Here is a 144179-nt window from a genome sequence, read left to right on the forward strand (position 1 = left end):
TTTATTTTTATCGACACCTCTATCTCTAAACATGTGGACATATTTTTTGATTTCGGCTTTTCGCTTGAGGACAAGCGAGGTCTAAGCTTGGGGGAGTTGATACGTCCATTTTGCATCATGCTTTTATATCAATATTTATTGCATTATGGGCTGTTATTACACATTATGTCACAATACTTATGCCTATTCTCTCTTATTTTACAAGGTTTACATAAAGAGGGAGAATACCGACAGCTGGGATTCTGGGCTGGAAAAGGAGCAAATATTAGATACCTATTCTGCATAGATCCAAAAGTCCTGAAACTTCACGGAAGATGTTTTCCAAATATATAAAAAATATTGAGAGCAAGAACTTCACCAAGGGGGCCACACCCTGCCCATGAGGGTGGGGGGCGCGCCCTACCCCCCTGGCGCGCCCGCCTACCTCGTGGGCCCCCTGGTGGCCCTCCGGTGGCCATCTTCTGCTATATGGAGTCTTTCGATGGAAAAAAAATCATAAGCCATCTTCTCGGACGAAACTCTGCCGCCATGAGGCGGAACCTTGGCGGAACCAATCTAGGGCTCTGGCGGAGCTATTCTGCCGGGAAACTTCCCTCCCGGAGGGGGAAATCATCGCGATCGTCATCACCAACGCCCCTCTCATAGGGAGAGGGCAGTCTCCATCAACATCTTCATCAGCACCATCTCATCTCAAAACCCTAGTTCATCTCTTGTATCCAATTCTTGTCTCCAAGTCCGGGATTGGTGCTAGTAGGTTGCTAGTAGTGTTAATTACTCCTTGTAGTTGATGCTAGTTGGTTTAATTGGTGGAAGATCATATGTTTAGATCCTATATGCATATTAATACCCATTTGATTATGAACATGTTTCTGCTTTGTGAGTAGTTACTTTTGTTCCTGAGGACATGGGAGAAGTCTTGCTATTAGTAGTCATGTGAATTTGGTATTCGTTCGATATTTTGATGAGATGTATGTTGTCTCTCCTCTAGCGGTGTTATGTGAACGTCGACTACATGACACTTCACCATTATTTGGGACTAGAGGAAGGCATTGGGAAGTAATAAGTAGATGATGGGTTGCTAGAGTAACAGAAGCTTAAACCCTAGTTTATGCGTTGCCTCGTAAGGGGCTGATTTGGATCCATATGTTTAATGTTATGGTTAGGTTTACCTTAATACTTTTATTGTAGTTGCGGATGCTTGCAATAGAGGTTAATCATAAGTGGGATGCTTATCCAAGTAAGGACAGTACCCAAGCACCGGTCCACCCACATACCAAATTATCAAAGTACCGAATGCGAATCATATGAATGTGATGAAAACTAGCTTGACGATATTCCCATGTGTCCTCGGGAGCGCTTTACATCATATAAGAGTTTGTCCAGGCTTCCCTTTGCTACAAAAAGGATTGGTCCACCTTGCTGCACCTTATTTACTTTTGTTACTTGTTGCTCGTTATAAATTATCCTATCACAAAACTATCTGTTACCACTTATTTCAGTACTTGCAGAGAATACCTTGCTGGAAACCGCTTATCATTTCCTTCTGCTCCTTGTCGGGTTCGACACTTGATAACCCACAAGTATAGGGGATCGCAACAGTTTTCGGTAAGTAAGAGTGTTGAACCCAACGAGGAGCTAAAGGTAGAACAAATATTCCCTCAAGTTCTATCGACCACCGATACAACTCTACGCATGCTTGACGTTCGCTTTACCTAGAACAAGTATGAAACTAGAAGTACTTTGTAGGTATTTTTGGATAGGTTTGCAAGATAATAAAGGTTACGTAAATAAAAAGTAGGGGCTGTTGTAATTAAAGAAGCAATAAAGTAAATATAGCGAGTGTGGAAAAGTGGTGGTAGGAGTTGCGAAATTGCCCCTAAGCAATTGACTACTTTACTAGACCGATAGGAAGTATTATGTGGGAGAGGCCACTGCTAGCATGTCATCCCTGACTTGGAACTCTATGCACTTATGATTGGAACTATTAGCAAGCATCCGCAACTACTAATGTTCATTAAGGTAAAACCCAACGATAGCATTAAGTTATATTGGTCCCCCTTCAATCCCGTATGCATCAATTTCTATGCTAGGTTGAAGCTTCTGTCACTCTTGCCCTCCAATACATAGTCCTATCAACATACAACTAACCACAAGCAAATTATATGATGGGCACCAAAGGACAGCAACATAACCACAAGCAAATTAAATCAATCATAGCAATTCATCAACGACCAATAGGACAACGAAAATCTACTCAGACATCTTAGGTTGGCAACACATTATTGGATAATAATATGAAGCATAAAGCACCATGTTCAAGTAGAGGGTACAGCGGGTTGCGGGAGAGTGGACCGCTGTAGATAGAGGGGGGAAGCTGATGGAGATGTTGGTGAAGATGGCGGAGGTGTTGGTGTAGATCGCGGTGACGATGATGGCCCCCGGCGGCGTTCTGGTGCCACCGGAAGCGAGGGGGAGAGAGCCCCCTCCTTCTTCTTCTTCCTTGACCTCCTCCCTAGATGGGAGAAGGGTTTTCCCTCTGGTCCATGGCCTCCATGGCACGGGAGGGGTGAGAGCCCCTCCGAGATTGGATCTGTCTCTTTGTCTCTCTCTGTTTCTGCGTTGTCCTCTGGCTCTGTTTCACTGTTTCGTATATGTATGGAGATCCGTAACTCCGATTGGCCTGAAACCTTCACCGTGATTTTTTTCTGAATATTTCTTGCGGCAAAAGAAGAGCATCAACCGCCTTACAGTGGGCTCACGAGGGTAGGGGGCGCGCCCTAGGGGGGGGGGCGCCCCCCTGCCTCGTGACCACCTCGGGCACTGGTTCGCGTTGATTTTCCTTCCGAATTTTCCATATTTTCCAAAAATAAGCTCTGTCCGTTTTTATCCCGTTTGGACTCCGTTTGATATGGATATTCTGTGAAACCAAAAACATGCAACAGACAAGAACTGGCACTAGGCACCGGATCAATATGTTAGTCCCAAAAATAGTGTAAAAAGTTGCCAAAAAGTATATGAAAGTTGAATAATATTGGCATGGAACAATCAAAAATTATAGATATGACGGAGACGTATCAGCATCCCCAAGCTTAATTCCTGCTCGTCCTGGAGTAGGTAAATGATAAAAAAAGATAATTTTGGATGTGGAATGCTACCTAGCATAATCTTGATCATATGTCTAATCATGGCATGAATATTAAGACACGAGTGATTCAAAGCAATAATCTATCCTTTGACATTAAGACAATAATACTTCAAGCATACTAATAAAGCAATCATGTATTTTGAAAATAACATGGCCTAAGAATGTTATCCCTACGAAATCATATAGTCTGGCTATGCTCCATCTTCACCACACAAAATATTCAAATCATGCACAACCCCGATGACAAGCCAAGCAATTGTTTCATACTTTTGACGTTCTCAAACCTTTTCAACTTTCACGCAATACATGAGCGTGAGCCATGGACATAGCACTATAGGTGGAATAGAATATGATGGTGGGGTTTATGTGGAGAAGACAAAAAAGGAGAAAGTCTCACATCAACTAGGCGTATCAACGGGCTATGGAGATGCCCATTAATAGATATCAATGTGAGGAGTAGGGATTGCCATGCAACGGATGCACTAGAGCTATAAGTGTATGAAAGCTCTAACTAAAACTAAGTGGGTGTGCATCCAACTTGCTTGCTCATGAAGACCTCGGGCATTTGAGGAAGCCCATCATCGGAATATACAAGCCAAGTTCTATAATGAAAATTCCCACTAGTATATGAAAGTGATAACTCAAGAGACTCTCTATATGAAGAACATGGTGCTACTTTGAAGCACAAGTGTGGAAAAAGGATAGTAGCATTGCCCCTTCTCTCTTTTTCTCTCATTTTTTTGTTTTCTTTTTTTTCTCTTTTTTGGGCCTTCTCTTTTTTGGCCTTTCTCTCTTTTTTATTTTTTATTTTTTTATTTTTTCGTTCGGAGTCTCATCCCGACTTGTGGGGGAATCATAGTCTCCATCATCCTTTCCTCACTGGGGCAATGCTCTAATAATGATGATCATCACACTTTTATTTACTTACAACTCGATATCTAGAACAAAGATATGACTCTATTTGAATGCCTCCAGCGGTGTACCGGGATGTGCAATGATCTAGCGTAGCAATGACATAAAAAAACGGACAAGCCATGAAAACATCATGCTAGCTATCTTACGATCATGCAAAGCAATATGACAATGAATGCTCAAGTCATGTATATGATGATGAAAGTTGCATGGCAATATATCTCGGAATGGCTATGGAAATGCCATGATAGGTAGGTATGGTGGCTGTTTTGAGGAAGGTATATGGTGGGTTTAAGGTACCGGCGAAAGTTGCATGGTACTAGAGAGGCTAGCAATGGTGGAAGGGTGAGAGTGCGTATAATCCATGGACTCAACATTTGTCGTAAAGAACTCACATACTTATTGCAAAAATCTATTAGTCATCGAAACAAAGTACTACGCGCGTGCTCCTAGGGGGATAGATTGGTAGGAAAATACCATCGCGCGTCCCCGACCGCCACTCATAAGGAAGACAATCAATAAACACCTCATGCTCCGACTTTGTTACATAACGGTTCACCATACGTGCATGCTATGGGACTTGCAAACCTCAACACAAGTATTTCTCAATTTCACAATTACTCAACTAGCACGACTCTAATATCACCATCTTTATATCGCAAAACTATTGCAAGGAATCAAACATATCATATTCATCGATCTACAAGTTTTATGTAGGATTTTATGACTAACCATGTGAATGACCAATTCCTGTTATCTCTCTAAATAGATATAAGTGAAGCGAGAGAGTTCAATTCTTTCTACAAAAGATATGCCCATGCTCTAACAAATACAAGTGAAGCAAAAGAGCATTCTACAAATGGCGGTTTTCTATGTAAAGAGAAATAGGCAATCCAAACTTCAAATGATATAAGTGAAGCACATGAAGCATTCTATAAGGCCCATACTCAAAAGATATAAGTGAAGTTCATAGAGAATTCTATAAATAAACCAAGGACTATCTCATAACAGCATGGTGCATAAAAGAAAGATGTAAACTAAATGCAAAAGACGCTCCAAGATTGCACATATCACATGAACGAAACGAATCCGAAAACATACCGATACTTGTTGAAGAAAGAGGGGATGCCTCCCCAGCATCCCCAAGCTTAGACGCTTGAGTCTCCTTGAATATTTACTTGGGGTGACTCGGGCATCCCCAAGCTTGAGCTCTTGCCTCTCTTCCTTCTTCTCACATCGAGACCTTCTCAATCATCGAACACTTCATCCACACAAAACTTCAACAGAAAACTCGGTAAGATCCGTTAGTATAATAAAGCAAATCACTACTCTAAGTACTATTGCAAACCAATTAATATTTTGTTTTGCATTGTTTCTACTGTAATATAACCTTTCCATGGCTTAATCCACTGATATAAGTTGATAGTTTCATCAAAACAAGCAAACTATGCATCAAAAACAGAATCTGTCTAAAACAGAACAGTCTGTAGAAATCTGAACATTCACCACACTTATGATACTTGAAAAATTCTGCCAAAATTATTAAAAATAAAAAATTTGTATAGAAATACATTGCAAAAAGAATCAGAACCATTTTATGTTCCAGCTAAAAATGTAAAATCGCGCACTACAGCCAAAGTTTCTGTCCTGCACCGTACAAACCATCAAGCAAATGTAAACATCCTAAAGGAAAACCTTGGCACATTATTTTTATAATACAATGGAATTGTACAAGGGGATAATTATTTTTGTTGAAAAGTTTCTATAATCAAGATTCGCAAAGTTGCCATGAGCATGAACAAAGTTCAAGGCTAGCTGCCACTTCAACAATGCTTGTCTCTCTCACTTTCACTTTCCTTTTTGAAAAAGTTTTGGGTTCCCCTCTTTATTTTTATTGTTTTTAAACTATATCAAAGCACTCAACAGAAATAAATGACTCTCTAAAACTTCCGGGTTGTCTCCCTGGCAGCACTTTCTTTAAAGCCATTAAGCTAGGCATATAGTGCTCAAGTAATGGATCCACCCGGATCCCAAGGTATAACAAAGCCAATTTTAATTAACAATGATTTATAATTTAGTAGTGAGCACAAAGTAAAAAAATATCATGCAATAATGAAGTCTAACTCTCTTCCTATGCATGGAAATGTCATAAAGAACAATTCATGCACACAAAGTAAAGGCCAATGCATAGTATAAACAGTTTCTTGCAACTTTATCATATTGGAAACATAGAGAAGGTGGATATATAGTTCCTCTCTCATAATAATTGCAAGTAGGAGCGGCAAGCACATGCATATTATATTCATCAAAATCATCATGTGCAACGGTAAAAGGCAACCCATCAATATATTCCTTAATAAGAGCAAACTTCTCCGATATAGTGTAGTTGGGAGAATTCAAAAAAAATAGGACTATCATGTGTGGGTGCAATAGCAACAATTTCATGTTTAAAATAAGGAACTATAGCAAGTTCATATCCATAAGCATAATTCATATTGGCATCTTGGCCATAAGCATAGCAAGCATCATCAAAAAGGGATATTTCAAGAGAATCAATGGGATCATAACAGTCATCATAGCAATCATCCTTCGGTAAGCACGAAGGGGAATTAAACAATGTATGAGTTGAAGAGTTACTCTCATTAGAAGGTGGGCACGGGTGATCAATCCGCTCTTCCTCCTTTTGTTCTTCGCTCTCCTCCTCATCTTTTTCATCCAATGAGCTCACAGTGTCATCAACTTCTTCTTCCATAGATTCCTGCAAAATATTAGTCTCTTCTTGGACAGCGGAGTATTCCTCAATATATTGTTTAACATAGGTATTAGAAGCATAATTATCATAGCAATATTTAAGTATAGCAAAATTTTCAGATTTATGAAAAGTAGCATCATACTTTTCAATCAAAGAAGCAATTTCATAAGCACCCTCAAAAGCAACAAATTCTTCAATTTGTTGAACATCATAGTAACTATAAACACCTTTAGCATAAGAAGATAAGATTCCATTATCAATAAAATCACATTGGTAGGGAAGGTGTTTCTTAGGGTTTTCAGAACAGCAAGTAAAATCATATAATTCACATAAATTCCAAGCATAGCATTGCAAACGTTGAATTTGACTCCATAATAATTTCCCTTTTTCAGATATACGGCGTCGCACATAACAAGCATGCTCATCTAAATATTTGCCCTCAACTAAGCTAGTTGAGGTTTCAGCACGAGCACATAGGGATCGAAGATGATCCAAGTAATAAGCTTCAGTAGTGTGATATATTTTGATTGGTTCTTCAACCATTGGTTCAGTAGGTACAACTAATTTTTTTGGTATTTTGCGTTTCCTACCCATAACTGAAGATAGGAAACAAGTAAGAACAGCAAATAAAAATTACTTAGTGATAAAGCAAACAAGCACACACGAGAATATTCACCCCACACTATTGCTCCCCAGCAACGGCGCCAGAAAAAGGTCTTGATAACCCACAAGTATAGGGGATCGCAACAGTTTTCGATAAGTAAGAGTGTCGAACCCAACGAGGAGCTAAAGGTAGAACAAATATTCCCTCAAGTTCTATCGACCACCGATACAACTATACGCATGCTTGAAGTTCGCTTTACCTAGAACAAGTATGAAACTAGAAGTACTTTGTAGGTGTTTTTGGCTAGGTTTGCAAGATAATAAAGATTACGTAAATAAAAAGTAGGGGCTGTTGTAAGTAAATAAGCAATAAAGTAAATATAGCGAGTGTGGAAAAGTGGTGGTAGGAGTTGCGAAATTGCCCCTAAGCAATTGACTACTTTACTAGACCGATAGCAAGTATTATGTGGGAGAGGCCACTGCTAGCATGTCATCCCTGACTTGGAATTCTATGCACTTATGATTGGAACTATTAGCAAGCATCCGCAACTACTAATGTTCATTAAGGTAAAACCCAACCATAGCATTAAGATATATTGGTCCCCCTTCAATCCCGTATGCATCAATTTCTATGCTAGGTTGAAGCTTCTGTCACTCTTACCCTCCAATACATAGTCCTATCAACATACAACTAACCCTATGGTGTGATCCACGCGCACAATCATATGATGGGCACCAAAGGACAACAACATAACCATGAGCAAATTAAATCAATCATAGCAATTCATCAACCACCAATAGGACAACGAAAATCTACTCAAACATCATAGGATGGCAACACATCATTGGATAATAATATGAAGCATAAAGCACCATGTTCAAGTAGAGGGTACAGCGGGTTGCGAGAGAGTGGACCGCTGTAGATAGAGGGGGGAAGTTGATGGAGATGTTGGTGAAGATGGCGGAGGTGTTGGTGTAGATCACGGTGATGATGATGGCTCCCGGCGGCGTTCCGACGCCACCGGAAGCGAGGGGGAGAGAGCGTCAACCGCCTTATGGTGGGCTCACGAGGGTAGGGGGCGCGCCCTAGGGGGGGGCCCTGCCTCGTGACCTCCTCGGGCAGTGGTTCGCGTTGATTTTCCTTCTGAATTTTCCATATTTTCCAAAAATAAGCTCCGTCCATTTTATCCCATTTGGACTCCGTTTGATATGGATATTCTGCGAAACAAAAAACATGCAACAGACAGGAACTGGCACTGGGCACTGGATCAATATGTTAGTCCCAAAAATAATATAAAAAGTTGCCAAAAAGTATATGAAAGTTGAATAATATTGGCATGGAACAATAAAAAATTATAGATACGACGGAGACATATCAACACTCTTACTTATCGAAAGGACTACGATAGATCCCCTATACTTGTGGGTCATCAGAGATCTACATATCCAAATCGTCAAGCTTGCCTTCCACGCAAAGGAGAGTCCCATCCAGACACAGGACGAAGTCTTCAATCATGTATGTTCATAGTCCAACAGTCCGTCCAAAGTATATAGTCCGGCTGTCCGAGGACCCCCTAATCCAGGACTCCCTAAGTAGCCTCGAAACCAGGCTTCAATGACGATGAGTCCGGCGTGCAGATTGTCTTCGACATTGCAAGGCGGGTTCTCCTCCAAATCCCGAGTACCTGTCGTAACGAGTTGTGTCCGGCGTCCCATGAATGTTGCACTCCTCGGCTTCTGTGCCTTAATAATGGCTATCTTCCACGTGTTGAGCAAATGCGAGAGGTCGGGGTGTTTTTACATTTACCACCCTAACCAGGTAGGTGAATCGTCTATTTAAACAGTCGGGGATCTTCAGATCTAGATCACACCACCTTCCCACAGCGAGTATCCATCGGAGCGTGCCCGGAAAAATCCATCCCATCATGTCCGGCCACCGCAGCTCCTCCTCTCGCCCCCGTAGCCCTAAGCCAGGTAGTTGGGAGAAGTGTTCTGTTCCCCATAGCCAACTAGTAGAGTTGCAGACCCAGGGATTTCTCCCTCCTTCGTAATGGGGATTGTTTGGAGGGCGGTAGGTTGCATATGGCTTTTGTTTGCAAAGAGCTGGCAACCGACGCAATGTTGAACGAGGTCCTGTGCGTCTGCTCGAGCTGTCAGCTAGTAGAAACTTGTACGAAAGGCCTTACTTACAAGGGCCCGAGCTGCAGCGTGATGGCCGCCGAGTCCAGCATGAATTTTTGCCAAAAGTTGTCGTCCTTCCTCCTCGGAGATGCACCTTTGCAGTACTCCGGTAGCGCTTTTCTTATAAAGCTCTCCGTTGTGGACCTTGTAGGATTTAGATCGCCGCACAATGCAACATGCCTCGTTTTGGTCCTCAGGGACTTCTTGCCTATTTAGGTAAGCCAAGAAGGGTTCTGTCCACGGGGCGATGACAGCCATAATCACGTGGGCCGAAGGTGTTATCTCGGTGGCAGAGCCTCCGATTACGCCAGAGTGTTCGGGGTCTGGTGTTGTGGCCGGATCCGGACTATTGTTGCCGGTCTCCCATTCCCAGACCACGGATGGCTTAAACAGCATTCCCAAGAAGATATTAGGTGGGACAGGGTCGCGCTTAGCGCCGATTCGGGCGAGGATATCTGCCGCTTGATTGTTTTCTCGGACCACATGGTGGAATTCGAGCCCCTCAAATCGAGATAACATTTTGAGGATGGCATTCGATAAGACGCCATTTTTGGGTCCTTGGCATCAAAATCTCCATTTATTTGAGATATTGCGAGGTTCGAATCCCCACACACTTCTAGGCGTTGAATGCTCATGGAGACTGCCATCCGGAGACCATGCAACAGGGCCTCATATTCGGCTGCGTTGTTGGAGTATGTGTATAATATTTGGAGTACGTATTGGACTGTATCTCCGGTTGGGGATGTCAGGACGACGCCTGCTCCCAGACCCGCCAGCATTTTAGAGCCGTCGAAGTGCATGATCCAATTGGAGTACGCGCCGTATTCTTTAGGGAGTTCAGCTTCTGTCCATTCGGCGACGAAATCGGCCAGTACTTGTGACTTAATGGCTCGCCGTGGTTTGTATGATATGTCAAACGGGTGGAGCTCAATAGCCCATTTAGCAATCCGGCCCGTGGCATCGCAGTTGTTTATAATGTCGTTGAGTGGAACCTCGGAGGCCACCGTAATTGAACACTCTTGAAAGTAGTGTCGTAGTTTTCGGGATGCCATGAAGACCACGTATGCTATCTTTTGATAATGTGGGTACCGGGATTTTCATGGAGTGAGGACAATAGATACATAGTATACCCGCTTTTGTAGCGGGAACTTATGTCCGACCGTTTCTCGTTCGATGACGAGCACTGCACTTACAACCTGGTGTGTTGCTGCTATATATAACAGCATTGGTTCGTCGATATTTGGCGCAGCCAAGATTGGGTTGCTGGCCAAGGCAACTTTTATTTCTTCCAATCCGGCCATAGCCGCGTCCGTCCACTCGAAGTGTTCGGTGTGCCGAAGAAGGCGATAAAGAGGTAATGCCTTTTCTCCCAATCGGGAGATAAAGCAGCTTAAGGTAGCCACGCGTCCAGTTAATTTCTGGATTTGCTTGAGGTTTGTTGGGATACCCAACTGTGACAGAGCTTGGATTTTAGCCGGATTCGCTTCAATTCCTCTGTTGGAAACGATGAAGCCCAAGAGCTTTCCGGCGGGTACGCCGAAAACGCATTTTTCCGGATTGAGCTTAATGTCATATGTTTGGAGATTGTCGAACATGAGCCTCAAGTTGTCTATCAAAGATTCGGCGTGTCTGGTTTTAATTACCACATCGTCTATGTATGCCTCCACTGTTTTGCCGATTTGTGCTTCCAGGCATGTCTGAATCATGCGTTGATAGGTCGCATCAGCGTTTTTGAGCCCGGAAGGCATGGTGTTGAAGCAGAAGGGGCCGTATGGAGTAATGAATGCCGTTGCGGCTTGATCGGGCTCCACCATCTTGATTTGATGGTATCGGGAGTATGCTTCAAGGAAACACAACGAGTCGTGTCCCGCGGTAGCATCGATAATTTGATCGATGCGGGGGAGGGGGAAGAGATCCTTGGGGCAAGCCTTGTTAAGGTCCTTAAAATCGACACATAGGCGCCAGGATTTGTCCTTCTTTGGTACCATCACGAGGTTTGCTAGCCAGTTTGGATGTTTTATTTCTCTAATGAATCCGGCCTCGAGTAACTTGGCTAGTTCTTCTCCCATGGCTTGTCATTTGGGTTCGGAGAAACGCCGAAGAGTTTGCTTGACCGGCTTGTATCCCTTTAGAATGTTTAGGCTATGCTCAGCCAGCCTGCGTGGGATGCCTGGCATATCTGAAGGATGCCAGGCGAAGATGTCCCAATTCTTGCGTAAGAACTCCCGCAGTGCGCCTTCTGTTGTGGGGTTAAGCTGTGCCCCGATGGATGTTGTATTTGTAGGTTCCGTTGGGTGGACCTGGAATTTGACTATTTTGTCTGCTGGTTTAAAAGAGGTGGACTTGGGTCTTTTGTCGAGTATCACGTCATCCCTGTCCACTGTAGAGCGCATCACAGTTAGTTCTTCGACCGCGAGGGCTTCAGATAATGCTTCGAGGGCCAGTGTGGCGGTTTTATTTTCAGCGCGGAGTGCTATGTCCGGATCACTAGCTAGAGTGATGATTCCATTGGGTCTGGGCATCTTGAGCTTCATGTACCCATAATGGGGTATAGCTTGGAAGATCGTGAATGCCTCTCGGCCTAGAAGGGCGTGGTATCTACTACTAAACGGGGCCACTTGGAATGTGATTTCTTCGGACCTGTAATTATCTGGCGTGCCGAATACCACATCTAGTGTGATTTTTCCCGCACATCATGCCTCCTGACTAGGGATGATTCCTCTGAAGGTCATGCTGCTTTGCTCAATGCGGCTCTTGTCTATTTCCATTTTTCTAAGAGTCTCCTCATAGATGAGGTTTAATCCGCTGCCACCATCCATGAGTACTTTAGTAAGCCGGAAGCCGTCCACAATTGGACTAAGGACCAAAGCGGCTGGAGCTCGGGCTGTGCGGAATTGAGGTTCGTCACTGGCATTGAAGGTCATGGCCGTGTCGTTCCATGGATTTATCGTTGCGACATGGCAGACTTCGGCGAGGCTACGAAGTGCCTGCTTGCGCCTATTATTTGAGGCGAAAGTCTCGAAGACTGTCAGTATTGTATTGTTATTTTCCGCGGGAGGGTGCTTTGCGGTATTGTTGACGAGGAGATCCTCGCCGCTCCTGGCCACCTGCTAGAGTATCCAACATGCTCTAAGGCTGTGTGTTGGCATGGGTATACGATGTACTGTGAATTTTGCATGGCCCATTGAGCCATCCCTCCAACACGGTTCCGCGCCCTGTAGTGGGTTTTGGCTTCTTTGTAATTGGATTGGGTGACTTACGAGAGTACACCCTTTTAGTTCGGACAGAGGGTTTAGTTAGAGCCGGAGGATCCCAGAATTGTGTTTGGGTTTTCCAAGTGCTTTCCATCGCACAGTACTTCCGTACTATGGACGCCAAGTCAGCAAAGTGTGTTATATCACGGCGACTTATGGCGTTGAGGATTCCCTTGTCCGTGCAATTTTTTGCAAAAGAATGAAATTGCGTCTTCCTCGCGACAGTCCTTCACCTTGCTTATTGCAAGGAGGAATCTGGCCCAATAGTGACGTACTGTCTCTTGGGGCTCTTGTCTAATATGGGAAATATCACTTATGTGAGGGTGGGTGGGTAGATTTAAGTCCAAACCCTGACCCGGTCTGAGACCCAAAGGAGTTTCCAAGCTTGGTAGTTCGGGCTCTAGGACGTTGCCCAACGATACTAGCTTGCCGTTCGATTCCAGGTTCGAAGCTTGGGCCCTGTCCTCCCGTAGACGGGTGTCCGACTCAGAGAGCTCGGGAATCCGGACATAGTTTGTCCTCAAAATAGAGGAAGAATCGCTGCATCGCTCCTCCACCACCTCTATCTGATGGGTAACTGGCGGAGAGTTAATCTCCTTTTGGTCGGGTTTAAGCCTGATCTGATCATAGTCTGTAGCGAATCCCAAGGCGGCAATGAGATCCAAGAGCTCGTTCAAAGAAGAGATCTCCATTGGATCCATCTGCTTGGTGAATCCCGAGCCGATGTGGAGGCTGTTTTTGATGACCCGAGAAGTCATCGTAGGCGCGACGGCCGACGGGGCGGTCACGACGAAGCCGCCTAATCGGAGAGTTTGGCCTACAGCTAGGGCTCCCCCAGAGGCAACGTTGTCCCTGACAACAAGACGAGCCATCAGGCCTTATCGTGACGGCACCGTGGAACTCTCAATGAAAGCACCAATGTTGGTGTCAAAACCAGCGGATCTCAGGTAGGGGGTCCCGAACTATGCGTCTAAGGCGGATGGTAACAGGAGGCGGGGGACACAATGTTTACACAGGTTCGGGCCCTCGCGATGGAGGTAATACCCTACTTCCTCCTTGATTGATCTTGATGATATGAGTATTACAAGAGCTGATCTACCACGAGATCGGAGAGGCTAAACCCTAGAAGCTAGCCTATGGTATGATTGTTGTTGTTCTACGGACTAAAACCCTCCGGTTTATATAGACACCAGAGGGGCTAGGGTTAGGCAGAGTCGGTTACAAGGGAGGAGATCTACATATCCGAATCATCAAGCTTGCCTTCCACGCAAAGGAGAGTCCCATCCAGACACAGGATGAAGTCTTCAATCTTGTATCTTCATAGTCCAATAGTCCGGCGAAAGTACATAGTCCGACTGTCCGAGGACCCCCTAATCCAGGACTCCCTCAGGGAGCCCATTCGGAAAGAACTCCAAAGTTAAGCATGCTCAGCTTGGAGTAATTTCAGCATGGGTGACCGACCGGGAAGTTTCTCCCGGATGCGCACGAGTGAGGACAAAGTGCGCAGAAAAGACTAGTATTGATTTGTGGGGCCAGTCTAGATCCCTCCAGGAGTAACGACCACCTGCGGGTGTGTTTGGGGCGTTACAAGTTGGTATCAGTGCCGACCCTCCCGATTACACATATGTTTGCGGACAGGTGTGTGGTCATGTTGTGCACGGCGTTTGTGACCCGTCGTGACACACGACATGGCACATGTTCCGAACTGGATGCACAGACGTATGTGCCAAGAGGGAATGTTCCTGTGGCCCAACGGGGACGTCTGTTCCTCTGAGTGGGGGTGTATGTGATAGCCTGGCTTATTAGGGATGATAGACTACTCATATCAATAAGGAATTCCTTCTTTTCCAGGAGCCCATTCAGAAAGAACTCCAAAGTTAAGCGTGGTCAGCTTGGAGTAATTTCAGGATGGGTGACCGACCGAGAAGTTGCTCCCGGGTACGCATGAGTGAGGACAAAGTGCGCAGAAAAGACTAGTGTTGATCTGTGGGGCCAGTCTAGATCCCGCCAGGAGTAACGACCACCAGCGGGTGTGTCCGGGGCGTTACAGGTTTCACTAGAGGCTTCTCTCAAGATAGCAAATAGTATGGTGGTACCGAGCAATTGATAGAAAAGTGCAAAGTTATGACAATATCTAAGGCAATGATCATGAATATAGGCATCACGTCCGTGTCAAGTAGACCGAAACGATTCTGCATCTACGTACTACTATTACTCCACACATCGACCGCTATCCAGCATGCATCTAGAGTATTAAGTTCATAAAGAACAGAGTGACACATTAAGTAAGATGACATGATGTAGAGGAATTAACTCAAGAAATATGATGAAAACCCCATCTTTTTATCCTAGATGGCAACAATACAATACGTGCCTTGTTGCCCCTACTGTCACCGGGAAAGGACACCGCAAGATTGAACCCAAAGCTAAGCACTTCTCCCATTGCAAGAAAAACCAATCTAGTTGGCCAAACTAAACCGATAGTTCGAAAAAATTACAAAGATATCAAATCATGCATAAAAGAATTCATAGAAGATTCATAGATAAGCTGATCATAAATCCACAATTCATCAGATCTCAGCAAACACAGCACAAAAAAGTATTACATTGAATATATCTCCAAGAACATCGAGGAGAACATGATATTGAGAATCAAAGAGAGAGAAGAAGCCATCTAGATACAAGCTATGGACCCGTAGGTCTGTGGTAAACTACTCACGCTTCATCGAAAGGGCAATAGAGTTGATGTAGAAGCCCTCCGTGATCGAATCCGCCTCCGACAGGGTGCCGGAAAAGGCCCCTAGATGGGATCTCACAGGTACAGAAGGTTGCGGCAGTAGAAAAGTGTTTTCTTGGATGCCTTTGGTGGTTTGGTAAAATATGTGAATATATAGGCAAAAGAATTAGGTCAGGGGAGTCATGGGGGAGGGCCACAAGGCAGGGGGTGCGCCCTACCCCCTGGGCCACCCTCCACCCTTGTGGCCACCTCGTGGCTCCTCTGACTTGAACTCCAAGTCTCCTAGGTGTCTTCTGGTCCAAGAAAAATCACCACGAAGGTTTTATTCCGTTTGGACTCTGTTTGGTATTCCTTTTCTGCAAAACTCAAAAACAAGGAAAAAACAAAAACTGGCACTAGGCTCTAGGTTAATATGTTAGTCCCCAAAACAATATAAAATAGCATATTAATGCATATAAAACATCCAAAACAGATAATATAATAGCATGGAACAAAAAAAAATTATAGATACGTTGGAGACGTATCAAGCATCCCCAAGCTTAATCCCCGCTCCTCCTCGAGTAGGTAAATGATAAAAAATAGAATTTTTGATGTGGTAACATATTTATTCGTGTAATTTTCTTTATTGTGGCATGAATGTTCAGATCCATAAGATTCAAAACAAAATCTTAATATTGACATAAAACAATAATACTTCAAGCATACTAACAAGGAAATTATGTCTTCTCAAAATAACATGGCGAAAGAAAGCTTATCCCTACAAAATCATATAGTCTGGCTATGCTCCATCTTCATCACACAAAATATTCAAATCATGCACAACCCTGATGACAAGCCAAGCAATTGTTTCATACTTTTCACGTTCTCAAACCTTTTGAGCTTTCACGCAATACATGAGTGTGAGCCATGGACATAGCACTATAGGTGGAATATAATATGGTGGTTGTGGAGAGGACAAAAAGAGGGAGATAGTCTCACATCAACTAGGCGTATCAACGGGCTATGGAGGTGCCCATCAATAGATATCAATGTGAGTGAGTAGGGATTGCCATGCAACAGATGCACTAGAGCTATAAGTTTATGAAAGCTAAAAAACAAAACTAAGTGGGTGTGCATCCAACTTGCTTGCTCATGAAGACCTAGGCCAATTTGAGGAAGCCCATCATTGGAATATACAAGGCAAGTGAAAAATTCCCACTAGCATTTGAAAGTGACAACATAGGAGACTCTCTATCATGAAGATCATGGTGCTACTTTGAAGCACAAGTGTGGAAAAAGGATAGTAACATTGCCCCTTCTCTCTTTTTCTCTCATTTTTTGTTCTCCTTTCTCCCTTTTTTTGGAGACTCCTTTCACTTTTTTTGGAGACTCTGTTGGCCTCTTTTTTTATTTCCTCACATGGGACAATGTTCTAATAATGACATTACACTTTTATTTACTTTCAACTCAAGAATTACAACTCGATACAAGAACAAAATATGACTATATGAATGCCTCCGACGGTGTACTGGGATGTGCAATGACTCAAGAGCGACATGTATAAAAAATGATGAAAAAGGTTGCCTTGCCACAAATACGATGTCAACTACATGATTATGCAAAGCAATATGACAATGATGGAACGTGCCATAATAAATGGAATGGTAGAAAGTTGCATGGCAATATATCTTTGAATGGCTATGGAAATGCCATAATAGGTAGGTATGGTGGCTATTTTGAGGAAGGTATATGGTGGGTTTAAGGTACTTGCGAAAGTTGCGCGACACTAGAGAGGCTAGCAATGGTGGAAGGGTGAGAGTGCGTATAATCCATGGACTCAACATTAGTCATAAAGAACTCACATACTTATTGCAAAAATCTATTAGTCATCGCAACAAAGTACTATGCGCATGCTCCTAGGGGGATAGATTGGTAGGAAAACACTATCACTCATCCCCGCGCCACTCATAAGACAATCAAAAAATATCTCATGCTCCAACTTCGTTACATAACGGTTCACCATATGTGCATGCTACGGGACTCACAAACCTTAACACAAGTATTTCTCAGATTCACAATTAGTCACTATCACGACTCTAATATCACCATCTTCATATCTCAAAAAAATCATAAGGAATCAAACTTCTCATAGTATTCAATGCACTTTATATGAAAGTTTTTATTTATCCCTCTTGGATGCCTATCATATTAAGACTAAATTTATAACCAAAGAAAATTACCATGCTGTTTAAATACTCTCAAAATAATATAAGTGAAGCATGAGAGTTCAATAATTTCTATAAAATAAAACCACTGCCGTGCTCTGAAAAGATATAAGTGAAGCACTAGAGCAAAATTTCCTAGCTCGAAAGATATAAGTGAAGCACATAGAGTATTATAATAAATCACGATCCATGCGTGTCCCTCCAAAAGGTGTGTACAGCAAGGATGATTGTGGAGAACTAAAAAGCAAAGACTCAAATCATATAAGACGCTCCAAGCAAAACGCATATCATGTGGTAAATAAAAATATAGCCTCAAGTAAAGTTACCGATAGAAGAAGACGAAAGAGGGGTTGCCTTCCAGTGCATCCCCAAGCTTAGGCTCTTGGTTGTCCTTGAATATTACCTTGGGGTGCCTTGGGCATCCCCAAGATTAGGCTCTTGCCACTCCTTATTCCATAGTCGATCAAATCCTTACCCAAAACTTGAAACCTTCACAACACAAAACTCAACAGAAAATCTCATAAGCTCCGTTAGTATAATAAAATAAATCATCACTTTTGGTACTGTTGTGAACTCATTATCTATTTATATTGGTGTAATATCTACTGTATTCCAACTTTTCCATGGTTCATACCCCCCAATACTACTCATAGAATCATCAAAATAAGCAAACAACACATAGAAAATAGAATCTGTCAAAAACAGAACAGTCTGTAGAAATTTGCAACTCTCGAATACTTCTGTAATCCCAAAAATTCTGAAAAATTATGACAGCCTAAGAAATTTTCTTATTAGTATTATGCAAAAAGAATCAGTATTTTATCATGCTTCTGTTAAAAATGATAATTGTTTTCCTGAGCGCAAAATTTTCTGTTTTTCAGCAAGATCAAATCAACTATCACCGTAAGCCATCCCAAAGGTCTTACTTGGCACAAACACTAATTAAAACACAAAAAACACATCTAACCAGAGGCTGGATTAATTATTTCTTGCAAAACAGAAGCAAAAATCAAAGAACAAAAATAAAATTGGGTTGCCTCCCAACAAGCGCTATTGTTTAACGCCCTTAGCTAGGCATAAAAACACGAATAGATCTAGGTATTGTCATCTTTGGTATGCAATCCATAAGTAGCTCTCATAATAGATTCATATGGAAATTTAATTTTCTTTCTTGGAAATTTCTCCATTCCCTTCCTTAACGGAAATTGAAATCTAATGTTTCCTTCTTTCATATCAATAATTGCACCAATCATTCTAAGGAAAGGTCTACCAAGAATAATAGGACATGTAGGATTGTAATCTATATAAAGAACAATGAAATCTACGGGCACACAATTCCTATTTGCAACAATAAGAACATTATTAATCCTTCCCATAGGTTTCTTAATAGTGGAATCCGCAAGATGCAAATTTAAAGAACAATCATCAAATTCACGAAAACCTAGCACATCACATAAAGCTTTTGGAATCATGGAAACACTAGCACCCAAATCACACAAAGCATGGCACTCATAATCTTTAATATTAATCTTAATAGTAGGTTCCCACTCATCATAAAGTTTCTAGGTATATAAACTTTTAATTCTATCTTTTCTTCAAAAGATGACATCATAGCATCAACGATATGTTTAGTAAAAGCTTTGTTTTGATTATAAGCATGAGGAGAATTCAACATAGATTGCAACAAGGAAATGGAATATATTAAAGAACAATTATCATAATTAAATTCCTTGAAATCTAAAAGAGTGGGTTCATTGCTAATTAAAGTTTCGACTTCTCCAATCCCACTTTTATCAATTTTTGCATCAACATCTGAAAACTCCGAATCATTGGGACGCCTTTTAACTAAAGTTGACTCATCTCCAGTCCCATCTTTATCAAAATTTATATTGGAAAAGAAAGATTCAATATGAGTCACATCAATCACTTTAAGATCGTCATCATTAGTTTCACGGAAACTAGAAGAACATGGTTTTACAAACCAATCTCATTTAGCACGCATCTTAGCGGTTCTTTCTTTGCACTCATCAATGGAAATTCTCATAGCTTTGAGAGACTCATTAATATCATGCTTGGGTGGAATAGATCTAAGTTTCAAAGAATCAACATCAAGAGAAATTCTATCCACGTTCCTAGCCAAATCATCAATCTTAAGCAATTTTTCTTCAATCAAAGCATTAAACTTATTTTGCTAACTTATAAATTCTTTAACACTATTCTGAAAATCAGAGTGCATGTTATTATAATTTCCATAAGAATTGTTGTAGGAATTACCATAATTATTAGAGGAATTACTAGTAACAACCTAGGATTAAAATTACCTCTATACGCGTTATTACCAAAATTGTTCCTACCAACAAAATTCACATCCATAGATTCATTATTATTTTCAATCAAAGTAGACAAAGGCATATCATTAGGATCAATAGAATCACTCTTGCTAGCAAATAATTTCATAAGCTCATCCATCTTTTCACTCAAAACATTAATCTCTTCAATCGCATGCACTTTTTTACTAGTGGAAGAATCTTTTGGTATGCCATTGAGAATAATTAACCATAATATTGTCTAGGAGTTTAGTAGCTTCTCCTAAAGTAATTTATATAAAAGTGCCTCCTGCGTCCGAATCTAAAAATTTCTAGAAGCAAAATTCAATCCAGCAATTTTGTTTGTATAATCATCCACAAATTCAAACCATGAGTAGGGCAATTTCCTATCATCAATTTCATACTCTCCCAAGATTGTGCAACATGTTCATGATCAAGTTGCTTAAAATTCATAATATAGTTCCTAAGGGAGATGATCTTAGTGGGAGGAAAATACTTGGAAATAAAAGCATCTTTACACTTATTCCATAAATCAATACTATTTTTAGGCAAATATGAAAACCAAGTTTTTGCACGATCTCAAAGTGAGAACTAAAATAGCTTCAATTTAACATATCATTATCCACATCTTTTTTTCTTTTGCATAACACATAACTCAATGAAACTATTAAGATGGGATGCGGCTTCTTCAGTAGGAAGGTCGGAAAATTGATCTTTGATAACCCACAAGCATAGGGGATCGCAACAGTTTTCGAGGGTAGAGTATTCAACCCAAATTTATAGATTCGACACAGGGGGAGCCAAAGAATATTTGCAAGTATTAGCAACTGAGTTTTCAATTCAGTCACACCTGGAGATTAATTATCTGTTGCAAAGTGATCAGTAGCACAATAATATGATAGTTTTGATAGTAGTAGCAATGGCGATCGCAAAGGTAACAGTGATAACAGTAATTGTAGCAAGCACAATATAATAGAAATTTGTAGGTATTGGATCGGCGATTTGTTGGATGATATTCATCATGTGACAGTCATAACCTAGGGAGATATGACACTAGCTCCAGTTCATAAATATAATGTAGGCATGTATTCCGTAAATAGTCATACATGCTTATGGAAAGAACATGCATGACATATTTTGTCCTCCCCCCCGTGGCAGCGGGGTCCAATTGGAAACTAAGGGATATTAAGGCCTCCTCATAATAGAGAACCGAAACAAAGCATTAACACACGGTGAATACATGAACTCCTCAAACTACGGTCATCACCAGGAGTGGTCCCAACTATTGTCACTTCTGGGTTGCCGGATCATAACACGCATTAGGTGACTATAACTTGCAATATCGGGTCTAGAACATAGATATAATGGCGATAACATAAACGGTTCAGATCTGAAATCATTGCACCCGGGCCCAAAGTGACAAGCATTAAGTATGGCAAAGTCAGAGCAACATCTATATCAGAACATAGTGGATACTAGGGATCAAGCCCTAACAAAACTAACTAGATTACATGACGAATCTTATCCAACTTCTCACCGACAAGCAAGACTACAAAGGAATTACTCACTCTCGGTGGGGAGCATCATGGAATTGGCGATGGAGAAGGGTTGGTGATGACGAAGATCGAAGATCCCCCTCTCCGGAGCCCCAAACAGACTCCAGATCTGGCCTCTCGATGAAGAACAGGAGGTGACGACGGCTCCGTCTCGTGGAACGCGATAATTCTTTCTCCCTGATTTTTTCTGGAAAATAGGATTTTATAGCGTCGGTTTTAGGGTCTATGGGCCACCAGGTGGGGACAACCCACCTGGGCGCGCCTAGAGGGGGGGGGGGTGCCCTGGTGGATTGTGCCCATCAAAGTCCCCCCTCCGGTGGTTCTTGGCTCTATAAATTCTCTTTTATTGTATAAAAAATCCTTGCAAAGTTTTATTCCATTCCAAGAACTTTTATTTCTGCACAAAAACAACACCATGGTAGTTCTGCTGAAAACAACGTTAGTCCGGGGTTAGTTTCATTCAAATCATGCAAATTAGAGTCCAAAACAAGAGGAAAAGCGTTAGAAAAAGTAGATATGTTGGAGATGTATCAACTCCCCAAGCTAAAACCTTTGCTTGTCCTCAAGCAATTCAGTTGATAAATTGAAAGTTAAAAAAAGTTTTATAGACTCTTTTGCTCTTGTTTGCATAAATAAGCTTAAACGGCACCCAGGTTTCCAGTCAACATTATAACTAACCATGCTGACAATAACTCCTAAAAATTATATTAACTCATCTAGCGAGCAATAATAAGATTTCTCAAACAACAACACATTATCAAAACAACTATGATATAATATGACAATAGTGGTATCTCGCTAGCCCTTTCGAGACCGCAAAACATAAATGCAGAGCACCTCCAAAGTTCAAGCAGCGACTAAATATTGTAATTCATGGTAGAAAAGATCCAGTCATGATGCACCGAACATTAGCTACACACAATGGATCAGCATTACAGCAACGCTCTCAGGTTCTGGCGCTTATTTTAGAAGGTGATGCCACAATATAAAAGTAAATAGATAGTCCTTACGCAGAGGGAAGCAGTGATTTGTAGAGGTGCCAGAGCTCAAGTTTTTAAAACAGAGGTAAATGATATTTTGAGACATGCACCCTTCTTGTTTACTTCACGACCATCAGTTATCAATATCTTCCATGCTAAGCATGCTAGTGGTGGTTCCCAAGCGATAAAGTAAAGGTTATGATTCCGTTGGATTTTGAGTTTGATTATTTGTAAGCTTTTTCTGTTTGCAGATTAGGACTGGGAATCCCTATTACCGCCCTTTTCTTATGCAGTGGCGAGTGAATAAACACTCAACCTGAGAATAACCCGCTTAGCATGGAAGATATCTACTACCTCCTATCATTCCATGAACGATCCAGGCACACAAAAGGATATTTATTTGAAGTTTTTAGAGGTGACACATGCAAATTTACTTAGGACGGCAGGGTAATACCGCATATACGTAGTAATGGTGGACTCATCTGGAATAACTTGGGTTCAAGGTTTTTGATGTGCAAGCAGAATTCCCACTTAGTACAGGCGAAGGCTAGCAAATAGGTTGAGAAGCAGCCAGCTAGAGAGCAACAATGGTCATGAACATGCATTATTCATAAGTAACATTGGACACTAGCATGAGTAGGATGTGAACACCATGAACATAAATATCATAGAGGCTATGTTGGTTTTGATTCAACTACATGCACGAACATGTGCCAAATCAAGCCACTCGAACATTCAGAGGAGGATACCATATCATCATACTACATCACAATCATTTTAACGCAATGTTGACATCCAAGATAAGTCATTATCCACTCCTAGCTACTTATGCATGGCATGAGAAACTATAATCTCTAAATGTCATTGTAAACATGTTTAATCATAATGGGCTGAACCATGGATACTTGGTTAAACATATTTACAAAAACATAACAAGTCGAGTTCATACCCGTTTCTCTCTGCCACGGCCAGTTCATTAAATATCGTCATTATTGCCTTTCACTTTCACGACCGAACGATATGAAAATAATAATAGTGCAAGAGTGCCGTGGACTAAGATGGAATCTGCAAACATTTTTTTCAGAAGGAGAAGACAAGGTAATATGGGATCTCTGTTAGATCAACAATAATGCATATGAGAGCCACTCAACATTTTCATCGTGGTCTTCTCCTCGGTACGACTCAATAAAAATAAAAGAAACTCAGAGAAACACATTGAAATATTTTTGGAGTTTTTGCTTTTCTTGAACAAGCAAATAAAAGGGAAAAGCAAAAACGATAAAAACTATTTACATGGGAAAGCTCCCAACAAGCAAAAGAAGAACAAGGAAATCTTTTGGGGTTGTCTTTTTAGTGTTACAGCTAACTACTCTAGAAAGAAAAATAAAAAAGAAGCAGGAAATATTTTTGGATTTTCTCAAAGTTTTTCAAACACACAAGAAGAAAGCGAGAAAATAAATCTAACATGGATGATACAATGAAAAAGTGTGGACACCGACAACTGGAATGAAATGTGTGAACATGAATGTAATGTTGGTGGGAATACGTACTCCCCCAAGCTTAGGATTTTGGCCTAGCTTGGTAATCGGTCAGTAGCCTGGATAATAGTTGGGGTGGTAGCTCACGGAGGCTCTCGGTGCGGATGCCTCAGCCTGCCGTGCTATGAGCTCGGGCCTCGCTCTCAAGAACAAAGTATCTTCCACTGCTGTGAAAATCAAAGAGAGAAGGCATAGGCAAATATGTGTGCACAACAGAATCTTGGTTAAACAACAATTTATAGGTGAAATTATGGGGTTCACCTTTAAGGATCTTATGGCGTTTCATAGCATCAAAGTCTAAATACTCATGGGTAAAATAGGGTCATCGAGCAAAGGTGCAATACCCAGCTCCCGTGCTAAATGTGTGGCATAAATGCCAACATAGAAATAATCACTATTAGTGTTGTGTTGCAACCTGCGTGCGACAATCGCTCCAAGATTGTAACTTCTCTCACCGGTGAGAGCAGTGCGTATCAGGCTCAAGTCTGGAGCACAAAGTGCACTACAATCTTGTTTGCCTACAATACATTTTCCATTAAATAATGCGAAGTACTGAATTGCGGGAAAATGAATGCTCTTTATTCTACCTTGCGTCACTCCCCTAGTCTCACCATAGCAAAGACTAGTTAGGAACGCTTGAAACTCAGACCTTGGTAGTTCGTCTAGTGAACCCCAGAATGGGATTGTTGGATTCGGGGTTCCGCAGACCCTTGAGAGGTTCGAACACTGGGGTGTGTGCGAAGACGTCATCCTCCCCAACCTTCCTGCTCGCTAATCCTATGGCCCAGCTCGACGGACCCAACGGACAAGAGACATAGTAGTTACCCAGGTTCGGGCCGCCTTGCGGTGTGAAACCCTACTCCTGCTTTGTGGTGGATTGGCCTCGAGGGGCTAAGGATGAACTAGTACAATGGATGAACAACCTCAGGAGGTGAGGTGTTCTTGGGCTCGATGAGCTGGTGAGGTGGTCAGGGTGGAATGGATCCGCCCCCACATGGTGGTGGCTAGGTCCTATTTATAGTGGCCTTGGTCCTCTTCCCAAATGTAGGCGGGAAGGGATCCCACAATGGCCAAATTCAAAGGGAGACAACTAGTACAAGTTATCCTGACAAAAGTAGTCTTCGCCTGCAAAAGCTCCTAGTCATGACGCCGCGGTGGGCTCCGCAATGACCTCCGTCCTACCGTCCTGGCGGTCTTGGTCTTGTTGCACCGAAACAGAAACCTTTGCTTGATTCCTCGGGACTCCGTGCTTGCGCTTTCCTCCTTAGCACCAAATAGGAAACTAGTACACTGCGCCCGCCGGCGCCCGCCTGGCCTTGGTCGTCATGGCTCATGTCATATGAACCTCGCGAGGTGCACCTTGCATCGATATCTCCGCTCCTTGAGAGCCAGCCTGGTGAGGCTGCCCCCAGGGAGGTCTTGGCGTCATCCGCCTCGCGAGGCTTGGCCCCTCGCGAGGGTCTTGAGCTGTCGATGCTGAAGCTGGGCCATACCGGGCCGCTGGCAGAGCCACGCCATGGGCCGCATGTAGGAAAGTCTGGGTACCCCTGTTCCCAGAACGCTGACAGTAGCCCTCGGGCCCAAGGCGCACTCGAACTTGGCTTCGAGGCGAAGCCAAAGGGAAAGTGCGGAGTGCTGCGGCCTTGGTCGACGCGTGGCAATTGATGGGACGTGGGCGCCTCTGCTTCCCCATGCTGCCTCGACAACCTCTCTTGGCTGACAAAAGGGGCTGCCACCTATCACAGAGCCTTTATTTCCCTTCCTTTGTCTTGCTCCAGATCCACTTCTCCTCCTGCCCGGAAAAACTCCAGATTCGCCGAGCCTGAAAGTGCTAGTGATCGACTAGAGGGGGGGTGAATAGGCGATTTTTATGAAAGTCTTCAAAACATGGAAGTTTCGAAGACAAACGATAGAAATAAACCTATTACCATGCAGCGGAAGGTAGACTACACTAGGCAAACCATAGTCAAGTATTCAATGAAGTGAAAGCACAATGACTAATAGCAGCTAGGCAGTAAAGATCAGGTAGGAAGATATTGTGAAGCCAATCAGAACAAGCAGTCACTCAATGAAGACAAAAGATAATGCAATCAGGCAATGACTTCACCAGGGCCAACGGTAAGTAAAGGAGTGGGAAGGATGAAACCAGTGACTCGTTGAAGACAATGATTTGTTGGACCAGTTCCAGTTGTTGTGACAACTGTACGTCTGGTTAGGGAGGCTGAGATTCAACTCAGAAGACCGCGTCTTCACCTTATTCCCCTTGAGCTAAGGACACCCAGTCCTTGCTCAATCACTCTGGTAAGTCTTCAAGGTAGACTTCCAAACCTTCACAGACTTCGTTCACCAGCGATCCACAATGACTCTTGGATGCTGAGAACGCGACGCCTAACCGTCTGGAGGATTCACAGTCCTCAAGTGTAATAAATCTTCAGATCACACAGACAGGAAGACTTTAGTGATGCCTAACTCTCTTTGGCTCTAGGTGGTTAGGGCTTTATCCTCACAAGGAATTCTCTCTCAAAGGCTTCGAGGTGGGTTGCTCTCAAACGACAAAATCCGTGCACTAACTCTAAGCAGCCAACCATTTATGGTTGTAGGGGGTGGGCCATTTATAGCCACTAGGCAACCCGACCTGATTTGTCCGAAATGACCCTCGGTCACTAAGGAACTGGCACGCGTTCCAACGGTCAGATTTCAAACACACACGGCAACTTTACCTGCGCTACAAGCAAAGCTGACTTATCCAACTCTGGACAAGATTTGCTCTCATAGTCTTCACTCGAAGACATAGGATTTTGGTTAAGCATCACTTCAGTCATTCTGACTAGTTCTCTTGGACCCCACTTAACAGTACGGTGGTTCCGATGACTCAACAAAGAAGAAAAAGAACGACGAAACAACTAAGTCTTCGTGCTCCATAGTCTTCATGCGATGTCTTCTCTTGTCATAGTCTTCAATGTGAATGTCTTCACATACCACCTTTGACTTCAATGTCTTCATACATTTTTAGGGGTCATCTCTGGGAGGAAAACCGAATCAATGAGGGACTTCTACCTGTCTTATCCTGCAATTCTCACAAACACATTAGTCCCTCAACCAGGTTTGTCATCAATACTCCAAAACCAACTAGGGGTGGCACTAGATGCACTTACAATCTCCCCCTTTTTGGTGATTGATGACAAACTGGTTGAAGTTTTCAATGGGGAATAAAATATGTGAATTTGTAAAGAATAGGGTATTGTCTTCATAAGTTGGAAGGGCTCCCCCTGAAGATGTGCATATAAGTAGTTTTCTTTTGGAATACAAATGCACATGGCAGGTTGTACTTGTGGAGATCCTCTTCAACCTATGATGACAAGTCATTATGCAAGATATGATGTAACGAAGATAATGACATGCATAATGAAAAATGGATGTCTGCAAAATGATCTAAGTGCGGAATTTATCGTCGCACATGCGGAATTTATCATCGCATCACAGAATAGCAAATAAGTAGCAAACGACCATCGAGTTTAAGTGTTACAACTCAAAGAACCAAATGTATCGAAAACGAGAGTTGTAAGCACTTGGAAAAAGTAGAAAAAAGTAAATCAACCACCCATATAGACCCGCTTGAAGACTATCAACTCATATGCTTCTCCCCCTTTTGTCAGTGAGGACCAAAAAGGTTTGAAGACATAGAGCTCCTACTCGTTCCCATGAGGTGCAGGCGAGGCAGCAGGGTCGTTGTTGAGATCCGATGGTGCAGACGAACTTGGTGTAGTGTCGACACGCGCTGAAGTTGGAGGAGGTGAAGTTGCATCATCTTAGTCATCGATGACTGGCATTTACGGTCGCAGCTGAGGACGAGTATTCAGAGTCTTCAAGTGAGGGAGTCCGACGCAAGTGAGCATTTCTGGGAGGAGTTGAGTCAAACTTGAAGCATTCGGTGAAGCCATCGTCATGCAGATCAGCTTCAACACTAAGTAGGGTCAAACTCTTCCACGACCTCCGACAGGTTTCATGAGTGACAAAGGAATTCTTGGTGGCAAGATTGCCAATGCGGTTGACATCCACCAAGAGGCTTTGCATCTGACACTTAAGCCAGTCGTGATGTTTGTCCTATTTCTGATGCAACACACCGAGAAGCTCTTGGTCATTGAGGACACGAGATCGTCTTTGAGGCCTTTGCGCAATGGTGCTACCAGTGATGTTAGTTTGAGCATGAGGGACACATGTGTTTCCAACAAGGGGATAAACACGAGAAACTGCTGGAATCCCTTCAATGGGCTAGGTGAAGCTTTGGTGATCAGCATTGTGAAGATAAATGGGATCCTTAGCAGGCTCTGGGTAAATGGCTTCAACTGACAGATCAACCTCGGGAAAGAATATAAGATGATTGCGCGCAGACGGCTGATAGTTGAAAGTTGAGTGACACTTTATCAGACGCATGACCCATGGAGCATAGAATTTCAACCCAAAGATGTCAGAGCCAGACGCAACCAACTTCCTGATGAAGAAGTCTTGAGCATTGAAGCTGATGCCATTGAAGATATAGAAAACCAAAGTCTTCATTGCTCCTTCAAGCTTCGCTGCAGATGAGTGTCCTTTGACAGGCCATAGAGTCTTCCTGATGATGTGGTAAATGGTGCAATGCAGGTACTCTAGGTCTTCAACAAAGAACTCAGATGGGTATTCAGCGTCATGAGGCAGAGGCTTCATCATGCTCAGCATTTGACTCATGTTGGGTTCTGGCTTCTAAAAGATGCTTTCCAAGGCATTTTGATGTTGTTGACAACCTGGTTCATAGTATTCACCAGGAGTGGGCAGGCCTGTGAGCTCAATGATATCAAGAGCTTTAGCTTCATGATTTACATTTCCTGTCATCCACTCAAGGACCCAAGTCTTCGGATCCCTGCTGTAGCCTCGAATATGAAGAGTGGCATAGAATTGAAGCAACAATTCTTCGTTCCAGTGCTCCTTGTCAGTGACGAACTACAACAGACCAGCATCTCTGAAACAGTCCAATGCTTCTTCGAGGTAGGGCAGACCAGCTATAGCTTCAGAGTCGAGGCGCATATGTGGAAATATGCGCCCTTGATTGTATAGGACACATGAATAGTAGCTGCGCTGCTGATAGCTCCAGAACCGATCTGAGGAAATGCGTGGTCTTGTATAGGGGTTCTTGGAGCTATTGAAGAAGGTATTATGTGCCACGAAGCCATTTGCATTGAAGACCCCAGGTGAAGTGGCAGTGCCTTGGAATCGTGGAAGTCTTGGCTTGGGCTTTTGAACTTGAGGCCTGTGCTCGACGTGGTACTCAAATTGTGGACCAGCAGCAGGCGGAGGAGTCAGAATGGGCCTTCGAACCATAACTGGCTGACTACGATCAAATGCCAGCTCCATTGTGCAAGGTCTTGGAGGGGGAACAGGGGCATTGGCATTGTCTTCATGGGCTTCAGGGGCCACATGTGCTTCAGGTGCTTGGACCTCATGTGCTGCAGCATTGACTTCAGGTGTTGCAGCATTGACTTTTGGTGCCTCATTGGCTTCTGGCGCTGTATTGGCTTCAACCATGACAGCATCATTGGCGTCAGCAGTGATGTTGGTGGCCGCCTCAGGGTTGTGAACCTCCACTTCAGAAGCTGGAGGGTCGGTCACGTTCTCCTCGAGAACAACATCTTGGTGAGACGGGGGTGTAGCAACTCTAGTAATTCTTGGGGCTTCTTCTTCATCTTCTTCTTCATCGGCTGATGCAGCCGGAACATCTTCAGCCATTTTGGCTTCGGATTCAGACACGTGCATTGTGGGAGTGACTTGGGGCCTGGGTACTTTGCGAAGCCTGCGTAATGCGGGCAACGCTTGTGGAGATGGAGCATGCAAGGCCTCAAAGTCATCATCATCTTGCACTTGTGGGGTAGCTTGCGGTTGGGGAGAGCTTGGAGTGTCTTGTCTCTGTGGGTGATCAGCCCACGATGCATCCTGAGCAGTTGGCGTCAGAGGACGACCAATGCTGATGAGTTCGCTGTGCGTGAGCACAGGCGAGGATACCAATTGGTGCTCGATCTAAGGAAGGACTTCATCATCTTCAACATTGTCATGGTGACCAATGTCTTCAGTAGCGGTGGGGTCAACTGCTGGAATGTCTTCAGCTTCAGGAGCCTCTGTGGAAGCAGGCTCATGAACTATCATCCGTTGTTCTTGATGCGAAGAGGCAGGACGAGCAACCGAGATGGGCTCGACAACAAGGGGCTCTGTGGGAGCAGCCCGATCTTTCTTGGTTTTGCGCTTCTTCTTGGAGGGAGCGGCATCAGAAGCTTCGGGATTTTTCCTCTTTCTGGCTTCAGCCTCGGCAGCCCTTGTCTTCTTTAGTTCTGAAGCCACTGTGGGGACCTTAGGCTTCGAGCCTGTCATACTGGCAGGGAAGACAATGGGATGTACTTCCTGCCTTGTTGCTTCGGGTTCGGCCACAGCTGGCTTCTTCTTCTTCGGCTTGGCCGCCATTCTGGGGTCGATGCCAGGACGCCCAAGAGCCTTGTGCTTCTCAGCTTCATTGTAGGCTTGCACGCACTTGTCAGCCAGACTCTTGATGCGCTCACGAGACCCTTTAGCTTCTTCACGTTTCTTGAGAAAGGCTTCCTTGAGCTCGTGCAACATAATCTTGAAGTTTTTCACATCTTGCACGCTGAGCTTTGCCATGTGCTTCTTGAACTGAGCTTTCTCATAGTCCATCTTTTGCTTCAGTTCAACGATGCGCTGAGCTAGAGCTAGCTCAGAAGCAATGGCGCCAGTGAAAGCGACGCCGAGGCCAATTGGAAGTTGCAGATCATCAAAGCTGATATTGGGGGTTTCAAACCACTCATCAATGAAGTTGTGGAGGATTGCCACGTCAAGAAGAGGCAAATCATTGAAGATTTCTGCTTCTTCTTTGCTCCTAATCAGTTGCTCAAGAGCGTCATCTGCAAGATCTTCATCGCTGGACAGATCAATGGCGTCATTGCGCAGAATAGCAGCAGTAGTCAGTTCTTGGCTGGTGGGTTGCAAGGGCATCTTCACTCTCGAGGGCTTAGAGATGCGTGACAAATATTCAGACTGCACACTGTGTTCAGGAGGTGTAGTGGCCAGAGGCTTCGCCTGTAAGACCTTTGGTGCAGGAGTAGGCTTTCAAGCCTTAGTCTTCTTTAGTTTCTTTGGCTTCGGCAGTGCAGGCGCTTCATCAGATTCAGCGTCATCTGCAGGCTCATCCACGACTGTCCCTTGAACCATGATATGAGTGATGAGACCTTCCAGGTTGTAGAAGGGCCCAACAAGATTGGGTTTAGCTTCGCGCGTGCCATCAGCACGAGGAGCAGAGGGGCCTGGATTGAAGTCTAAGCCTCGTGACTTCTTGTTATCTTTGGCCGAGTTCCTGGCAAACTGAAGGTTGCGCTTGAACAGATTATCATCGCGGCACCACAGTAATTAAGATGGGTCCGCATCTGCAGGCTGCGGTCCACGGACCATGCAAGGATAGAAGCCTTGTTCAATGGCTTCAGCTCTGGACTTGGGTTGAAGATTTTTGTATCGGATGTCTCCCCACGGTCGCTTGATGGCATTCTTCTCAGCATATTCCTGGGTCACAAACCTGTACTTGAACCATTGCTCTGCCCAGTATCTTCGAATCCATTGGATTCGTGTCTTGTGCTGACCATAGTTTTCTTCGGGGTCAGTTTTGTACAGTTCATAAAGATCTTCGGGCAGGTCCATTGATGTACCCCCACGGCGCTGTCTGCCGCCCTTTCTTGTAGGTTTCTCTAGTGCCATGAAGCTTAAACGGAAGGGCTTCAACACGTTCAAAGGCTTCCGCTTTCTGGTCAAACAGGAACTGGCTTCGGGAGAGTCAATGTGATGCTGTAAGAATTCTGCAAACGAATGCAGACTATGAGAACCAAGGGATTCTCCCACAGACATGTACCTGTGACAACATTAAGGTGCAAGGGAAGGGGAAGAGGTCATATGCATTCTCAGAAGATTTTGAAGATAAATCAGTTTAGAAGACATTGACCTCATAGTGCGAAGACATTCACTCATAGCTAGAGACTTGGTTCCAGATTTGTACGAATCCACGAATAAGTACAAGTGAGGAATCTAACTTCTTTGTGAAGCATAAGTGAACATACTAGGCATATTATGAGATGCGGTATGAAATAGATCCAACTTGTGTGAATAGAAACTTCTTATGGTAGAAGGTGATGAATCTATAGGATCAAAGGGGGCCGTAAAAAGGAAGTTTTATTTACCACATGAAGAACTGCTAGACGGAGTGGGAGAGGAGGCCGAGCAGTTCGATCGTCCGTGCCCTAACTTGGCGACGGAGGACACCTATTGTGACGGCGGAGAAGACGATGTCCGCGGTCGGTGTGAAGACGGCGTCGGTGAGGTCGCGGCAGCTAAGCGCTTCGTCGCCGGTGTCGTCGAGGGCTAGCGGTGGTGCTAGGGTTTATGCGAGAGTGGAAGAAGGGATAATGACTGTGGGGAGGCATGTATTTATAGGGATAGGGACGGCACAGAGTTATTACACAAGTGCCCCTGGCGATTCACATCTGAAGGACACGTGGCTATCATGCAACCCATCGGAGGTTGTTCCACAATCCCACGCACGCCTGGACTGTCGGGTGGTCATTCCCACTTCTCCGGGTTTCAGGTGAAAGGATTTAGCATTGAAACCGGATTAATGTTTGTCTCTGTGTCTTCTGCTGACATGGATGCAGAGAAGACATTTGACAGTGTCAATAGAACGCATATGATTTGGATAGATAGACTTAGGAAAGAAGCATAGAGGGGTTAGGGTCCGATCACATTCACTTAATTCAAAAGATTCATCAAGAAGCCATAGCTATAAGTGAATGCTGTAGAGGACAGAAACCAAACCAAATCAGTATATACCAGAAGACAATCATATCAACATAGTGAAGATAATCATTAAGAAAAGTTGAAAATGAAGACAAACCAAATGTGAAGACATAGCAAATCTAATGCCATGGGTAAAACACTTCAACAGAAGAATTTGGTGGTGGCGTTACCCACCGTATAGGAAGTATTAGACCCAGACACGGCACACAATTATCGTGGCGCTCCGAAGTCAAATTCCACGTTAATGTATTCACACTCAGAATGTAAGTCTTCATTTATTGAAGATATACTTTACTTCGTGTGTTGCACATCTAAGTCATCAACATGCATAAGTGTTAGGATGTGTGCCTGCTCACAGGACATTTGAGGATTCCAAGATATTTAGCTCACACCGTAACTTGCAAAACCTCTTCTCATCCAAGGGCTTGGTGAAGATATCTGCCAATTGCTCTTCAGTGTTGATGTGTATGATATCAATATCTTCCTTCACAACATGATCTCTGAGAAAGTGATGACGAATTTTAATGTGCTTTGTCTTCGAGTGCTGAACTGGGTTGTTGGAAATCTTGATGGCGCTTTCATTGTCGCAGTAGAGTGGCACTTGCTTCAGGTGAATGCCATAGTCTTTGAGTGTTTGCTTCATCCATAGAAGCTGAGCGCAGCAAGATCCAGCAGCAATGTATTCAGATTGAGCAGTGGAGAGAGATACACAGTTCTGCTTCTTTGAAGACCAACATACAAGTGATCGTCCTAGAAAATGACATGTGCCTGATGTAGACTTGCGATCCACCTTGTCACCAGCATAATCAGCATCTGAGAATCCAACTAGATCAAACTCTGAGCCCTTTGGATACCATAACCCTAGTGTTGGGGTGTGAGCCAAATATCTGAGAATTGGCTTCACAGCTAAGTGATGCGATTCCTTTGGTGCCGCTTGGAACCGGGCACACATGCAAACACTAAGTATGATATCTGGCCTAGATGCACATAAATAAAGCAAGGAACCAATCATGGAGCGATATACCTTTTGATCGAACTCTTTACCATTGTCGTCGGGACCCAGATGATGTTTGGCTGGCATTGGCGTCGTGTAGCCTTTGCAATCTTGCATTCCAAATTTCTTCAGGCAATTTTTGAGGTATTTCTCTTGAGATATAAAGATGTCGTTGTGTTGCTGACATATTTGAAGACCAAGGAAGAACTTCAGCTCTCCCATCATGGACATCTGATATTGCTCTTGCATCATATATCCAAACTCATTAGTGTATTTCTAATTGGTGCAGCCGAAGATAATGTCATCCACATATATTTGACACACAAACAGTTCACCATCATATGTCTTCATGAAGAGAGTGGGGTCGAGGGAACCAGGTTTGAAGCCTTTGCTCTTCAGGTAGTCTTTGAGTGTGTCATACCAAGCCCTAGGGGCTTGTTTGAGGCCATGCAGTGCCTTGTTGAGCTTGTACACCATATCAAGATGTTTTGGATCTTCAAAGCCAGGAGGTTGTGCAACATACACTTCTTCATCAATCTTGCCATTGAGAAAAGTGCTTTTCGCATCCATTTGATGCAGAAGAATGTTATGATGATTTGCATAGGCCAGCAGTATGCGTATGGCTTCAAGTCTAGCCACAGGAGCAAATGTTTCATCGAAGTCAATCCCTTCAACTTGAGTGTATCCTTGAGCAATGAGACGAGCTTTGTTTCTGACAACTTGACCATGCTCATCTTGCTTGTTGCGATATATCCATTTGGTGCCTATTATATTGTGCTTGCGAGGATCAGGACGCTTAACTAGTTCCCATACATTATTCAGCTCAAATTGCTGAAGCTCTTCTTGCATAGCTTGAATCCATTCAGGCTCCATGAAGGCTTCATCAACTTTCTTGGGTTCAGATATTGATACGAATGTGAAGTGCCCACAGAAATTAGCTAGTTGTGTTGCCCTTGAACGAGTGAGTGGACCTGGTGCATTGATGCTATCAATTATTCTCTCAATCTGTACTTCATTTGCAACACGAGGATGTACAGGACGAAGATTTTGCTCTTGCTGATCATTGTCATCGTTATAAGGATTGTCTTTAGGCTGATCATTGTCTTCAGGTTGATCAGGTGCAGAGATGATAAGTTCCTCTTCAGGCTGAGCTTCAGATGGTATGATTTCTCCAGTTCCCATAAGTTTGATTGATTCACTGGATGGAACTTCATCTAGCACATTTGGCAGGTGCTCTCTTTGCGAGCCGTTAGTCTCATCGAACCGCACATCCACAATTTCAACCACTTTATAGTGAAAGAGGTTGAAGACTCTATAGGAGTGCGAATCCTTTCCATATCCAAGCATAAAACCTTCATGTGCTTTTGGTGCAAATTTTGAAGTGTGATGTGGATCCTTGATCCAGCACCTGGCACCAAATACTCTGAAGTAACTGACATTTGGCTTCTTGCCAGTAAGGAGCTCATATGATGTCTTGTTCAGAAGCTTGTGAAGATAAACACGGTTGATGATATGGCATGCAGTATCAATGGCCTCAGGCCAAAATTTTCTTGGAGTCTTGTATTCATCAAGCATCGTCCGAGCCATCTCAATAAGTGTTCTGTTCTTGCGTTCGACGACGCCATTCTGCTGTGGCGTGTATGGAGCTGAGAATTCATGTGTGATGCCCAAAGTATCAAGATATGTATCTAGCCTAGTGTTCTTGAATTCAGTGCCATTGTCACTTCTGATGTGCTTTATCTTGACGCCATAGTTGTTCATGGCTCGATTGGCGAAGCGTCTGAAGACATCCTGCACTTCAGTCTTGTAGAGGATTATATGCACCCAAGTATATCTTGAATAATCATCAAAAATGACAAAGCCATAGAGACAAGCAGTAGTAGTAAGAGTTGAGTAATGAGTGGGACCGAAAAGGTCCATGTGGAGCAGTTCGAAGGGTTGAGTCGTTGTCATGATTGTCTTCGAGGGATTCTTGGCCCTCATCATCTTTCCTTCCTCACAGGCACCGCATAAGTGATCCTTCTTGAACTTGACGCCCTCGATGCCTATGACATGCTTCTTTCTTGCAAGAGTGTGCAAGTTCCTCATGCCAGCATGCCCTAGCCTCCGATGCCAGAGCCAGCATTCTGAAGCTTTTGCTAGAAGACATACGGCAAGTTGTGGTCCTGCTGAGAAATCTACCACGTACAAATCATCTTTCCGATACCCTTCAAACACTAGAGACTTGTCAAATTCCATTAGAACAAGGCAACGATATTTTCCAAACATCACAATCATGTTTAAATTGCAAAGCATTGAGACAGACATTAAGTTGAAACCAAGGGATTCAACAAGCATGACTTTATCCATGTGTTGATCCTTTGAGATTGCAACTCTACCTAGACCCAATACCTTACTTTTACCAGTGTCAGCAAATGTGATGTGACTTTTGTCAGATGGACGTAAGGTTGAGTCCATAAGAAGACTTCACTTGCTAGTCATGTGATTAGTACACCCACTATCAATAATCCATTCTGAAGCAGCTGGTGTCGTACCCTACAGTGCAGTTAGGGGGATAGGCTTCACGAAGAGAGTTGTGAAGCAAAAACATTTGACAAGCAAGTGGATTACGAAAGCTTAGATCGAGGTTAGGACTGATAGGGCAAGTAGCAAGCGACTCAGGAACAAAATACATAATAAGACCATTTGGGCATTTGATCTTGTGCCCTACAAGATGTTTAAGGTCCCCAGCAATAGCTTCAGATGATTTTGGTTTTCGGCTGGAGACCTTTCCCTGCAAAACAGAGTTAAGCTTTCTTAGCCACCCACATCTTCAAGGGTGGCTTTGAAGCAATGAGTCTAAGTGCAGCATCTAAGAACTTTGGCTTTGGAGTCCTAGCAAAAAATCTTGCAGGTGGACAATAGTACTCATAAGAATAAGAAGAATAGTTCTTGGTCTTATGAACATGGCGGTTTGATGAAATGCGCTCATATTCATAGGCCTGAGTATGGCTTCCCTGCAAAACATTTGCGTTAGTGCGACTCAGGTGAGTCCTCTGTCTATATGAAGCCTTTGGACCGTATGAAGCCTGTGGTCTGGGGTTTGTCTTCTTCACATGCGGTGTCATGGCGACATTCACAGGAAGATTCTCCAAACACCTTTTCAGCACCCAGACCTTCTTCATAGGCGGTCCATTCCTGCAGTTAGTACCAATATACCTGGCAAACACTTCACCCTTCTGATTCTTAAACAGTTTATAGTTTGCATCAAAGGATTCATCAATAACAATGGGATTAGCACAAGTGAAGCCAGATAGGGTGGATGGATCCACTGAAGGTCCCTTTGCAGCAACCCATGTGTTTTTGGGGTACTGCTCAGGTTTCCAGTAAGAGCCATCAACATTAGTTTTCCTTTCGAACCCAACACCCTCTTTCCTAGGGTTTCAGTTCAGGATATGCCTTTTGAGGACATCACATAGTGTCTGATGCCCTTTGAGGCTTTTGAACATCCCTGTTTCAAGCAATGTCTTCAACCTAGCATTCTCATCAGCAATAGTAGTGGCATCCTCAGCAGAGGGGTTAGTTGGCACATCAGCAGTTGAAGATATTGCAATAGTAGCAGCAGTAGAACAACCGGCAATAGAAGTAGCGTTGTCACGCTTAATACATTTAAGACATGGTGGTTCAAATCCTTCCTGAGCGGAACTGATCTGTTTGGCGCGAAGTGACTCGTTTTCCTTTTGAAGATCTTCATGAGCCGCTCTCAATTTCTCAAGATCTTGCTTCCTTTGAAGATAATCATAGGAAAGTTTTTCATGAGTTGCCAAGAGCGTTTCATGACGACTTTCAAGTTCCTCATACTTAATTTGAAGATTTTTTATGTCTTCAATTAAGGACTGAGATCGAGTCATTTCAGCGTCTAACAGGTCATCGCTTTTGTCTAATAATTTTTGAATATGTTCCATAGCTTTCAGTTGTTCAGTTGCAATTTTAGCAAGTATTTTGTAGCTGGGTTTGAAACCACAACCAGAGTCATCTTCACTGGAAGTTTGATAGTGAGTAGTGCGTGTGTTTACCTTGGCACCGCGTGCCATGAAGCAGTAGGTAGGAGCGGAGTAGTCCTTGTCATTTGCATCGGTGTCGGTGACGGAGTCATTGTCTTCAGTGTTGAAGATGGACTTGGCAACGTATGCCGTAGCCAGACTCGCAACGCCAGAATCGGACTCCTCCTCAGACTCCACCTCCGCCTCCTCAGAAGCGGACTCCTCCTCTGAATCCATTTCCTTGCCAACAAACACACGTGCCTTGCCAGATGAGCTCTTCTTGTGTGATGAAGACTTTGAGGAGGACTTGGAAGAAGACTTTGAGTATTTCTTCTTCTTCTTGTCATCAGAATCATACTCCTTGCTCTTTTTTTCTTCTTGTTATCATTGTCCCACTGCGGACACACAGAGATGTAGTGGCCAGGTTTCTTGCACTTGTGGCATGTTCTCTTCTTGTAGTCATGAGCTGAAGCTTCATCATTCCTTGAGCTTGATCGTGAGGACTTTCTGAAGCCTTTCTTCTTGGTGAATTTTTGGAACTTCTTCACAAGCATAGCAAGCTCCTTTCCAATGTCTTCAGGATCATCAGAACTGCTGTCAGACTCTTCTTCAGATGAGGAGACAACTTTTGCCCTCAAGGCACGAGTTCGCCCATAGTTGGGACCGTAGATGTCTCTTTTCTCAAAAAGCTGAAACTCGTGTGTGTTGAGCCTCTCAAGTATGTCAAACGGATCAAGTGTTTTGAAGTCAGGACGTTCTTGAATCATCAGGGCTAGGGTGTCAAATGAGCTGTCAAGTGATCTCAGGAGTGTCTTGACGACTTCATGCTTGGTGATCTCAGTGGCGCCGAGGGCTTGAAGCTCATTTGTGATGTCAGTGAGTCGATCAAACGTGAGCTGAACATTCTCATTGTCATTTCTCTTGAAGCAGTTGAAGAGGTTGCGAAGGACACTGATTCTCTGATCTCTCTGGGTTGAGACGCCTTCGTTGACCTTGGAGAGCCAGTCCCAGACTAGCTTAGATGTTTCCAAAGCACTCACACGGCCATACTGTCCTTTGGTCAGATGACCACAGATGATGTTCTTGGAAGTGGAGTCCAGCTGAACGAACTTCTTGACATCAGCAGCGGTGACACCTTCACCAGCCTTGGGAATGCCATTCTTGACGACATACCATAGGTCGACATCAATGGCTTCAAGATGCATGCGCGTCTTATTCTTCCAGTAGGGATATTCAGTTCCATCGAAGACTGCGCACGTAGCGGAGACTTTGATTATCCCTACAGTCGACATAGCTAAAACTCCAAGTGGTTAAACCGAATCACACAGAACAAGGGAGTACCTTGCTCTGATACCAATTGAAAGTGCTAGTGATCGACTAGAGGGGGGTGAATAGGCGATTTTTATGAAAGTCTTCAAAACATGGAAGTTTCGAATACAAACGATAGAAATAAACCTATTACCATGCAGCGGAAGGTAGACTACACTAGGCAAACCATAGTCAAGTATTCAATGAAGTGAAAGCACAACGACTAATAGCAGCTAGGCAGTAAAGATCAGGTAGGAAGATATTGTGAAGCCAATCAGAACAAGCAGTCACTCAATGATGACAAAAGATAATGCAATCAGGCAATGACTTCACTAGGGCCAACAGTAAGTAAAGGAGTGGGAAGGATGAAACGAGTGACTCGTTGAAGACAATGATTTGTTGGACCAATTCCAGTTGCTGTGACAACTGTACGTCTGGTTAGGGAGGCTGAGATTCAACTCAGAAGACCGCGTCTTCACCTTATTCCCCTTGAGCTAAGGACACCCAGTCCTTGCTCAATCACTCTGGTAAGTCTTCAAGGTAGACTTCCAAACCTTCACAGACTTCGTTCATCGGCGATCCACAATGACTCTTGGATGCTCAAAACGCGACGCCTAACCGGCTGGAGGATTCACAGTCCTCAAGTGTAATAAGTCTTTAGATCACACAGACAGGAAGACTTCAGTGATGCCTAACTCTCTTTGGCTCTGGGTGGTTAGGGCTTTATACTCGCAAGGAATTCTCTCTCAAAGGCTTCGAGGTGGGTTGCTCTCAAACGACAAAAGCCGTGCACTAACTCTGAGCAGCCAATCATTTATAGTTGTAGGGGGTGGGCTATTTATAGCCACTAGGCAACCTGACCTGATTTGTCCGAAATGACCCTCGGTCACTAAGGAACTGGCACGTGTTCCAACTGTCACATTTCAAACACACACGGCAACTTTACTTGGGCTACAAGCAAAGCTGACTTATCCAACTCTGGACAAGATTTGCTCTCATAGTCTTCACTCGAAGACATAGGATTTTGGTTAAGCATCACTTCAGTCATTCTGACTGGTTCTCTTGGACCCCACTTAACAGTACGGTGGTTCCTATGACTCAACAAAGAAGAAAAAGAACGACGAAACAACTAAGTTTTCGCGCTCCATAGTCTTCATGCGATGTCTTCTCTTATCATAGTCTTCAATGTGATTGTCTTCACATACCACCTTTGACTTTAATGTCTTCATACATTTTTAGGGGTCATCTCTGGTAGGAAAACCGAATCAATGAGGGACTTCTACCTGTGTTATCCTGCAATTCTCACAAACACATTAGTCCCTCAACCAGGTTTGTTGTCAATACTCCAAAATCAACTAGGGGTGGCACTAGATGCACTTACAGAGCCTCCGCCCCTAGCCCGCGACCGATGGCCACTGACAAGGAGAAGCCCTCGGCTGCAGCCGCATGCTCATCCTCCTGGTTAGAGCCTGCCTTGAGCGCGTCCATTGTCGAGGAGAAGCACCTTGCCACCATGCTCCAGCTGACGGCGGGTAGCATCAACGAGGGGGGGGGGAGACGGCACTCTGGGCTGGCTCCGCCAAGCCGGAAGCCTTGGGTGGCACCTTCTACCCCTTCTTCCTTCACAACATCTTTGCGGGGCTGATTCCCCCTTTCTCTGACTTCTTCTATGCCGTTCTTCACCACTACAAGTTCCATGCCCTCCATCTTCATCCCAACTCCGTCCTCCTCCTGTCGACCTTTGCTTTTTATTGTGAGGCATTTCTGGGGGTGATGCCCTCCGTGGCACTGCTCCGCCACTTCTTCTATCTTTAGGTCAAGGACAGCCAGTGCATGCAGTGCACCAACTTCATCGCGGCCAACAACAGCAACACGATATCACGAGCCGGGAAGAAGGTGGAGACTTCTGGAACAAATGGATCTTCATGGACGCCAAACGCTCCTACCCTCGGCTGAAGCTGCCGACGGGGATGCCCATGCCCCACGACGGATGGACTCACCAGAAGCTCATGGATCCTTGGGTGGGGCAGCTGATGGAGAAAATGGTGGCCGATCTGAAGCCGGACGATCCGAAGGCGAAGAAGCTGACGGGGGCCATGATCGTCAAGGAGTTCCTGACGCGGCGCCTGGCCCCGCTTTAGGCGTGCTCGCGCCCCTTGTGGAAGCTCAAGGGCGAGGGCGGGGACCTCCGGCTGCACCCGAAAAGCTTGCCCAATGAGGAACTGAACAAGGTCATGCGCACCTTGCTCGGGAAGGATTAGGGTGGCTCCCCGGATACCCATCTTCCTCTATATCACCGTCCTGACGGGGAGAAGATCGCTGATGCCATGCCTGTCTTCGATGAGCGCGGGCTTGTGCCTCTGCGGCCTTCTTGGCCCCTGGGCTCCCCAGTGGCAGCGTCCTCCGACAAGTCTGACAAGGAGGAGGGGGCAGACTCAAAGGAGACCGTGGAAGGTGCGGGCGAGACCTCCTCCCTGCGGCAGACCGACCTCCTCCTCGTCCTTTCCGAAGCACTACACCACCACTGCCGAAGCCATGAAGGACCAGGTGGAGACCCTGCTATGGAAGTTCCTCGTCATTGACCCCGCGACCACGGCTGATGGCGCCTTTGACCCTTCGGCCTTGGCTGACGGGACGGGCGACAACGACGTTGTTGACGATGGGGCACCCCTTGCGGGCGATGGCGGCACCCAAGGCTGAAGAAGTGGCTCAACGGTGGCGCTCCCCTCCATTTTATTTCCTGCAACATGTATCGTGCCTCGTGGAGGCGTAAACACTTATATGCTTGGCATCTTTAAGAGACAACATGTGTTGTAATAATTTGCTAGGATTTCGCGACTTCCTCCCTGTTTGCTTTAATGTTCTGCGTCGGCAGGGCCCGGCCCCGCATGTACCTCAACCGCCGTTGGGTCGTTCGGATTGCTAGGACAAGACCAAGGGGTGAGGGGCTACGTGACCAGTTATTCTCCTGAGTCGCGATGCTCAGGAGTCCCCCTTGACGTATGAACAACCCTAGGGAAGGAGATGGAAGAGTAGACTTAGAGTTCTATGTCGGCAGGGCCCAGCCCCACGCATACCTCAGCCACCGTTGGGTCGTCCGGATTGCCAGGACGAGACCAAGGGGTGAGGGGCTACGTGACCAGTTAGGCTCCCGAGTCGCGATGCTCAGGAGTGCCCCTTGACGTACGAACAGACCTTCATACCTTTCCTCGCCGAGATCCTGCTCGGGAGGGGCGCGCGAAGACCAGGTCCGAGGGACTTGGCAGGGCGACGTACGCTAGGCGTGACCTTAGCGTAGCCCTCGTGCCCAGCCCCCTTGCACGGCTCTCCCGAAGGGAAAGTGTTGTGGTGAGGCTGAACACTGAGCCTAGAAGCTCCCTGAGGTTATTGCGGCCTTGGGGCCGCCCTCAGTTGTTTATCACCAGCGCAGAGCATGGCACTTCCGCACTTGCACAGGCATAGCCGCTCCTTGACCGTGTCAACTGCCAGCGCGGAGCATGGTGCTTCCACTGGTGCGTGGGAGGGCGCTCCCTCTGAGTGGAGCCCCCGGGGCGTGTACATCCCCGCCCTGACATGTGGCTTGCACGATAGGGCTAGAGGAGGTGTGTATGGGCACTCGTGAGCTAGAGCGGGGCTCATGAGGCCCTACCCCAAGGCGGGTTGCGCCTGAATTTGATCTCTGAACACTTGTGATAATCCTGCAAGATGGTTTGGCAACCTGTGCCGAGTGAATCTCCTGAGGTTATCACATGAGAAGACCAAACACCAACGGCCCCAGGAGGTGATGTGAGCGGGGCCGGCTTGCCAGGCATAGCTCAGCCGTTGGGTTTATCGACGCTACAGGGACAAACTCGAGCACAGACGCCGTGCCTAGTCTTCTCATGCGAAAATCCTGAAGAAAAACAATCGACGCACGACTGCCGAGGTGACAAGGCACCGGGTCGTGCGCCCTGACTTACTCGCCCCCGATTAGCTCATGCGAGAACAAGGCACCAAGGACCATGGGAGGCGACGTGCACGAGAGCTAGCCCGCGAGCCAGAGCTCAGCCACTTGGGTTTAGTGACCCTGGAGGGACGGAGTCGAGCACAAATGCCGTGCCCGTCCTTAATCATGAGGTGGTTGTGGGTGGGTTTGCAAGGGCCTACGAAGATCATGGCAACGAAGTGCCGGACAGGCATATGATAATCATGAAATAGCCCATAGAAGGAGGTAAGCCAGCTCTAATAGGTGCAAAGAATGATACATGCCACAGGGACAGACCCACGCGGACTGGGGATGATGCAGCCCGAGGGGTGCTCCCAGCTGAACGACCAGAAGATGCAAGAACGATACATGTCACAGGGATAGACCCATGCGACCTGGGGATAATGCAGCCCGAGGGGCACCCCCAACTAAATAAACCATAAAATGTCACCTGGCACCATTTCTAAAGAGGTGTTGAAGTAACCAAGGACGCGTGTTGAAGAAGTCGCTCCTCACGAGCCACCTGGGTCCTGAGCCTTGGGGGGCTCCAGAGGCCTAGGGGGCTCGCAAAGAATAGTCGCCATCTCTGCCAGGACTGCCTGGTGCCTAGTCTCCTGAGCCGCCATGACGCTTCGTAGGTGGCGCTGGAGTGCAACAGCTGCGTTCAGCAAGCCAAAAGGCATGCGAACATAGCTGTGAGGGGGCCCTCGCACCGGCCGATACGGGACGGCCAGTAGAGCCACTGAGAGGCGACCCTGTTGAGTCCTGGGATGTTGAAGCAGACACGCAGCTCACTGTCCATGCCAGGACAAGGAGCCACACCAGGTGGTGGGCGGCGATCGCCGCGCATGGCTCTTGCCTCCTGATGCTCCTCGGTTGCCTTGGTGATAAACTCCTGAGCACCTGGCCTCGCGGGCCTTGTGCCCTCGTGGGGGAAACACACGCTAAAGCACGCCTCCACGTGGTGCCCGAGCGCCTCCCTCGTGACATTGGCTAGGTCAGAGGCCCTCTAGAAGAGAACCCCCGAGCCTAGCATGAGCGGGGCGCCAGGCGCGTCTTCCTATGCAAGGGAGGGAGGTGCCCCATCCATGGGCGCCGGTCCTGAGGTCGTGCCACTAGACGCCTGCTCCCCTGAGGTTCCTGGTGGAGCAGCTACTTCTTCTTCTTCTTGGGGACAGCCTCAGGAGGGTAGATGGAGCCTTCGTTGTTGGGGTTCTCGACTGCTGCTGCCTCGTAGGCATGCTTGAGGGAGCATAGTGCATCCTTTTCCTCGTAGGCGATCGTGATGATGTCATGGTTTCCTGTCATCTTGAGGACATTGTAACCATGATGAGTCACTGCCCTGAACTTGGCTAGGGCTGGATACCCAAGGATGGCGTTGTACGGAAGGAGGATGTGGGCGACATCAAAGTTGATGAGCTCTGTGCGGTAGTTGTCATGCTGGCTGAAGGTGACAGGGAGGCGTATCTGCCCTATCGGGGTGGTGGAGCCGTCGGTCACTCCTGAGAAAGGCTTGCTGGGCTGCAGCTGGTCATAGGGTACCTAGAGGCGGTCGAACGTCTCGATGGAGGCCAGCATTGCCCTGAGGACGATCCTCACGAGGCTGGTTCCTCCAGGTGCCCTCGCGAGGCTGGCCCTGCCAACGCTCCTCACGAGGCTGATCATGCCACTCCTGGCGGGGGCCGCGGTCATCCCAACATCCTCCAGTTCGGCCTCCTCCGCGGTTGTAGCCCCGGTCGCCACGCTCGGGGCGACGACTGAGGTGCCCATCCCCGATGGCCCTGAGCTCCTGAGAGTCGTTGTTGTTGTGGCTGTGCACGTTGTGGAAGATGCAGAACGGACGACTGCTCATGGATGACTCCGGGTGGTCGCAGCAGCGCTTCATCTCAGGTTCAGCCGCGAGCACGGCCGCCCCCTTGCGTTTCATGTCCTTGGCCTTGGCTTTCTTGTCCTTCGGGTCGGTCTCTAGGAGCTCGAAGAGGGAGATGCTTCCTTCCTCAGCTCTCGCACACTTGGTTGCCATGTTGAACATCTCCAGAGCCGTGCACAGGTCCTCATGTATGGCGAGTTCTTCCTTCATCTTGACGTCACAGACACAATCGGTGAATGCAGAGATGGTGGCCTCGTCCGATGATGACCCACAAGTGTAGGGGATCTGTCATAGTCCTTTCGATAAGTAAGAGTGTCGAACCCAACGAGGAGCAGAAGGAAATGATAAGCAGTTTTCATTAAGGTATTCTCTGCAAGCACTGAAATTATCGATAACAGATAGTTTTGTGATAAGGTAATTTGTAACAGGTAACAAATAGTAAAAGTAAATAAGGTGCAGAAAGATGGCCCAATCCTTTTTGTAGCAAAGGACAAGCCTGCACAAACTCTTATATAAAGGAAAACACTCCCAAGGACACATGGGAATTATCATCAAGCTAGTTTTCATCACGTTCATATGATTCACGTTCGGTACTTTGATAGTTTGATATGTGGGCGGACTGGTGCTTGGTTACTGTCCTTCCTTGGACAAGCATCCCACTTATGATTAACCCCTTTTGCAAGCATCCACAACTACAATAGAAGTATTAAGGTAAATCTAACCATACATGAAACATATGGATCCAAATCAGCCCCTTACGAAGCAACGCATAAACTAGGGTTTAAGCTTCTGTCACTCTAGCAACCCATCATCTACTTATTACTTCCGAATGCATTCCTCTAGGCCCAAACAACGGTGAAGTATCATGTAGTCGACGTTCACATGACACCACTTGAGGAGAGACAACATACATCTCATCAAAATATCGAATGAATACCAAATTCACATGACTACCTATAGCAAGACTTCTCCCATATCCTCAGGAACAAACGTAACTACTCACAAATCATATTCATGTTCATAATCAGAGGGGTATTAATATGCATAATGGATCTGAACATATGATCTTCCACCAAGTAAACCAACCAGCATCAACTACAAGGAGTAATCAACACTACTAGCAACCCACAGGTACTAATCTGAGGCTTTGCGACAAAGATTGTATACAAGAGATGAATAGGGTTTGATATGAGATGGTGTTGGTGAAGATGTTGATGGAGATTGACCCCCTCCCGATGAGAGGATCATTGGTGATGACGATGGTGATGATTTCCCCCTCCCAGAGGGAAGTTTCCCCGGCAGAACAGCTCCGCCAGAGCCCTAGATTGGTTCCGCCAAGGTTCCGCCTCGTGGCGGTGGAGTTTCGTCCCGTGATCTTGCTTATGATTTTTTTTCTCAACGAAAGACTCCATATAGCAAAAGATGGGCATCAGAGGGCCACCAGGGGGCCCACGAGGCAGGGGGCACGCCCAGGGGGTAGGGCGCGCCCCCACCCTCGTGGACGGTGGGTGGCCCCCCTCTGGTACTTCTTTCGCCCAATATTTTATATATATTCTGACATGTGCTCCCGTGAAGTTTGAGGACTTTTGGAGTTGTGCAGAATAGGTCTCTAATATTTGCTCCTTTTCCAGCCCAGAATTCCAGCTGCCGGCATTCTCCCTCTTCATGTAAACCTTGTAAAATATGAGAGAATAGGCATAAGTATTGTGACATAATGTGTAATAATAGCCCATAATGCAATAAATATCAATATAAAAGCATGATGTATATATATATATTTTCATATGATCTCTTATGCTAAAGTAACAATTCAATCACAATTTCAAGTATGAATCATAACTTCATTGAGAACCAACAAACTCTAATCTCAGTCATTGAGGCAATTGCAATTTATCATAACATTAGAAAGAGTCAATAAGATCTTTTCAGCAAGTCCACATACTCAACCATCATTTAGTCTTTCACAATTGCTAACACTCATGTGATATTTATGGTTATGAAGTTTTAATCGGACACAGAGAAAGATAGGGGCTTATAGTTTTGCCTCCCAACCTTTTACCTCAAGGGTAATGTCAAGAATAATAGTTCAGAAAACTCACATCCAATTAGGTATATATATCAGGATCTTTCCAACACATTGTGCTTGCCAAAGGATAAAATGTAAAAAGGAAAGGTGAAGATCACCGTGACTCTTTGCATGAAGTATAAGACAAGAATAAAAGATAGGCCCTGCGCAGAGGGAAGCAGAGGTTGTCATGTGCTTTTATGGTTGGATGCACAAAATCTTAATGCGAAAGAACGTCACTTTATATTGCCACTTGTGATACAGACCTTTATTATGCAGTCCGTCACTTTTATTTCTTCCACTTATTTTCTCCACACTAATAAATCATACATATTTAGAGAGCAATTTTTATTGCTTGCAACGATGACAACTTACTTGAAGGATCTTACTCAATCCATAGGTAGATATGGTGGACTCTCATGGCAAAACTAGGTTTAAGGATATTTGGAAGCACAAGTAGTATCTCTACTTGGTGCAAAGAATTTGGCTAGCATGAGAGGGAAAGGCAAGCACAACATGTTGGATGATCCATGACAATATAATTTATTTCAGATGTAAGGAAACATAACCCATTACGTTGTCTTCCTTGTCCAACATCAACTTTTTAGCATGTCATATTTTAATGTGTGCTCACAATCATAAAAGATGTCCAAGATAGTATATTTATATGCGAAAACCTCTCTTTCCTTATTACTTCCTATTAATTGCAACGATGACCAAAACTATGTTTGTCAACTCTCAACAACTTTTATTCATCATACTCTTTATATGTGAAGTCATTACTCTCCATAAGATCCATATGATCTCTTTATTTCTTTTTGTTCTTTTATTTATTTTATTCCCTCAAGATCATAGCAAGATAACCAAGCCCTTGACTCAACACTAATCTTTATTATATATAGCTCACGGACTCGATTACATAGAAGGATCATAAATCAAAACTAAAGACTAGATCATACTAAAACTTTATTCTACTAGATCAAGATATTACAAAAGGGATCGAGCTAAGAAAAACGGTAAAGATAAAAGTGATGGTGATACGATACCGGGGCACTCCCCCAAGCTTGGCAGTTACCAAGGGAACTGCCCATACCCTGTGTTTATGTCTCCTTCTTCGAGGGTGGTGATGATGGAGTTGTTGATGATGTAGGCTTGTCGTCCATCTTCCAAGGCATAGGCTCACCATCATAGAAGGATGATCGGGTCTCCGGGATCCTCAAATCTATAGCCAAACTCATCCTCTTGAATCTATATCATACTCACAATTTTAGTTTTGCAGGTCATAGATCGGGGCTTGGAGTCGCTCGATTTTCTCGTGAAGCTTGAAGATGGCCTCCCCAATGTTCTTGTCATCTAGCTTGTGGTTGTTGGTGAACTCCATGATCATTATATGATTGGAGTCGAGTCCAAGTTCTACCATCTCCTGGCACTTGAAAACTTGTTGCTCCATTGCCTCGAGCCTTGTCTCCACGCTTCCAGTCCTCCTTGGTCCCTCAACATCGCAGATGTGCAGCATCCCCTCACGCATCTCAATGGTTTGAGGGTGTTGCAGCACCTCCGCGAGGTAGGGGTTGATGACCTTCTCGAAGAACTTGTCCTTGAGGGCACTTGAAGATGCCATGGCGATCTAGATCTGTCAGAGAAACAACTCGAAACAAAGACATAAGATATTTGTGTGATACGGTGGTCAAAACCTTCGGGAGATTATATAATGAATTTTTACCGACCAAAAGAAGTATCGTGCAAGAAAACGTAGTCTGGAGAGCACATGAGGTGCCCATGAGGCAGGGGGCGCCCAGGGGGTAGGGCGCGCCCTCCACCCTCGTGGAAGCCTCGTGTCCTTCCCGGACTGCTTCTTATTTTCCTATTTTCTTAAATATTCCAAAACCGAGAAAAATTGCTATTAGAACTGTTTTGGAGACGGTTTACTTACCGTACCACATACCTATTCCTTTTCGGAGTCTGAAACATTCCGGAAAATGTCCCTTATGTATTCCTCTGGGGTTACGGTTTCAATAACATTAGTTTCAACATTTATGGGATTACCTGAGATATAATGTTTGATTCTTTGACCGTTCACCACCCTTGGATTTGTGCCTTCGAAGTTGTTGATTTTTATGGCACCAGAACGGTAGACCTCCTCAATAATGTAAGGACCTTCCCATTTAGAGAGAAGTTTGCCTGCAAAAAATCTTAAACGTGAGTTGTATAAAAATACATAGTCACCCACATTAAACTCACATTTTTGTATCCTTTTGTCATGCCATCTTTTAACCTTTTCTTTAAACAGTTTGGCATTCTCATAAGCCTGTGATGTCCATTCATCAAGTGAGCTAATGTCAAAAAGCCTCTTCTCACCAGCAAGTTTGAAATCATAATTGAGCTCTTTAATGGCCCAATATGCCTTATGTTCTAGTTCAAGAGGTAAGTGACATGATTTTCCATAAACCATTTTATACGGAGACATACCCATAGGATTTTTATATGCAGTTCTATAGGCCGATAATGCATCATCAAGTTTCTTGGACCAATTCTTTCTAGATCTATTAACAGTCTTTTGCAAAATTAATTTAAGTTCTCTATTACTTAATTCTACTTGACCACTAGACTATAGATGATATGGAGATGCAATTCTACGATTAACATCATACTTAGAAAGCATTTTACGAAAAGCACCATGAATAAAATGTGAACCACCATCAATTATTAAGTATCTAGAGACTCCAAACCTCAGAAAAATAACTTCTTTAAGCATCTTAATAGAGGTGTTATGATCAGCACTACTAGCTGGAATAGCTTCTACCCACTTAGTAACGTAATCAACATCAACTAAAAAGGTGTGTACCCATTAGAGGAAGGAAAAGGTCCCATATAATCAAAGCCCCAAACATCAAGTGGTTCAATAACAAGTGAATAATTCATAGGTATTTCTTGATGTCTACTAATATTACCAATTCTTTGACATTCATCACAAGACAAGACAAACTTACGGGAATCTTTGAAGAGAGTAGGCCAATAAAAGCCGGATTGCAATACCTTATGTGCAGTTCTGTCTCCAGCATGGTGTCCTCCATAAGCCTTGGAGTGACACTTGCGTAGGATCTATTCCTGTTCATGCTCAGGTACACAACATCTAATAACACCATCTACTCCTTCTTTATAAAGATGTGGGTCATCCCAAATGTAATGTCTTAAATCATAGAAGAACTATTTCTTTTGCTGGTATGTGAAACTAGGTGGTATAAATTTAGCAACAATGTAATTAGCATAATCAGCATACCATGGAGCAGTACGAGAAGCATTTATGATAGCTAATTGTTCATCAGGAAAGCTATCATCCATAGGTAGTGGGTCATCAAGAACATTCTCTAACCTAGACAAGTTGTCTGCAACGGGGTTCTCAGCTCCCTTTCTATCAATGATATGCAAATAAGATTCTTGTAGTAAGAGAACCCATCTAATAAGTCTAGGTTTAGCATCTTTCTTTTCCATAAGATATTTAATAGCAGAATGATCAGTGTGAACAATTACTTTAGAATCAACAATGTAAGGTCTGAACTTATCACAAGAAAATACATCTGCTAAAAATTCTTTTTCAGTAGTAGCATAGTTTCTCTGGGCACAGTCTAGAGTTTTACTAGCATATTGAATAACATTTAATTTCTTATCAACTCTTTGTCCTAGAACAACCCCTACAGCATAATCACTAGCATCACACAAAATTTCAAATGGTAAATTCCAATCAGGAGGTTGAACAATAGGTGCAGAAACCAAAGCTTTCTTAAGTATTTCAAATTCTTCTACACAGTCATCATCAAAGAGAAAAGGAACATCTTTTTGTAAGAGATTAGTTAGAGGCCGAGAAATTTTAGACAAGTCCTTAATAAACCTCCTATAAAAACCGACATGACCAAGGAAGCTTCTTATACCTTTAATGTCCTTAGGACACGACATCTTTTCAATAGCATCAACTTTAGCTTTATCAACTTCAATATCTCTTTCAGAAATTTTATGCCCCAAGACAATACCTTAATTAACCATAAAGTGGCACTTCTCCCAATTCAACACAAGATTAGTTTCTTCACATCTCTGCAAAACTCGATCAAGGTTGCTTAAGAAATCATCAAAGGAGGTTCGGTAAACGGAGAAATCATCCATGAAATCCTCAACAATCTTTTCACAAAAGTCAGAGAATATAGCAGTCATACATCTTTGAAAAGTAGTAGGTGCATTGCATAAACCAAAAGGCATACGTCTATAAGCAAAGGTACCGAAAGGACAAGTAAAAGTTGTGTTTTCTTGATCCTCTTTTGACACAGGTATTTGAGAGAAACCAGAATAACCCTCTAGAAAGCAAAAATGTGTATGTTTGGATAGTCTTTCTAGTATTTGATCAATAAAAGTTAAAGGGTAATGATCCTTTTTAGTAGCTTTATTTAGTTTGCGGAAATCAATTACCATTCTATAACCTGTAACAATTCTTTGTGGGATCAATTCATCTTTATCATTAGGAACAACAGTAATACCTCCCTTCTTTATCATTAGGAACATGGCTTACCCACTGACTATCAGCAACGAGATAAATTATACCTTCCTCCAGAAGCTTCAATATTTCTTTTCTTACCACTTCTTTCATCTTAGGATTTAACCGTCGCTGGTGATCAACAATCGGTTTCGCGTCTTTCACCAATTTTATTTTGTGCTGGCAGAGAGTGGGACTAATGCCCTTAAGATCATCAAGAGTATATCCAATAGCAGCACAGTGCTTCTTCAAAGTTTTCAATAATTTCTTTTCTTCGTGCTCTGAAAGGTTAGCACTAATAATAACAGGATATATCTCTTTCTCATCAAGATAAGCATATTTAAGAGTATCAGTTAAAGGTTTAAACTCAAACACGGGATCAACCTTGGGTGGAGGAGGATCCCCTAGGATTTCAACAGGCAAGTTGTGTTTCAAAATAGGTCCCTGTTTAAATAATACTTCATCTATTTCCCTTCTTTCATTCATAAACATATCATTTTCATGGTCTAACAAATATTGCTCTAAAGGATCATTAGGAGGCACGACAATAGAAGCAAGACCAATAATTTCATATTTACTAGGCAATTCTTTATCATGGGGTTGTCTACAAAACTTAGCAAAATTAAACTCATGAGACATATCCCCTAAACCAATAGAAACAATATCCTTATTGCAGTCTATCTTAGCATTAATATTATTCAAGAAGGGTCTAACAAAAATAATGGGACAAAAGTCATCTTGTGGGGAACCGAGAACAAGAAAATCAGCAGTATATTTAACTTTCCCACACAAGACTTCAACATCTCTAACAATTCCAACGGGTGAAATAGTGTCTCTACTGGCAAGCTTAATTGCAACATCAATTTCTTCTAACTCAGCAGGTGCAATATCATGCATAATTTCTTTGTATAAGGAATGAGGTATTGCACTTGCACTAGCACCCATATCACATAGAACATGATAGCAATGATCTCCTATTTTAATAGAAATAACAGGCATGCCCACAACAAGTCTATGTTTATTTTAAGTATCAGGTCTAGCAATTATAGCAGCTTCATTACAGAAGTAAATAACATGCCCATCAATATTATCGGCCAAGAGATCTTTAACCATAGCAACACTAGGTTCAACTTTAATTTTCTCAAAGGGAGTAGGTGTTCTAGTATTGCACTTACAAACCACAGTTGAAGCTTTAGCATGATCCTTTATTCTAACAGGGAAAGGTGGTTTCCCAATATAAGCAATGGGAACAACATGATCATTATAAGTGATAGTCTTTTCTTCAACTGTAATAGGTGCAACTACTTTTAATTCAATGGGAGGATTATATTTAAACCACTTCTCCTTAGGGAGATCAACATGAGTTGCAAAGGATTCACGGAAAGAAGCTACTATCTCAGAGTCAAGTCCATATTTAGTGCTAAATTCACGGAAAGAATCGGTATCCATAAAAGATTTAACACAATCAAACTTGAGTGTTATACCTGACTCCTTACCTTCGTCGAGGTTCCAATCTTCAGAGTTGCGTTTAATTCTTTCCAATAATCCCATTTGAATTCAATAGTCTTCATCATAAAAGATCCAGTATAAGAAGTATCGAGCATGGAGCGATTACTGAGAGAAAGCCGAGCATATTTTTTTGAATAATCATTTCTTTTGAGAGCTCATGATTGGGGCATGAATATAAAATTAACTTAAGCCTCCCCCAAGCTTGAGCGATGCTTTCTCCTTCACGAGGCCAAAAATTATATATAAAATTACGATCACGATGAACAAGATGCATAGGATAAAACTTCTGATGAAATTCTAATTTCAATCGGTTATAGTTCCATGATCCCATATCATCACATAGCCTAAACCATGTCAATGCCTCTCCCTTCAAAGATAAAGGGAAGACCTTCTTCTTGATAACATCCTCGTGCATACCTGCAAGCTTAAATAATCAACAAACTTCATCCACATAGATTAGGTGCAAATCGGGATGCAATGTTCCATCTCCTGTAAAAGGATTAGCTAGCAGTTTCTCTATCATACCCGAAGGAATTTCATAGTGAACATTTTCAGTAGGTTCAGTAGGTTGAGGAGCAACTCTTTGCTCTACTGGTCGGGGTGAATATACCCTGAACAAGCCCCTCAAAGGATTATGTTCCATAGTAACAAGTGACAATAAATTTCAGCACACTATATAAATTTTTCCTTACAAATTCGACCTACCAAAGGTGCTTCACTCCTCGGCAACGGCGCCAAAAAAGAGTCTTGATGACCCACAAGTGTAGGGGATCTCTCGTAGTCCTTTTGATAAGTAAGAGTGTCGAACCCAACGAGGAGCAGAAGGAAATGATAAGCAGTTTTCAGTAAGGTATTCTCTGCAAGCACTGAAATTATCGGTAACAGATAGTTTTTGTGATAAGGTAATTTGTAACAGGTAACAAATAGTAAAAGTAAATAAGGTGCAGCAATATGGCCCAATCCTTTTTGTAGCAAAGTACAAGCTTGGACAAACTCTTACATAAAGGAAAACGCTCCTGAGGACACATGGGAATTATCGTCAAGCTAGTTTTCATCACGTTCATATGATTCGCGTTCGCTACTTTGATAATTTGATATGTGGGTGGACCGGTGCTTGGGTACTGTCCTTCCTTGGACAAGAATCCCACTTATGATTAACCCATATTACAAGCATCCACAACTACAACAGATGTATTAAGGTGAACCTAACCATAACATGAAACATATGGATCCAAATCATCCCCTTACGAAGCAACGCATAAACTAGGGTTTAAGCTTCTGTCACTCTAGCAGCCCATCATCTACTTATTACTTTCCAATGCCTTCCTCTAGGCCCAAACAATGGTGAAGTTTCATGTAGTCGATGTTCACATGACACCACTAGAGGAGAGACACCATACATCTCATCAAAATATCGAACGAATACCAAATTCACATGACTACTTATAGCAAGACTTCTCCCATGTCCTCGGAACAAACGTAACTACTCACAAATCATATTCATGTTCATAATCAGAGGGGTATTAATATGCATAATGGATATGAACATATGATCTTCGACCAAGTAAACCAAGTAGCATCAACTACAAGGAGTAATCAACACTACTAGCAACCCACATGTACCAATCTCAGGCTTTCGGACAAAGATTGGATACAAGAGATGAACTAGGGTTTGAGATGAGATGGTGCTGGTGAAGATGTTGATGGAGATTGACCCCCTCCCGATGAGAGGATTGTTGGTGATGATTTCCCCCTCCTGGAGGGAAGTTTCCCCAGCAGAACAGCTCCGCTGGAGCCCTAGATTGGTTCCGCCAAGGTTCTGCCTCGTGGCGGCGGAGTTTCGTCCCGTGAGCTTGCTTATGATTTTTTTCTCAACGAAAGACTCCATATAGCCAAAGATGGGCATCAGAGGGCCACCAGGAGGCCCACGAGGTAGGGGGCACGCCCAGGGGGGTAGGGCGTGCCCCCACCCTCGTGGACGGTGGGTGGCCCCCTCTGGTACTTCTTTTGCCCAATATTTTTTATATATTCTGAAACGTGCTCCCGTGAAGTTTCATGACTTTTGGAGTTGTGCAGAATAGGTCTCTAATATTTGCTCCTTTTCCAGCCCAGAATTCCAGCTGCCGGCATTCTCCCTCTTCATGTAAACCTTGTAAAATAAGAGAGAATAGGCATAAGTATTGTGACATAATGTGTAATAATAACCCATAATGCAATAACTATCAATATAAAAGCATGATGCAAAATGGACGTATCATCCGACACCTTGGGGATCTTGAGACGAACGCTGTTGAAGCACTTGATGTACTTCTGCAGGGTCTCTCCTGGCTGCTGCTTGATGCGCCGCAGGTCACCCACGGCAGGCGGGCGGTCGCGAGTGCCCTGGAAGTTGGCGACGAAACGCTCGCGCATATCGCCCCAGGAGGAGATCGATCCCACGGGCAATTTCAGGAGCCAAGAATGTGCCCCATCCTTGAGGGCCATGGGAAACTAGTTCGCCATGACCTTCTCGTCGTCATTGGCCACCTCGATGCTCATCTCGTAAAACTGTAAGAACTCAGTGGGGTCGGGGGTGCCGTCGTAGCTTGGAGGTAGGTCGAGGTTGAACTTCCTCGGCCAGACGATGCTGCACATCTCTGGAGTGAAGGTGCGATAGCCCACGATAGTCACGGGTGCTCATTATGGGGGTGGAGCCTGGTCTTAGGGCTCGCGTGCCACCACAGCAGGTAGCGTGCGGTCTTGGGAGCACACGCGCCCCTGCTTGCGACCGCTGGACCACATGGAAGCTTTCTTCTTCCCACGCGGGCATCCCGCGCGATGGGTCACGCCTTGGGGCCTCGCGCCTTGGCTCAATGATGGCATCTTGACGTGGAGGTGGAGGAGGCGCTCTGTGGGCTACGTCACCTGCAGCAGGCAGCTGGCGAGGCAGCGGGAGAGACGGTGTAGGAGAGCCCCCAGCGGTGCTGACAAGCTGGGCGATATGGTCCAGCCAGTCTTCGTAGAAGTCGTCGACAGGGCGGTAGTGCAGGAGCTCGCGCTCCATGAGTAGCGCCGCCTGCGCGTCCGCCAGCCCGCGATGAGCGTGAGATGATGAACCAGCCGGAGTCAGCGATGGGGTGGGCGTGCGTCCATCACGCCGCACGGACGGGTGCAACGACGAAGCTTGCTGGTCGCACCCCGCCGGGCCGGTGGCGGCGTTGGCGACAGGTGACGGATAATGATGGGGAGGCATGCCGGCGGACGCCGTCCGGGCGATGCGAGCGGAGAGGGCGGTCCGATGCTCAGCATGGGCTCGGCGGGTGTCAGCCATGGAGGCGGTCGAGCAGCGGCCAGCCAATCGGCGGAAGAGAGGCTTCGACGAACCCCTACCTGGTGCGCCAAATGTCGGATTCGGTGTTCCGCAGACCCTAGATAGGTTTGAACACTAGGGTGCGTGTGAAGAAGTCATCCTCCCCAACCTTCCCGCTCGCTGATCCTACGGGCTAGCTCGACGGACCCAACGGATAAGAGACACAGCAGTTTACCCAGGTTCGGGCCACCTTGCGGTGTAAAACCCTACTCCTGCTTTGTGGTGGATTGGCCTCGAGGGGTTGAGGATGAATTAGTACAATGGATGAAGAACCTCAGGAGGTGAGGTGTTCTTGGGCTCGATGAGCTAGTGAGGTGGTCAGGGTGGAATGGATCCGCCCCCCATGGTGGTGGCTAGGTCCTATTTATAGTGGCATTGGTCCTCTTCTCAAATGTAGGCGGGAAGGGATCCCACAACGGCCAAATTCAAAGGGAGACAGCTAGTACAAGTTATCCTGACAGAAGTAGCCTTCGTCTACAAAAGCTCCTGGTGGTGACGCCGCGGTGGGCTCCATGATGACCTCCGTCCTGCTGTCATGGAGGTCTTGGTCTTGTTGCATCGAAACGGAAACCTTTGCTTGATACCTCGAGACTCCGCACCCGCGCTTGCCAACTTAGCACCAAAGAGGAAACTAGTACACTATGCCCACTGGCGCCAGCCTGGCCTTGGTCGTCATGGCTCACATCATATGAACCTCGGGAGGTGCACCTTGCATTGATATCTCCACTCCTTGGTGACGATGTCTTTCATATACATTGCATAAGGTTGCATTTTAAGGATATCAGTCAAGCGAGTACGCACAAACACTGGCCTCAGCATTTCAGCAAAGCATTCAAATTCTTCATTATCTTTCTTTTTAGTTGACTTAGGTGGAAATGGCATAGGTTTTTGAACCCAGGTTCTCTTTCCTTACCATGTTTTCTAGGAACAAAGTCTCTTTTATCATATCTTTTATTTTTAGGTTGTGGGTTATCAAGATCAACTACAGGTTCTATCTCAACATCATTGTCTGGTTCTTCATTATTTGGTTGACTATCTTCATGAACCTCATCATTAACCTTTTCATTATCAGAAGGTGAGTGTTCACTACTAGGTTGAGTTTAAGCATCAGAGATAGACACTTCATTGTCATTATTAGGAGGTTTTTCTACTTCAAGTTCACTAGAGGCATGCAAAGTCCTATCATTTTTCTTCTTCTTTTTCTTTTTAGAAGGACTACGTGCATCAGTGTTTACTCTTTGAGAGTCTTGTTCAATTATTTTTGGGTGTCCCTCGGTATAAAGTGGTTCCTGGGTCATTTTACCTCCCCTAGTTGCTAATCTAACAACAAAGTCATGTATGTTATTGTTCATTTCATCTAGCAACTCTCTTTGATATTTAGCAACCAGTTCTAACTAGGTTTGAACCATAGAAGCACGTTTTCCCACACCTCTAACATCATTTGAGATTCTAAATAACAAGTCACTCAAGTGAGCAATCATATTAGACTTGTATTTCAATTGTTTCATAACATTTGCATTGAAGTAATCATGCTTTTTAATGTAATTTTCAAACTCATAAAGACATTAGCTAGGGTGCATATTGTAAGGATTTTCATTATCATTGAATTTCATTAGAGAATTTACATCTACCATCTTAGGAGGTGGTGGTGTATCAAGCCCATGTATTTCTTCAATAGGATGTAATTTTTTGACATCCTCGGCTTTAATACCTTTTTCCTTCATATATTTCTTTTCCTCTTGCATCTTCAGGACTGAGATATAATATACCCCTCTTCTTTGGAGTGGGTTTAAACGGTGGTTCAGGAAGAGTCCAATCATCATAATTTTTCAATATGTTATTCAATAGTTCTTCAGCTTGCCCAATAGTTCGTTCCATGAAAACACAACCAACATAACTATCTAGGAAATCCCTAGAAGCATCGGTTACTCCATTATAGAAGATATCAAGTATTTCACTTTTCTTAAGAGGATGATGAGACAAAGCATTAGGAAATTGGAGAAGCCTCCCCCAAGCTTGTGGGAGACTCTCTTCTTCAATCTGGGCAAAGTTAAATATATCCTGCATGGCAGCTTGTTTCTTAGAGTAGGGAAATATTTTTCAGATAAGTAATAAATCATATCCTAGGGACTATGCACACAACCAGGAGCAAGAGTATTGTACCAAGCTTTAGCATCACCCTTTAATGAGAACGGAAATAATTTGAGAATATAATAATAGCGAGTTTTCTCATCATGAGTAAAAAGGATGGCTATGTCATTCAACTTAGTAAGATGTGCCACAACAGTTCCAGTTTCATAACCATGGAAATGATTAGATTCAACCAAAGTAATTAACACTGGGTCGACAGAGAATTCATAATCCTTATCATTAATAAAGATAGGTGAAGTACCAAACTTAGTATCGTATTGCATTCTAGCATTCAAGGATTTTTCTTTATACTTACATAATAATTTCTCTAGATCATCTCTATCCTTACAAGCAAGAATGTCTCTAGTTGTCTCCTCATTCATAACATAACCTTCCGGTACCTTAGGAAATTCATATCTAGGAGGGCTAGTTCTAGTAGGTGTTTCAAGATTTTTCACTTTCAAGCTCATCATCAGTTTCAACAATATCATGCTCTCTTACTCCAGCAATTTGTTCATCAAGAAATTCACCTAGTGGCACATCATCATCAAGAAAGGTACTAGCATCATCATAAGTATCATTCATAGCAGAAGTAGCATCATCAATAACTTGCGACATATCAGGATTAATAGCATGTGGTGGTGTTGCAAGTTAACTTATAACAGAAGGTGAATCTAAAGCAGAGCTAGATGGCAGTTCCTTACCTCCCCTCATCTTAGAGGGAAATATCTTGGTCTTAGCATCCTTCAGATTCTTAATAGCGATAAATTGATAATATTCCCAAGTGACTCAATAAATATAGCTATACTCCCCGGCAACGGTGCCATAAAAAGGTCTTGATAACCCAAAAGTATAGGGGATACGAATAGTTTTCGAGGGTAAAGTATTCAACCCAAGATTATAGATTCGACACAAGGGGAGCCAAAGAATATTTGCAATTATTAGAAACTGAGTTGTCAATTCAGTCACACTTGGAGATTAATTATCCGCAGGAAAGTGATCAGTAGCACAGTAATATGATAGTTTTGACAGTAGTAGCAATAGCGATAGCAACAGTAACAGTGATAGCAGTAGTTTTGTAGCAAGCACAATATAATAAGAAATTCGTAGGCATTGGATCGGCGATTTGTTGGATGATATTCATCATGTGCCATTCATAACCTAGGGCGATACGGCACTAGCTCCAGTTCATAAATATAATGTAGGCATGTATTTCGTAAATAGTCATACGTGCTTATGGAAAGAACTTGCATGACACTTTTGTCCTACCCTCCCGTGGCAGCAGGGTCCAATTGGAAACTAAGGGATATTAAGGCCTCCTTTTAATAGAGAACCGGAACAAAGCATTAACACATGATGAATACATGAACTCCTGAAACTACGGTCATCACTTAGAGTGGTACCGACTATTGTCACTCCGAGGTTGCCGGATCATAACACATAGTAGGTGACTATAACTCGCAAGATCGGATCTTGAACATAGATATAATGGTGATAACATAAATGGTTCAGATCTGATATCATGGCACCCAGGCCTAAAGTGACAAGCATTAAGCATGGCAAAGTCATAGCAACATCAATCTCAGAACATAGTGGATAGTAGGGATCAAGCCCTAACAAAACTAACTAGATTACATGATGAATCTCATCCAACTCGTCACTGACCAGCGAGCCTACGAAGGAATTACTCACTCCCGATGGGGAGCATCATGGGATTGGCGATGGAGAAGGGTTGGTGATGACGAAGATCGAAGATCCCCCTCTCCGGAGCCCCAAACGGATTCTAGATCTGGCCTCCCGATGAAGAACAGGAGGTGACGGCGGCTCTGTCTCGTGGAACGCGATAATTCTTTCTCCCTGTTTTTTTGGAAAAAAGGATTTTATAGCATCGGTTTCAGTGTCTGCGGGGACACCATGTGGGGACAACCCACCTGGGCGCGCCTGGAGGGGGTCCTGGTGGGTTGTGCACACCTAGGTGCCCACTTCGGGGGGGGGGGGGGGGGGGTTGTGGCTCCAGAAATTCTCTTTTGTTGTATAAAAAAATCCTTGCAAGGTTTCATTGCATTCCGAGAACTTTTATTTCTGCACAAAAACAACACCATGGTAGTTCTGCTGAAAACAGCGTCAGTCCAGGGTTAGTTTCATTCAAATCATGCAAATTAGAGTCCAAAACAAGAGGAAAAGCATTAGGAAAACTAGATACGTTGGAGACGTATCAATCTTTCATAACAAGATTCAGCAAAGCGGCATTAATTTCATATGATTCAGCACTAGTGACAGGAGCAATCAGAGTACTAACAAAATCATTATTATTAGTGTTGGAAATGTCACACAGTTTGGTATTCTCTTGAGCCATCATGACAAAGCAAGGAATCCAACACGCGAGCACACGAAAAGCAAACGAAGAAGACAAACGGAAGAGGGGCAAAGAAAAGGCAAATCTTTTAGAAAATCGTTTTAGAAGTGGGGGTGAGGAAAATGAGAGGTGAATGGTGAATAATGTAATGCAAGAGATGAGAGTTTATGACAGGTACTTGGTATGTCTTGACTTGGCATAGATCTCGAGGGCAACGGCGCCAAAAATTCTTGTTGCTACTTCTTGAGCTTGCATTGGGTTTTCCCTTGAAGAGGAAAGGGTGATGCAGCAAAGTGGAGATAACTATTTCCCTCAGTTTGAGAACCAAGGTATCAATCCAGTAGGAGACAACGCATAAATCACCTAATACCTGCACAAACAATCAAACAACTTGCACCCAACGCGATAAAGGGGTTGTTAATCCCTTCATGGTTACTTGCAAAAGTGAGATCTGATAGAGATAGATAAAGGGTAAAGTATATATTTTTGGTTGATAGATCGAAAAGTAAAAGATTGCAAAACTAGTAGATCAGAAACTAATATTATAAATCAGAAACTTGTATGATGGAAAATAGAAACTTATATGATGGAAAGTAGAACCGGGGGCCATATGTTTCACTAGAAGCTTCTCTCAAGAAAGCAAATAATATGGTGGGTGCACAAATTACTTACGAGAAATTGATAGAAAGGCGCAAAGTTATGACGATATCTAAGGCAATGATCATGAATATAGGCATCACATCCATGTCAAGTAGACCGAAACGATTCTGCATCTACTACTATTACTCCACACATCGAGCGCTATCCAGCATGCATCTAGAGTATTAAGTTCATAAAGAATGGAGTAACACATTAATTAAGATGACATGATGTAGAGGAATTAACTCAAGCAATATGATGAAAACCCCATTTTTTATCCTCGATGGCAACAATACAATACATGCCTTGCTGCCCCTACTGTCACTAGGAAAGGACACCACAAGATTGAACCCAAAGCTAAGCACTTTTCCCATTGCAAGAAAAACCAATCTAGTTGGCCAAACTAAACCGATAGTTCGAAGAGAATTACAAAGATATGAAATCAGGCATAAAAGAATTCAGAGAAGATTCATAGATAAGCTGATCATAAATCCACAATTCACCAGATCTTGGCAAACACACCGCAAAAAAGTATTACGTCAAATAGATCTCCAAGAACATCGAGGAGAACATGGTATTGAGGATCAAAGAGAGAGAAGAAGCCATCTAGCTACTAGCTATGGACCCGTAGGTTTGTGATAAACTACTCACGCTTCATCGGAAGGGCAAGAGAGTTGATGCAGAAGCCCTCCTTGATCGAATGCCACTCCAGTAGGGTGCCGGAAATAGTCCCTAGTTGGGTCTCACGGGTACAGAAGGTTGCGGCGGTGGAAACATGTTTTCGTGGATGCCTCTGGTGGGTTGGGTATATTTGGGAATATATAGGCAAAAGAATTAGGCCAGGAGGGTCATGAGGGGCCCACAAGGGTGGGGGCACGCCCGACCCCCCTAGGCGCACCCTCTGTCCTTGTGGCCACCTCCTGGCTCCTCCGAAATCATCTCCAAGTCTCTTGGTTGTCTTCTGGTCCAATAAAAATCATTGCGAAGGTTTCATTCCATTTGGACTCCGTTTGGTATTCCTTTTCTGCGAAACTCAAAACCAAGGAAAAAACAGAAACTGGTACTGGGCTCTAGGTTAATAGGTTAGTCCCAAAAATAATATAAAATAGCATATTAATGCATATAAAACATCCAAAACAGATAATATAATAGCATGGAACAATCAAAAATTATAGATACGTTGGAGACGTATCACTTCTCCATACGCACCTCAGCAGAATGGCATCATGGAGCGCATGAACATGACCCTTATTGAGATGTCACGTACAATGCTTGATGAGCACAAGACTCCAAGGAAGTTCTGGCATGAAGCCGTTGATACTGCATGCCACATCATCAACAGAGTTTATCTTCACAAATTGTTCAAGAAGACATCCTATGAACTACTCACTGGTAAGAAGCCAAACGTAAGCTATTTCAAAGTCTTCGGTGCTAGGTGCTGGATCTAGGATCCACATCACACTTCCAAATTTACAACGAAAGCGCATGAAGGTTTTATGCTTGGTTACAGAAAGGATTCGCACACCTACAAAATCTTCAACCTATTTCACTATAAAGTGGTTGAAACTGTAGATGTGCAGTTCGATGAGACTAATGGCTCACAAAGAGAGCACCTGCCAAATGTGCTAGATGAAGCTTCTCCAAGTGAACCTATCAAGCTAATGGGCACTGGTGAAATCATACCCAACGAGGAACAGACCGATGAAGAAATTGTCATCCCTGACAACACTCAACATGAAGACAATATTGAGACTGAAGACAATACTGAACATGAAGACAATGGTCAGCAACAGTAGAGTCTTTGCCCTGTTCATCCTCGTGTGGCCAATGAAGTTCAGATTGAGAAGATAATTGGTAGCATCAATGCACCTGGTCCACTCACTCGATCAAGAGCAATGCAACTAGCAAACTTCTGTGGACACTTTGCATTCATCTCCATATCCGAACCCAAGAAAGTAGATGAAGCTTTTATGGAACCTGAATGGATTAAAGCTATGCAAGAAGAGCTTCATCAGTCGAGCTCAACAATGTATGGGAGCTAGTCAAATGTCCTGATCCATGCAAGCACATTATTATTGGCACCAAATGGATCTACCGCAACAAACAAGATGAACATGGACAAGTCATCAGAAACAAAGCTCGTCTCGTTGCTCAAGGTTACACACAAGTAGAGGGAATTGACTTTGATGAAACCTTTACTCCTGTGGCTAGGCTTGAAGTCATTCGTATACTGCTAGCCTATGCTAACCACAACAACATTCTTCTGTACCAAGTGTATGTGAAGAGTGCCTACCTCAACGACAAAATTGAAGAAGAAGTGTATGTTGCTCAACCACTTGGTTTTGAAGAACCAAAACATCCTGATATGGTCTATAAACTCAACAAGGCACTGTATGGCCTCAAACAAGCACCTCACGCTTGGTATGACACACTCAAAGACTTCCTGAAGAGCAAAGGATTAAAATCTAGTTCTCTAGATCCCAGTCTCTTCACGAAGACATATGATGGAGAACTGTCCGTATGCCAAATCTATGTGGATGACATTATCTTTGGCTGCACTGATAAGAGATATAGTGATGAGTTTGGGCATATGATGCAAGAACAATATCAGATGTCCATAATGGGAGAGCTGAAATTCTCTCTTGGTCTTCAAATCTGTCAACAAAAAAATGGAAAATACCTCAAAGATTGCCTGAAGAAGTTTGGAATGCAAGGATGCAAAGGGTACACGACGCCAATGCCAACCAAAGGTCAATTGGGCTTCGACGACAATGGTAAATAATTCAATCAAAAGGTATACCACTCCATGATTGGTTCTTTATTGTACTTATGTGCATCTAGTCCAGATATAATGCTTAGCATTTGCATGTGTTCCTAATTCCATGCGGCACCAAAAGGAATCGCATCACCTCACGGTGAAGCAAATACTTCGATATTTGGCTCACACCCCAACACTACAATTATGGTATCCAAAGGGCTCAGAGTTTGATATAGTTGGATTCTCAGATGCTGATTAAGCCGGGGACAAGTTTGATCACAAGTCTACATCAGGCACTTGTCACTTTCTTGGACGATCTCTTGTCTGTTGGTCTTCAAAGAAGGAGAACTGTGTATCACTCTCCATTCTTGAGGCTAAATATATTGCTGCTGGATCTTGCTGTGCTCAGCTTCTCTGGATGAAACAAACCCTCAAGTACTATGGCATAATTATGAAGACCTCTACTGCGACAATGAGAGCGCCATCAAGATTTCTCACAATCCGGTTCAGCACTTGAAGACAAAGCACATTCAGATCCGTGATCATTTTGTCAGAGATCATGTGTTGAAGGAAGACATTGATATCATTTGCGTCAACACAGAAGAGAAATTTGAAGATATCTTCAGGAAGCCCTTGGATGAGAAAAGTTTTTGCAAGCTGCAGTGTGAGCTAAATATCTTAGACTCCTCGAATGTCCTATGAATGGAAAAACATCCTAACGCTTATGCATATTGATGACTTAGGTGCACAACACACAAAGTAACATATATCTTCAATTCATGAATACTTACCCTCTGAGGTTGAATACATTAATGTGGAATTTGACTTCGGAGTGCCACGATAATTGTGCGGAATATCTGAGTCTAATACTTCTTATACGGTGGGTAACGCCACCACCAATATTTCTTGAAGAGTTTTGTTTGGCGTCGTGTTGCATTATATTCAAAGTTGGTTTGTCTTCAACATTGGTTTGTCTTCATGATTTATGTTCACAATGTTGGGTTGGTTCTTTTGCTACTTTATACTTATACTTTTATATGTTCTGTCCTATACATCATTCACTTATAGATATGTAATGCCCCAAGACCGGAGCTTCAGATGCCTTCCATGATTTTCGGGTTTTCATTGTGTGATTTATTTGGTTCATTGCATTCATCATTGCTTCATGTGCATTGCATCATGTCATCATGTCTTTAATCTTTCCAGCTCAACTAAATAAATCGTATGGATCTTCGGTCCATTTAAACCGAGGGAATTCACGTGGTGATTCTCTTTACAACATATATCCAAATATTAGGGAGCTATAATAAATATTCCACTATTTCGGAATTCACCTTAACATACTTGCAGTTTAATTCCCATGCCCATTCTATCTCAAGTTCTTCCTCAAACTTTCCCAACAATTCTTGTCATTTCTTATCGAGGCTCCTCTAAAATCTCAGTCCATTTAGAGTCCTTTTGAATGGGTTTCAAAATTCAAACACGTTGAACTAAATTCAACATATGCAAATCTTTTTTCTCCAAAAATCCTCTTGCCATTTTATTTAAATTCATACACATTTTTGTGAGTCTGGGAAAATAGCCCCCTTGCACAAATCCTTTCCCTAACCTTCCTTTTCTTTTCTTCTCTCTAATTCTTTTCTTTTAAAAGAAAGATGAGGGAGAGATAGAGCATCAGCCAGGCCGGCCCATCCTTCCCCCACAGTCTCCCTCTCCACTGGGCCGGCCCGTTCCACCGGCCCACCTAGCCTTAGCCCTACTCGCCTAGCTCCCTCACCCCTCGCTGCCTTCCCCCCGGTCCATCTCGCGCCGCCAGGGGCAGAGCGCACGCGCTCATGCCCGATCTCCATCTCCTTCCCTCTCTTCGCTCGTGCACAAGGCCGCAACTCCCAGCGCCCGGCCTCCCGTGCCAGAACTCGTAGAGCCCGAGCTTCCCCGAGCGCCTCCTCCTTGCTGCCTCGCCTGTCGCTAGTAGGAGCTCCTCAAGCACCGCCCGCCCTCAGCAGCCTCCTCCCCTCTCCTCCCCACGCCTTTCCGAGCGCCATGGCCGCCGCCCGCTCCCTGCAGTCGCTCCCGTCCAACCTGCGCCGGCGACTTCCGCCTCCAGTCATTACCGGCGAGCAAGCCACAGCCTAAGCGCTCCTCGCCACGTAGGCATCCCCATCCTAAACCCTCTTCGTCGCTTGCATCTTCTCTGGCAGCGTCGCCGCGCCCGCATGCCTCTGGCGAAGCTTCGAAGGCCCCATCGTCGTCCTGTTCAACTCGCACCAACGGGGACCGGATCCCCTCATCAGATCCGGTGGATCCCCGCTGTTTCCCGTGCCTGCAGGTCCCATCTCACCGAACCCCCCCATTAGCAGTGCCGCCTCGCCCTGCTGCCATGTCCTGCCACTGCCGCTGCTTTCACTGCTTCACATGCTGGCAAGCTCGAAGGCCATCCCCGGAGAACTTACCTATGACAAGTTCGTGTACCCACGCTGTGTGTTTTCTGCTGCCAAGTACCATGACTACAGCCGGTGTGCGTTTTTTTGTCAAGTCCGACTACGACAAATGACTACACGATGAGACACCAAGTACCACTACACCCGGAGACCTTGGACCCGTCAAGTCCAACAACGATTGTGCACAACTACCATCACCCCTGAGAACATCAGATGCGTCAAGTTCATTTTCGAAAAGTGTACCACTACCGCTGTCTTCGGAATTGCTAAGAACGACAAGTACCTTGACGCTTGATACGTCTCCGTCGTATCTATAATTTTTGATTGTTCCATGCCAATATTATTCAACTTTCATATACTTTTTGGCAACTTTTTATATTATTTTTGGGACTAACATATTGATCCAGTGCCCAGTGCCAGTTCCTGTCTATTGCATGTTTTTGGTTTTGCAAAATATCCATATCAAACGGAGTCCAAATGGGATAAAAATGGACGGAGCCTATTTTTGGAAAATATGGAAAATTCGGAAGGAAAATCAATGCGAACCAGTGCCCGAGGTGGTCACGAGGCAGGGGGGGCGCGCCCCCTACCCTCATGAGCCCACCGTAAGGCGGTTGACGCTCTTCTTTTGCCGCAAGAAAGCTAATATTCATAAAAAAATCACGGCGAAGGTTTCAGGCCAATCGGAGTTACGGATCTCCATATATATACAAAATGGTGAAACAGAGCCAGAAGAGAACACAGAACCAGAGAGAAACAGAGAGATATATCCAATCTCGGAGGGGCTCTCACCCCTACCATGCCATGGAGGCCAAGGACCAGAGGGGAAACCCTTCTCCCGTCTAGGGAGGAGGTCAAGGAAGAAGAGGAAGAAGGGGGCCCCTCTCCCCCTCTCCTCCGGTGGCGCCCGAACGCCGCCATGGCCATCATTATCATCACCGCGATCTTCACCAACACCTCCGCCATCTTCACCAACATCTCCATCACCTTCCCCCCTCTATCTACAGCGGTCCACTCTACCGCAACCCGCTGTACCCTCTACTTGAACATGGTGCTTTATGCTTCATATTATTATCCAATGATGTGTTGCCATCCTATGATGTATGAGTAGATTTTCGTTGTCCTGTCGGTGGTTGATGAATTGCTATGATTGATTTAATTTCCTTGTGGTTATGTTGTTGTCCTTTGGTGCCCATCATATGAGCGCGCGCGTGGATCACACCATAGGTTTAGTTGTATGTATTGGAGGGCAAGAGTGACAGAAGCTTCAACCTAGCATAGAAATTGATGCATACGGGATTGAAGGGGGACCAATATATCTTAATTCTATGGTTGGGTTTTACCTTAATGAACATTAGTAGTTGCGGATGCTTGCTAATAGTTCCAATCATAAGTGCATAGAATTCCAAGTAAGGGATGACATGCTAGCAGTGGCCTCTCCCACATAATACTTGCTATCAGTATAGTAAAGTAGTCAATTGCTTAAGGGGCAATTTCGCAACTCCTACCACCACATTTCTACACTCGCTATATTTACTTTATTGTTTATTTATCTAAACAGCCCCTAGTTTTATTTTCGTGCTCTTTACTTATCTTGCAAACCTAACCAACAACACCTACAAAGTACTTCTAGTTTCATACTTGTTCTAGGTAAAGCGAACGTCAAGCGTGCGTAGAGTTGTATCAGTGGTCGATAGAACTTGAGGGAATATTTGTTCTACCTTTAGCTCCTCTTTGGGTTCGACACTCTTACTTATCGAAAAATGTTGCGATCCCCTATACTTGTGGGTTATTAAGACCTTTTTCTGGCGCCGTTGCTGGGGAGCAATAGCGTGGGGTGAATATTCTCGTGTGTGCTTATTTGCTTTATCACTAAGTAATTTTTATTTGCTGTTCTTAGTTGTTTTCTACCTTTAGTTATGGGTAGGAAACGCAAAATACCAAAAAAATTAGTTGTACCTACTGAACCAATGGTTGAAGAACCACTCAAAATCTATCACACTGCTGAAGCTTTTTACTTGGTTCATCTTCGATCATCTTCGATCCCTTTGTGCTCGTACCGAAACCCCAACTAGCTTAGTTGAGGGCAAATCTTTAGATGAGCATGCTTGTTATGTGCGACACCGTATATCTGAAAAAGGGAAACTATTATGGGGTCAAATTCAACGTTTGCAATGCCATGCTTGGAATTTATGTGAAATATATGATTTTACTTGTTGTTCTGAAAACCCTAAGAAACACCTTCCCTATCAATGTGAGTTTAGTAATAATGGAATCGTATCTTCGTATGCTAAGGGTGTTTATAATTACTATGATGTTCAACAAATTGAAGAATTTGTTGCTTTTAAGGGTGCTTCTGAAATTGCTTCTTTGATTGAAAAGTATGATTCTACTCTTCACAAATCTGAAAATTTTGCCATACTTGAATATTGTTATGAGAATTATGCTTCTAACGCTTATGTTAAACTATATATTGAGGACTACTCCGCTGTCCAAGAAGAGATTAATATTTTGCAGGAGTCTATGGAAGAAGAAATTGATGAAACTGTGAGCTCATTGGATGAAAAAGATGAGGAGGAGAGCGAAGAACAAAAGGAGGAAGAGAGGATTGATCACCCGTGCCCACCTTCTAATGATAGTTACTCTTCAACTCATACATTGTTTAATTCCCCTTCGTGCTTACCGAAGGATGATTGCTATGATGACTGTTATGATCCCATTGATTCTATTGAAATATCCCTTTTGATGATGCTTGTGGCCAAGATGCCAATATCAATTATGCTTATGGAGATGAACTTGCTATAGTTCCTTATGTTAAACAGGAAATTGTTGCTATTGCACCCACGCATGATAGTCCTATTATCTTTTTGAATTCTCCAAACTACACTATATCGGAGAAGTTTGCACTTATTAAGGATTACATTGATGGGTTGCCTTTTACCGTTGCACATGATGATTTTGATGAATATAATATGCATGTGCTTGCTGCTCCTACTTGCAATTATTATGAGAGAGGAACTACATCTCCACCTCTCTATGTTTCCAATATGATAAAATTGCAAGAAACTGTTTATACTATGCATTGGCCTTTACTTTGTGTGCATGAATTATTCTTTTATGACATGCCGATGCATAGGAAGAGAGTTAGACTTCGTCATTACATGATATATGTTACCATGTGCTCACCACTAAATTACAAATCATTGTTAATTAACATTGGCTTTGATATACCTTGGGATCCGGGTGGATCCATTACTTGAGCACTATATGCCTAGCTTAATGGCTTTAAAGAAAGCGCTGCCAGGGAGACAACCCGGAAGTTTTAGAGAGTCATTTATTTCTGTTGAGTGCTTTTATATAGTTTAAAAACAACAAAAATAAAGAGGGGAACCCAAAACTTTTTCAAAAAGGAAAGCGAAAGTGAGAAAGACAGGCATTGTTGAAGTGGGAGCTAGCCTTGAACTTTGTTCATGCTCATGGAAACTTTGTGAATCTTGATTACAGAAACTTTTCAACAAAAATAATTATCCCCTTGTACAATTGCATTGTATTATAAAAATAATGTGCCAAGGTTTGCATTTAGGATGTTTAAATTTGCTTGATGGTTTGTACGGTGCAGGACAGAAACTTTGTCTGTAGTGCGCGATTTTACATTTTTAGCTGGAACGTCAAATGGTTATGATTCGTTTTGAACTGTCTTCCTATACAAATTTTTTATTTTTCCTAACTTTTGTAGAATTTTTCAAGTATCAGAAGTATGGTGAATGTTCAGATTATTACAGACTGTTCTGTTTTAGACAGATTCTGTTTGTGATGCATAGTTTGCTTGTTTTGATGAAACTATCAATTTATATCAGTGGATTAAGCCATGAAAAAGTTATATTAAAGTAGACACAATGCAAAAAAATATGAATTGGTTTGCAACAGTACTTAGAGTAGTGATTTGCTTTATTATACTAACGGATCTTACCGAGTTTTCTGTTGAAGTTTTGTGTGGATGAAGTGTTCGATGATCGAGAAGGTCTCGGTGTGAGAAGAAGGAAGAGAGGCAAGAGCTCAAGTTTGGGGATGACCGAGGCACCCCAAGTAAATATTCAAGGAGACTCAAGTGTCTAAGCTTGGGGATGCTGGGAAGGCATCCCCTCTTTCTTCAACAAGTATCGGTATGTTTTCGGATTCGTTTCGTTCATGCGATATGTGCAATCTTGGAGCGTCTTTGCTTTAGTTTTCATGTTTCTTTTTTGCACCATGCTGGTATGAGATAGTCCTTGGTTGATTTATAGAATGCTCTTTGCACTTCACTTATATTATTTGGGTATGGCTTTATAGAATGCTTCATGTGCTTCACTTATATCATTTGAAGTTTGGATTGCCTGTTTCTCTTCACTTAGACAACCGCCATTTTGTAGAATGCTCTTTTGCTTCACTTATACTTGTTAGAGCGTGGGCATATCTTTTGTAGAAAGAATTAAACTCTCTTGCTTCACTTATATCTATTTAGAGAGATGACAGGAACTGGTCATTCACATGGTTAGTCATAAAATCCTACATAAACTTGTAGATCGCTGAATATTATATGTTTGATTCCTTGCAATAGTTTTGCGATATAAATGTGCTGATATTAGAGTCGTTCTAGTTGAGTAATTGTGAAATTGAGAAATACTTGTGTTGAGGTTTGTGATTCCCGTAGCATGCACGTATGGTGAACCGTTATGTAACGAAGTCGGAGCATGATTTATTTATTGATTGTCTTCCTTATGAGTGGCGGCCGGGGACGAGCGATGGTCTTTTCCTACCAATCTATCCCCCTAGGAGCATGCGCATAGTACTTTGTTTCGATGACTAATAGATTTTTGCAATAAGTATGTGAGTTCTTTATGACTAATGTTGAGTCCATGGATTATACGCACTCTCACCCTTCCACCATTGCTAACCTCTCTAGTACCGCGCAACTTTCGCCGGTACCATAAACCCACCATATACCTTCCTCAAAACAGCCACCATACCTACCTACCATGGCATTTCCATATCCATTCCGAGATATATTGCCATGCAACTTCCATTAGCATCATATACATGACTTGAGCATCATTGCCATATTGCTTTGCATGATCGTAAGATAGCTAGCATGATGTTTTCATGGCTTGTCCGTTTTTTGATGTCATTGCTACGCTAGAGCATTGCACATCCCGGTACACCGCCAGAGGCATTCATATAGAGTCATATCTTTGTTCTAGTATCGAGTTGTAATATAGAGTTGTATGTAAATAAAAGTGTGATGATCATCATTATTAGAGCATTGCCCCAGTGAGGAAAGGATGATGGAGACTATGATTCCCCCATAAGTCGGGATGAGACTCCGGACTTTACAAAAAATAAAAGAGGCCAAAGAAGCCCACCAAAAAAATATATAAAGAAAACGAAAAAAATGAGAGAAAAAGAGAGAAGGGGCAGTGCTACTATCCTTTTTCCACACTTGTGCTTCAAAGTAGCACTATGTTCTTCATATAGAGAGTCTCTTGAGTTATCACTTTCATATACTAGTGGGAATTTTCATTATAGAACTTGGCTTGTATATTCCGATGATGGGCTTCCTCAAATGCCCGAGGTCTTGATGAGCAAGCAAGTTGGATGCACACCCACTTAGTTTCAGTTAGAGCTTTCATACACTTATAGCTCTAGTGCATGTGTTGCGTGGCAATCCCTACTCACTCACATTGATATCTATTGATGGGCATCTCCATAGCCCGTTGATACGCCTAGTTGATGTGAGACTATCTTCTCCTTTTTGTCTTCTCCACCATCGTATTCTACTCCACCTATAGTGCTATGTCCATGGCTCATGCTCATGTATTGCGTGAAAATTGAAAAGGTTTGAGAACGTCAAAAGTATGAAACAATTGCTTGGCTTGTCATTGGGGTTGTGCATGATGTGAATATTTTGTGTGGTGAAGATGGAGCATAGCCAGACTATATGATTTTGTAGGGATGAGCTTTCTTTGGCTATGTTATTTCGATAAGACATAATTGCTTGGTTGGTATGCTTGGAATATTATTGTATTTATGTCAAAGGATAGATTATTGCTTTGAATCACTCGTGTCTTAATATTCATGCCATTATTAGACATATGATCAAGATTATGCTAGGTAGCATTCCACATCAAAAATTATCTTTTTTTTTATCATTTACCTACACTAGGACGAGCAGGAATTAAGATTGGGGATGCTGATACGTCTCCGTCGTATCTATAATTTTTGATTGTTCCATGCCAATATTATTCAACTTTCATATACTTTTTGGCAACTTTTTATATTATTTTTGGGACTAATATATTGATCCAGTGCCCAGTGCCAGTTCCTGTCTGTTGCATGTTTTTGGTTTCGCAGAATATCCATATCAAACGGAGTCCAAATGGGATAAAAACGGTCGGAGCTTATTTTTGGAAAATATGGAAAATTCGGAAGGAAAATCAACGCGAACCAGTGCCCGAGGTGGTCACGAGGCAGGGGGGCGCCCCCCCTTAGGCGCGCCCCTACCCTCGTGAGCCCACCGTAAGGCGGTTGACGCTCTTCTTTTGCCGCAAGAAAGCTAATATTCAGAAAATCACGGCGAAGGTTTTAGGCCAATCGGAGTTACGGATCTCCATATATATACGAAATGGTGAAACAGAGCCAGAAGAGAACGCAGAACCAGAGGCAAACAGAGAGATAGATCCAATCTCGGAGGGGCTCTTGCCCCTGCCATGCCATGGAGGCCAAGGAACAGAGGGGAAACCCTTCTCCTGTCTAGGGAGGAGGTCAAGGAAGAAGAGGAAGAAGGGGGCCCCTCTCCCCCTCTCCTCCGGTGGCGCCCGAACGCCGCCATGGCCATCATCATCATCACCGCGTTCTTCACCAATGCCTCCGCCATATTCATCAACATCTCCATCACCTTCCCCGCTCTATCTACAACGGTCCACTCTCCCGCAACCCGCTATACCCTATACTTGAACATGGTGCTTTATGCTTCATATTATTATCCAATGATGTGTTGCCATCCTATGATGTCTGAATAGATTTTCGTTGTCCTGTCGATGGTTGATGAATTGCTATGATTGATTTAATTTGCTTGTGGTTATGTTGCTGTCCTTTGGTGCCCATCATATGAGCGCGCGCGTGGATCACACCATAGGGTTAGTTGTATGTTGATAGGACTATGTATTGGAGGGCAAGAGTGACAGAAGCTTCAACCTAGCATAGAAATTGATGCATACGGGATTGAAGGGGGACCAATATATCTTAATGCTATGGTTGGGTTTTACCTTAGTGAACATTAGTAGTTGCGGATGCTTGCTAATAGTTCCAATCATAAGTGCATAGAATTCCAAGTAAGGGATGACATGCTAGCAGTGGCCTCTCCCACATAATACTTGCTATCGGTCTAGTAAAGTAGTCAATTGCCTAAGGGGCAATTTCGCAACTCCTACCACCACTTTTCCACACTCGCTATATTTAATTTATTGTTTCTTTATCTAAACAGCCCCTACTTTTTATTTACGTAACCTTTATTATCTTGCAAACCTATCCATAAACACCTACAAAGTACTTCTAGTTTCATACTTGTTCTAGGTAAAGCGAACGTTAAGCGTGCATAGAGTTGTATCGGTGGTCGATAGAACTTGAGGGAATATTTTTTCTACCTTTAGCTCTTCGTTGGGTTCGACACTCTTACTTATCGAAAACTGTTGTGATCCCCTATACTTGTGGGTTATCAACCCCCGATGCATAGAACAACTATCATCGCAAGAACGAGACTGGCTAGTTCGATGACCCCAAGTACCTCTTCGAAACGACCGAGTACCACTACCGCCGACCCTCGAAGACCCCATGGACGTCAAGTTCCTCGTTGTGACCCCGAACACCTATGGAGTGTGTACAACTACGAAGCGAGAACAACTACTTCCACTACGAACTTCCTGAGAACGTCTACTTCCTCTACTTTGCACCGAATGAGAACTGTCCCGCTTGCACGCTTTGAAGGTATAACCCCGAGATGAACGCCCGTGAACGAATGCATGTGTTGTATGAGATGCTTGTTTGGATGTTGTATCCGCCCGTGGGCATTAGTTGGTCCCTCGTTTGACACCGCCGTCAACCCGTGGGAACTCGGGAACCGGGAGCACCCCACCATCTCTTGCGTGTTCCACGCATCCGCACACTTGTCTTTTGCATCGGTATCTCAATCGAGCTATCGGAACCGGAATGTTGCCTTGGCACCGTTTCCGTTATCGTCGTCGTGGCACCCCTTTTGTTCCGCCATGATGACAAATGCTTCATAATATGCTCATGTGAACGTTTTCATAAAATTGCATACCTTGCACATGTCATCCGCATCATGATAATAACTTTTAAAATGTTTAAAATTGTTGTTTGCATTAAACTGCTAAATGCATATGGGGATTTACCAGAATTGTTGTTTGTTCTTTCCGGCCTCATTTAAATTGCCTGACTGTGCATTTTACTTATGCCTCACCTCTTGCCATTTTTAATAACATTTAATATTGTTGGGTACCTAATCGGGAGTGAACTAAATAATGGAATGTGGTGTTTTGTCAATATGCATCCCGATGCATATTGAGCTCCAATTCTTGTAGTTTTGCTTGTGCATTTTGCCATGCCATGCATCATTAAACCGTACATGCATCATACTTGATTGTGCATCATGCCATGTTTATTCTTGGTTGTTTACCATGTTGTTTGCTTCTTTTCGGTGTTGCTTCTTCAGGTTAGTTTCGATAACGTTACGTTTGTGAGGATCTGTTCGACTTCGCCCGTTTGTCTTCTTACTGTTGCCATACTTGTCTTGCCATGCAATGCCTTGTGGTGAGTGATTCGAGCTCACAAAGATGCCTTCATAACTCTATTTATGCCATGCTCAGTTTTCTGCTAAGTCTGAATCTGTTTATAAAACTTGCTATGTTTACATGGGTGCAATCATATCTTCTGTGCCTTTTTTGGCTCATGATCAGCAAGGGACTTCTGTTCTATGCATTTAGTAGAATCATGCCATGCCTTCGTTTGCTATGATATGTTCATGTAGCATGGTGTTAGCTTGCTCTAAACATTGCTTCCTGATGTTATTTTCTGGCATGTTAGTATTTTCACTAAGTCTGTGAAGCTGATATCTTTTGCACTTTTTCCATGCTTGTTTGAACCTGCTCTTGTGTGATTTAGCCGTAGCTTAATGTTCATCTTTTATCAAGCATCTTGATTAGATCACTACCATGTGCTTTGTTGCTATGCTGGAGTGTAGTAGCGTAGTTTCTTGTTGCATTCTAGATGGCATCGTGCTGGTAATCGCAGAACTGTGCCATTATTGTTTTGCTTGCCATTTGCAAACCGTGCATCTGATTCCGGTGATCTTTGTTTCGATTTCGACCGAAATCATCTCATCTTTCCAGAGGCACACTTGGTTTGCCAAGTTGATGCCTTGATCATTCTTCCCCTTCCGAAGCACGCATACGCATTGCATATCACATCTCGCATATCATGCCATTGCATGGTGATTGATTGTTGGTCCTTTGTTTGTGTTCTTGCCTTGGGTAGATCCGGGAGACGAGTACGTGATCGAGGAAACTGTTGAGTACGCTAACGAGGATCAAGATTTTGACAACCCTGAGAACTTTGCAGGCAAGATGACCATACCCTCGAAATCACTTCTATATTTGCTTGCATGTTGCTCGCTCTATTGCTATGCCGCGATACCTACCACTTGCTTTATGATGCCTCCCATATTGCCATGTCAAGCCTCTAACCCACCTTTCCTAGCAAACCGTTGTTTGGCAATGTTACCACTTTTGCTCAGCCCCTCTTATAGCGTTGCTAGTTGCAGGTGAAGATGTAGTTTGTTCCATGTTGGAACATGGATATTGTTGGGATATCATTATTATCTCTTATTTACTTTAATGCATCTATGTACTTGGTAAAGGGTGGAAAGCTCGGCCTTATGCCTGGTGTTTTGTTCCACTCTTGCCGCCCTAGTTTCCGTCATACCGGTGTTATGTTCCTTGATTTTGCGCCCCTTATGCGGTTGGGTGTTATGGGAACCCCTTGACAGTTCGCTTTGAATAAAACTCCTCCAGAAAGGCCCAACCTTGGTTTTACATTTTCTTAACAACCTATCACCTTCCCTTGGGTTCTGCAGACTCAATGGTCATCTTTATTTTAACCCTCGGGCCAGTGCTTGTCTAAGTGTTGGTCCGAACCTGTCAGCCGCCGGTGGCCACCAGGGGCAACTCTGGGCTGGCCTACCAGAAGTTTGGACAATCCGGTGTTGCCCTGAGAACGAGATATGTGCATCTCCTATCAGGATGTCGGCACATCGGGCGGCTTTGCTGGTCTTGTTTTACCATTGTCAAAACGTCTTGTAACCGGGATTCCGAGACTGACCTGGTCTTCCCGGGAGAAGGAATGTCCTTCGTTGACCGTGAGATCTTGTGATGGGCTAAGTTGGGACACCCCTGCAGGGTTTTTAACTTTTGAAAGCTGTGCCCGTGGTTATGGGCAGATGGGAATTTGTTAATATCCAGTTGTAGAAAACCTAACACATAACTTAATTAAAATGAATCAACTGCGTGTGTAGCCGGTGATGGTCTCTTTTCGGCAGAGTCTGGGAATAGAACACGGTTTTGTGTTATGCTTGAACGTAAGTAGTTTCAGGATCACTTCTTGATCACTTCTAGTTCACGACCGTTGCTTTGCTTCTCTTCTCGCTCTTATTTGCGTAAGTTAGCCACCATATATGCTAGTGCTTGCTGCGGCTCCACCTCACTACCCCTTTCCTACCTTAAGCTTAAATAGTCTTGATTGCGAGGGTGTGAGATTGCCAAGTCCCCGTGACTAACAGATACTTCCAAATAGTTGCAGGTGCCGATGATACCAGTGCAGATGACGCAACCGGGCTCAAGTGGGAGCTCGATGAAGATCTTGTTCGTTGTGTAGTTTCATTTCCTGTTGATCAGTAGTGGAGCCTAGTTGGGACGATTGGGGATCTAGCATTTGGGGTTGTCTTTCTTTATTTTGGTACCATAGTCAGACCTTGATTGTATTCTGGATGATGTATGTTATATTTATGTTTTGTGTGAGTGGCGATTGTAAGCCAACTCTTTATCCCTTTCTTATTCAGTACGTGGGATGTGTAAAGATTACCCCTCTTGCGACATGCCTACCATGCGGTTATGCCTCTATGTCGTGCCCCGACACGTGGGAGATATAGCCGCATCGTGGGTATTACAAGCTATGTCTTCCAGTTGCTACTTTATGCGCTAAATGACTGTGATCGGACCCTAACCCCTTTATGCATTGTATTGACACATGTCGATTGTCTTCACTTAGTCCTTGTCAACTAAAGATAGACAGACACACATTTAAATTGCTTTTATTATCTCTATCCTTTTGCCTGAATATCGGAGAAGCCGGAATGACCACCCCAACAAACTAGACATGCGTGGGGTTGTGGCACATCTTCCAATCAGTTGCATGCTTGCCACATGTCCTTCAGATGTGAACCGCCAGTGGCACCTGAGTAATTACACTATGTCGACCCTCCTTCTTATAAATAATCCTCCCCTACGGTCATTATTTCCTTCTCCCCTCGCTATCTCCCTTAAACCCTAGCGCCACCGCTAGCTTCCATCATCGTTGTAGATGAAGCACTTCGCTTGTAACACCCCGGATGTAATTTACCTTATATGTACTCCAACTCTTGCCGTTTCCGGCGCTAAGTTATTTTATTTCCTCGGGTTCTGGTTTTTGTCTCCATGTGTTGTTGTCGCTGTCATGCATCTCATATCATGTTATCATGTGCATTGCATTTGCATACGGGTTCGTCTCATGCATCCGAGCATTTTCCCCGTTGTCCGTTTTGCATTCTGACGCTCCTATCTCCTCCAGTGGTCCTTTCTACCTTCCTTTCGTGTGTGGGGGTTAAACATTTCCGGATTGGACCAAGACTTGCCAAGCGGCCTTGGTTTACTACCGGTAGACCGCCTGTCAAGTTTCGTACCATTTGGACTTCGTTTGATACTCCAACGGTTAACCGAGGGACCGAGAAGGCCTCGTGTGTGTTGCAGACAAACACCCTTCCAATTTGGCCCAAAACCCACCAAAACCCTCTCCTTCATCTAGAGCATTCGATCACGATCGCGTGGCCGAAAACCGCACCTCATTTGGACTCTCCTAGCTCCCTCTATGCCTATATAAAGACCCCCCCATTCGAAATCACGGACGAAACCCTAGTCCCCTACCTCTCCACGCACCGCCGGACACTTTCCGTCCGGCTGGACATTGTCCGCCGCTTCGCCGGACCAATCGCAGCGTGCCACGTGGGCAAGCCGCCCACATCGCCGCCCCCTCCGCCGCCGGCCAGCCAGGCCCGCGCGGGGCCCTCCCCGGCCCGCGCTCGGTCGCCGCCGCCCCACGGGCTCCCCAAGCCGCGCCGCCGCGCCGGATCTCCGCGCCGCCGCACTGCTCCTTGCCGGCGCCGCCACGCCGGATCCCGCGCTGAACCTCGCCGCCGACGCCGCCACACCGCCCGCCGCCACGTACCTCACCGCCCTGCCGCGCCGCGGCCGGATCCGACCTCCAACGAGCCTCCCTCCGACTCCGGCCTCCTCCCCGAGCTCTCCGGCAAGCCCTCGCTCCGGCCACCGCGTGGAACTCCGGCGAACCTCCTTCTCCGGCCATCCTCGGCTTCCGTGCAAGCCAGATCTGGATCGGGTCAAACCCTAGGTTGACCCCGAGATATTTCTAAGTCTTTTTCTGCAGTATTTTTATGCCATGTTCATCGCATCGTAACTGTGCAACCTTAACTCCGTTTTGGGCGTGTAGCAAATCAAAATGTTCGCCTCAGAGAGTACATCATTTCATCTCATTGCATCATTTTCATTTGAGCTCATCTTGATGACCGAAATGCTGTTGGAAGAGAGCTATTTGAGTTAATTGTCAGATCTGCTGCACTAAACAGCTATTTATCATTGCTATGATTAATGTGTGCATGATATGCTCCTGAGTTCTACATGAGTTTTGTTATATGCTTTTCCATCTTTATAGAGGTTCTATCCATGTATTTTTGTGATATGTGTGGTGACTAGCACAAGCTTGCAAAGTAGTGCATTCGTTAATGCTGATTTCAGGGACTTAGAAATTCTCGCCCTTGATCTGTTTTTATCAATATGCCATATGTTCATGTTGTTTCCTAGTGATCCGTGCCTCTTTTGAGGATGATCAGTAAGGATGATTTGTTAACCTTGTGGTGCTCTATCCATCCATCTCTTTGTTTGCAATTATGGAGAATCCTAGCTTGAGTTAATAGAGCTCTACTTTTGCTATTTCGTGAATCCTGGCAGATTGTCTACTTGTTAGCGATTTTGCCGAGGATGTTGTTGTTGATCTGTGGATGATATGTTGTTGTTCTTGCCATGTCTAGCTTATATAATATGTATTCTTGATGGGTGTATGCTTAGATTGTCATGCCTTGTTGTGTAGTGAGTGCATCGAGCTCGTAAACATGCCTACTCGTTAATAGATTTGCATGCTCCAGTTTTTCTCAAAGTCTGAGATCTGATTATGTTTTTGCCATGTTCACATGCTTGCAATTGTATTTTCTGATCCCTTTTGGCTCAAGGTCACTAAGGGACTTTTGTTAAGCTCTTTGAGTAGATCCATGATATGCCTTGATTTGCCATGATAAGGTCCTGTAGCATCTAGTTTTCACGATCCAAAGTGTGCTACCCGATCTGAAATTCCAGGCTTGTGTTAATTTCACCAAGTCTGAAACCTGTTTATCAATTGCACTTTTGCCATGATTGTTTGAACCTATTAATGGATGAACTGGCTGTAGCTCAGTGTTCATATTTTGTCAGGCACTATGAGTGGATCCCTGCCATGTATTTTTTTGCCATGTTTGAGTGCTGTAGCATATTTATCTTGTTGCATTTAGTTGGCTACTTGTTGTTTATCGCAGACCGGTGCCATATTTGTTTTGCTTGCCATTTCCAAACCGTGCATCCGATTCCGGTGTTCTTTATATCGATTTCAACCGAAATCACCTCACCTTTCCAGTGGCATACTCGGATTTCCAAGTTGAGGCCAGGTTCAATCATTCCTTGTCAAATCTTGCATATGCATCACATACCGCATCCCGCATATCATACCATGTTTGCATCATGTTGTTGGAGCATTGCACGTGGTTGATTGTGTTCCTTTTGCTTGTTTGTCTTGTTTGGGTAGAGCCGGGAGACGAGTTCGCTAACGAGGAGCCCATTGAGTTTGCTTTCGAGGATCCAGTCAACTCTGACAACTTTGCAGGCAAGATGATCATACCCTCGAAATCACTACTATCTTTGCTTTGCTAGATGCTCGCTCTTTTGCTATGCCTATGCTACGATGCCTACCACTTGCTTATCATGCCTCCCAAATTGCCATGTCAAACCTCTAACCCACCATATCCTAGCAAATCGTTCCTTGTTAGAACATTGTTTATTTGTTGGGATATCATTATATTATCTTGTTATCTTAATGCATCGATATACTTGGTAAAGGGTGGAAGGCTCGGTCTTTTGCCTAGTGTTTTGTTCCACTCTTTCCGCCCTAGTTTCCGTCATATCGGTGTTATGTTCCCGGATTTTGCGTTCCTTACGCGGTTGGGTAATAACGGGAACCCCTTGACAGTTCGCCTTGAATAAAACTCGTCCAGCAATGCCCAACCTTGGTTTTACCATTTGCCACCTAGCCTCTTTTTCCCTTGGGTTTCCGGAGCCCAAGGGTCATCTTATTTAAACCCCCCGGGCCAGTGCTCCTCTGAGTGTTGGTCCAAACTAGAGTCCTGTGCAGCACCCCCTCGGGGAAACTCGAGGTTTGGTTTTAGTTGTATGGAGCGCTCATCTTAGTGTGCCCTGAGAACGAGATATGTGCAGCTCCTATCGGGATTTGTCGACACATTCGGGCGGTGTTGTTGGATTTGTTTTAACTTGTCAAAGTTTTCTTGTAGAACCGGGATGCCGAGTCTAATCGGAATGTCTCGGGAGAAGGTATATCCTTCGTTGACCGTGAGAGCTTGTCATGGGCTAAGTTGGGACTCCCCTGCAGGGATTTGAACTTTCTAAAGCCGTGCCCGCGGTTATGGGCAGATGGGAATTTGTTAATGTCCGGTTGTAGATAACTTGAACCTTAACTTAATTAAAATGAATCAACTGCGTGTGTTACCGTGATGGTTTCTTCTCGGCGGAGTCCGGGAGGTGGACACGGTGTCGGAGTAATGTTTGCCGAAGGATGTTCTATAGTTCTTCGTTCATGCTTTGCCTTCTCTTCTCGCTCTCTTTTGCGAACAGGTTAGCCACCATATATGCTAGTCGCTTGCTGTAGCTCCCCATATTACCTTGCCTTTCCTATAAGCTTAAATAGTCTTGATCGCGAGGGTGCAAGATTGCTGAGTCCCCGTGGCTCACAGATTACTTCCAAACCAGATGTAGGACCCGATGACTCCGTTCCAGATGATGCGCTTGAGCTCAAGTAGGAGTTCGATGAAGACTCACGCCGTTACTATGTGTCTTTCCCTGATGATCAGTAGTGGTGCCCAGTTGGGGCGATCAGGACCATGTCACTTGTTGGGGTTGATCTTTTATTTTAGTACCGTAGTCGGACCATGAGTGTATTGGATGATTGTAATGCTATTTATGTACTTTGTGTGACGTGGCGAGTGTAAGCCAACTATGTACCTTTCCCCTTATTATCTATTTACATGGGTTGTTATGAAGATTACCTTACTTGCGACATTGCTTTCAATGTGGTTATGCCTCTAAGTCGTGCTTCGACACGTAGGAGATATAGCCGCATCGAGGGCGTTACATCGCTGCCGCGACATCTCCGATGTCGCCTTCACGCCGGCCGCGGACATCTTCTTCCCGGCCACCGCCATAGGTGTCTCTCGCTGCTAAGTTAGGGCGTGGGAGATTGGACTGATCGGCCTCCATCATACTCATCTAGTAGTTCTTCGTGCAGTAAATAAGAACTCACTTTTTACCGTTTATTTGATCCGTTGAACTGTCCACATCTTCCAAAAGCTGTTTTTACACTTCCAAATCTGGATCTTATCTAATCTGAGTCTCATATTGTCGTGGTAATCTCATGTCAGATGCCAAGGGGTGGCTTATCGTGGGTGGAGCCATGAGGACGTCGTCGGGTTCCGGAAGCGAGAGTGAGCATGATCTCGGTAGCACACGAGACGTACCCAGGTTCGGGGCTCGCCAGAGAGATAACACCCCTACTCCTGCTATGATGACAATGATCAAGTGTATACAAGGTTGCTCCTTGAGCTGTGTTGCTAGAGGAGGAAGAAGGGTAGAGCTACCTCTCCTCTCCTAGCTATGGTGAATGTGTGTGGAATGAGGACTGATCCCTTTGCATGGGTGAGCCCTAGTGGTTTTATAGGCCAAACACCAGGGGTACAATGGTAATATTGACGGATGTAGGACCCGGACGTCAGTGTCTTAGGTCGCCGGGTTGTCCGCTGGCTGCTGGGGCCAGCCGCTGGAGGGCCCCGCTGGCTGCTGAGAGTCCAGCCGACAGGTAGAGCCCGCCGCTTGCGGGCCATGCTGATTGCCTTTTGCTATAGCGCCGTCCTCGCTGACAAGGGCTGCATCATGGACCGTGTGGCTACAGTCCCGCGTCGAGCGAGTAGGTGGCCGCCAAGTCAGCACACACTTTGGCCATGCCCCACCGGAATTCACGGGGAGCAGGTGGCACTGTAGCTGTGCTCTGTATTGTTGTAGTAGGTGAGTGCAAACTCCGAGGAGAAGGAGGGGCCGGATGCTAGAGGCCAGCCCGCCCCCAAGCCGCCTCCTGAGAGTGCGCCATCTTTTGGAAGCCAGCGGCGTGGGCGTGGCCGCTTTCTAAGGGCACGCCGTCTTTTGTTAGCCAGCCGCATGGTCGGTTGGCTTGAGGGGTTGTGCTAGCCCCGATGTCTTTAAATATCGTTAGGTGCAGATGAGGCTACCCGGGGTCCATCGCCTCGACAGTAGCCCCCGAAGCTGGTGAGGCGCCACGGCTCGACGCTGGAGTGCCTCAACAGTTTCCTCCTCCGAGAGATCCTGCACCTTTGCTTTGTTCAGCTCGAAGAAGCCGCTTGCCAGGAGCAGGCTGGGGCGCTGTCGCCGTTGTCGTAAAAATAGAGGGGCGGGGGGGGGGGGGGGGGGGGGGGGGGGGGGGGGGGGGGGGGGGGGCGAACGCACGCATGCCCCCTCCAGCTCACTTCTTCTTCGTTGCTCCTTCTTCTTGGCTCCTCACCATTGCCGCGCTGCTCAACGTGCTGCCGAGGTGCCGCAGCGACATCACCACCACCCAGCCTCACTGCACCGCCGCCAGGCCGCCGCAAGCTGAGCCATGGCGCGAGGCGACTGGGACGGCTCCAATTTCCACGAGGGGCATATCGAGTTCCTTCATGCGACGTGGAGGCTTCCCGTCGCGACAGTTGTGGGGATGCGCCTCCCTGACGAGAGGGAGATCTTGTTGGCGTCGAGGGCCGGCGAGTTCATCGTCTTATAGAGCCATTTCCTCATCAGATTTGGCTTGCCCTTGAGCAGCTTCCTATGCTCCTTCCTTGATTTCTACCGTCTTCAACCTCATCACCTCACTCCCAACACGGTGGTCCTTCTCTCTGCCTTCGTGACCTTCTGTGAAGGCTAGCTCGGCGTCCTGCCCACACATGAGCTGTGGGGCAGGTTCTTCTACTTGAAGTTGGGCACCCAGACCAAGGGTGCGCCGGCTCAGTGCGGCTCCTGTGTTGTTGTGCGAAACACCAGATCTGGGACCCGCTTTCCCCCCCATCTCTCTACTGGAGTCGGCAAAGCTGTGGCAGAAGTACTACTTCTATGTCCGCAACCTCCACCCGGCATGCGACTACATCAACCTGCTGGCCTTTGCGATCGGCCCGCCTGCCGAGCTGCGGGACAACTGGGGGCAGCAGCCCAGGCCGGTGCCACCTTCCATCGCCAACTTCCTCGTTCGGCTGCAGGAGATGACGGACTCGGAGGGCCTCAAGCCGACAGACCTGCTGGCGGCCTTCGTCCACCGCTAGGTTTCGCCCCTTGAAGCCCGGCTGCACTTGATCTGCGACATGAGTGGCCGCCGGGACCCATGCCGGATGTCGACCAAGGAGCTGCCGACTACGGAGGTGGTCCACCATGTCAACTACTTCTCCTGGTTAGGTAGCAGCCAGCGTGCCAGCTCCGGGCCACAAGTGGATGCCAGACCACGAAGAGAGTGACGTGGGCGACCCCGAGCTGGGGACGACCGCGTTCGAGGATGAAGGCGAGGATGACGCCACCGGGGAGGCGGCGCTGCAGCAGGCGGAGCCGTAGGAGGCTGCGCAGGAGAAGACGACGACGTCTCGGATTGGCCGGATGATGATGAGCATGGCGACAGACAATGCCGCCCCGAAGGCGCCGACAGGGCATGCGTCAACTTTTTGATGGCGCGGCGGTTAGACGGAGCGCCGACTGGTGTACCCGGCGCGCCTAAACGCCATGCCGTGGGTTTGTTTGGCAACAAGCCGCCCAAGAAGGCCAAGTCGACGGCCGCAAAGGTGCCCGCCATCCGGAGGGTCCCGAAGGAGCGCCCGATGGTGTCCGGGTAGGTGCTATGATCACACTGTCTTGGTTGTCTCTTTCTTGCAAGTTTCTCATCTTCTCCCTCTTTGCTGAGCAGGGCTGCCATCTCCATATCCCGGCCCCGTCCGCCTCACTGATTGGATCAGCAAGCGGCTCTGAGGAGGCCCGGCAACTGGACCCGGCCGCCGCCCTCCGGGAGGCGACAGAGAGGAACGCGCGGGGGCGCAGGAGGAGCGGGAGGCCGCCATGGTGCAGACAGAGGTGATGCACAGGCCGCCGCATCCACGCGGGCGGATTCCCAAGCCGCGACGTCGGCGCAAACAGAGGTAGCTACTAAGGCGCAGGCGGAGGCCGACGCCAAGGCCACAGAGGATCTGGCTGGTGGCGAGGTCGCGGAGGCCGCCGATCTTGGTCCGCTTGAGCCACCGGTGGTGGAGGTCCAGGCGCCGACTTGAGCAGCCGGAGCTGACCAGACGACCCCGGAATGGGAGGTCGCCAATCCCGCCGCCCCGAAGGCGGAGGTGATCCGACGCGCGCCGGGTGCTGGTGAGTGGGACGAGGGCTGCTCCGAAGTGCCGGAGATGCCGTTGGCCCACACCGGGCTGGTGGCGAGCCAGGCCATGATGGCGCGCGCGCCTTTGCACCTGCGCCAGGGGTGAGCAGCCTCCGAACCAAGGCCGGTGGTGCCGGGGGCTGCGAGCTCGTAGGGAGCCGACACCGAGGCAACGAGTTTTCCCCGCCCGGCTGGACGTCAGCAACTGGCATGGCCGCCCTGAACCTTGTGATGCAGGACGTCTTGCAAAAATTCTCCGCCCATAGTGCCACTCTCCTGAAGGCGAGGAGCGAGATGGTGGCGATGCAGACATCCATCCAGGTAAGCTCTTGACATGCTTTGTTATATTTTTTGAAATCTTCAGTGGGGGCGTGCCAGTGCACCCACTGGGTGTAGCCCCCAAGTTCCAAGCCGGCTGCTGAGCAGGCGGGTTGGAACTTTAAGACAAGTTTCTGAATGTAGGAGTGTCGTTCTTGATGCAGGACTACCACAATCTGCGAGCGAGCACCTACAACTCCCAGAACTAGACGCTCGCCAACCGGACCGCCGAGCTGCAGAAGAGCTGAGGTATGTAGGCCGGCTTTTAGTGGGGGCGCACAAGTGCACCCACTGGGTGTAGCCCCCGAGATTCGAGCCGACTGCCGAGCTGTCGGGCCGGATCTTCTCGGTGACATCTTGCCTTTGTTTATGTTGTCATTGATGATTCTTCTTCTTTTGCTTTTGCAGAGGCTACTGCCCATCGGCGGATCCGCGTGCATGAGCTTGAGAGCCAGCTTTAGGAGAAGGAGCTGGAGCGCAGCCAGGCGGCCGCGGGGCGCAACCGGCTCGAGAAGGAGCTGGCAGACCAAGCGGAGAGGAGCCCCTCAAGGCCGAGTTCGAGACCCAGTGCTTGGGCTGGGCCGACAGGGAGAAGTACCTATCGGAAGGCTATGACGTGATCGAGGGTCTACTCGAAGGTAACTTTTCTTTCTTTCTTGGTTGGGGGTGCCGGCTGTTGCTGGAAGCCGACCTCTTATTCCTTTGCTTTCTTTTTACGCAGAGTACTTCTTGGACCACGCCGGTGTCATCGGTCTGGCCATCAATGCATGAGACGAGTAGCGAAGGCAAGTGGGCGAGGAGATTCCACCAGACCGGCCACGGTACCTGGGTGAACAGTTCCGGGCCATCCAGCTATGCATTGCACCGGTCCGTCAGCTGCTCCGCCGATTTCAGTGTACTGGGTCGCGGGTCTTGGAAGGGCTCTGACTGGGTGTGCAGGTCCCCCGGACGCCCAGCCGGACTGCCAACTGGTTGGAGGTCACTTGGGAACGGCTCGACGCCTGGAAGGGCGCCGCGGCACGGGCCGGCGCTAAGGTGATGCTGGAATTCATGAAGGCGTGGTACCTAGGCGTGAGCACGGCTCAGCTGGCCACTTTCTGCTGGAGGTGGCACCAGAGTTGGAGGCAGAACGTGAAGCAATCGCCCTTCACGCGCCGGCCCTCGCCGAGTACACCAATGGCAGTGTCTTCATCCTAGAGCGGGCAGAAGACGGCACCGAGGTGCCACCGTCCTGGTTCGGGCTGAACCCGGACGGAGAGGAGGACCCGGCAGAGGAGATCACCTCTAGCAATGAGGCCTCAGTGGAGGACGAGGATGATGAAGGTGACAATGTTGCGCAACATGATGGAGCGACCAGTCGGAGAGCACTGGGAGACCACGTCGGCCGCCGCCAATGACCAGACTCGGACCAACCAGTCAGAGACCCCGCCAGCCAGCGCTACCACCGCCACCGACTCGATAGAGCAGCCCGTAGTTCCACCGGCCTAGGTGGCCTTTATCTTTTAAGTTTTTCTGTCTTATGCTCGAGAACATGTTAGTCTTGCGCAGTTCCACCCACTTGGGGTGTATTTTAAACCTTGATGAATGCTGGCCGTGGGCCTTTTGCTTCGGAAATAAATTTATTTCCCACATGCTTATGTGCTTTGCCAGGTTCTGGTTCGATTTTGCCTTTGCTTTCTTTGGCTTTTCGCTTTGCCGTGTTCCTTTGATCGCTGCCCTACCAGCCGAACAGCCGTGCTGCGGTCTATGGCCGGGTCAGGGACTTGGCCGTTTAGAATAGGCAAGTTACTTCAGCCGCTTAAAGCATTGCTAGTCAAGCGAGAAGCCGGTCGGCCGGCTGCTGAGCAGCCAGACGGGGGAGGCGAGAGGCCGGCTTGGTCTGTATTGGTGTTTTTCCTTAGCCTTTTTCATGTGGACATTGTTTCTGGCCTTTAGCTCTTGCTAGCCGGATAGTCGCACTGTGAGCTGTGGCTCGAGAGAAGAGAGGGCTTTGGCGTCGGCACACTACTAAGTCGACTTCGAATGATGCCAACTTGGGCCAAGGCGGCGAGCCCCTGGGCCGGCTGACCGGAATAGGACCAGGACGAAAAAATGCGAACTCATACATAGGTGAAGCTTATCATAGAGATAAAAAGGTAGCCCATGAGTGCACCTCGGGGTACCTGTTGTCTTTACTTAGTACAAAAGATAGCATGGTACATACACTGCATCAACTATAAAACGGGCGGAGGAGGTTCGCATTCCATGGGCGCTCCGACTCTTGGCCGGCCGTGTCCCTCTTGCACGCCCTAGGCTTCTGTGCGTCGATCAGGGAGTAGGAGTCATTGCCTAGGGCCTTGCTGACGATGAATAGTCCCTCCCAAGGAGCCGAGAGCTTGTGCTGGCCGGCTGTTCGCTAGATCAGCCGGAGCACCTGGTCTACCTCGTGGAAGGTACGCAGCTTGGTCTTCCTGTTGTGGTAGCGGCGCGGGGTCTACTGGTAGATGGCGGACTGGCTGAGTGCTAGCAGCCGGGCCTCTTCTAGTAGATCGACACCGTCTTCTCGTGCCTCCTTTGCTTCTGCCTCAGTGTACAGGGTGACGCAAGGTGAGTCGAACTCGATGTCCGTTGGGATGACGGCCTCGGCCCTGTACACGAGGAAGAAAGGCGTGAAGCTGGTTGATCTGTTTAGTGTGGTCCTGAGGCTCCAAAGGACGGCCGACAGCTCCTCGATGTAGCAGCCTGCCGAGCGCTCCAGTGGGTCCACTAGCCGAGGCTTAATGCCAGAAAGAATGGGGCCGTTTGCCCATTCCACCTGGCCGTTTGACTGAGGGTGAGCAACCGACGCGAGGTCTAGTGGATGCCCTGTGCGCTTAGAAATGATCCAAGGCGCCTTTGGCGAAGTTCGTGCCGTTGTGGTGATGACGCTGTGCGTGATGCCATATCAAATGGTGATATCTGCGATGAATGTGACGGCTGTGGAGCCGTTCAACTTCTTGATTGGACTTGCTTTGATCCACTTCATGAACTTGTCCGCAGCCACCAGCAGATGGGTCATGCCGCCGCGTGCTGTCTTGAATGGGCCCACCATGTCCAACCCCCATACGGCAAACGACCAGGTGATGGGGATGGTCTTGAGTGCTGAGGCCGGCAGGTGCTGCTTGGTGCTGAAGCGCTGGCACCCCTTGCACTTTCGGACCAACTCGTTGGCGTCATCCAAAGCAGTCGACTACAAGAAACCGTGGCGGAAAGCTTTGGCGACAAGGGCTCGAGAAGCGGCATGGTGGCCACCTTTGCCTTGATGGATGTCTTTGAGGATAGCAGCACCTTCTCCAGCTCGATGCAGTGCTGGAAGATGCCAGTAGCACTACGCCTGACGAGCTCTTTGTTGATGATCGTGTATGCAGCCGCCCTGTGTTGCACCTGTCAGGCTAAGACCTCGTCAGCTGGGAGCTCGTGGCTTAATAGAAAGTTGAGGATGGGCTGCGCCCAAGATGGGGCTTCCACCGCTGTATTGACAGCAACCGCACTAGGGTGGCGGGGTTGGGAGCCAGCGGAAAGGAGCCGGCCACTCCTTGTTGCATCGTGGATGTCCCTGGGCCAGCTACAGTAGTCCCCTGGGCCGGGTTCTGGAGTCTGTGGGCCGGGTTTGTGTGCTGCAGCCCCCAGGCCGCCTGTAGAAGTCCCCGGGCCAACTGTTGAAGTCCCCGAGCTAGATCCGGCTGCTCCGGGATCAGCCGACACGAAGATGGATTCTGATTCTGGCGAAGGTTTAATAGACGGTTTGTGCAAGAACTCAAGAGAGACGCCGGCTGGAATGGCCTGCCGGATAGAACCAATCCGTGCCAGCGCGGTGGCTGCTTCGTTGTCGGCTCGTGGCACATGGATGAACTTGCACCCATCAATGTGTCTGCTGATCTGCTAGACGAGGAAGCAATAGTTGGCCATGTTTGCGTCCTTGGCGTCCCAGTCGCCAGAAGACTATTGGAGCACAAGGTCCGTGTCGTTATAGCACAGAATGCGGCGGATGCCAATCTCCTTGGATAGCCGGAGCCCATGGACGAGCACCTCGTAGTCGGCCACGTTGTTGGAGGTGGCAAAGTGGATCTGCAGCATGTACTTCAACTTGTTGCCTTTGGGAGAGGTGAGGACGATGCCGGCTCCCAAGCTAGTGCACATCTTTGAGCCATCGAAGTGCATTCGCCAATGTGCGGAATCTGGCGCTGGCGGCATGTATTGTGTCTCGGCCCAGTCGACTAGGATGTCGGCCAGCACTTGGGACTTGATGGCGGTGCGAGGCTGGTAGAGGATGGTGTAGGGAGACAGCTCAATGGACCACTTGGGCACCCGACCTGAGGCATCTCGGTTGCCCATGATCTTGGCGAGGGGGCAGTGCAGACAACTGTGATGGAGTGCTCTTGGAAGTACTGCTCCACCTTCTTGTCGGCAAGGTACATGTTGTAGCACATGTTTTGGTAGTGTGGGTACTTCTACTTGGAAGTAGACAACACCTTGCTCAAGTAGTAGACCGGCCTATGGAACGGCTGAGCCCTGCCGGCTTTTGGGTGCTCGACAACAATCACCGTGCTAACAACCCGGTTGGTGGCGGCAATGTAGAAGAGCATGGGCTGTTTAGCAGTTGGAGCGGCCAGAACAGGCAGCATGGACAACATCTGCTTGAGCTGAGAAAAGCCTCCTCCTCCTAGTCCATCCACTCGAAGCATGTGGTTTTCTTCATCAGCTGGTACAGAGGGAGGGCTTTCTTGCCCAGCCGGCTGATGAACCAGTTGGGAGATGCCAAGCACCTAGTGAACTTCTGGACATCCCGCAGTCGGGTCACTTTCTTCATCTACTGAATGGCCTTGATCTTCATAGGGTTGCACTCAATCCCACATTCGGAAACAAGGAAGCCAAGGAGCTGGCCGTCTGGCACTCCAAAGACACACTTCTTCGGGTTGAGTTTGATCTGAAAGTGGCGCAGGTTGGTGAAGGTCTCCTTGATATCCTGCAAAAGGGTACCGCGCTTCTCCGTCTTCACTACTAAGTTGTCCACATAGACGTGGGCGTTCTTGCCGAGTTGCTTCAAGAGGCACTTCTGCATGCAACGCTGAAAGGTGGCGCCGGCATTCCTCAAGCTAAATGTCATGGTGATGTAGCAGAAGGCGCCGAAAGGGGTAATGAAGGCGGTCAACAGTCGATCGGACGGGTCCAACTTGATCTGCTGGTAGCCGAAATAGGCATCCAAGAAGGACAACAACTCGCAGTCGGTGGTGGAGTCGGTCACTTGATCAATCCGGGGCAAGGCAAACAGATCCTTGGGGCAGGCTTTGTTGAGGCTCGTGTAGTCCATACACATGCGCCACTTGTTTTTTTTCTTCAAGATGAGGACTGGGTTGGCAAGCCAGTCCGGGTAGAGCACTTCCATGATGAAGCCGGCTGCTAGAAGCCGGGCGATTTCTTCACGAATGATCCTTCACTTCTCTTTTGACAGGCAGCAGAGGGGCTGCGTGACCGGCTTGGCATCTGATCTTACATGCAGTTTGTGCTCGGCATACTCCCACGGAACAGCCGGCATGTCTTTTGGAGACCATGCGAAGATATCCCGATTCTCACGGAGGAAGTCGATGAGCTCGCTTTCCTATTTACTGTCGAGGTTAGCCCCCACGACAGCGTACTACTCCGGGTGCACCGGGTCCAAGATGATCTTCTTGGTTTCCTTGGCCGGTTGGAAGGAGCCCTCGGCCCCAGCTTCCCTGGGGTCTGATGGCATGTCCAGCTACTTGTAGGCCATGGCCACAACCCGGTCAAGGAGGCGCTTCTCTTTGGCGATGATGAGGGCTCGACCAGCTGGGAGCTGGTGGCGGTGCACTCTAGTGACTTCTTGTAGTCACCGGCAATGGTGATGATGCCCTTGGGACTCGGCATCTTGGCTTTCAAGTACGCGTAATGTGGAACCATCATGAACTTGGCTAATGTAGGCTAGCCCAAAAGCGCATGGTAGGGATTGGCCAAGTCGACACCTGAAGCCAGATGGCCTCACGGTAGAAGTGGGTCTTGTCGCCGAACATGATGTCGATCTTGATCTTGTCGATTGGAGAGTAGGAAAGCCCAGGGACAATGCCACGGAACACAGTCTGGCTGGGCTGAAGTTGCTTCTCCTTGATGCCCAGCTTTACCATCGTGTCGCGCTGGAGGATGTTGCGGCTGCTGCCGCCGCCTATTAGGACTCGAGAGAAGTGGAAATGCCGCCTCTCGGTTGATAAGGTGGAGTCCAGCACCATGGCATATGCACCCGATGAAGGCATCAGGGTTCGATGGTCATCCCGGCTCCAATTGATGGGCTTCTCGGACCAGTGCATGATTTGGGGGACATCTGGAATAACAACATTCAACTCATAGTGCTGCTAACACCGACTGAGCTTGTCACCGGCCTCACTGGTGAAGACGACATAAGTGGCATTCTTGTTGGGGAGTTCATCTTGGAGCATGCTGGCAGGGTGGGCCAGCTGCTGAGGAGCCGAAGCTGCCAGGCCGGCTGGAGGAGGGAGCAAGCCCTCACCCTTGGAGATTTGGCTGAGCCAGCTACACTATCGGGTTGTATCATTGGAAGGATTGACACTGCTGTGGAACTTACACAACGTATCGAGGGTTTGCTCGAAGGAGAAGGCCGGCTACCAGGCGCCCTTGCCGCCCCACTGATGCTTGGGGCCGGGTTGTCCTGCCGGCTGCTGGTCCTCAATGGTCGCCACCTACTGGCTTTTGGAAGCCGGCTGCTGGGCCTTGCGCTTGTTGTCGTTCGGCTGCTGGCGCCGGTTGGAGTCACCAGCCGGAGCTTGAGAAGCCGGCGAGATCACCTTCCCGGACGTGTCAACCCAGATCTCTGACTTCATGGAGGAGTCAGCCATGGCGTACTTGTCCGCCACAACAAGGAGCTCATCCAAGGTAGCTGTCTCATCGCACAGAAGCTTGTGCTTGAGCAAGGTGCCCTCTCTGCACCCAACGCTGAAGTATTCGATGGCCTGCACCTTATGCACCCCTTCGCAGGAGTTGCGCAACTCGGCCCAGCGCATCAGGTAGTCGCGAGTGGACTCAACCGGACCCTGAACGCACATGGAGAGCTGGCGAGGCTGGGGAGGGTGTGCATGTGTGCACGATATCAAGCGGCCCCCAAAAGAATGTCATCTTAAGGCTGTGAAAAGGATAGTGAGATACTTAATTCATACACCAAATTTTGGCATTTGGTATCCTAAGAGGTCTTCTTTTGATCTTGTTGGATACTTCGATTTGGACTATGCCGATGACAAGGTTGATAGAAAGTCCACTTGGGGTACTTGTCAATTTCTTGGTAGATCTCCTGTGTGTTGGTCCTCCAAGAAACAAAACTCGGTATCCTTATCCACCGCCGAAGCGGAATACATTGCCGCCGGTTCATGTTGTTCTTAATTACTTTGGATGACCCAAGCTCTTAAAGATTATGGCATATATGTGAAACATGTTCCATTGCTTTGTGACAATGAAAGTGCTATTAAGATTGCTCACAATCCCATGCAACATTCTCGAACTAAGCATATTGAAGTTCGTCATCATTTCATTCGAGATCATGTTGCCAAAGGGGACATTGATCTTAAGCATGTTCGTACCGATAAGCAATTATCGGATATATTCACCAAACCACTTCCTGAGAAAGTATTTTGCTGTTTGAGAGGTGAATTGAACATCATTGATGCTTCAAACTTGGAGTAGAAGCTCCATTTGGTTACATGCAAGGCATGAGCCTTTGACTAATCCTTGATATTTCTCTTATGATATTGATCGTATGTCATGGATCTATACTTGTACCCTTGCATGTTGTCTAACCCTCGTAGGTACTTGGATAAGCCAAATTCTATGAGATTGCAAATCACTCACATCTTGAGTAATTTCTACATAACCAAGTCTCTACAATATGGTGGTTGAAGTCAAGGAAGCATGAAACCTTTCAACATATCCTTTGATAATTCTTCTATATCAAATTTCTTTTGGTATCAAATTTCACAATTGTCATTTTGGATACACAAGTGCTCTCCCTTGCAAGACTAACCCATGTAGGTAGATGAACTCAAAATACAAGTGATGCTCCCAACTCATCGATGAGATACATCAACCTTGAGCATCTTACACAAGTTGAACTACATGATCAAGTTCAACACCCCCACCCAAGGTATGTTGTTCCATCTTAGAGAAGCTTCACCTCAAGTCATGGGTCAAAGCAGCTCAACAAGATGTGAATACATCAAAATGCTTAAACTAAAAATGGCAACCCCATTTTGAGCTTAAATGATGAGTATGACCTACAATCAAGTGTTCTCACTTGACTCCTCAGTCAATATACTCTAACATAGGTGACTTTGTCGCCGACCAATTCTAGATGCAGTTCTCTAGTGTTTCTCTGTGTTCTTGCATTTGACTCTTGCATGTTTGTTCTCTTTATTTATCAAAAAAACATCATCTAGATTTCTTTTTGTTTTCCATGTTCTTTTCTGCATTCCCTGCATCCAATTCATTGCAAATCGTTCAGTTAATTCCTCACATATCTTTGTGAGATCTTATTTGCTTAGTGGGCTGAGATGACAATTGTTTTCTCTCTGTGTTGAATTCGGCCACACAGATTTGTTCTACTCGGCTAAACCGAAACAACTCGGTGCCACGGAAGCAAATAACTCAGTGTTACCGATTTCAATACTAAGAAAACACTTTGCCATTTGCATCCTGCATATTTGTTCCAGCTCCACTCGATGATTCTTATCCTCTACCCGCATCACATTCTATATGCTGCTTTGTCATGTGACTCAAGGACCAAACCTATTCGACTCACACTCCAGAAGATCCCTTCTTGGAAATTGATTTCAAAGGGGGGGAGAGAGATCACATCAAAGCTTAAATCACATCAATGGGAGAGAAAGTTTTCTTAGTCTTCCGAAATGCTTGGTATTCAAAGAGGAGAGAAGATACATGTCTTCAAGAGGGGAAAGACATGTTAGTATGTTTGTTATGATTGATTTTGCTCTGATTTTGTTTTGCCCAATCTTCTCCCATTATCCATATAAGATTCAGGGGGAGAAAGACATCTAAGGGAAGGAAGTCTTAGAATTCATTGCATATCTTTACTCTTTTGGGACATGTCGATATCCAATAGAGTACCTAGTACTCACTCTCTACATGTCATCCCAATCCTGGTACTCTTGTGGTTTTCTATTCTTGCATTGCTTAGTAAGCGTTCTTGTGTTATCTAACCCTCTTTTCTCAAGTTCACATTCTCCAAAGCTAGCTCAAGACCACAAGGTAAGTATATGCATCACATCCATGTGCATGATGATTACTTGCTACTGTAAATATTGTTTGCAAGAAGAAATCATGAACATGGAGGTACATTTCCTATATTCACATCATTTGCTCTGATGCATATAGCTAGGATACATGTAACTCATTGCTTGCTCTGTCATGGTTATGCATTCACATGCTTTTATATTCCATATTCACATGATTGCATACATGTAGGGGGAGCCTATGAATGTTACATGTCTTTCCCAAGCTTTACTTGTTGTTCTTCATATCTTTATCTAAAGCTTTGATGTATGTTTCCATCAATTATCAAAAACCGGGAGATTGGAAGCACAAGTGCTCCTTGGGTGATTTTGGTAATTAATGTCAACATATCTCTTGTTGGACTAATATTTTCACCTAGTATATTTCAGATGAGTTCAACAGTGGAGTGGCTTGGACAAGAGGATGTGTGTCAGGATCCTGATTCCAAGTCACATCGATCTAGCCGGTAACACCTCATATCACTTTGCGGCCTCACGCACGGTATTCCCACGGGTGTCGCCTTACCATGGCCCGGGATCATTTGCGCCTTTTGGCTCACGTATATGATAGTGTCGCTAGCATCCATATGACAGAGAACCCGGGCCGACATGGCTAATCGTGAACCCAAAGCGGCACTAACCTATGGGAACAGGCATACATGAATCACATCGAGCGTGTCGGTCAGCGGCGTGTGAATCCGGGCTGTAGCACTAGGCTAACAGGACTCTGGGAACCCGGGCTATAGCAGGCTAGGCAGGACTCCGGATGTCACCGCGTGACATTCCCCCGAAGGGACAGACACAGGAACGAAGTGAAACACATGCCGGCCAGTCAAGTGCCCTGAGCAGTAGTGCTGGGCTAACAGGACTCCGATGAACCGGGCTGTAGCAGACTACTATGGCTCATGGAAGCACTAGACTACATTTCCCCATAAGAGAGGCTGCCAAGGATAAACAACTAGATTGTCGGATCCCACACATACCAAGCATTTCAATCATACACACAATATGCTCGATATGTGTAAATACAACATGGCATCACAACATAACTCTACGACTCAAGTATTTATTCATTAGGCTCCGAGGAGCGAGATATTAGAAACATCGGTCTCATGACCCAACAATCATAGCATACAAATCAAAGCACATGCGGAAGCTTAACATGTCTGAGTACAGACATCTACAAATGAAAAAGGCTGAGAAGCCTGACTATCTACCAGATCCCGCCGAGGGTACAAGATCGTAGCTGATGTAGCAAGCTAAACGTTGAAGTCCACACGGAACTACTAGCGAGACTAACGTCTCTCTGCAAAACATAAAATAGGCAAACGTGAGTACAAATGTACCCAGCAAGACTTACATCAGAACTATCTACATATGCATCGGTATCAATAAAGGGGGTGGTGGAGTTTAACTGCAGCAAGCCAGCTTTGACTCAGTGGCTAACCTGAACTACGACTGCGAGCAACTCTTTGAGGTGGCGCACACGAGTCCACATATTCACCATTCAAAACACCACTATGGATCCGCTCCCATCTCCCTACGGGAAGGCCATCCATAGCACTCACACTTATCTTGCGAGTTTTAGAGTATCCACTTCAAGTTATCTATGAACTATGCAAGGGGTCCAGGTTTCCATATCCGAGGAATCCGGCTATTCGAATAGATAATGATAACCCTGCAGGGGTGTACTTCTTCACACACGCTCCCACCACTTACCGTCGTTTACACGACATGTACTCGACAACCTTCAAGCGTAAGCCCAACGAGGGTGTCGGCCACGGCCTACCCAAACACTCAAGTCTCTATTCTAGGTTTATCGCCTATCCAGGTTCCATCCGCAGGGAGTCCGGCCGAGGTTTCCACATACGGCCCCGAACAATGTGTACAGGGTTCCGAGACACCAAACGGGCGCCCGGCATGCCCGGCCACAGTGTATCTACCGCATCATAGCCCACCCCTAGGGTCAGCGCTACGCACGGCCGCCAACACATATCCTATAAACACCAAAAACTAGTTGCAACTCCTGGACAGAGGACTAGGGTGATTAAGAAGCCGAGAGGGTCAATTAAGGATCCCAATGAGTGGTAGTAGCTTTTCATGGATCACAGACACAGAACTCAGTTCCTAAGAATGGTTTCAATGAGACAACCCACCATGTACTCCTACATGGCCTCTCACCGCTACCTTTACCAAAACGTGTTCACACACTTAGCTCACACACAGTAGGACATGTTCATCACCATTCCAATTCATTCCTGATGAATCAGACCCGACACAACTCTATGCAATAGCTGGCATGACAAACAAGCATGAATGAGTAGGCACATCAGGGCTCAAACAACTCCTACTCATGCTAGTGGGTTTCATCTATTTACTGTGGCAATGACAGGTCATGCAGAGGAAAGGGGTTCAACTACCGCAGCATGTAATAGTTGAATCGTTGTTGTCCTAATGCAGTAAAAGAGAGCAGGAGCGAGAGAGTGGGATTGTATCGGAATGAACAAGGGGGTTTTGCTTGCCTGGCACTTCTGAAGATAGTATAGTTCTTCATCGGTGTCATCGAACTCATCGTCAGAACCACGTCTATCGAGAGGGGACAAATACCGGCAAACAAAGAGGAACACAATCAATGCAATGCAACAATTATGATGCATGATAATGTCATGGCAATATGCTGTTGATTGAGCTAATGCAACTAGCAATCATATTAAATGAAGTTGGTTTGAACCAAGGGTTCAAATTCAAACTCCATATGTGCTTATTTAAATGTCAATTATGCAAATTGCCCTGTACAGCAACCCTAGGTTGTTCAAACATGCATGCAAATGCCATAAACAGATTCGTTGAATTTTTCTGATAATTTTTCATTTATAATTCATTTCATTCTGAGTTATAGATAATTTTCTATGAATTTTAGAAGTTTTGGGCATTTTCTGGAATTTCCTGAATTAAATTAAATCCAGAAAATAGATTATTGCGTCGGCATGACATCAGTGTGGCATCAGCAGGTCAACACGCCAAGTCCAGGTCAAACCTGACCAGTGGGTCTCACTGGTCAGTCTCACAGTGATGGCTAGGCTCACAGACATGTGGGCCCGGTCAAAGGCCACGTCAGCACGGTCAATGCTGACGCGTGGTCCACTGATTTTATTAGTTAACCTAATTATGTTGGTTATCCAGTAAACTAACAAGGCAGGTCCCACTGGTCAGTGTCTTGTGTTAAATTAACAGGGTTAGTTAGCCCCTAAACTAATGACGGCCACGGCGGCTAACCGGCGATTAGCCGCCGGCGCTAAGCAGGACACGGCGGAGGTCCTCGTTCGACCGTTTCCGATGACGAGAGGTCATGCGGATGGGTTCGTTGGAGAGCCTTAGCCGGAGCGCGTCGGATGGTGGTGGTGGCCGGGCCTGTGGTGGCCGGAGTCATCGTCGGCGACGACTTTGGCGGCAGCCGGAGCTCGGGTGAGCTCGGGGCCGAGGCTACGGCGAGCGAGGCGGCGCGTGCGAGGCATCAATAGGCTCTACACGGAGCAGGGATCAAGCGGGGCACGATGGCCGGGCCATTGAGTGGCCAAGGGCACGTCGGCGGCGAGCACAGGCGGCGGCGCGTTCGGTCACAGGCGAGCTGGCGGGTACGACACGCAAACGAAGCAAATGAGAGGGGGGTTAGGGGGACGAGCTCACGGCGGATGCGAGGAGAGGCTCAGCGGGCTCGGGGAGGGGATGATGAGGTCGTGCAGCCGCCGGCAATCTCGGGGCAGAGACGACGAAGATGGCGGGGTAGAGGGCGAGGCAAGGCATCCGGCGTCGTGCGAGCTGACGGAGAGACGCGGGAGATGGAGGCGGAGCCCGTGGACTGCTCGGAGAGGCGAGGGGAGCTCGGTGGCCACGGGAACAGTGGGCGGCGGCGACGGTGGTGCTCGGGCGCGAGAGGGAGAGAGGACTAGAGGAGGGGAGAGGCACGGGAGATGGCTCGAGGGGGTCGGGGAGGTTGCGTGGCATCGCGGGGAGGGTCCAGAGCGGTGCGCGCGTGTCGGGCACGCGCCCGTCCTTCTGGCAGAGGAGGAAGACGACATGGAAGGAGGCGGTGGTGGGCTGGGCCGGTGAAGCTGGGCCGGCAATAGGTACGTGGGCCGAGGTAAGTCCAGGTAACTCTCTCTCTGTTTTTGTTTTTTTGTTCTGTTTGTTTTTATTTTATCTTTGCCACTGCTTTTAAAATTCAAAATAGTTTCAAAAACAGCGTCAATTATCCTCTAATAATTTCATGTTGCAAAATGGACTTTTCCAAATGCACATAAAATATATCAGAGGTATTTGGAAATATACTCTATATATATTTGGGTATATTTCCAAATTCAAATAGGATAGTGATTTAAATTCAGTGCCCAAAATATTCCACAAAAATGTTCCCTATTTATGGTTTGGTCTCAAAGCCTTGCCAAAATTAACAAACATTTATGAAGGCATTTTGGAAACAATGAATGCAATTTAAAGGGCTCTTGCCCTTCTTTTAAATTGATTTCTGAGGCTTTCACTTTCCTCATTTCAAGTTTCTTGAAAGTAACAGGATGCATGATGCTCACTGATGCAACTATCTCCAAACAATTCTAGGGCTGTGACAACTCACCCCCACTAAACAAGAATCTCGTCCTGAGATTCAAGACGTGAGGTAAGAAGACAGAGGGATCACCAATAAAGAATCTTCACGATCCGATTGCCCTTTTCGAAGATGTTGATTCATTGCATCATGTCGATCTTGACATCCTCGCTTTTGAGATCTTCATACATGCAATGACGATAGAAAGAAACTTACTAAGATTGATCTTCTCGAAGATCGAGCTATACAAGAACCACTCGCGGAATGGGATGTTGAAACATCTTCAGTTGGGACACAGAACACATCAAGAGGGATGGAAGAACATACGGCGGGGTTTGATTTGGTGGGCAACAATTCCATGCTTAGAAAGATGGTGGATGGTGTCAAGGTGGCGAGGAAATAATTGCCATGATTCCGTAATGGGGCACCTTGGAAAAAAGTGACTCATTGAACTGTTCCCTTAAGTGGCAAAAAGAATTACTTTTGATCCATAGATCATTGAAACTCTCTATACCAGCCTAAGGCAATTTACAATTGATCATTTGAAATAGCTCGAAGAAATGGCATACTCGGACTAGGATGAATGATGTGGACTACCTTGTTGAAAACAACGCAATGGATGATTTGCTTATCATCGGAGACGGATGGGACCCATGGTAAGTCCACTTTTGAAGATGATCCTGGACAACCACTACTGGGGTGCAAGCTGGGAACAAAAAGCAAATGCTGGGAATGATTCTGGTAACTGGGGCAAAACTCAACAGTCGAGAGTGTTTCCAGTGTTTCAATGGTTATAGAATCATCGAAAAAACTGAGAGCACAAGGATCCCTAAGGAACAACTTCTATAGTAAATCGCACGAAAACCTCATGGAAAGATGGGCAAAGATACTATAATGACAGATCTTTCAGCTGTGTGTGTCGGCCAGAACATCAACCATGTCGGGACCTACATCATAGATCCTGGAAAAGCTCCAACCATCATATCTGCCTGAGATTCAGATCTGGTTGGTAATAGGATATTTCAGACAGCATGTCTGGAAAAGAAAGTTTGCAACACAAACCAACGAGATGACGTTGCGAGATTCTCAGAAAATGAACTACAATAGTAAGCTCCAAAACATGAGCCGGTTTTGCTACAAACCTATGAACACGCTATCCCAGACAAGCATGACCACATAATAGTCTTATAATAAAACACTACCGAGTCCAGATGGGGAACCATCATCGAGGATATCGAGGTCCTTGCGTAAGTCTAGCTCTTAAGAAGAAACTTCTTCTCCTTAAACAAATCAATCAGTGGCTTGGTGTGCTAGGGATTCATATAGAATGAAGGTTGCAAGTCTCCAGACCACAGAATACTTCGCACGTATGCATGGCTGACTTGGGATGATTCCAGAGAAAGCAAGACAAACTTTCCCAAATTCATGGCGGCAACTTGCTTCAAATGCACGTGAACTAGAGGAAGTCACTTTTTATACCAAACATATGCTTCATGAGCTAGCATGAAGAAATGCTTTCAAAGTTTCCAACACTAGCTTAATGTTCAACATGAATCATGGATAAGATGAAAATATTGTCGATGGGCTCAATAACAAGTCATCCAGATTTCCGTGAAGATGGAATTCCATAATTATGTGAACAAGGTGATAGCATTGGTCAGACCCAAAAGATATAACGGTGTATGCTCGAGGAAACAACCACGAGTAAGACAACATTATGAACATCATTGGTTCTCATTTGACTTGACGATAGCCCGCACTAAAATCAAGGTTTGGACAAGACGATAGATTCAACAACCGATCCCGAGGAAAAATCAATGAAAATATCATCTTTCTTCAACACACACACACACAAGGATATCCCTTTGGAATGAACTGAGCCGGACAAGCTTTCATCTTCCAACTCTCCAAGTTGTTATTCAGCTTAACCAACTAGCTCAGGGTATCCAACACAGATTCTTGGAGAAGGGGTGGTTTACAAGAAACCAACTTGATCACGAGCTCAACATAACAGTCAGGGGGCAACCTGGTGATACTTCCGAGGAAATATTCAGAAAATCACGAACCACCGATATGTTTCTAAGCTCGGGAACAATCTTGCTTTTCAGAGCAAGACGATATGATCAAGAGAGCGAAGGACTGACACAATCCTAACTCATTGATCGAAGAGTGCACCAGGAAAAATGGACTAGGTAGCACGATCAATCTTAGGATGATGATTGAATAACCAACACGCTAAGAAAGAAATTATTGTCCATTAGCTACCTAGCAACTAGTTGCTAGGAGTATTGATTTCACACATCATGGTTCACTTGCCGGCATTCCGGTTGCGACAACACGGGACCGAGGAATGAAAAATGATGGTAGGAAGTATCACTGTGTCAAGAATTCATGAGAGAGGGTGCAATTCTCATGACAATCCTGACATAAAGGGGGTAATACTCCAGGGTAACACCCCGGATATGATTTACCCAATATGTACTCCAACACTTGCCGTTTCCAGCATTAAGTAATTTTATTTTCTCAGGTTCGGGTTTTTGTCTCCGTGTGTTGTTATCGTTGTCATGCATCTCATATCATGTCATCATGTGCATTGCATTTGCATACGTGTTCATCTCATACATTCGAGCATTTTCCCCGTTGTCCGTTTTGCATTCCGGCGCTTCGTTCTCCTCCGGTGGTCATTTCTACTTTTCTATCATGTGTGGGGATTAAACATTTCCGGATTGGACCGAGACTTGCCAAGCAGCCTTGGTTTACTACCGGTAGACCGCCTGTCAAGTTTCGTACCATTTGGACTTCGTTTGATGCTCCAACGGTTAACCGAGGGACCGAGAAGGCCTCGTGTGTGTTGCAGCCCAACACCCCTCCATTTTGGCCCAAAACCCACCAAAACCCTCTCCATCATCTAGAGCGTTCAATCATGATCGCGTGGCCGAAAACCGCACCTCATTTGGACTGTGCTAGCCCCTCCTATGCCTATTTAAAGACCCCCTCCGATTTCTTCTTCTTCTTCCCCCCCCCCGTAACCCTAGATCCGCCACCTCACGCGCGCCGGACACAAGTCCCACCGACGGACGTGTCCGCCCGCCGTGTCCGCCGCCACGTGGCAGCCGCCGATTCGCCGCCGCCTCCGCGCCCACTTCGCCGCGCCTGCGTCCTCGCCCGCGCCCCGCGCCTTCGCCCCGTCGCCGCCATCTCTCGCTCCGGCGGCCGAGCCGGCCCGCCCCGCCGCAGACGCCATCGCCGGCGGGCTCCGGTGCTCCCTCCGGCCGGCGCCGCCCTCTTATAGCGTTGCTAGTTGCAGGTGAAGATTGGAGACCGTTCCTTGTTGGAACATTATTTACTTGTTGGGATATCATATCATTGCCATGTTATCTTAATGCATCTATATACTTGGTAAAGGGTGGAAGGCTCGGCCTCTCGCCTAGTGTTTTGTTCCACTCTTGCCGCCCTAGTTTCCGTCATATCGGTGTTATGTTCCTGGATTTTTGCGTTCCTTACGCGGTTTGGTGATATTGGGAACCCCTTGACAGTTCGCCTTGATTAAAGCTTTTCCAGCAGTGCCCAACCTTGGTTTTACCATTTGCCACCTAGCCTCTTTTTCCCCTTGGGTTTCCGGAGCCCGAGGGTCATCTTATTTTAAACCCCCCCGGGCCAGTGCTCCTCTTAGTGTAGGTCCAACTCGTCAGCCGCCGGTGGCCACCAGGGGAATCTCTGGGCTGGCCTACCGGAAGTTAATACAATCTGAGTGTGCCCTCAGAACGGGATATGTGCAGCTCCTATCGGGATTTTTCGGCACATTCGGGCGGGGTTGCTGGATTTGTTTTAACTTGTCGAAGTGTCTTGTAGAATCTGGATACCGAGTCTGATAGGAATGTCTCGGGAGAAGGTCTATTCCTTCGTTGACCGTGAGAGCTTGTCATGGGCTAAGTTGGGACTCCCCTGCAGGGATTTGAACTTTCGAAAGCCGTGCCCGCGGTTATGGGCAGATGGGAATTTGTTAATGTCCGGTTGTAGATAACTTGAACCTTAACTTAATTAAAATGAATCAACAGTGTGTGTTACCGTGATGGTCTCTTCTCGACGGAGTCCGGGAAGTGAACACGGTGTTGGAGTAATGCTTGCGCAGGTTGTCCTCTAGTTACTCGTTCGCGCTTTGCCTCCTCTTCTCGCTCTCTTTTGCGAACAGGTTAGCCACCATATATGCTAGTCGCTTGCTGCAGCTCCACATATTATCCTTGCCTTACCTATTAAGCTTAAATAGTCTTGATCGCGAGGGTGCGAGATTGCTGAGTCCCTGTGGCTCACAGATTAATTCCAAACTAGATGCAGGGCCTGATGATTCCGCTCAACAAGTTGTGCATGCTTTTTTGACTTGGAGACATCTCTTATTGGGAAGAAAAGTGGACATTTTCACTGATCACAAGAGTCTCAAGTACATCTTCACTCAGACTAATCTCAACCTCATGCATACTCGATGGGTCGAAATGATTCAAGAGTATAATCCGAGTATCGAGTATACTCCAGGCAAGGCCAATGTGATTGCTGACGCATTGAGCAGGAAGGCTTACTGCAACAGCCTGATTCTCAAGCCTTATCAACCCGAGCTTTGTGAAGCTTTCCGCAAACTTAATCTGCAAGTTTTTCCTCAAGGTTTCCTTGCCAACCTTCAAGTCTCTCCTACCTTGGAAGACCAGATTCGCCAAGCCCAACTTCTTGATGCTATGGTGAAGAAGGTGAAGATTGGGATTGCCAAGAGTCAACCAAAGTACAAGTGCTACCGCCTTGATGACAAGGACACTCTCTTCTTCGAGGATCGTATTGTTGTGCCCAAAGGTGACCTTCGTAAAGTGATCATGAACGAGGCTCACAATTCTCTCCTATCCATCCACCCTGGGAGCACGAAGATGTATCAGGACCTCAAGCAGGCTTATTGGTGGACTCGAATGAAGCGCGAGATTGCTCAGTTCGTGAATGAGTGTGATGTCTGCAGAAGAGTGAATGCAGAACACCAAAGTCCAGCTGGTCTCCTCCAACCTCTTGCCATTCCAGAATGGAAGTTTGACCACATTGAAATGGACTTTGTGACTGGGTTTCCAAAGTCCAAGCATGGCAATGATGCTATATTCGTTGTCATCGACAAACTCACTAAAGTGGCTCACTTTCTGCCTATCAAAGAGTCAATCACTGCAGCTCAATTGGCGGAACTCTATACTTCTCGAATTGTCTCTCTGCACGGTATTCCACAAGTGATCTCTTCAGACCGTGGCAGCATCTTTACCTCCAAGTTTTGGGATTCTTTTCAGAAGGCCATGGGCACAAACATCCGCTTCAGCACAGCTTTCCATCCTCAAACTAGCGGTCAAGTCGAGCGTGTCAACCAGATACTTGAAGATATGCTCAGGGCTTGTGTGATCTCCTTCGGCTTGAAATGGGAGGATTGTCTTCCTTATGCTGAATTCTCCTACAACAACAGTTTTCAAGCAAGTTCGGGCAAGGCCCCATTTGAAATTATGTATGGCAGGAAGTGCCGTACCCCTCTCAACTGGTCTGAAACCAGTGAACGTCAGCTTTTGGGAAATGACTTAATCACAGAGGCAGAGGAAATGTGCAAAGTCATTCAAGATAACCTCAAAGTAGCCCAATCCCGCTAGAAGAGCTACTATGATAGTAAGCACAGTGATTTGGCTTTCGAGATCGGAGATCATGTTTACCTCCGCGTCTCTCCTATGAAAGGTACTCGTCGCTTCGGTATCAAAGGGAAGCTTGCCCCCAGATACGTGGGACCTTTCAAGATCGTCAGCAAGAGAGGCGATCTCGCCTATCAACTCGAGCTCCCTTCAAACTTTGCAAACATGCATGATGTGTTCCATGTCTCTCAGCTCCGAAAGTGCTTCAAGACTCCGGACCACACCGTCAACTTCGAGGACATTGAGCTCCAAGAAGATCTCTCTTACCGTGAGCACCCCGTGGCTATTGTTGAAGAGACTGAACGCAAGACTCCCAACAAGTCAATCAAATTCCTCAAAGTCAAGTGGTCACACCATTACGACCGTGAAGCTACCTAGGAACGCGAGGATCACCTCCGTTCTGAGTACCCGACATTTTTTCAGTCCTAGATCTCGGGACGAGATCCTTTCGTAGTGGTGGAGTGTTGTAACACCCCGCATATGATTTACCCAATATGTACTCCAACTTTTGCCGTTTCCGGCGTTAAGTCATTTTATTTTCTCGGGTTCGGGTTTTTGTCTCCGTGTGTTGTTATTGTTGTCATGCATCTCATATCATGTCATCATGTGCATTGCATTTGCATACGTATTCATCTCATGCATTCGAGCATTTTCCCCGTTGTCCGTTTTGCATTTCGGCGCTTCGTTCTCCTCCGGTGGTCATTTCTACTTTTCTTTCGTGTGTGTGGATTAAACATTTCCAGATTGGACAGAGACTTGCCAAGCGGCCTTGGTTTACTACCGGTAGACCGCCTATCAAGTTTCGTACCATTTGGACTTCGTTTGATGCTCCAACGGTTAACCGAGGGACCGAGAAGGCCTTCTGTGTGTTGCAGCCCAACACCCCTCCATTTTGGCCCAAAACCCACCAAAACCCTCTCCATCATCTAGAGCGTTCGATCATGATCGCGTGGCCGAAAACCGCACCTCATTTGGACTCTCCTAGCCCCTCCTATGCCTATTTAAAGACCCCCTCCGATTTCTTCTTCTTCTTCCCCCCCGTAACCCTAGAACCGCCACCTCGCGCGCGCCGGACACAAGTCCCACCGACGGACATGTCCGCCCGCCGTGTCCGCCGCCACATGGCAGCCGCCGATTCGCCGCCGCCTCCGCACCCACTTCGCCGCGCCTGCCCGCGTGCCGGCCCACCGCGTCCCAGGCGGGGCCCTCCGGGCCCGCGTCCTCGCCCGCGCCCCGCGCCTTCGCCCCGCCGCCGCCGGCCGAGCCGGCCAGCCCCGCCGCAGACGCCATCGCCGGCGGGCTCCGGTGCTCCCTCTGGTCGGCGCCGCACCGGGCCGCCGCAGCCACCGCCGCACCCCGACGCCGCGTGACGCCCTCCGACTGGCCGCCGCCTCCGCGACCTCGTCTCCGGCCAGATCCGGCCGCGAGATAGCCGGATCCGGCGACCCCGTCCTCGTTGGCCGCCGTCTTCGTCTTCTCCGGCGAGATCCGCCACCACTTCGTTTTGCGTGCCCGGGTCAACCCTAGATCCGCGGGTGGTGATTTTCTTCTAAGTCCTCAAATTCCCAAATCCATATGCCCAGGTTCATCGTGCTATAACTTTGCATCCGTAGCTCCGTTGCAGGCATATAGCATATCAAAATGTTCGTCTCAGAGAGTACATCATTTCATCGCATTGCATCATTTTCATTTGAGTTCATCTTGGTGCCCGAAATGCTGTTAGAAGAGTGCTATTTGAGATATTTGTCAGATCTGCTGCTCCAATTAGTTATTTGTCATTTTTGCCATGATTATTATGTGCATGATATGCCCCTGAGCTCTTCATGAGTTTTGTTATATGTTTTGCCATCTATCCAGAGGTGCAACCCATGTATTTTTGTGATGTGTGTGGTGACTAGCACAAGCTTGCAAAGTGGAGCATTCGTTAATGCTGATTTCAGGGACTTAGCATTTCCACTAAGTCCTTGAGCTGTTTATCTCAATATGCCATATGTTCATGTTGTTTCCTAGTGATACGTGCCTCTTTTGAGGATGATTAGTAAGGATGTTTTGTTAATCTTGTAGTGCTCTATCCATCCATGTCTTTGTTTGAAATTATGGAGCACCCTAGCTTGAGTCAATCGAGTTCTACTTTTGTCATTTCGTGAATCTGGGCAGATTGTCTACTTGTTAGCAATTTTGCCGAGGATGTTGTAGTTGATCCATGCATGCTATGTTATTGTTCTTGCCATGTCTAGCTTGTATTTTGTGTATTCTTGATGGGTGCATGCTTAGATTGTCATGACTTGCTTTGTAGTGAGTGCATCGAGCTCGTAAACATGCCTACTTGATATCTTTTTCAGCATGCTCCAGTTTTCACAAATTCTGAGAACTGATTATGTTTTTGCCATGTTCACATGCTTGCAAATGTATTTTCTGGTCCCTTTTGGCTCAAGGTCACTAAGGGACTTTTTTTAAGCTCTTTGAGTAGCTCCATTCCATGCTTTACTTTGCCATGTTCAGGTCCTGTAGCATATAGTTTTCATGCTCCAAAGAGTGCTATCTGATCTGAAATTCCAGACAAGTGTTAATTTTCGCCATGCTTGTTTGAACCTGCAAATGGATGATTTGGACGTAGCTCAGTGCTAGTCTTTTGTTAAGCATCATGAATGGATCACTGCCATGTATTTTGATGCCATGTTTGGATGCTATAGCATGTTCATCTTGTTGCATCTAGTTGGCTACTTGCTGTAGATCGCATAATGTGGCCATATTTGAATTGCTTGCCATTTCCAAACCGTAACACCGATTCCGGCGTTCTTTATATCGTTTTCAAGCGATTTCATCTCATATTTCCAGTGGCACACTTAGATTTCCAAGTTGAGGCTAGGTTCTTTCATTCCTTGTCAAATCTTGCATATGCATCCCATATTGCATCCCGCATAGCATACCATCTTTGCATTATGTTGTTTGAGTTTGCACATGGTTTATTGTGTCCTTGTTGCTTGTTTGTCTTGTTTGGGTAGAGCCGGGAGATGAGTTCGCTAACGAGGAGCCCGTTGAGTTTGCTTTCGAGGATCCAGCCTACTCTGACAACTTTGCAGGCAAGATGATCATACCCTCGAAATCACTACTATCTTTGCTTTGCTAGATGCTCGCTCTTTTGCTATGCCTATGCTACGATGCCTACCACTTGCTTATCATGCCTCCGAAATTGCCATGTCAAACCTCTAACCCACCATGTCCTAGCAAACCGTTGATTGGCTATGTTACCGCTTTGCTCAGCCCTCTTATAGCGTTGCTAGTTGCAGGTGAAGATTGGAGACCGTTCCTTGTTGGAACATTATTTACTTGTTGGGATCTCATATCATTGCCATGTTATCTTAATGCATCTATATTCTTGGTAAAGGGTGGAAGGCTCGGCCTCTCGCCTAGTGTTTTGTTCCACTCTTGCCGCCCTAGTTTCCGTCATATCGGTGTTATGTTCCTGGATTTTTGCGTTCCTTACGCGGTTTGGTGATAATGGGAACCCCTTGACAGTTCGCCTTGATTAAAGCTTTTCCAGCAGTGCCCAACCTTGGTTTTACCATTTGCCACCTAGCCTCTTTTTCCCCTTGGGTTTCCGGAGCCCGAGGGTCATCTTATTTTAAACCCCCCCGGGCCAGTGCTCCTCTTAGTGTAGGTCCAACTCGTCAGCCGCCGGTGGCCACCAGGGGAATCTCTGGGCTGGCCTACCGGAAGTTAATACAATCTGAGTGTGCCCTCAGAACGGGATATGTGCAGCTCCTATCGGGATTTGTCGGCACATTCGGGCGGGGTTGCTGGATTTGTTTTAACTTGTCGAAGTGTCTTGTAGAATCGGGATACCGAGTCTGATAGGAATGTCTCGGGAGAAGGTCTATTCCTTCGTTGACCGTGAGAGCTTGTCATGGGCTAAGTTGGGACTCCCCTGCAAGGATTTGAACTTTCGAAAGCCGTGCCCGCGGTTATGGGCAGATGGGAATTTGTTAATGTCCGGTTGTAGATAACTTGAACCTTAACTTAATTAAAATGAATCAACAGTGTGGGTTACCGTGATGGTCTCTTCTCGACGGAGTCCGGGAAGTGAACACGGTGTTGGAGTAATGCTTGCGCAGGTTGTCCTCTAGTTACTCGTTCGCGCTTTGCCTCCTCTTCTCGCTCTCTTTTGCGAACAGGTTAGCCACCATATATGCTAGTCGCTTGCTGCAGCTCCACATATTATCCTTGCCTTACCTATTAAGCTTAAATAGTCTTGATCGCGAGGGTGCGAGATTGCTGAGTCCCTGTGGCTCACAGATTACTTCCAAACCAGATCCAGGGCCTGATGATTCCGCTCCAGATGACGCGCTTGAGCTCAAGTTGGAGTTCAACGAGGACTCACGCTGATACTACGTGTCTTCCCCTGATGATCAGTAGTGGTGCCCAGTTGGGGTGATCGGGACCGTGTCGCATGTTGGGTTTATCTTTTATTTTGGCGCTGTAGTCGGGCCATGAGTGTTTGAATGTTGTAATGCTATTTATGTACGTTGATTGACGTGGCGAGTGTAAGCCAACTATGCATCTCCCCTTTTATTATCTATATTACATGGGATGTTGTGAAGATTGCCTAACTTGCGACATTGCTTTCAATGCGGTTATGCCTCTAAGTCATGCCTCGACACGTAGGAGATATAGCCGCATCGAGGGCATTAGAAGTTGGTAATTATAGCCTTCCCCGACCTTAGGAGCCCCATTGCTTGATCGTTTTTAGCGGCCGAGTTGAGTCTAGAAAAAAATGTTTTGAGTAATTTAGGAATTATATATCGGAGAGTTTAGGAATTCTTTTTACTTCCCAGTCTCCTCATCGCTTTGGTAAGGCATCCTGACATAGAGTTTTGACTCTTCTCTTCTCAAATTTCACTAAAATTTTTTTAGGATCAGGCGGGTATCTTGGAATCGTTCCGATGGTTTTGGGACAAGAACATTGTTCTTGGTGCCTCCTGTCTTTAGGTGTTGTGGCAGTGTCCCGGAGAGTTGAGCTCCGAGGTGTTGTCGTCACAATTTTATCATTGCAGTTCTGGAATACCTGAGTTTAGTACGCCGACATCGAAAATCTCTTTTATGCAGTTCATTGGTGAGATAACCTCGACACCACCCAGTACTGGGGCGGGAGTTCGGGAGTATCGCCATAACTTGTATAACGGATGCTTTTCGAAGGTTGAGGTAGATGGTTTCCAAAGTTTTCTCGGTTATGTGTTGAAGGATGGATACAGCTGGATGTAGGATTTGCTAGATTTGGGTGAGATATTATGCTTCCCCTGTATCCCCAACACCTGATTGCATAAGCAGAAAGGTTCGGGAGTTTCATAGGTGGGAATTCAAGTAGCTCTAGTTCTTCTTCCACAGATATTTGGTTTGAGATTAGGATTTCTTACCGAGTATTCGTTCTTGATCCGTACCTTGTTGATTTATTTCTCTACCTAAATTCTAGTGGCTTCTCAATTTATGGATATGTGACCATTTCAAGTGGAATGCATTCGTTCTTATGTTCGGATGTGAAGACTATATGTTGCAATTTCAACCCGTTTGATTCAGCTTCATTTTATCTGTCAATGTGCTAACGGTTGTCACCCTCTTCAGGATGGCTCCCGCTAAGAGCACCAATCAGAATCAGAATCAGGATCCGCCACCACCACCTCCTCCTCCGGAGGCATGGCAAGCTGTGATGGCCGCGACCAATGCAAACACACAGTTGATCATGCAAATTCTTCAAGAGCGCAATCAAGCGAACCAAGGCAACCAAGGCAACAATCAGAATCACTTTGCTACACTCAACCAGTTCCTTGCTAACGGGCCAAAGACTTTCAGCAATTGTGTTGAGGCAACTGATGCTGACGATTGACTCGTGGATCTGTACAAGCATTTCGAGTGCAGTAACGTCAGGCCTGAGGACTTAGTCAAGTTCGTTTCCTTCCAACTCAAAGATCAAGCTGCAGAATGGGTCCAGCAGTACAAGGATTCCAGAGGTGGACGTGTTATTACCTGGGATGAATTCCGTCAAGACTTCAAAGCTCATCATATTCCTCAGAGCGTGGTTGAAAGCAAGCGTGAGGAATTCCGCAACCTGAAGCAAGGCTCTTTGTCTGTCTATGACTACAACAAGTTGTTTCAGAAGCTCGCCCGCTTTGCTAAGCAGGACGTCCCCGACGAGAAGAGCATGATATACCAGTTCAGGGGTGGTCTCAGAGAAGAAATTCAGCTAGCACTTGTTCTCTTTGAGCCCTTGAGATACGATGAGTTCTACAACATGGCATTGAAGCAAGAGGCCGCTCAACTGAGGTGTGATGCTTCCAAGAAGCGAGTCAGAGACACTACTCCTTCTTCCTCTACTCAAGTGGCCAAGCAGCAGAAGTATTGGCTTCCTCCTCCTTCGTTTCGTCAGCCGTATCAGAAGAGCAAAGGTGGCAGTGGATCTTCCCACCCACCCAACCCTGGCTTTCAGAACAAGACTTCATCTCAAGCTCCAAGATCGAGTGCTCCGTATCACCGTCCTCTTTCAGAGGTCATGTGCAACCAGTGCCAACAGAAGGGTCACTATGCCAACAAATGCTTCAATCAGAGGCGTCTCCCTCCTCCTCCTCCAGTGAGATCGGCTAGTACAGCTGTGGCAAGCATAACCCCAAGCACGCCAAGGTCAACTTGATGAACGCAACTCAGGCAGAGGACTCGTCAGATGTCATCATGGGTAACCTTCCTGTTAACGATGTTCCTGCAAAAGTTCTTTTTGACACTGGTGCATCGTATTGTTTTATGTCGAGACCTTTTGCATCTAAGCATGGGTGGTTTTCTCAAGTTATGAATACACCGTTAGCAGTTGTCTCTCCGGGTAGATGTTTGCTCGCTAACTACGAGGTTCCGGATATTTCTATTTCGTTGGGTGATTTCAAGTTTCTGGCTTCTCCAATGATCCTTGGTAACTCGGATATTGATCTTATTCTCGGGATGGATTGGCTATCTAAGCACAAGGCTCGGCTTGATTGTGCAGCCAGGCAGATTCAATTGACTCATTCGTCTAAGGATGTAATTGTCTTTGCCGGTCGGGATAATACCATCCGTCTGTTTTCTCTCAATGAGAAGGGTGAACTGGATGCTATCTCGCAAATTCCAGTCGTTTGCGAATATCAAGACGTCTTTCCAGAAGAGCTTCCAGGAATGCCTCCGCACCGGCCAGTTGAATTCGTCATTGATCTTGAGCCCGGCACGGAACCTGTGTGCAAGCGTCCTTATAAGCTCGGACCTGAAGAGTTGAAGGAGCTGAAGAAGCAACTCGATGTTCAAGAGAGAATGGGCCTCATCCGACCTAGTTCTTCTCCGTGGGGTTGTGGTGTTCTTTTTGTGAAGAAGAAGGATGGAACGGACCGACTTTGTGTTGACTACCGTCCATTGAACAAGAAGACCATCAAGAACAAATACCCACTTCCCAACATCAACGAGCTGTTCGAACAACTCAAAGGTGCCCAAGTATTCTCCAAGCTTGATCTCCGTATGGGTTATCATCAGATTCGAATCTGTGAGCACGATATTCCCAAGACGGCTTTCAGGACAAGCTTTGGTTCATATGAATACACTGTCATGTCTTTTGGCCTCGTCAACACTCCTCTGACGTTCTCTCGCATGATGAACATCATCTTCAACGCCTACACCAATGACTTCGTTTTGGTCTATCTCGACGACATTCTGGTCTTTTCGAAGAACAAGGAAGATCATGCCAAGCACTTGCGTTTGGTACTCGATATGCTCAGGGAACACAAGTTCTACGCCAAGTTCTCCAAGTGCGAATTTTGGCTCGATGAGGTTCTTTATCTTGGACATATAATCTCTGCCAAGGGCATTGCGGTGAATCCTGAGAAGGTGTCTGCAATTGTGAATTGGGAACCACCTCAGAATGTGAAGCAACTCCGTAGCTTCCTCATTCTCGCAAGCTACTGTCGAAGATTCATTGAAACCTTTTCTAAGATCGCGAAGCCTCTCTCAAATCTTCTCCAGAAGCACGTCAAGTACGTTTAGTCTCCGGAGTGTGACATTGCTTTCAACACTTTGAAAGAGAAATTGGTCACTGCTCCAGTTCTGACTCCGCCTGATGAATCCAAGCCGTACGAGGTCTTTTGTGATGCCTCTCTCCAAGGTCTTGGCACAGTATTGATGCAAGAGAAGAAAGTTGTGGCTTATACCTCTCGCCAGTTGAAGCCCAATGAGAAGAACTACCCCACTCATGACCTTGAGGTGGCGGCAGTTGTGCATGTTCTTTTGACTTGGAGACATCTGTTATTGGGAAGAAAAGTGGACGTTTTCACTGATCACAAGAGTCTCAAGTACATCTTCACTCAGCCTAATCTCAACCTCAGGCAGACTCGATGGGTCGAAATGATTCAAGAGTATAATCCGAGTATCGAGTATACTCCAGGCATGGCCAATGTGATTGCTGATGCATTGAGCAGGAAGGCTTACTGCAACAGCCTGATTCTCAAGCCTTATCAACCCGAGCTTTGTGAAGCTTTCCGCAAACTAAATCTGCAAGTTGTTACTCAAGGTTTCCTCGCCAACCTTCAAGTCTCTCCTACCTTGGAAGACCAGATTCGCCAAGCCCAACTTCTTGATGCTATGGTGAAGAAGGTGAAGATTGGGATTGGCAACAGTCAACCAAAGTACAAGTGCTACCGCCTTGATGACAAGGACACTCTCTTCTTCGAGGATCGTATTGTTGTGCCCAAAGGTGACCTTCGTAAAGTGATCATGAACGAGGCTCACAATTCTCTCCTGTCCATCCACCCTGGGAGCACGAAGATGTATCAGGACCTCAAACAGGCTTATTGTTGGACTCGAATGAAGAGCGAGATTGCTCAGTTCGTGAATGAGTGTGATGTCTGCAGAAGAGTGAAGGTAGAACACCAAAGGCCAGCTGGTCTCCTCCAACCTCTTGCCATTCCAGAATGGAAGTTTGACCACATTGAAATGGACTTCGTGACTGGGTTTCCAAAGTCCAAGCGTGGCAATGATGCTATATTCGTTGTCATCGACAAACTCACTAAAGTGGCGCACTTTCTGCCTATCAAAGAGTCAATCACTGCAGCTCAATTGGCGGAACTCTATACTTCTCGAATTGTCTCTCTGCATGGTATTCCACAAGCGATCTCTTCAGACCGTGGCAGCATCTTCACCTCCAAGTTTTGGGATTCTTTTCAGAAGGCCATGGGCACCAACATCCGCTTCAGCACAGCTTTCCATCCTCAAACTAGCGGTCAAGTCGAGCGTGTCAACCAGATTCTTGAAGATATGCTCAGGGCTTGTGTGATCTCCTTCGGCTTGAAATGTGAGGATTGTCTTCCTTATGCTGAATTCTTCTACAACAACAGTTTTCAAGCAAGTTCGGGCAAGGCCCCATTTGAAATTCTGTATGGCAGGAAGTGCCGTACCCCTCTCAACTGGTCTGAAACTGGTGAACGTCAGCTTTTGGGAAATGACTTAATCACAGAGGCAGAGGAAATGTGCAAAGTCATTCGAGATAACCTCAAAGCAGCCCAATCCCGCCAGAAGAGCTACTATGATAGTAAGCACAATGATTTGGCTTTCGGGATCGGAGATCATGTTTACCTCCACGTCTCTCCTATGAAAGGTACTCTTCACTTCGGTATCAAAGGGAAGCTTGCCCCCAGATACATGGGACCTTTCAAGATCGTCAGCAAGAGAGGCGATCTCGCCTATCAACTCGAGCTCCCTTCAATCATTGCAAATGTGCATGATGTGTTCCATGTCTCTCAGCTCCGAAAGTGCTTCAAGACTCCGGACCGCACCGTCAACTTCGAGGACATTGAGCTCCAAGAAGATCTCTCTTACCGTGAGCACCCCGTGGCTATTCTTGAAGAGACTGAACGCAAGACTCGCAACAAGTCAATCAAATTCCTGAAAGTCAAGTGGTCACACCATTCCGACCATGAAGCTACCTGGGAACGCGAGCATCACCTCCATTCTGAGTATCCGACATTCTTTCAGTTCTAGATCTCGGGATGAGATCCTTTCGTAGTGGTGGCGTGTTGTAACACCCCGGATATGATTTACCCATTATGTACTCCAACCCTTGCTGTTTCTGGCGTTAAGTTATTTTATTTTCTCGGGTTCGGGTTTTTGTCTCCGTGTGTTGTTATCTTTGTCATGCATCTCATATCATGTCATCATGTGCATTGCATTTGCATACGTGTTCATCTCATGCATTCAAGCATTTTCCCCGTTGTCCGTTTTGCATTCCGGCGCTTCGTTCTCCTCCGGTGGTCATTTCTACTTTTCTTTCGTGTGTGGGGATTAAACATTTCCGGATTGGACCTAGACTTGCCAAGCGTCCTTGGTTTACTACCAGTAGACCGCCTGTCAAGTTTCGTACCATTTGGACTTCGTTTGATGCTCCAACGGTTAACTGAGGGACCGAGAAGGCCTCGTGTGTGTTGCATCCCAACACCCATCCATTTTGGCCCAAAACCCACCAAAACCCTCTCCATCATCTAGAGTGTTCGATCACGATTGCGTGGCCGAAAACCGCACCTCATTTGGACTCTCCTAGCCCCTCCTATGCCTATTTAAAGACCCCCTCCGATTTCTTCTTCTTCTTCCCCCCCGTAACCCTAGAACCGCCACCTCGCGCGCGCCGGACACAAGTCCCACCGACGGACATGTCCGCCCGCCGTGTATGCCACGTGGCAGCCGCCGATTCGCCGCCGCCTCCGCGCCCACTTCGCCGCGCCTGCCCGCGCGCCATCCCACGGGGCCCCGGCGGGGCACTCCGGGCCTGCGTCCTCGCCCGCGCCCCGCGCCTTTGCCCCGCCGCCGCCATCTCTCGCTCCGGCGGCCGAGCCGGCCAGCCCCGCCGCAGACGCCATCGCCGGCGGGCTCCGGTGCTCCCTCCGGCCGGCGCCGCACCGGGCCGCGGCGGCCACTGCCGCACCCCGACGCCGCGTGACACCCTCCGACCGGCCGCCACCTCCCCGACCTCGTCTCCGACCAGATCTGGCCGTGGGAGAGCCGGATCCGGCGACCCCGTCCTCGCCGGCTTCCGTCTTCGTCTTCTCCGGCAAGATCCGCCACCGCTTCGTTTTGCGTGCCTGGGTCAACACTAGATCCGCGGGTGGTGATTTTCTTCTAAGTCCTCAAATTCCCAGATCCATATGCCCATGTTCATCATGCTATAACTTTGCATTCGTAGCTCCGTTTCGGGCATATAACATATCAAAATGTTCGTCTCAGAGAGTACATCATTTAATCTCACTGCATCATTTTCATTTGAGTTCATCTTGGTGCCCGAAATGCTGTTAGAAGAGTGCTATTTGAGATATTTGTCAGATCTGCTGCTCCAATTAGATATTTGTCATTTTTGCCATGATTATTGTGTGCATGATATGCCCCTGAGATCTTCATGAGTTTTGTTATATGTTTTGCCATCTATCCAGAGGTGCAACCCATGTATTTTTGTGATGTGTGTGGTGACTAGCACAAGCTTGCAAAGTGGAGCATTCGTAATGCTGATTTCAGGGACTTAGCATTTCCACTAAGTCCTTGAGCTGTTTATCTCAATATGACATATGTTCATGTTGTTTCCTAGTGATCCGTGCCTCTTTTGAGGATGATCAGTAAGGATGTTTTGTTAATCTTGTAGTGCTCTATCCATCCATGTCTTTGTTTGCAATTATGGAGCACCCTAGCTTGAGTCAATCGAGCTCTACTTTTGTCATTTCGTGAATCTGGGCAGATTGTCTACTTGTTAGCAATTTTGCCGAGGATGTTGTAGTTGATCCGTGCATGCTATGTTATTGTTCTTGCCATGTCTAGCTTGTATTTTGTGTATTCTTGATGGGTGAATGCTTAGATTGTCATGACTTGCTCGATAGTGAGTGCATCGAGCTCGTAAACATGCCTACTTGATATCTGTTTCAGCATGCTCCAGTTTTGACAAAGTCTTAGAATTGATTATGTTTTTGCCATGTTCACATGCTTGCAAATGTATTTTCTGGTCCCTTTTGGCTCAAGGTCACTAAGGGAATTTTGTTAAGCTCTTTGAGTAGCTCCATGCCATGCTTTACTTGGCCATGTTCAGGTCCTGTAGCATATAGTTTTCATGCTCCAAAGAGTGCTATCTGATCTGAAATTCCAGACATGTGTTAATTTCACTAAGTCTGAGATCTGTTTGCCAAATGCATTTTTGCCATGCTGGTTTGAACCTGCAAATGGATGATTTGGACGTAGCTCAGTGCTAGTATTTTGTTAAGCATCATGAATGGATCCCTGCCATGTAATTTGATGCCATGTTTGGGTGCTGTAGCATGTTCATCTTGTTGCATCTAGTTGGCTACTTGCTGTAGATCGCATAACGTGGCCATATTTGAATTGCTTGCCATTTCCAAACCGTAACTCCGATTCCGGCATTCTTTATATCGTTTTCAAGCGATTTCATCTCATATTTCCAGTCGCACACTTGGATTTCCAAGTTGAGGCCAGGTTCTTTCACTCCTTGTCAAATCTTGCATATGCATCCCATATTGCATCCCGCATAGCATACCATCTTTACATTATGTCGTTTGAGTTTGCACGTGGTTGATTGTGTACTTGTTGCTTGTTTGTCTTGTTTGGGTAGAGCCGGGAGACGGTTCGCTAACGAGGAGCCCGTTGAGTTTGCTTTCGAGGATCCAGCCTACTCTGACAACTTTGCAGGCAAGATGATCATACCCTCGAAATCACTACTATCTTTGCTTTGCTAGATGCTCACTCTTTTGCTATGCCTATGCTACGATGCATATCACTTGCTTATCATGCCTCCCAAATTTCCATGTCAAACCTCTAACCCACCATGTCCTAGCAAACCGTTGATTGGCTATGTTACCGCTTTGCTCAGCCCTCTTATAGCGTTGCTAGTTGCAGGTGAAGATTGGAGACCGTTCCTTGTTGGAATATTATTTACTTGTTGGGATATCGTATTATTGCCATGTTATCTTAATGCATCTATATACTTGGTAAAGGGTGGAAGGCTCGGCCTCTCGCCTAGTGTTTTGTTCCACGCTTGCCGCCCTAGTTTCCGTCATATCGGTGTTATGTTCCCGGATTTTTGCGTTCCTTACGCGGTTGGGTGATAATGGGAACCCCTTGATAGTTCGCCTTGATTAAAGCTTTTCCAGCAATGCCCAACCTTGGTTTTACCATTTGCCACCTAGCCTCTTTTTCCCCTTGGGTTTCCGGAGCCCGAGGGTCATCTTATTTTAAACCCCCCGGGCCAGTGCTCCTCTGAGTGTTGGTCCAACTCGTCAGCCGCCGGTGGGCACCAGGGGCAACTCTGGGCTGGCCTACCGGAAGTAAAGACAATCTGAGTGTGTCCTGAGAATGAGATATGTGCTGCTCCTATCGGGATTTGTCGGCACATTCGGGCGGTGTTGCTGGATTTGTTTTAACTTGTCGAAGTGTCTTGTAGAACCGAGATTCCGAGCCTGATCGGGTCTTCCTGGGAGAAGGAATATCCTTCGTTGACCGTGAGAGCTTGTCATGGGCTAAGTTGGGACTCCCCTGCAGGGATTTGAACTTTCGAAAGCCGTGCGTGCGGTTATGGGCAGATGGGAATTTGTTAATGTCCGGTTGTAGATAACTTGAACCTTAACTTAATTAAAATGAATCAACAGTGTGGGTTACCGTGATGGTCTCTTCTCGGTGGAGTCCGGGAAGTGAACATGGTGTTGGAGTAATGCTTGCGTAGGTTGTCCTCTAGTTACTCGTTCGTGCTTTGCCTCCTCTTCTCGCTCTCTTTTTCGAACAGGTTAGCCACCATATATGCTAGTCGCTTGCTGCAGCTCCACATATTATACTTGCCTTACCTATTAAGCTTAAATAGTCTTGATCGCGAGGGTGCGAGATTGATGAGTCCCTGTGGCTCACAGATTACTTCCAAACCAGATGCAGGGCCTGATGATTCCGCTCCAGATGATGCGCTTGAGCTCAAGTGGGAGTTCGACGAGGACTCACGCCGATACTATGTGTCTTTCCCTGATGATCAGTAGTGGTGCCCAGTTGGGGTGATCGGGACCGTGTCGCATGTTGGGTTTATCTTTTATTTTGGCGCCGTAGTCGGGCCATGAGTGTTTGAATGTTGTAATGCTATTTATGTACTTTGATTAACGTGGCGAGTGTAAGACAACTATGTATCTCCCCTTTTATTATCTATATTACATGGGATGTTGTGAAGATTGCCTAACTTGCGGCATTGCTTTCAATGCGGTTATGCCTCTAAGTCGTGCCTCGACACGTAGGAGATATAGCCGCATCGAGGGCGTTACAGACTCGGATAGCATAATGGCTGTAAATGCTCAAAAGATTTGAGACATCCTGCAAAATGGTGGCATAACCACTCAACAACACAATATCAAGGTTCCGAGATCAACTGTCAACACACAGAAATAGTAGGAACTGAACTAAGAATTGAATCCATCAATCCTATAAGTCTATGGATTAGTAACACGTCATCCTGATAGATAGATTAGAAGGCCTAGTTCTTAAACCCCGTAGAAGAGAAGAGGATGACTCAGATTAGAAGGCCATAAGGTAAAGGAGAAAAAAGAGCCTTACGTTCCCTTCCACAATCAACTCCCCTACATAACTAAAGCATTTCTAGACACAACTTCGACCGGTTTGGCTTGGTAATCCTACAGGCAGTCAGGCTCTGATACCAACGCTGTCAGGACCCTGATTCCAAGTCACATCGATCTAGCCGGTAACACCTCATATCACTTTGCGGCCTCACGCACGGTATTCCCACGGGTGTTGCCTTACCATGGCCCGGGACCGTTTGCGCCTTTTGGCTCATGTATATGATAGTGTCGCTAGCATCCATATGACAGAGAACCCGGGCCAACATGTCTAATCGTGAACCCAAAGCGGCACTAACCTATGGGAACAGGCATACATGAATCACATCGAGCGTGTCGGTCAGCAGCGTGTGAATCCGGGCTGTAGCACTGGGCTAACAGGACTCCGGGAACCCGGGCTATAGCAGGCTAGGCAGGACTCCAGATGTCACCGCATGACATTTCCCCAAAGGAACAGACACAAGAACAAAGTGAAACACATGCCGGCCAGTCAAGTGTCCTGAGCAGTAGTGCTGGGCTAACAGGACTCCGGTGAACCGGGCTGTAGCGGACTACTATGGCTCATGGAAGCACTAGACTACATTTCCCCATAAGAGAGGCTGCCAAGGATAAACAACTAGATTGTCGGATCCCACACATACCAAGCATTTCAATCATACACACAATATGCTTGATATGTGTAAATACAACATGGCATCACAACATAACTCTATGACTCAAGTATTTATTCATTAGGCTTCAAGGAGCGAGATATTACAAACATGGGTCTCATGACCCAACAATCATAGCATACAAATCAAAGCACATGCAGAAGCTTAACATGTCTGAGTACAGACATCTACAAATGAAAAAGGCTGAGAAGCCTGACTATCTACCAGATCCTGCCGAGGGCACAAGATCGTAGCTGATGTAGCAAGCTAAACGTCGATGTCCACATGGAACTACTAGCGAGACTGACGTCTCTCTGGAAAACATAAAATAGGCAAACATGAGTACAAATGTACCCAGCAAGACTTACATCAGAACTATCTACATATGCATCGGTATCAATAAAGGGGGTGGTGGAGTTTAACTGCAGCAAGACAGCTTTGACTCAGTGGCTAACCTAAACTACGACTACGAGCAACTCTTTGAGGTGGCGCACACGAGTCCACATATTCACCATTCAAAACACCACTATGGATCCACTCCCGTCTCCCTACGAGAAGTCCATCCATAGCACTCACACTTATCTTGCGAGTTTTAGAGTATCCACTTCAAGTTATCTATGAACTATGCAAGGGGTCCAGGTTTCCATATCCGAGGAATCCGGCTATTCGAATAGATAATGATAACCCTGCAGGGGTGTACTTCACACACGCTCCCACCACTTACCGTCGTTTACACGACATGTACTCGGCAAACTTCAAGCGGAAGCCCAACGAGGGTGTCGGCAACGGCCTACCCAAACACTCAAGTCTCTAGTCCAGGTTTATCGCCTATCCAGGTTCCATCCGCAGGGAGTCCGGCCGAGGTTTCCACATACGGCCCCGAATGATGTGTACAGGGTTCCGAGACACCAAACGGGCGCCCGGCATGCCCGGCCATGGTGTATCTACTGCATCATAGCCCACCCCTAGGGTCAGCGCTACGCACGGCCGCCAACACATATCCTATAAACACCAGAAACTAGTTGCAACTCCTGGACAGAGGACTAGGGTGATTAAGAAGCCGAGAGGGTCAATTAAGGATCCCAATGAGTGGTTGTAGCTGTTCATGGATCACAAACATAGAACTCAGTTCCTAAGAACGGTTTCAATGAGACAACCCACCATGTACTCCTACATGGCCTCTCACCGCTACCTTTACCAAAACGTGTTCACACACTTAGCTCACACACAGTAGGACATGTTCATCACCATTCCAATTCATTCCCGATGAATCAGACCCGACACAAATATATGCAATAGCAGGCATGACAAACAAGCATGAATGAGTAGGCACATCAGGGCTCAAACAACTCCTACTCATGCTAGTGGGTTTCATCTATTTACTGTGGCAATGACAGATCATGCAGAGGAAAGGGGTTCAACTACCGCAGCATGTAATAGTTGAATAGTTGTTGTCCTAATGCAGTAAAAGAGAGCAGGAGCGAGAGAGTGGGATTGTATCAGAATGAACAAGGGGGTTTTGCTTGCCTGGCACTTCTGAAGATAGTATAGTTCTTGATCGGTGTCATCGAACTCATCGTCGGAACCACGTCTATTGAGAGGGGACAAATACCGGCAAACAAAGAGGAACACAATCAATGCAATGCAACAATTATGATGCATGATAATGTCATGGCAATATGCTGTTGATTGAGTTAATGCAACTAGCAATCATATTAAATGAAGTTGGTTTGAACCAAGGGTTCAAATTCAAACTCCATATGTGCTTATTTAAATGTCAATTATGCAAATTGCCCTGTACAACAACCCTAGGTTGTTCAAACATGCATGCAAATGCCATAAACAGATTCCTTGAATTTTTCTGATAATTTTTCATATATAATTCATTTTATTCTGAGTTATAGATAATTTTCTATGAATTTTAGATGTTTTGGGCATTTTCTGGAATTTCCTGAATTAAATTAAATCCAGAAAATAGATTATTGCGTCGGCATGACATCAGTGTGGCATCAGCAGGTCAACACGCCAGGTCCAGGTCAAACCTGACCAGTGGGTCCCACTGGTCAGTCTCACAGTGATGGCTAGGCTCACAAACATGTGTGCCCGGTCAAAGGCCATGTCAGCATGGTCAATGCTGACGCGTGGGTCCACTGATTTTATTAGTTAACCTAATTATTTTGGTTATCCAGTAAACTAACAAGGCGGGTCCCACTGGTCAGTGTCTTGTGTTAAATTAACAGGGTTAGTTAGCCCCTAAACTAATGACGGCCACGTCGGCTAACCAGCGATTAGCCGCCGGCGCTAAGCAGGACACGGCAGAGGTCCTCGTCCGGCCGTTTCCGGCGACGAGAGGTCATGCGGATGGGCTCGTTGGAGAGCCCTAGACGGCGCGCATCGGATGGTGGGGGTGGCCGGGCCTGTGGTGGCCGGAGTCATCGTCGGCGACGACTTTGGCGGCGGCCGGAGCTCGGGTGAGCTCGGGGCCAAGGCTACGGCGAGCGAGGCGGTGCGTGCGAGGCATCAACAGGCTCTATGCGGAGCGGGGATCAAGCGGGGCACGACGGCCGGGCCATTGAGTGGCCGAGGGCACGTCGGCGGCGAGCACAGGCGGCGGCGCGTTCAGTCACAGGCGAGCTGGCGGGTACGACACGCAAACGAAGCAAATGAGAGGGGGTCTGGGGGAGGAGCTCATGGTGGATGCGAGGAGAGGCTCAGCGGGCTCGGGGAGGGGACGATGAGGTCGTGCGGCCGCCGGCGATCTCGGGGCAGAGACGACGAAGATGGCGGGGTAGAGGGCGAGGCAGGGCGTTCGGCGTCGTGCGAGTTGACGGAGAGACATGGGAGATGGAGGCGGAGCCCGTGGACTGCTCGGAGAGGCGAGGGGAGCTCGGTGGCCACGGGGACAGCGGGCGGCGGCGACGGTGGTGCTCGGGCGCGAGAGGGAGAGAGGACCAGAGGAGGGGAGAGGCACGGGAGATGGCTCGAGGGGGTCGGCGATGTTGCGTGGCGTCGCGGGGATGGTCCAGAGCGACGACGGGGCAGCCAGGCAGGGTGGAGGTGGCCGCACTGCGGTGCGCGCGCGTCGGGCACGCGCCCGTCCTTCTGGCAGAGGAGGAAGACGACAGGGAAGGAGGCGGTGGTGGGCTGGGCCGGTGAAGCTGGGCCGGCAATAGGTACGTGGGCCGAGGTAAGTCCAGGTAACTCTCTCTCTCTCTGTTTCTGTTTTTTTGTTCTGTTTGTTTTTATTTTATCTTTGCCACTGCTTTTAAAATTCAAAACAGTTTCAAAAACAGTGTCAATTATCCTCTAATAATTTCATGTTGCGAAATGGACTTTTCCAAATGCACATAAAATATATCAGAGGTATTTGGAAATATATCCTATATATATTTGGGTATATTTCCAAATTCAAATAGGATAGTGATTTAAATTCAGTGCCCAAAATATTCCACAAAAATGTTCCCTATTTTTGGTTTGGTCTCAAAGCCTTGCCAAAATTAACAAACATTTATGAAGGCATTTTGGAAACAATGAATGCAATTTAAAGGGTTCTTGCCCTTCTTTTAAATGGATTTCTGAGGCTTTCACCTTCCTCGTTTCAAGTTTCTTGAAAGTAACAGGATGCATGATGCTCACTGATGCAACTATCTCCAAACAATTCTAGGGCTGTGACAATGTGGAACCCCTTCAAGAAGCTAAGGACAAGGATTGGCAAAAGCTCAAGACTCTACATATTTCATTTTAGTGATCCAAAATCACATTGAGTCCATAGGAAAGCCAATACTATTAAAAGGGGACGAGGTGTTGTTTAATGGCTTGCTTGCTCAAAGTGCTTAGTGATATGCTCCAAAACCCTCAACCACTTTCTCATTTCCACATATGTCCTAAACCTAGATTCAAACTCAGCCCCGCCGACTTGATCTATCCGGCACCATCGAGTCCATTTGACATAGCCATTGCCAGAAATGTCAGGACCCCGATCCTAAGTCACACAATCTAGCATGTAACACATCATATCACTTTGCGTCCTGACGCACGGTATCCCCACGGGTGCCACCTTACCTGGCTCGGGACCATTTGCGCCTTTTGGCTCATGTATATGATAGTGTCGCTAGAATCCATATAACAGAGAACCCGGGCCAACATGACTAGTCATAAACCCAAGGTGGCACTAATTTACAAGGACATGCATACATGACCCAGCAACGAACGTGTCGATCATCAATGTATGAACCCAAGTCGTAGCAAGCTACAAGGACTTAAAGGAACAACACGTGACATTTCCCCGAAGGGACAGACACAAAAGCACACATGCATGCCAGCCTAAGTGTTCCGGAGCAGTAGCAAGCTACCATGGCTTAGTGGAAGCACGAGGAGACATTTCCCCATAAGAGATGCTACCAAGAATAAACAACTAGGTCGTCGGATCCCACACATACCAAGCATTTAAAAATCATACACACAATATGCTCGATATGTGCAAATACAACATGGCATCACAACAAAACTATACGACACAAGGTATTTATTTAGAAGGCTCTGAAGAGTCATACATAGTAATAACTACAATCATGGGTCACATGACCCAACATACAGAGCATACAAGCAACGAAAGCATAAACATGTCTGGGTACAGACATCTGAAAAGGAAGAAGGCTACAGAGCCCGACTATATACAAGACCCTCCCAATGGTACGAGACCGTAGCTGAGGTAATAAGCTAAACGTCGAAGTCCATGCGGAACTACTAGTGAGATTGATGTCTCTCCGCAAAAACATAAATTAATCAAACATGAGTACAAATGTACCCAACAAGACTTACATCAGAACTATCTACATATGCATCAATATCAACAAAGGGGTGGTGGAGTTTAACTACAGCAAGCCAGCTTTGACTCAGTGGCTATCTTGTACTACGACTGCTGGTAACTCTTTTAAGGTGGCGCACACGATTCCACACATTCACCATAACAGTACACCACTATGGATCCGCTCCCGTCTCCCTATGAGAAGGCCATCCAGAGCACTCACGCTTATCTTGTGCATTTTAGAGTATCCACTTTCAGTTGTCTATGAACCATTTAAGCAACCCAATAGTCCATTACCGTGGACGCGGCTATTCCAATAGATCATGTTAACCCTGCAGGGGTGTACTTCTTGACACATGCTCTCGCCACTTACCGCCATGTACACGTCATGTATCTCGGCAACCTTCAAGCGAAAGCCTGGCGAGGGTGCCGACCACAACCTGACTAACCACGCAAGACTCTACTCCAGGTTTATCGCCTATTCAGGTTCCATCCGCAAGGAGATCCGGCCGGGGATTCACTCACGGCCCCTGTTGGTGTCAAAACCGGCGGATCTCGGGTAGGGGGTCCCGAACTGTGCGTCAAGGCCAGATGGTAACAGGAGACAAGGGACAAGATGTTTTTTACCCAGGTTCGGGCCCTCTCGATGGAGGTAATACCCTACTCCTGCTTGATTAATATTGATGATATGGGTAGTACAAGAGTAGATCTACCACGAGATCAAGGAGGCTAAACCCTAGAAGCTAGCCTATGGTATGATTGTTGTGTATGGAGATGATTCCCTACGGACTACAACCCTCTGGTTTATATAGACACCGGATAGGGTTAGGGTTACATAGAGTCAGTTACAATGGTAGGAGATCTTGAATATCCGCATCGCCAAGCTTGCCTTCCACGCCAAGAAAAGTCCCATCCGGACACGAGACGAAGTCTTCAATCTTGTATCTTCATAGTCCGGGAGTCTGGCTGAAGGTATAGCCCGGCTACCCGAACACCCCCTAATCGAGGACTCCCTCAGTAGCCCCCGAACCAGGCTTCAATGTCCGATTTTTGTAATGTAGTGCTCCTCGACTTCCATGCCCAATAATGGCCGTCTTCCACATCCACACCCCTAGCCATATAGATGAGCCGCCTATTTAACGGGATGGGGATTTAGGTCCAAACCACATCTTCTCCTTTCCGCGAGTTATCATCAGAGCGCTTCCAGCAAAGGTCCATTCCAATATGACCAGCCGTCGCAGCTCCTCCCCTCGCCCCTCCGGTCCCAAACCCGGGGACTGGGAGAGTTGCACCATCCCGCATAGCGAGTTAGCGTCACTTCAGGCCAAGGGATTTCTCCCTCAGGCATACATGGTCCCGGTCCGAGCCGGTCTCGCCACCTATAATGGCGGAAAACAAGCGGAGAGCACCCCCAATCCTTCTAAAGGAGAGCGGGTGTGCCTCGTCCCCTATCTAATAAGGGGACTGGGATTTCCAATTCACCCATTTCTCCACGGGCTTCTGGAGTTCTACGGCCTCCAGCTGCACAACCTCACGCCCGCCTCCGTATTGCATATTGCGGGTTTTGTCGCCCTTTGCGAGCTATTTTTAGGCGTTGAGGCTCATTTCGCGCTGTGGAAGAGGTTATTCTGCCCGGTGCCCCGTTCTAAAGAGGGTCTATATACCAAGTGGGCGGAGCCGAGGTATGGCGCATCGCCGGGACCGGATACCTATCCGGAACCCCGAAGAAGGCGTCCGAGGACTGGCATTCGGAATGGTTTTATATAGATGACGTCCCGCTACCGGACCCTATCTGGGTCGGTCTCCCTGAGTTCAACAGTGCTCCATTGAAGAAACGCTTGAGCTGGCGTCCCCAGAGCTCTCAGAGAGAAAGCGACAGAGACGTCCTTTACCTGATGGGCCGGATAAGACTGTTGGCTCATTCCGGACTAACCATGATTGGAGTCATGGCCGCATGCATTATGTGGGGGGTGCAGCCACTTCAATATAGAGGCCACCCCATGTGGGATTTCAACGGGGAAGATGACGCCACCCGTTACGATCGTAAGGGGCCGGCTTCAGCTGTCGCCCTAGTAAAGATCATATCCTCTTTGTACAAGGGAGAAAAGGAGGAATTCCTCTGCGTCAACCCGCAGGCCGGATTTACTATGTACGATCCTCCAAGTTGGGTAAGTGAACAACTGCGCTTTCCCGTTTGTTTTATACTCCCACAGTTAGATATGTAGTCTAACGACTTCAATGCAGGAACTGTGACAGGTAGTAAAGGATATAAACAGCCGCCCTCCACAACCCGAGGACCCAGAACGGTCCCTCGATCCAGACTCCGAAGAGGATCCAGACATATCGGTGGAGCTTATCGACGGGGTGTTCCATCAGCTAAGCAAGGACAATACCTTGGTAGCCATCACGGCTGATTACCCAGGGTTAATCCCGGCCTCCCAGGTGACAGAAACCGGAGTCTCATTCCCTTGAGAGAGATTCCACTCTCACGTATTCCGGTGTTTCTGACGACAACCGTGTTTTGCAGGGGAGATTTCCGAGGCAGGAGGCCGAACCTGCGGCGGCTAGCCAACGAGGGGCCGCAGGGTCCCGTGGGGCAAAAAGGAATGTAGTCCGGACTGAGATGCCGCCGCAAAGGTATAGCGCACCCTCTGCTTCCCTGGTGTTATTCCGTCAGGGCATATTAACGTTCGTGCTATCTTCAGAATGAAGAGACCTCGCCGGACTATATCCAGAAAGGTTGCCAATCGCGCCTCCACCAGCCAGGCTCCAAAGTCTGGCCAGGAAGCGGAGGCGAGCACAAGGCACGCACCGGACGCTCCTCCGACAGAGGATGCGGACAGGCTGTCTGCCACAAATTCTGAAGTGGAGAGTGCCATGAACCACAGGCATCGCCGGACAGTTCTACGAGACGCTTGTTTCTCCCAAGAGGCTTTAGATGCCTTTAATTCGGGAGATGCGTACCTCTGTGCCGCCCAAAATGGTTTAGCCAGAGCCACGGAGCAGTATGTAAAAGACATACGGGTAAGAAAATTTTGGTCAAATATATATATACCCGTAGCCCCCGAGACTTGAGACAGTTAGAGCAACTGATTTAAGGATCATTTAATATTCAGGTTCTTACAGAGAAGAATACTGTACTGTCCCAGGAGCTGGAAAAGTGCAAGGCCCAACTAGAGGCCGCACTAGCCGCAGCAGGGGAGCCCAAAGAGACCCCCTCAGGTAAGATACACTTCGAAAGATTAGTATTGTGCGGTGTGGGTGCAAATCTGAGAAATCATGTTGCAGATGGCGCCGGACTCGATCCGGAAAAGCAACAACTCTTACGCCGGCTAAAGGCCGGTGAGAGTATGTTGACAAAGGTGAGGCGAGAGAAGAATGATCTTCAGGATGCCAACACCAGGCTGGACGTCGAACTTAAAGATGTTCGTGGCCAGCTGTCGGACTCCACGAAGGAGAATCAGCGGCTTCGACGCGGCATATTTAGTAAGTGCTTGAATGAACTTTGAAAAAAGAGTTCGGCGCGGAAGTCGACTAACAGAGTAATGTCTGTAGGTATGCTCACAGGTCATCCTGCAGAGGAGATGCCCGGTTCTACGGGTGACCTTCTTCCCGAACTCATGCAACTGCACGAGCGAATTCAGTAGGCGATGCGAGGTGTTGCCCAAGCCTTATGGCCTGCCCACTCCATGCCCGAGGGCCTTGGAGAGCTTGCGGAGAAGCTGAAGGGAGCTCGGCGGCGCTTCCGGTTGTGGAAGATATCGCCCTGCCGACAAGGAGCTAGGGAAGCCTAGGTCATGGTGAAGACCCGTTTTACGAAGTCTGACCCAAACCACATGGCCGAGGTTTGACCAGTGGGGCCTGACGGGAAGGAGATCCCTGTGAGCTTAGTATACGGCCAAGTAGAGTTGGCCGCGAAGTATTCCCAGCAGGACTGTAAATTAGACAGCCTGTTAGATGGTATAGAAGAGGAATACAATCAGTTAGAATGACTATGTAATTTTAAATTGACATGTGTAATGCCTTCTAGCCAGATTGTAGATCGTTTGTCGTTGCCGACCTTTTCGCTTCAACCTCGGGACCTGACGGTCCGGAGTGTGTCCGAATACCATAGCGGTTATATAAGAACCGTGGTATGCGTGGAGACCAGGCGTAGGGGTCATTAGTGCTTTATCAAACAAGTGCCCAACTAGTTATGTTATATTACATGGTTAGTAAGAAACATCTTCCAGAGAAAATAGTTCCGTTAGGGGTTCCTTTCGCTGGGAGGCATGCCCTAAAGTGCATGTCCGGACTGCGTAAAAAGACGCAGAAAAAAGCATCTGGGGGTGCATAGAATGAGTAAAAAGATCATCTTTTATCTCACCGACCGAATATTCCCTTAAGAACGCTAGCTTTCGGCTTCACCCAGTCCGAGGTACACATCCGGCTAACCCGGCAGTAACAATCACAGAGGTGCTCCCTTTACTGCCTAGCCGAACAATCGGGAACGTAGGGGTAAGCACAGGAGCCAGGCAACCCAGCTTGGCCAAAACTTAAGTCATATCGATGCATATAATGGTGAAAAAAGGTACATGCGGAAGTTTGACGCATTTGTTGGGCGTGAAGCCCGTATAAATAAGCTTCTGTTAAAGAAGCCCCGAGGTTTAATGAACGCGAGTGGCGCGTCACTAGATGAGCCTTTAAGGGCTATAAAAGAAAAGAGGGGAAGGAGAGAAATGTAAGACAGAAAAATGCAAAAAATGGACAGAGGAAGGAGACGAACACAGAGTCCGGCGCTAGGCATAGAATCTTCGGAGATGGGTGGTGTTGCACGGGTTCGGCTCGAGTCGGTTATCCGACGCATCTCGCAGGCGGTACACCCCGCCAGTCAGGACTTGGTCGATTATGAATGGACCTTCCCACTTGGGCTTGAGTTTGTCCTTTTTCTTATCTGGCAGGCGTAGAACTATTTCGCCAACATTGTAATTTTTGGCCCGTACTTCTCTGCTTTGATATCTTCGGGCCTGCTGTTGATAAAATGCGGAACGAGCTTTTGCCACGTTACGCTCCTCCTCCAGGGCGTCCAAGTTGTCCTGTCGATCGAGCTCGGCTTCTCTTTCTTCGTACATGCGCACTCTAGGTGAGTCATGAATTATGTCGCAGGGCAGAACTGCCTCTGCGCCGTACACCATAAAAAATGGTGTGTATCCGGTGGTGCGATTTGGCGTGGTCGGCAGCCCCCATAGCACGGAGTCGAGCTCCTCTACCCAGTGCGTGTTAGATTCCTTGAGGGACCGCACCAGTCTGGGTTTAATGCCGCTCATGATAAGACCATTTGCACGTTCGACCTGGCCGTTGGTTTGTGGGTGATAGACGGAAGCATAATCGAGCTTGATGCCCATGTTTTTGCACCAGAGTTTTACCTCGTCGGCGGTAAAGTTTGTACCGTTATCGGTTATGATGCTGTGGGGGACGCCATAACGGTGTACAACCCCGGATATGAAGTCTATCACAGGTCCGGATTCGGCCGTTTTAACAGGCTTGGTTTCTATCCATTTGGTGAATTTATCCACCATGACCAGTAAGTATTTTTTCCTATCGGTCCCACCTTTAAGGGGTCTGACCATGTCAAGCCCCCAGACCGCAAAAGGCCAGGTGATGGGTATAGTTTGGAGTGCGGTGGGTGGCATATGGCTTTGGTTGGCAAAAAGTTGGCAACCAGCGCATCGTTGGACTAGGTCCTGAGCGTCTGCCCGGGCCGTTGGCCAATAAAAGCCTGTATGGAAAGCCTTGCTAACAAGGGACCGAGCAGCGGCGTGGTGACCACCGAGTCCGGCATGAATTTCAGCCAGAAGGTTCCGCCCTTCCTCTTCGGAGATGCACCTTTGAAGGACTCCGGTAGTGCTTTTCTTATAAAGCTCTCCCTCATGGACTCTATAGGCTTTAGATCGCCGCACTATGCAGCGGGCCTCGTTTTGGTCCTCCGGGAGTTCCTGCCTAGTAAGGTAGGCTAGGAATGGTTCTGTCCACGGGGCGATGACCGCCATTATTACGTGGGCTGAAGGTGTAATTTCATTGGCAGAGCCTCCAATTGTGTCAGATTGTTCGGCGTCGAGTGGTGCGGCTGGGTCCGAGCTATTATTTGCGGGTTCCCCCTCCCATGCTACGGATGGCTTGAACAATCTTTCCAAAAAGATGTTGGGGGGACTGCATCGCGTCTTGCTCCGATGCGTGCCAGGACGTCCGCTGCTTGATTGTTTTCTCGGGCTATATGGTGAAACTCCAGCCCTTCGAACCGAGCTGACATTTTTAGGACGGCGTTGCGGTAAGCTGCCATTTTTGGGTCCTTGGCGTCGAAGTCTCCATTTATTTGGGATATCGCAAGGTTTGAATCCCCGCGTACCTCTAGGTGCTGGATACCCATGGATACTGCTCTCCGGAGGCCATGTAGGAGGGCCTCATATTCGGCTACATTGTTGGAATCCATGTACATGATCTGGAGCACATATTGGACTGTGTCTCCTGTGGGGGACGTCAGGACAACGCCAACCCCCAGTCCGGCCAACATTTTGGAGCCGTCGAAATGCATAATCCAGTTGGAATATGTGCCGTACTCTTTAGGGAGCTCGGCCTCCGTCCATTCTGCGACGAAGTCGGCCAAAACTTGCAATTTAATAGCTCGCCGTGGCTTATAGGTTATATCGAACGGGAGAAGCTCGATGGCCCATTTTGCAATCCGGCCCGTTGCATCGCGGTTCTTGATAATATCGGTGAGTGGTACTTCCGAGGCTACTGTTATGGAACACTCTTGAAAGTAGTGTCGTAGCTTCCGAGATGCCATGAATACCGCGTATGCAATCTTTGGATAATGCGGGTACCGTGATTTGCATGGAGTGAGGACGGTGGATACGTAGTAGACCGGCCTTTGAAGGGGGAATTTGTGTCCATCCGTTTCCCGCTCGACAACGAGTACTGCGCTAACAACTTGATGTGTTTCTACAATGTACAATAACATTGGTTCGCCGGTGTTCGGCGCGGCCAGCACTGGGTTTGTTGCCAAAATGGCTTTTATTTCATCAAGTCCGGCCATGGCGGCCTCCGTCCACTTGAAGTGTTCGGTGCGCCGAGGGAGGCGATAGAGGGGTAGTGCCTTTTCTCCCAAGCGGGAGATGAAGCGGCTTAAAGCCGCCACGCATCCGGTTAATTTTTGTATTTGTTTGAGGTCCTTTGGGATATCCAATTGTGACAAAGCTCGGATCTTGGCTGGATTTGCTTCAATTCCTCTACCGGATACAATGAAGCCCAAGAGCTTTCCGGCTGGAACGCCGAAGACGCATTTTTCCGGGTTGAGCTTGATGTCATATTTTCGGAGGTTATCGAATGTAAGCCTCAAATCATCTACTAGAGATTCGACATGTCTTGATTTGACGACCACATCATCCACATACGCCTCCACTGTTTTGCCGATCTGATTTGCCAGACATGTCTGGATCATGCGCTGATATGTTGCGCCGATGTTTTTTATCCCGAAGGGCATTGTGTTGAAGCAGAATGGGCCGTATGGTGTGATGAATGTTGTTGCAGCTTGGTCTGATTCTGCCATCTTGATTTGATGGTAATCGGAGTATGCGTCGAGGAAACACAACAAATCGTGTCTTGCGGTGGCATCGATAATTTGGTCGATGCGGGGGAGGGGGAAGGGATCCTTTGGGCAAGCCTTGTTAAGGTCTTTAAAGTCGACACACAGGTGCCAGGATTTGTCCTTCTTTGGTACCATCACCAGGTTTGCTAGCCCGTCTGGATGTTTTATGTCTCTGATGAATCCGGCCTCCAATAGCTTGGCTAGCTTCTCTCCCATAGTCTGTCTCTTGGGTTCGGAAAAACGCCGAAGGGCTTGTTTGACAGGTTTAAATCCTTTTAGGATATTTAAGCTGTGTTCGTCCAGCCTGCGTGGGATCCCAGGAATGTCTGAAGGGTGCCAGGCGAAGATGTCCCAGTTCTCTCGTAGGAACTCTCATAGTGCGGCGTCTGCATCAGGGTTCAGTCGTGCCCCGATTGAAGCTGTTTTATTGGGGTCCGTTGGATGGACCTGGAATTTGACTATTTCGTCGGCTGGCTTGAAGGATGTGGATTTGGATCTCTTATCGAGTATCACATCATCCCTGTTAACCGTGGAGCGCAGCGCAGTCAGTTCCTCGGCCACTAAGGCTTCGGATAGCGCCTCAAGGGCTAATGCGGCCGTCTTGTTTTCAGCGCGGAGTGCTATGTCCGGATCACTAGCTAGAGTGATAATTTCATTCAACCCGGGCATCTTAAGCTTCATGTACCCGTAATGGGGTATTGCTTGGAAGATTGTGAATGCTTCTCTCCCTAGTAAAGCGTTATATCCGCTCTTAAATGGGGCCACCTGAAACGTGACTTGTTCGGACCTGTAATTATCCGGCGTGCCGAACACCACATCTAGTGTGATTTTTCCTGTGCAGCGCTCTTCCCGACTAGGGATTATTCCTCTAAAGGTTGTGCTGCTTCGCTCGATGCGGTTCCAGTTTATTTCCATTTTTTGAAGGGTTTCCTCATAAATGAGGTTCAGTCCGCTGCCTCCATCCATGAGCACCTTGGTGAGGCGAAAGCAGTCCACTATGGGACTGAGGACCAATGCGGCTGGTGCTCGGGCTGTTCGGAATCTAGGTTCATCACTTGCGTTGAAGGTAATAGCAGTGTCGCTCCATGGATTTATTGTTGCAACTTGATAGACTCCGGCGAGGCTGCGGAGTGTTCTTTTTCGCATATTGTTTGATGCGAAAGTCTCGAAGACTGTGAGAACGGTGCTGGTGTCCTTGGGCTGGCTTTCTGCGGCCTCCAGAATTAAGAGGTCCTCGCCAATTTTGGCCACCTGCCGGAGTATCCAACATGCTCTAAGGCTGTGAGTTGGTGTGGCATCCTCTGTACTGTGAATTCTATAGGGTCCATCAAGCCACCTTTCCAGTACGGTTCCATGCCCTGTAGAGGGTTTTGGTTTTTTGGTGTTTATCCCGGGTGTCCTATGATGATGCACCCTCTTAGTTCGGACGGGATTACTATTCAAGGCCGGATTATCCCATAACTTTATTTCGGTTTTCCAGGCGCTTTCCATCGCACAATATTTTTGTACTATGGACGCCAAGTCAGCGAAGCGTGTAATATCACGACGACTTACGGCGTTAAGGATTCCCTCGTCCATGCAATTACTGCAGAAAATTGAGATTGCGTCTCCCTCGTGGCAATCCTTTATCCTGTTCATAACCAGGAGGAATCTGGCCCAGTAATGATGTACTATTTCCTCGGGCGTCTGCCTGATTTGGGAGAGATCGCTTATGTTCGGGTGGGCGGGTGTTGTTGAATCTGAAACCTCACCCAAACCAAGATTCGGAGGCCGAAGAGTTTCCGAACTCTGAAGTTCGGATTCTTGGATGTTGTCCAACGAATCTAGCCTGTTGCCTGATCCTAAGCTCAGGTCTTGAGTTACATCCTCCTCTCCGCGGGTATCCAGCTTGGAGGAGTCGGGAATTCGGACGTAGCTAGTCCTTAAAATAGATGAAGGGTCGCCGCACTGCGCCTCTACCACGGCAACGTGGTGGGTGACTTGGGGAGAGTTAATTTCTCTTAGATTGGGTTTAAGCCCAACCTGGTCGTAATGCGTAGCGACCCCCAGGGCGGCGATGCGATCCAAGAGCTCGTTTACGGAAGAGAGCTCCATTGGATCTAGCTGCTCGACGAGCTCCGAGCTGACGTGTAGGTTGCTTTTGATGACCCGAGAGGTCACCATCGGTGCAACAGCCGAACAGGCGCTCATGAGGAAACCACCTAGCCGGAGGATTTGGCCGACAGCCAAGGCTCCCTTAGCAACGGTGCCGTCTTTAAAGACGGGAGGAGGCATCCTTCCTGATTGTGACGGCACAGAGGAACTCTCAAATAAATCACCAATATCGGTGTCAAAACCGGCGGATCTCGGGTAGGGGGTCCCGAACTGTGCGTCAAGGCCGGATGGTAACAGGAGACAAGGGACAAGATGTTTTTTACCCAGGTTCGGGCCCTCTCGATGGAGGTAATAACCTACTCCTGCTTGATTAATATTGATGATATGGGTAGTACAAGAGTAGATCTACCACGAGATCAAGGAGGCTAAACCCTAGAAGCTAGCCTATGGTATGATTATTGTTTATGGAGATGATTCCCTACGGACCACAACCCTCCGGTTTATATAGACACCGGATAGGGTTAGGGTTACATAGAGTCGGTTACAATGGTAGGAGATCTTGAATATCCGCATCGCCAAGCTTGCCTTCCACGCCAAGGAAAGTCCCATCCGGACACGGGACGAAGTCTTCAATCTTGTATCTTCATAGTCCAGGAGTCCGGCTGAAGGTATAGTCCGGCTACCCGAACACCCCCTAATCCAGGACTCCCTCAGCCCCAAACGATGTGAGCAGGGTTCCCAAGCCCATCATCCGGCTGCCACTTGGTACACCGTGCCAGTGCACCTAGTCTGTCCCAAGCCCAACTGTACTGGGTGCCACTTGGTAGACTACTAGCACTACATACAAACATCAGAAACTAGTTGCCACTCCTAGACAGAGATCGAGGCGGTTAATAAGTCGAGAGGGCCACTTAAGCATTCCAATGAGTGGTAGTAACTGTCTTGGATCACAGACATAGAACTCAATTCCTAAGGGCGGTCCCAATGAGACAACCCACCATGTACTCCTACATGGCCTCTCATCGCTACCTTTACGAAATCGTGTTCACACACTTAGCTCTCACACAGTAGGACATGTTCACACCATTCCAATCCATCCCAGATGAATCAAACCTGACACAACTCTAAGCATAGCGGGCACAACAAACAATCATGAATGAGTAGGCACATCGTGGCTCAAACAACTCCTACTCATGGTAGTGGGTTTCAACTATTTACTGTGGCGAAGACATGTCATGCAAAGGAATGGAGTTCAACTACCGTAACATGTAATAGTTGAATCGCTGTGGTCCTAATGCAGTAAAAGAGAGAAAGAGTGAGAGTGTGGGATTGTATTAGAATGCTCAATGGGGGTCTGCTTGCCTGGCACTTCTGAAGATGATATAGCTCTTCATCGGTGTCATCAAACTCATCGTCGAAACATACGTCTACCGAGGGGGAACAAACACCGGCAAACAAGAAAGAACACAATCATTGCAATGAAACAATATGATGCATGAATGTGACATGGCAATAGGCTGTTGATTGAGCAAATGCAACTAGCAAAAAGTCAAATGAAGTTGGTTTGAACCCTAGTTTCAAATTCAAACTCCGTATGTGAAGGTTTAAATGCCCTTTATATGATTTGTCCTAAATAGCAGCCATAACTGTTGGGGAACACAGTATTTCAAAAAAATTCCTACAATCACGCAAGATCTATCTAGGGATGCATAGCAACGAGAGGGGAGAGTATGTCTACATACCCTCATAGGCCGAAAGCGGAAGCGTTAAGAAACGCAGTTGATGTAGTCGAACGTCTTCGCTATCCAACCGATCAAGTACCGAACACACGACACCTATGCGATCTGCACACATTCAGCTCGGTGACGTCCCTCGTACTCTTGATCCAGTTGAGGCTGAGGGAGATTTTCGTCAGCACGACGGCGTGTTTACGGTGATGATGAAGTTATGATGAAGTTACCGGCGCAGGACTTCGCCTAAGCACTACGACGATATGACCGATGTCTGTATTTGTGGAGGGGGCACCGCACACGGCTAAAACAATTGTCAACTTGTGTGTCTATGGGGTGCCCCTCCCCCGTATATAAAGGAGGGGAGGAGGGGGCCGGACGGCCTCATGGTGTGCCCCCAAGGGGGGATTCCTACTCCTACTAAGAGTAGGTTTCCCCGCTTTCCTAGTCCTAATAGGAGGGGAAAGGAAGGGGAAGAAGAGAAGATGGAAAGGGGGCCTCTCCCCTACCATATTTGGATTAGGCTTGTGGGGGGTGTGCCCCCACCTCTTGGACGCCTCCTCTCTCTTCCACTAAAGCCCATGTAGGACCATTAAGCCCCCGGGGGGTTCCGGTAACCCGCCAGTACTCCGGTATATGCCCGAACTCATCCGAAATCATGCTCGTGTCCAAACATAACCTTCCAATATATCAATCTTCATGTATCGACCATTTGGAGACTCCTCGTCATGTCCGTAATCACATCCGGGACTCCGAACTACCTTTGGTACATCAAAACACATAAACTCATAATACCGATCGTCATCGAACGTTAAGCGTGCGAACCCTACGGATTCGAGAACTATGTAGACATGACCGAGACTCGTCTCCGGTCAATAACCAATAGCGGAACCTGGATGCTCATATTGGTTCCTACATATTCTATGAAGATCTTTATCGGTCAAACCGCATAACAACATACGTTGTTCCCTTTGTCACCGGTATGTTACTTGCCCGAGATTCGATCGTCGGTATCACCATACCTAGTTCAATCTCGTTACCGGCAAGTCTCTTTACTCATTCTGTAATGCAACATACCATAACTAACTCATTAGATTGCTTGCAAGGCTTATAGTGATGTGCATTACCAAGAGGGCCCAGAGATACCTCTCCGACAATTGGAGTGACAAATCCTATTCTCGATCTATGCCAACTGAACAAACACCATCGGAGACACCTGTAGAGCATCTTTATAATCACCCAGTTATATTGTGACGTTTGATAGCACACTAAGTGTTCTTCCGGTATTCGGGGGTTGCATAATCTCATTGTCATAGGAACATGTATAACTTATGGAGAAAGCAATAGCAATAAACTAAACGATCATAGTGCTAAGCTAACGGATGGGTCAAGTCAATCACATCATTCTCTAATGATGTGATCCCGTTCATCAAATGATAACTCATGTCTATGGCTAGGAAACTTAACCGTCTTTGATTAACGAGCTAGTCAAGTAGAGGCATACTAGTGACACTCTGTTTGTCTATGTATTCACACATGTACCAAGTTTCCGGTTGATAAAATTCTAGCATGAATAATAAACATTTATCATGATATAAGGAAATATAAATAACAACTTTATTATTGCCTCTAGGGCATATTTCCTTCAATAGGTTGTTTTAACATGAATGAAAATGGTACAGATGGATAGATTGGATTTTTCTGATACTTTTTCATATATATATATATATATATATATATCTTTTCATTTGGAGTTACAGATTATTTTCTATGATTTTTTGAAGTTATAACATTTTCTGGAATTTCCTGGTTATTTAAAATATCCAGAAAATGCTTTATTGCATCAGCATTACGTCACAGTGACGTCAGCAGGTCAACTGGACGGCCAGGGTCAAACCTGAGGCGTGGGTCCCACTGGTTAGTGACTCGGGGTTAAAAAGTTAGTTTTAGCACTAACTAAAATTAGTGGGGCACTAGGCCCACATGCCAGCGGTTGTGGGGGTTAGTTAACACCTAATCTAAACCAGCCACATCAGCTAAACCGGTGGCTAATCACTGGTCCTAAGTAGACGCGGCGGAGTTGCCCGTCTGGCCAACTCTGGCGATAGCTGGTTGCATGGATATGCGCATTGTAGAGCTCTTGGTGCAGCGCATCCAATGATGGTCGCGGGGCTGCCGAGGATGACCAGCAGCAGTGACGACGATGAGTTTGGTGGTGGCGATGCTACGGTGGTGCATGTGCGTAGGGCTACGTGGTGCTAGCGACCCAAAGGAGTGGCTGGGCGGCATCACCTGGACACTCGGAGCATGACGAGCAGCAGTGCAAGGCAGGATGAGCTAGACAGTAGGTAGAGCATCGGTCAGGGCGGGGAACGACACTACGGCGAGCGACAGGCCAAGGGGACAGGGGAAACATCGGAGGGGCTTACTGGGAGGTCGAAGCGCAACACAGTTGGCTTGGGATCGACCTGGAAGCGGCGAACTTGTCGACGGCGTCCGACGGTCGTGCGGAGAAGATGAGCTTCATGGCGAGGCTTCAGGGCGTGCGAAGTCACGATCCGCGGCTTCGTGGCTTTCTGGTCGATGGCGAGGGTCCCACACATGGCGGTCCGGCTCTCTGTGGTCAATGGCTGTGTTAAAGGAGGACGGCGGCGGCAATGACCTCTCGGTCTCGCTCGGGAGAGAGGGACAGAGGAGAGGAGCAGGTCCATGGAGACAGGGGAGAGAGAGCATGGAGGGCGAGGGGAGACCCGGGGTCTAGGCATCTCACTGATGTGGCTAGAAAGGCCGAGGTGCCATGCTGGAGTAGGAGGTGGCATTCGGTCATGCGCGCGTCCAGCACGTAGCTGCTTTGGTCGACGAGGGTTTAAGATGATTGGCATCTCGGCCGGCTGGGCTGGGCCGAGCTACAGTGGCAGGTAAGCCCAGGTACTTTCTCTCCTCTCTGTCTTTTCATATTTGTTTTCTGTTTTCTATTTCTCCTTTTGTTTTTGAATTTGGTTTGCTAACCAAATTATTTTGCAGCTTCTGGAAATTATTGTGGATGCTAGATGCATTATTATAGGGCCCCACACACAATTCCAGAATTATCAGAGCAATAAATTATATGCATAGCATTTGGTTGCTCCAATTCAAATACTTAATAAATTCATTCAAAAATCCAGATATGTCCGAAAAATATGTGCATGATTTTTGGCAGAGGTATCCACCTTAACCAAAAATCATGAACTTTTCTCAAGGAATTTTGGATTCTTTGAAAATCATTTTAAGTTGAGCCTATTTGATTTGATTTGGTGCTAGGGTTTGTTCATCCCCATTTATGATTTCAACAAATTATACATGATTCATGGATGCATATCCAATGACAAGCAAAGGCCAAAGCTAGGGTTGTGGCAAGAAACCCTAATCAATTCGGTCTCACCGATGGGATTTCGGTCTCACCGAGATGGGCTTGCAAACTCTATGTTGCCTATTGCAATTATCTCGGTCTCATCGAGATATGCAATCGGTCCCACCGAGTTTGCTTGACCAACTCTCTGTTTTGCTCATTACCAAAATTGATCTCACCGAGTTTGTGCAATCGGTCAAACTAAGTTGAGGTTTTACCCTAAGCCTGGCACATCGGTCCCACCGAGTTGATCATATCGGTCCCATCGAAAATCCTAATGTTCAAATTTTGAACTAAATCGGTCTGACTGAGTTTCATGATTCGGTCCCACCGAGTTTGGTAAATTATGTGTAACGGCTAGATTTTGTGTGGAGGCTATATATACCCCTCCACCCATCCTTCATTTGTGGAGAGAGCCATCAGAACGTGCCTACACTTCAACCATACATTTTCTAAGAGAGAACCATCTACTCATGTGTTGATACCAAGATATTCCAGTCGAACCACAAGAATCTTGATCTCTAGCCTTCCCCAAGTTCCTTTCCACTCAAATCATCTTTCCACCAAATCCAAATCTGTGAGAGAGAGTTGAGTGTTGGGGAGACTATCATTTGAAGCACAAGAGCAAGGAGTTCATCATCAACACACCATCTATTACCTTTTGGAGAGTGGTGTCACTTGGGAGCCTTCGTCAAGATTGTGGAGTTGAACCAAGGAGTTTGTAAGGGCAAGGAGATCGCCTACTTCGTGAAGATCTACCCAAGTGAGGCAAGTCCTTCGTGGGCGATGGCCATGGTGGGATAGACAAGGTTGCTTCTTCGTGGACCCTTCGTGGGTGGAGCCCTCCGTGGATTCACACAACCGTTACCCTTCGTGGGTTGAAGTCTCCATCAACATGGATGTACGATAGCACCATCTATCGGAACCGCGCCAAAAATCTCCGTGGCTCCAATTGCGTTTGCACACTACAATCCCATCTTTTTACTTTCTTGCAAATTGCATGCTTTACTTTCCACTGCTCATATACTCTTGCCATGCTTGCTTCAAATGTATTGTGAATGTTTAAACCTGTGCTAAAACTCCACCTTAACTTAAAGAAATTAAAAACAGCTACTTTTCTTCATTGAGGATCTAATCTCCCCCCTCTAGACACCTCTTCTCGATTCTTTCAGCTGACTGCTTCACGGGGGCCTAGCCGGCCGCCTAGAGTCCGATGGTCAACTGGCGCCGGAGAAGCCAACCTCTCCCGACAGGGAGGAAGATGTTCGCCCTGTTGGTGCCGGTCCTCCGCCCTTGGGGGAAATTGCTGGTTGTTCACAACCATCTGGCAAGAGTGCCGGCTGCGGCTAGCAGCCGGCTTCGGGTTCCGCTCGGGGACCGGGAGGTTGCTCCGTTCTCGCGGTGGGGGGGGGAGGTTTTCGGCCTGCTGGTCGGCTTCCATCACGCGGTTTCCCATGTCTTGTTGCGTGTTCACCGAGTCAAGGAGTTCCTAGAGGCGGTTCAGCTGGCTGCACCGCTCCTCGCCATCCAGGTTCTCGAGCTCATCTACTGCCGCCGACGCGGTGCGCAGGTTCTGCACTTAGCTGGCGTAGATTGGGCGTTTGACTCCCAGCATGTAGGCGATGGTCGCGCCGCGTTTCCGGACGGAGCCGACTCGACTGGGCTCACCTGCAGCCGGCGTGCCGCCCACTATGCGGTCGATCTCGCACTGGTTGGCCTCGGCACGATGCTGCATGGCCGCCATCTTGCTGGCGCTTTCAAGGAGCTTGATGCGGATTTCTTCTAGCTCCACTGGGCTGGCGTTGGCATTGACGCGAGTGCCCAGGTCCTGTATTGTTGCTCGCAACGGATCCTGGGCGCCCCCACCGGGTGTCTTGGCTGTTGCTAGTGACCATCACCTCCACGAAGACGCCAGCACCGAGCACGCGGGCAGAGGCGTTGCTGGCGACAGGAGGGTGAGCTTCTCGAAGAGGTCAGCGAGGTGGCTCACATGGCACGCTGCTCCCACGTCCGAGGCGACCGCGTCAGAAAGGATAAGCGTTCCGAAGAGGTCGACGAGGCAGCTAGCGGGGCAAATGACTCCCGCGTCAGGCGATGCGCTGGTGCATGCCCAAGCGAACGCATCGGGCAAGTTGATCAAGCCAGACATGAATCGCTCACCGAAGGGAAGGATTGTTCCCGTCCGGAACACAACTTAGGCCGATGCCGCAGATGGCCCCATGGTGGGCGCCAACCGTCGTGGTAATCTCATGTCAGATGCTAGGGGGTGTCTTATCGTGGGTAGAGCCGTGAGGATGTCGTCGGGTTCCGACAGCGAGTGAGCATGAGCTCGGTAGCACACAAGACGTACCCAGGTCTGGGGCACTCTAGAGAGATAACACCCCTACTCCTACTATGATGACTATGATCAAGTGTATACAAGGTTGCTCCTTGAGGTGTGTTGCTAGAGGAGGAAGAAGGGTAGAGCTACCTCTCCGCTCCTAGCTGTGGTGAGTGTGTGTGGAATGAGGACTGAGCCCTTTTGCATGGGTGAGCCCTATGGGGTTTTATAGGACAGTCCCCTAGGGGTGCAATGGTAATACGACCGGGTGTAGGACCCAGACATCAATGTATTAGGTCACTGGGTTCTCCACCGGCTGCTGGGGCCCGCTGCTGGAGGGCCCTGTCGGCTGCCGAGAATCCATCCGACAGGTAGGACCCGCCGCTTGCGGGCCGTGCTGATTGCCTTTCGCTGTAGCGCTGTCCTTGCTGATGAGGGCCGCGTCATGGACTGTGTGGCTACAGTCCCACATCATGCAGATAGGTTGCCGCCTGGTCAACACATACTGTAGCCACGTCCCTCCGGGATTCGGGGGGAGCAGGTGGCACTGTAGTCGTGCACCGTCTTGTCATAGTAGGTGAGTGTAAACTCCGAGGAGAAAGAGGGGCCGGATGCTAGAGGCCGGCCCGCCCCCAAGTCGCCTCCTAAGAGTGCGCCGTCTTACAGAAGCCGGCCGCGTGGCCGTGGCCGCTTTCTAAGGGCATGCTGTCTTCTGGAAGCCGGCCGCATGGTCGGTTGGCTTGAGGGGTTGTGCTAACCCTGATGTCTTGAAATATCGTTAGGTGTGGATGAGGCTA

Source organism: Triticum urartu, chromosome 4, assembly GCF_003073215.2.
Source record: "Triticum urartu cultivar G1812 chromosome 4, Tu2.1, whole genome shotgun sequence".
NCBI classification, from domain to species: domain Eukaryota; kingdom Viridiplantae; phylum Streptophyta; class Magnoliopsida; order Poales; family Poaceae; genus Triticum; species Triticum urartu.